The sequence below is a fragment of the Aythya ferina genome (assembly GCF_964211825.1).
Source record: "Aythya ferina genome assembly, chromosome: 15".
NCBI classification, from domain to species: Eukaryota; Metazoa; Chordata; class Aves; order Anseriformes; family Anatidae; genus Aythya; species Aythya ferina.
Window position 1 is genome coordinate 428710 of NC_140314.1, and position 141600 is coordinate 570309.

The following is a 141600-nucleotide window of genomic DNA, read 5'->3' on the forward strand; positions in this document are numbered from 1 at the left end:
TATGCTTGGGAAACTCTGCCTCTCTTGGATGAATTTTTAACTAGCTTTTTAATCTATTGCTTCTTGTTAGAAAAGCAATAACACTCCTTGGTGCTTGTTTGTGCACCTCCAGCTCCCATGTCCCTGCCCTCCCATGGGCACACTTAGGCACTGCTGCATGGGGATGTGTCTCCCCTGCCACCAGCAGGGAGGTGGCTACAGGCGGTCGGAGATGCTCAGCAATCCCCGTCCCTGCCGACTGGCTTCTCCTAGAGATGGCTGGAGGCAGGGACAAGTTCCCCTGCAGTTCTTTGGAAAATGCCTTAGGTGGTTCATGGGGAAAGCAGCGTCCAGCAGACCGGGAAATCTTTGGGAAGGGGCTGACAAAATCTGTAGTCACCTGTCTCTTTGTTCCTTTCCCAGGCCCATTGCAATCTGAGCCTTGTGAGCAGTGTAACCTCACTGCCTGTATCAGCAGTGTAGCTGTGCCCAGCGCTGGATGTGACAACAGCTGATTTCTGAGCACGGAGTAGGGGGGTCCAGCTGGCAGAGCCCACCCCACATGCCTGCTGCTGCCCTCCTCTTGTGCTGCTTTTTCTGCAAAGCATCACAGTCCTTTTGCAACCTCATGTGTCTGTATTTCCGTATCTGACTTCAGCAGACAACTGCGCCATGTTGCTCAGTGGTTGGTGATCTTCCTGCATGCTGGACATCAGCTCAGACTTGGGGAAGCACTGCCAGCCCCTGCCCCTGTCTGCCCTTCTCAAGGGACACATCCCAGCGCACTGCAGCACCCTGACCTGGGCCTGGTGGCAGGCCTTCTGCAGAACCATGGCTGTGGAGGGGACAAGGGTTCGTGCTGCTGCAGGCTTCAGTGGGGAAGCTGGAAGTACCTCCCCCCCTTGGAAAAATGTGAAAAACTCTGCTGCAACCATGGGACACTGTGGGGACACCCCTCGGAGCCAGAGGAGGGGTGTCCACTGGGAACACAAGCTGCTGGTGGTCAGTGGGAACTGACCCAGCGCCACAGGCAGGGGGTGTTCTGCAGACCTGTGGGCAAAAGGAGAGCAGCGGGAAGCATCCTGGAGCACCCAGCCCCAACCAAGTTTGGGAAGTGTGGGGAGGGCTGTGGTGGTTTTGTGCCTCTCTGGCAGAGGATGCAGCTGCAGCGCAGCACCATTGGTCTTTGCATAACCACCTGCCTTCGTCTGCTGGCTTCTACAAAGCAGCAGGTTGGGGTCAAACAGCGCTAGCCCAGCTCAATTAAACTGTTTCTTTTCCCACACAATCAGATTATGCCTTCTTTAATATCATCTGAACGTCTGTCAAACTGTGTATTTTCTTGTGAAACCTCTCTATAGAAAAAGACAAAAGGAATAAGGGATGCTGTTAAAATGAAAGCCCTGCTTTACATTTCAAATACTTTAAAAGAATTTTCTCTCTCTCTCTCTTTTTTTTTTTTTCTTGGATCTTTAATAAAAGCTTTTAAAAGAACTTTATTATTATTATTATTATTATTATTTTCGTGGTGATTGCTTGCCAAGGGATGAGTCTATGAGGACATGGGGAAGACATTGCAGTCAGAGGTCGCACAAGTCACTGCCCCAAACTGCTCAACTTTCCGGGCTGGTGCTTGCCTGTTCCAGCCCAGCGGCTGCACATGTGCTTGTGGGGGAGGCCAGAGGAATTGCCTGGAGAACCGAGGCACTGCGGCTGCAAGCATTTGCCTAATAGGCGCCTCAGGAGTGCATCCTGGGAGCTGTGCCTCTTTCCTGAGCGGCAGCTGTTTCTCTCCAGTAACTATGCAAATCCCAGCACTTTCCCAAATTCCTGAGGTTTCTTTCAGGCTCTGGAGGCTGCACACTGCATGGAGGCTGGGAGACCCCAGAGTAAAGTGGTGCACCACAGTGTGAGCAGCACTGGGTGAAATAACTCTTCCTGGCATTAACCCGTATTTTAAATAAACTGTATCATGCTATGAATATTATTAAAAATGTTCTACCAATCAGTAAAATCACAGATTACTCTGAACAGTATGCAGAAGTTTAAGAGCCAGCAAAACATTTAATGTTATTGTGGACTATGCTGGGGAAAGTGGGTGTTCACCGGACGGAGAGACAGACTCCTGCACAGCTGTGCTGCAGGCTGTGCTCTGCCATGCTGCTGGGAACACAAGCGGCTGCTAGGGCCGGAAAGATGCTGTGTGAAGGTGCTGGCACACACCCTGCTGCATTTGATCAATTCCTGATGTGGTGTGAAGACATCTGCGTGGAGGTGGGTGCCAGCCGTGCACATGGTGCCGTGGCTATAGCTGGAGGGCTGGCGCTGGCAGGAGCGGTGTGGTGGCTGCGTGCTGCTGCCAGGTGCTGCTGCCCAGCTTGCGGCAGGGAGGAGGGGGCACTGCAGCTCTGCAGCAGCCATAACCCTTGGAGCTCCAGAGCCTTGGGGCTGGGGCTGCTGGTGGCTCCACGGATGGGCTGCGGAGGTTGTGCTGTCAGCAAGGGGACTGAGAAGCAGCCCTCATGTGCTGCAAGGCGGCTTATATAGACCACTCTCCCAGAGGGTCTCCAACTCCACAAAACATGTATGGGACCATGTGCAGGAGAGGGGCTGTGGTCCGAGCGGGTGCTGTGGCTCTGGGGTGCAGCCTGAGCCTGCAAGCTTGGCTGGGAGGGGATTGTTCAGCTCAGCTGGACAAAGCCTGGCTGCACTGCACAGCTGCCCCACATGCGCTGCCTGCTGGAAACCTCTCCTGCTCCACAGGGATGCTCCCAGCCCTCTGCCATGCCCCTGCGTGGAGACTGGGGAGGGGGCATCTCCTGTGAGGGGATGGAGAGGTGCAGGGGGAAATGTCATTCCTGACCAAATGAGGGCTGAAGGCCGGTCTGTGTGCTGTTCCTCAGCTCAGCTGCAGCCAGGCAGGACAGACAAGCTGCTCTCCGGCTGCCACCTAGGCCAGTCCGATCCATATTTCAGCATTTGGGAGGGCAGGTTATTTCCTGGCTGCTTGACATGGTTGCAAAATTTACTGGAAAAGCTAAAACAAACAGACTGTAGAGTGTCACATTCTGTTAGCGCTGCATGGAGAAGGGTTGTCAAACCAGCAAACAAGACATGGGAGAAGCCTGAAATCAACACAAACACCAGTGTCTATCTCCACTGAAATTGTTCTGCAGTGAGCGGGAGTCAAAGCAGGCACTGGAACACCTTTGCTTGCTGCCAAACATAATGCTAAAGTCTGGAGCACTAACCAAAGCTGATGTAAGTGTATTTATATAAATTGTCAAGATAAATTAACTTTTAAAGCCACAATGAAAAAGTCTTAAAACTCTGTACTGCAAATCAGGGGCATGAATATTCAGGCACATGCACTGATTGAATTAGTTTGTTGCAAACATATTTGGAGGCAGCTGTTCATTTAATAATCAGGGATAATCACAGAAATAGACGACCAGTTACTCCATCTAAATTGCATGGTTAAAATTATAATTTTATAACTATATCTCAGCAATTAGATTTAATAGCCATGAAAATCCTGCAAAACCCAGTTAAAGGAAAGCTGTTATTCTTTTAATGCAGAAAAGCCAAGGTCAGATTTGGGCTGCTGCTACATGTAACCAGCAGCGGACTCCCCAGTGTCTCCTCTGTTTCCTGCACAGCTCTGAAGTTCTGGACCAAACAGCCTAATGCTAACACTGGTCCAGGCAAGGGTTACTTTTTTGTTTGGCATTTCCTGTCTTCATTACAGTATTTGTCCCAAGAACAGATTAATTCCTCTCATTCTTCCTGCCTTTCCAGCCTTTTGTCACGGGAATGCATTTCACAGGACTGTAATGTTTGATACTTGCTCTGAGTTATAGCTGTGCCGTATGCTGTAAAAATTTGACTCTCTCAGTATTGTACATTTTGATTCTACCCCTGCAGGCTATAAACAACCCAAATTACCTCTTTCTTTAGCTTCCAAGAGGACTAATCCTCTGTCTAGTGCTTTATCAGTCAGTTGAGAAAGAGTGAGACCAACCTGCCAATCCAAACAGAATATATTGAAAAAATCATATTACCACAATGCAGAACCTTGCTGTAATTCACCTAACAGCTCAGCTGGTGAAAGCCTAGCACTGTGTCCACCTCTTTTACTGTAATGAGATGAGCAACAGATGCAATATCCCTCCATCCATCCACCCACCCTTTACGCACCGTTAACCTATTCTAAAACACTGTACTGAGCAAAGAGGGTCTGTGGATGGCATCAGCGGCTGCAGACTGCCACCTGGGACCCCTTTTAGCATGGCAAACCCTGTTCTGATGATGGACGCTGTGCTGCTAGTGGCTCTTGCAGTGCAGCCTGCCCACATCTTGCAGCCACTGCATGCCACAGGAGTGTGGGCTGGTGCAGGCAACGGGGCTGCACAGGGATGTGCCGGGGGGAGCATGCAGCTCTCTGAGCTGCTTCACACCCTCTGTTTTACTCAGCTTGCTTTTGGTTCCCCTGCCCTGGTGAGCTGGACAAAGTGAGCCCCTTGCTGAGCAGGAATGCCTCAGCACTCGGCCTGGTTTTCTCTACCTTGCCAGCCTGAGCCTCCCCAGCAGCCCAGCTGAGGGATAGGGACAGGGGCAGCTGCCACCTGGGTATGGGGCTCTCCTTGGACAGGGAATTAGAACTAATCATTGCTGTGCTGGGAGGGCGGTGCTGGCCCAGAAAGGTGTGCTCCAGCCAGCGGCAAGTGGCTCATCAGCTCGGCTGAAACTCAAGCACCACAGCCAGTGTGGCTTGCTTCAAGGTTTAACGCTTTATTAGAAAATGAGAGGTTAGCGCATGTTCCAGAGGAGAAGGAAATTTATTGTTGCCCTGGCCCTGCAGCAAAGCAGAACTCAAATAACCCAGGCGCAGGAAGGGCTATAAATCCCCCAATGGCAATCGTGCTGTGAAAAGGACGGTGACAGCAACAGCAAAGTTTGGCCAGTTAATATTTCTCTCATCTGAGTGAGAAAATAGCAACATTTAAAATGAAATCTCTGCTGAATTATGCAAGGAGAGAAAAAGTGAAAGCTGTGAGCCCTTTGCAGACTCCTCAGTTGACATGGTGCAGCAGGAGGCGCAGGTCTGCAGAGGTGCTCCCCATGAGCAGCCAGGGCTCTCCTGGGCTTCCTACACATCACACTCCTCTCTTGCAGGATGCCAAGGTGCCTCCAAGCAGTTCTGGGCAGGTAGAGGCTTTCTGTCCAGCCTGCCCTCACGAGATTTCCTGCCTTGCACAGGGTGAAGCAACTCAGCCTACTCTGCATGCTTTGTGAACGTGAAAAACAAAGGGAGAGTGGGCTTAGGAGTGGAACAGAGGAAGAGGGAGCTCTCTGACAAACCCCAGGCAGGTGGTTAAAGCTCTCGAAGGGTGTGAGAAGATGCCAACACCCCGGTGTGAGCGAGGCAGCTGAGCTCTCAGAGCAGCACGAGCTGGAGCCTTCCTCACCACCCAGGTCTGTCCTGGCAAGCACTCTTGTGCTGCCACGGGAGCTGCCTGCAGGCACCTTTCTTTCCAGTACTGCCACTACCTCTGCAGCAGGATGGAGAGGTTCGCTCTCATCCTGAGAGCTCTGCCTAGCTCTTTTTCCATTTAAAGACCAATTAATTGTGAAAAACTTTTGTTAATTTTTATTTTTTGGTAGTAGTAGTTTTGAATTTATACTTGCCCTCACATTAAAATTAAAGGTTCTTGTCTGATAGTCCTGGGAACTGTAGGGAACACGTAGCACAAGGAAACATTTCAGCTCAAAGGACCCTGTAAATTTCCAGAATATATTTTTGTTTTAAGCTTCAGGTGAAGGGAGCAGGAGTAATCAATTCTCCCTCCTGGCTGGCCCTGAACTGCTGATGCTGTGGGCAGACTAGGCAGCATCTACGCATGACACTGCTGGTGGTACTGGAGGTCAGTTAGACATCCTGGGCCATTTTGGTCTGACAGGTTTGCCCTTAAAAACTGATTTTTCATGGGCACAAAATACAAGCCAGTGGGAGCATACCAAGGGGAGAAATCTAGATCTTTCTGGTCTGGCATCTGAAATGACTAGCTGTTAACCTTTGAAATGTGGCCAGTGCTGGGGATGGGGATGGTTCACATGCCCCTGTTACTCCCTGTGCCTGCCTGCTCCGTGTAGCAGCAGCACAATTTAAAAGCCTTCACATCTGTGTCATTAGCCCGTTAATCCAACACCTTCCTCCAGCCTGGTACCACAGTGAGGATTTATGGTTCTTACAGACCAATTTTGCTATCCCAGGGGGAAAATCAGCATCTTGTTATGGATAAAATGACAATAAATGAAATGGCCATTAATTTACGATCTTGCCACACAGTGGCACTCAAACAGATTCCTATTAATGGTTTGTTATTACCACCATCCCATACAGGGCTAATAGCAGCTCGTGGGAAAAACTGTGTCTGAGTCCAGAGACAGCGCTGGCAGCTGGGGCTGCGCAGGGCATAGCCACGTCCCCTGGGATGGCCCCAGCAGGAGCTGGGAAGGGGCTCGGTATCCAAGGGCAGGCTGGAGCTGGCCACTGTGCTACAGGCCCAGGGGCTCCCCTGACCCCTCCGGACACCTCCTGGGGGGCGACCAGGGGGTGGCAGGGTCCCGGGGCTGCCCGGGCTCTGCCCCATTTCCTAGTGCTCAGGGCCTGGCCCTGGCAAGGACCCCTTTGCTTTCTCAGGGAAGAAACACCTCAGCACAGCTCATGAAGCTGTCCTTCCCTACACAATTTGTAATTCAGAATCTTCCTTATGCAAAGGCAAAGCAAAAAGAAGCTGAGCCAGCTGCATCCTCCCCAGGGGCAAATGGAGCCAGAAATGCACTTGTAAAGATGCGTGGTGGACCGGCAGGGAAACCTCGTACCTCTCTGCTCTGCTTCCCTTCACACCGTAGACAATCCCAGGGGATTATTGCCTGCTAACAAGTAGCTCTGTTGGGCAGCAGCTTGATTTCTGATGCATTTTATCCCACTCATGGTAAATGAATTTGTGGAATGTTGCAGGCGGACAGGAGTGATTCCTGCCCAGTGGAAAGACGAGGCCCGGGGCTCCTCCTGCCAGCCCTGTTGTTGCGAGCCTGGCCTCCTGCACATTCAGTGATGGTGCTGTTAGCATTGGGGCAGTCTAAGTGGAGCTGGAAGCCACACTTCGGTGGATGCAGAGCTGAGGAACTGCTCTAACAAAGATCAATAGGCCAAGGATGGAGGCTGCCATATAGAAAGCAGAGGAAAAGAGGGCTGGCTGCTGGCTGGGAGTGTTCCAGAGGAGCAGCGCAAGCAGCTGATTTTTCTGTTTGCTTGCAGCTCAAAAAGCCCAGGAACATTGGCTTGGCATTAACGAACTGTTTAAAAACTTCAGCAAAGAAAAAGCACTGTAAAAAACTCAAAGGCTAACCTTTCTGTGTGGTCAAAGTGCTTAATTTGGTCCAGAATAAAGAACAAAGTTTCCTCACTGAATGTACTTTTTAAGAACATTAAGTTGCTTCAGATGGACACCCCCTCAAAACTTCTGCCTAGAATACTGTCCTTTTTAAAGGCAAATGAATTGTCAAAACCAGACTCAATCTGTGAGAAGTTTCACTTCATTTCTTTGCCAGAAAATACTTCATTTGAAGACCATCTCCCGGCTGTTTTCTTGTGCCTGCATGGCTCCCTGTAGTAAGAGCTTGCCCGGACAGAAAGGTGCCAGCTGGACTCGGAGCTGCAGAGCTGCCCCCTGCTTCCCACAGGGCCCTGAAGGCAATGGGGGGGGCCTGGTGCTGGGCTGGGCTGAGGTCCCCGACTCAGGACCCCTGCACCATGGCGGGGCTCGGCGTGTGCCCCTGGGGCCGAGGCAGAGCTGTGCTGTGCTGGTGGCAGTGGCTTTGCACCCCCAGCCCAAATCCAGTGCTCCTGCTCCTGCTGCGTTATGTTTAATGCTCAGTTTGCCAACCAGCTTTCTTCACGACAAGGAAACGTGCTAGGAACTGGTCTTCATAAACACACTTTTGCAGTAATAGAATGGAATAAATAAATGCTCCACTATATCTCCCACTGCCACCTTTATTTACATTTTAAGTGACCTGTTATTGCTGACCCCTCTGCCATAAACGCCTAATTGAGAGGAGGCCACTGAGCAAGCAGGGCTGATGTGAAAGTGCATTATGCTAAATAATTCATAACGAGCCCTGTGGTTGTTTCAGTGATATATGTAAATAGGGGAACCTTATTTTTTAACTCACCGTCTATGTTGGTTTATGAATTTTAAAAGGAGGAAATCTTAATTCTGTAGTTCAGTACTGAAGAGTTTCTTTCTCCCTGAAGTTGCGTCCCCAGTAGCCAGCTCCCAGCTGTGAGACAGGAAAAATGTGCTCACAGACCTCTTTCTGCTTGAGCACATTTTAAATCTATTTATTCCTGTGTTTTATCTGTGACTCAGTGACAGTCCCTGCGGGTGCCACCAGCAGATCCAGAGGATAGAAACTGGCACCTGGGCTGGGAACACAGCATCTACACGCTGGGGCACCTGCAGAACACCCTTCCCTGGCTTCTGGCTGCAGAGATCACAGCCCTAAAATCCCGAGTACAGGTTTCTCTCTGGTTCAGGATGGATGCCTTTCCTGCAGAAAGGGGGCCATAAATGAGCTCAACGTGAAAGAAAAAGAAATGCCAGCCACTCCAGAAGCAGACAAGGTTAAGCACCTCTCTGCCATGATGGAAGACCTGAGTCAGGTCCCCAGACGCCCTTCACTATGTCCTGGGCCTGCAGACCAGGTGGGAGCACCTGCTGCACGGTCAAAGGATACGCAGAATACTGCTGGAATTAGTTTTGTCTCCTGACATCAATGCCTGTGTTGGACAGGCCTGAACACGTGCGAGTGGACCCCCACATATATACCAGCCTCAGTTGTTGCAGTTCCCTTCTCCACACAGGAAGGTTTCTTTCCTTACAGGGGACACTGTCCTGGTGTCCCCAAGCTTAGAGCTCTCTGGCTGCATAGTGCAGCTTGTTCAGATGCCTCTACAGGATTGTGCAGGTGATCAGGGCAGAGACACAACACTAACACAATGCTTTTGGATAAGCAGCCCAAAAAGAGGCGATTGCTGATGTGCCAGAGTCTGCTGTGCCTTGCTTCCCTGCCCTGCTCTGCTCCCTGCTGTGTCTAACAGGGAAACCACAGCACAATGGCTGGTGCGTGCCGCTGTGCTTTACAGACAAGCAATCCCACCTGCCAAGGCAGCCAGCAGCATATTGCCTACACAAGGTGAAAGTCAAACCAGTTCGGAGGCTGGACAAAAGCCACGTGAGGTTCCCTTGTTCTCCCCCAACAGCCCCCAGGTGGGGAAGCACTCTGCACATTTTGGGCAATGCAGAGCAGCCCCATGGAGCACACCTGGGCTTTGCACTGGGACCTTGTGCAGTGCTGAGACCTACCCACTTGTTACAGCTCACGTAAGAAAAGTAATTCCCTTTTATCACCCTTTTATTCCACCTTTTAATTCAAAATCATGTTTCCTCTTCGTTATGTGAATGGGATAAGAGGAGCTCCCAGACTGTCTTTTCAAGACCATTCATTATTTATTCATTCTTTTTACATTGTTTTTCTGTCTGTCCTTATTTGATTTTTTTTTTAACCCTTGGTATTATTCTTGTCCCTCTCTAGTTGTCATCTATTCCTACAATACCCTCTAGAGATAGAGTAATCACTCCAAGAAAATTGACTTACATTCAAAGGCAAAAAAAAAAAAACAAAAACAAAAACAAAAACAGTTAAGGTTCCCAAAGGTACCTTCCATTCCTCAAAAATATTCAGCAAAACTGGTACTTTCCACAACACGAACTGAGGAGTAATGGTGCCACCCAGGCAGGGCTGCAATAGCCCTGTGCAGGTGGACACAGTCCCTGAACCCGACCGCTCTGCAAAGCACGTGGCTGGTAACTTTATTCCAGCAGCGCAGGATGCTGCGCACAAGCCTGGCAGCTCCATGGCCCTCGGGGCCGTCCAGCCAGGCAGCTGCAGGGAGAAGCGCTGCCTCCTGGCCAGGGCTGAAGGGTGCTGTCCCTGGGAGGCTGTGCTCACCCCCGTGGGGCTGCTCTGCTACTGCCAGCCTCGACTGGTGTCTGCACGTTTTGTACATCGCTGCTCGCCCTCCCTGCCCTTTACAGCTCATTAACACGTTTGTTAACAAACAGGACCAACTGCAGAGCTGACACCACAGCTGCCAACACTCAGCGAGGTGTGGATGGATGCTGCCTCCTGCTGCAGCTGCTCCATGGCCAGCTAGGGCTGCTGGTGGGAAGCCTTGTGCCTGCCCGTGCAGAGCGGGGCAGGAGGGCTGGGCCAGGGCTGCCGGCCCCCAGCACCGCTCAGCCTTCAGGGCTGAGCAGTGCTTGTGCTTGGCACAGGGAAGCAGAGGTGCAGAAGCACTTATCCACAGCCCTGAAAGAGGCTGCAGGCACAGTGAGCGTGGATCTGGTGCTTGGCCTTGTGTGGCAACCTCTTGTGCTGGCCTCGTTTTCAGCAAAACCCCCTCTGGGCTGGGAGGCAGCTGCCTGTGGTGCAGAGGGTGGGAGCCACAGCTGGCTGGGACCCTGGGGCAGCGTGACGCTGCTGCACAGGAGACAGAGAGGGGCAACTGGGAAGGGAACTACCCCCCTGCTTCTGCTGTCTGGAAGTTTTCCTCGGCTTAAAGTAACACCAGACCATCACCAGATCATGTCTCTGTGCAGTAGTGAAGTGCTCCCCTCCCTGCAAGCATGGCAAAAAAAAAAAAAAAAAAAGTAAAAAAAAAAAAAAAAAAAGTGATGACAATCAGGCTGTGCATCATTTAGATACAACAAATGCTTTTATAAATGTCAATAACAGCATAATCGAAGTGTCCAGCCTGGCCTTGCCACTTCTGCTTGCCTTACTGGAGGCAGAGGCCGCTTGTCTGGCAGGGGAGCAGCTCCAGAGGGGCCGCAGCTGCTGCCTGGCAGGGCTCAGGGGCTGCAGCTGCTGGGCAGCTCACAAAGGGAAGGGGCCAGGGCCGGGTGCTGCTGATGGTTGTGCCCTGCCCGTTCTGGAGGCTAATGGTGCTGGGGCTTGTTCTCCAGGTGGGTGCTGAGGGTGTGCTGCCATGGGTCCTTCCCTGGCATGGGGTGGGGGTCCTGCTCGTGGTACACACTGAGAGCGGTGCTACCAGCTACCTCTGATTGCTGTTGGTGGCACTGGACTGTGCAGCTTGCTTGCCTTGCTCCAAAACAGAGCAAAAACTGATATTACGTAAGTGGTGTGGGCTCTGCAATTGATGCTTTGCACACTCTGAAATGAGGATGCACTGGGAAGAAAAGAGCGTCTGTGTGTAGTGTGGCCCAAGAATGGTGAGGCAGGAAAACTTACCTTAAAATAACTTAGAAAGTCAGTCTCTTTCCTCCTACGGCAGAGGAGTAATTACTACTTTGTAAAGCTTTTAATTTTTTTTTAACACTGCATATAAATACTGCTGCTCAAGAGTTCAGAGGCAGGCATTTTAAATCTAATCCACATTTAACAAGGCTATTAAAGAAAATGTTTAAGCTGCCAGAACTTAACTGATTACAATATTTAATAAATCTTACAAAAAAAAAAAAAAAAAAAGTCTTTTAAAAAAAAAGGCAGCAAGGAGCCAAGATCACATGGCTTTTATATATGCACTACTGAGAATGCTTTAATGGGAAATGGAAACCCAAAAGATGCAATAATCCTGCCAAAAAGGCCCGCAAATGTATTATAAAAATGTTTAAAGCTCCATTTAAGTTTTTCTAATTAACTTGATAATGACACCAGCATCCCCTCTCTATCAGCCTCCTGGCAGATCAGATGCATCTTGATTGTTAGAGCAATCTTAAGAGTGTGAGAAAAGTGAGATTTTTTTCCCCTTTCCTCCAGGAGCCTAGGGCAATGCTTGCAGCTGTCCTGCGGCACTCGGATTGTGTTGGCTGCAGTTGCTTGGCTCAGGGTGGGAAGGTTTGCTCTGGGGAGCAGCTGGTGCCCTGGGCAGGGGGTGCCCTGCTTGCCTGCTGCCTCCAGCAGCTGAGGTCTTTCTGCTGGTAGTCAGCAGAAGGCAATGGCCAAAAGCTGCTGCTGTCGGGTGCTCAGGGCAGGGGCTGCGGAGCTCCATACAGCTCTGGTCTCCAGAGGGCTGCAGGGCTCTGCTTCCTGGGGATCTCAGGTGGAGCAGGACTCCGCCAGGCAGCCACCCGTCCGCCGGAGTTCTTGGCCCACTTCTGTAGGCCATGCCCCATTCTCATGGACAGCAGGGGCCCTGAGGGGTCACTGCCACTGTCCTCAGAGAATCAGGCATAGGCTTTAACAGCATCTGTGCCTGGTTGGGCTGCTGGGGTCAACCCAGCATGTGGATGGGGCAAGGGGAATCTGGTCTCTGTCAAGAGGTGTCAGCCCCAGGGGAGCTTTGCTGCTGCCCTTGCCAGAGCAAGCCTGTTTCTGGTCTTGGTGCTGAGAGAGGGGAAAGGTATTTGAGAAAGGCATCCCAGTGAATTAGTGTAGGCATGTTTTGAGACTGCATTTCTTGTTGGCTGAGTCAGAGAAATGGCCCTGAGCTGCAGTATATATTCTGCAGGAGATGTTAACTGTAGAAAATCAGAGGTCAAGGCAGAGTCATATAATTTCATGGTTGAAGACTCGTCTGTAGCAGAAACCTTGCTGATCAGGTGTTCGGTGTTGTGGGGGAGTGCCCCTGAAGGAGCACTGACTGCATTTGGGGCTGGGGTGTGGTACCAAACACCCAGTGAGCTCTGACCCTGGCAGGAGCTGAGGGAGGGGGGCATACCTGCTGCCCTGCAAATCCCATTTCAGGCCTCCCAGATCCCCGCATCTGGGCATAGATGTGCATTGCTGCTGCTCCTGCTGCCTGTGCCAGGGGAGGTGTGCTCTTGCTCTCAGCCCGGGCAGAAAATGAGGGTACAGAAGCAGTGCTGAATCTCTTCAGATGCCCCCTGGAATGGACCTGAGGTCAATAGCTGACTTCCAGGGCTCCTGCTGCCATTTGCTGCCTGGGGCCAGTCTGATCCAGGCTTTTCAGTAGCAGGTGTTCTCCTGAGCTTTTCATCTATATTCTTTGTCTCTCGTTCCCTCTCTGCAGCTTTCACATCTCAGGGCAGCACAGGAGAACAGCTGTGGTATCCTGTGGAGTCCCCCCAGAGCTGCAGGGGGAAATCCTCCTCTGCTGGTGACGGTGCCTCTGTTTGCACACCAGCCTGCCTGGCCGCCACCTCACGCTGGGACCTGCTGCCATGCTGCTTGTCACCGTGTCCCAGGTGCTTTGTCAGGCTGCTGCCCGGCAGGCGCAGCTTCTGGAGGAGCTGTGTGTGCCCAGGCCCTGCTGCCTCTTGCCCCACGCCTGCTGCAGCCGCCGGCCCCAGCAGCGCCCTGGGGAGCAGCACCCTGGTGGGGATTCCTCACCGACAGGAGATTCGGCCGCTGCTGCATCTGTTCAGTGCGGGCTCTTGCAGAGCACGGTATTTCGATTGGAATGGCACGTGATATGGAGCCAAACAACTCGCGGAAGTCTGTTACATCAATGTAATTGCCTTAATCAGCCAAACTTGTGATCTCTGCAGAAGGAGGTAGGGACTGCTTGACAAGACCTATTTTCTATTGCTCCGTGTGAACTGGACTTATCCCCACCTGTTAAATCTTTATGGGTCCCCCCCCAGATTTTCCTATTATTTTTCCCTTGAGACTGTGGTTACTCCCCAGTAGTTTATAAAATATCTCTGACTCCCCTAAGGGCAGATCTTCTGTTCATCCTTTCTAAATATCAAGGTCCTTGTTAGTCTCCTTATTTTCCAAAACACTAATTTATTTCCCCTTGACTCCAAACCTGAATAGAAACAAGCAATGGGGCTAGGCGCTTTGCTTCTACCTCTTCCAACGTTTCATGGAAGTGAATTTTTCAGGCATGGGATATTGTAAAAATTATCACTATTTCTGTGACAGCCTCAGCTAGTAACTGATTGCACGCACTTATCTGGGTGTGATAAATGAGCATAATGGTTCTGAGTACTGACAAAAGTAACTGCTGGATGTGTGGAGGAGGTGCACACAAATCATGTATGTACATTTGCTGTGCCACTGGAAATAAGACCTGCTATCGCTGGAGTTCTTGTCACCAAAAGTCTGTAATCTCCTTTTCTTGAACCCTATGAGGATATGTTCTGCTATCCTATACCCTTTGTCTGCTTCCTAGATCTCATCTGCTTCCTAGATTTCCTGTCTTTGCTTGCACAGGTGGTGATTTCTTTCCCTCCCATCTGTGTGTACACCTCTATACCCAGTTGCACTCTCCGCATCCCTGTGAGACACACACTGTGTCTCAGTTGCACTGTGAGAGTGCAACTGGGTATAGAGGTGTACACACCTTTCAACCAATGTTATTGTTTTCTGCCTCTCCAGCCACCTGCTAGCCAGCCCAAGCACAACTGGACCAGGGCTGTGAAGGGGAGAGAATATGTATGGGGTGTTGGGACTGCATGTCCTCACTGCATGCTCTGTGGTGACAGCAGCACGTTGCTTGTGTGCCTTCGCTATTTACATAGCTTGCCTGCAGAAAGTGATGGATGTGCTTGTAATAGATGTGGGGCCTGCCAGATGCGTGGTCACAGCACTCCTGTATGCCTTTAGAGTGACAAGTACTCAGATGCTTTCTCGTACTGTACAAATTGTCTAACACTTAGATCTGTCAGACACAAATTCATTAGCCAGGTATGTTCTGAAGATATGATCTCCAGGGCTGACCCACGCTGTCTGTAGACTCTCAGGCAGTGATGATGCTGGCCTGTGGGATTCTGCTGCTCTCATGTGCTGCTGCTGAGCACAAGCTCACCCAGCCTGCCTGTTGCCTCCTGATGGGGTTTTATTTCTTCTTTCTCCTCCAGCTCAGCACAATTCGATTTGCTCTGCCACATCTCACAGCAATGTTAATCTGCGTTATTTAAACTGAGATTTACTACTACTTCACGTTTTAATTTGGAAACTCTTTCTAGGACTATAGATTTGTTTTCTTGCTATTTTTCAACACTTCATTCCAGCAGCGATATCTTACAGTGCCGTGTGCTCATCTTAGGCTTCATGCAACAGCTCTTCGCAGTGTGGTGTGCCTGTGCCCTGGGCTTGGCTGCATGAGCTTGGAGAGCAGGGGTAGGTTTGGTCCTATTCAATCTCTCATTGCTCAGCATACTCTTCCTCAAAAGACAACTTTGTGTGTGATGAGCAGGATGGCTTGGTTTTGTGTTGTGAAGGGTTTGCTGGCTCCACAGCCATCCAGACTCTGGGTGTTTCTAAAGTGGCTTTGGAGGCACCTTTGCAACATCTCTGCAGCCACTTGAATGTACCTTCAAAAAGCCCAGAAAAATGAATGTGGGTCTGCAGCATGTGTTGCTGTAGGCTTTGGGTGAGATGCTGTCAGTGCAGGATTAGTGCTGAAAAGAGGGGAGAAAATGACTGCTGTTTATGAGTATCTGCTGTCCCTGGTCTGGGCAATGTAAAGCAGCTCTGACAGCACGTGGCTGACTTGACAACCATTGAGGTATTCGCCTAATGCAGCAATTCCACAACTTCAGTGGAATTCATAAAATGTGCCTCAACAGATTCCCTGAATCATCGCAGCAGGATGCCTAACCCCCATGGAGAGCGGGAGCGCAGGCATTCCCGTTACAATAATAATTGTATTGCTGAAGCATGTCTCTCCTGCCAAGGGCCTAGCAGAGGCGATTTTGGAAGGAGGACCTCAGGAGGAGATGCTGCAGCCAGACCGGGTGGCGTGGGGGAGTGCCCTGCTGCAGCTGCACCCCTGCTGCTTCTGGAGGGGGGCTGCTGGGTCGAGGTGCTGAGGGGACTAGGAGCTGAGGGGATCACTGTTCTGGTGTATGGGGAACTGGGGGCATCCTGCTCAACAGCCCTGCCCCAAACGCCTGTTGGAGCTGCAGCTGGGAACGAGTCAGTGCCCCACGGAGCCTGGGGAGCACCAGGGCTGTGGTCACAGGGGCCGGTCGGATGTCTCTGTGTGTTCTCAGGCACTGGCCTCACATGGAGGAAAGCTCCGTTAGCCACTTCTCCGGGAGGAGAAATAAGCCTTCTTAGAGATCTACAAAATGCTGTCAGTTTATACAGAGTGGATGGTGATGTGGCTGTGCACATCTCCCCATGCTGATACTGATGCTCTGGAAGTGGCAGCTCATGACACAGAAGGGTTTTTCCTGCTGGGATCAACCCACAAGCTGGGGAATGAGTACGTTTATTTCATGGGCATCCATGAGATCCACTGCTGCTGATTTTCCCACTACTGCTACAGGTTAATCATTTTGCAGAAGCACCTTGCTGCTCTGAGACAAAGATTTTTTGCTGAAAACCAATAGAAGACCAAAAGAGGAAAAAATCTTTTTATTTTAAATAAGTTCTGATGCCAGGCTGCACTTGCTTGTTGACCAGCATCTCTGTGGGGCTGGCTCCTCTGGATGAGCCCTGTGGCACTGGGGTCTGGGCACCCCCAGGGCTTCCCGCTGCTCCCTGTGCTGCTGTGCAGTCTACACCCCCAGGCCTCCTGCACCTGCAGGGGCACTTGTGCTGCTCAGGCTTTGTTAGTGGCACTTCTAGTCTCGGTATGACCTGGGTGGTGGTGATGGGGTTCCGGCCATGCCTACATTTGTTAAAGAGGCTTCATGTATCATATGGGGTAGATACTTCGAAAAACAAGAGATCAATGTGAGTGTTGAGCTACTTTATTGGCTCGTTCACTTATTAGTGAATGTGGCTCCCTCCTTGCTGTTTGTGCTCAGAATGGATTTTTATTGCTTAATTCTCTGTAAGTGAAGTGCTAGCAAATTGTAAAATCCTATTGCTTAACATGTAGCATTAAGTATTGAACTAGCAAAAGAATCAATTACAGGTTCGGTCACTGATTAGCTTGACTTTTTATGGAATTTAACGTCAAGTCTCATTATAATTCTGCTCTTTAATTCAGCAAATACAGCACGTGTTGGAGGGATAATGGCTCGGAGTGGCTCTGCTCCAGCTCTCCTGCTGCAGTGTGCCAGCGAGATGCTCAGCACCCAGCTTCAGAGCAGCCCTGTGAAGCCCCAGGTGGGGAGACAGCAGCTGAGCCGTGCTGCTGGGCTGCCTGCTCGGGGCTCTCTGTAAGGACAGGGCTGACCCTGAGCCAGCAGCTGCTCCCCGCCCCTGGGGGCTTGCAGGTTCCCCAGCCCTGCAGGAGACACGTCCCAGCCTGAGTCTTGTTCTCCATTTCTCTGCCCTTATTTTCTTGTCTGTGGAGGAACCAGGGTCTGTCTGCAGGGTTCAGGCTGCTTGCACCATGCGCCCTCCTGCACACTTCTCCTGCTCACTCGACTCCTGGTTCCCTGCAAGCTGGTGAGAGGGGGAGCTGCTGAGTGAGCAGCTTCTTCGCTGAGGCTTTGTAGTGTGCTCTGCAAGCATGGACCAGCACCCTGCCACACGCACCGGAGAAGAGCCCACATGGTGTACTCTGCTGCAGTCAGACTTGTGGGTATTGCATTATGGTCAAAGGCTGGATACAAAGTAATGTACATTTGGAATCTGAAATACTGATGAGCCCCCTGAGCTTCTTGTCCTTTGGGAAATGTGCAAGGAATGGCTGTGAGTAGTTTACAGGAACCTTTCAACAAAGGGCAGGGCTGGTGCCATGTGGCAGGAGACACGGGCACATCTGCAGAGTCCATCAAAGACCTTAAATCTGTCTGGCTGCTGGTAAAATATCAGCGTAATGACTCAGGGCAAGCGAGGTATGAGGAGGTATCTGAGTCCAAATTAAAAATCCTAGCAGAAACATTTGAATCAATTGTAATCGGAGTGCAGTCTCTGCTGGAAGAACTCCAAGGAGGGAGCTGCAGGAATGCTGCGGTGCGCTCTGGCACAGGGGGCTCGTTGCAGCTGCCCAGCAGAGGGCTGAGCTGTGTGGGGACAGCCCCCTCGTCCCTCTGCAGCCCTCAAGCTGCAGGTGGAGGTGACGGAGAGCTGCTCTGCCCTGCACACTGCTTGTCCTGTGTGCAGCTCCTGCCCTGCTGCCACTTTGGGAACGTGTCCCTGTCCTAGGGCTCCTTCTGGCCCTGCAGGTCGGGGCCCCCTGGGGCCAAGACACCCCTCCCCCTGTGCTGCCCTTGTTGAGGGACAAGTGCAATTGGATTTCCAAATTACACCAGCTCTGATTAGATTCAATATCCCTTTTCTCTAGCCAGACAGCCCTTTAATTCCTTTTCTTTTGATTGTGCAGGGACCCTTCTACACACCTCAGACCCTTCGGCAGGAAATCTTTGCTGTGCAGAGGCTGCTGCGTGCTGCCGCTGCAATAAACGGGAGACACGGCTCCAGCACAAGCAGAGGAACAGAAGCAGGTTTTCCCTTCCAGCACTGAGGTTTTTGGAGGCTCCTTCTCGTCTGGATGAGCTTATCCCCCTTCCAGGAGAAGCTCCTCTAGCATACTAATTTATATCGTACTCATGCAATCCCCTTGCATCCTGAATGAGGATGGTTTGGGAAATTAAATTTTGTATGAAATGCATCAAAAATCCGATGTCCTCAAGCAAGACATCTGTTTTTTCATCCACCAAAAGGGAAGGCATAACCAACCGAAGCAGCTCTGGGGTCAGCAGAGGGAGAAGGAAGCACCCCTTTGCTGCAGGTGCAGGGGCCGTGGTGCTCACGTCCCAGCGAGGACAAGGTTTGGTTGGTGTCCAGCATCCATCGGAGCACGGCGCCTGCCCGGGAGCAGTGGTGGCCTGTGGCCATGTTGCACAGTGCCTGCGCGGTGCTTGGCACGTTCGTGGTTCTCGGCAAGTAATAAATAACAATAATGATTATGAAAGCATTGTGCATGTGCCCCTAGGGCTCTGCAAAAAAAAAAAAAAAAAAAAAAAAAAAAAAAAGCTTTTACATTGAAAGCCAAATGTAACATTTTCCCCCTTGTCTAAGTCACAAAATATGCCCATAAAAACAATAATTTATCTGTACAAGGGCAATTCCCTACGTATTAAACCAAAGATTGATAGCTCTTGACTACCCTGTACTAGTAGAGAGTGAGACCCAGTGGAATTCCCTGGAACTTCGCATGAGTGCAGAAGCTTTTGGTGTTTGCATACACAAAAATCATTAAATGCAATGGTATTTCCTGCCTGGGATTAAACTCTGGGACAGGTCTGGTGCCACACCCAGCTGCATTCTCCGAGCGTGTTCATGTCTTCCCCAGGCTCAGGGACTGTCTTACCCCCAGATTTTCAGGAAAGAGCTGAGAGCAATCGCTTCTTCCTTTCTTCAGGCTTGACTTTCACATCATAGCTTTTCAATGTACTTAAATCCGTGTGGTGTTTAAAATTCAGCTATGTTTGTCGGAATTCAATTACCCCTGAAGATTACACAAAGATTATCAAAGTTGTAAACAGCAGAATATGCTCAGAGATCAATGAAGCGCAACAAAGACCATATTTAACAGGAGAAATAAAAGTAAGGGCATGCTGGCAAACTCTGACAGTGGAGTGTAATGTTGCATCATCGCGCTGAAGGTTGGAAAGTAATTGAAATCTATGTTATAGCACAATATATCCCTGCACAGATTTGCAGTCATGGAGCACAATTTCAGCTCTAATATTCAAGCAATTCATTTGGTTTAAGCAGACACAGGATCTGAGTTGTTCTTGTTAAGTGTCGGCGTGGAACATCCGTGCAGGTTGCTCGGCGGCAGCAGTGCTGCTGCCCACACGCATCCCGAATTTCCCTTCAGCCTGGCAGCCACCCCAGGGCACAGCGGGTGCCTCTGATCCCACACAGGCAGCTCCCCTGCCCTGGGTGCTGCCCTGCTGCTGCCACAGGAGCTGCTGCCAGAGGAGCCTGCCGTGGCTGTGAAGCAGCAGGTGGATGTGATGCAGGAGCCTGGCTGCCAGCCCCTCTTCCCGGCAACGCTGCGCTCTCGTAAGAGGGATTTGTTTGCTCCAGGGGCCGTGGCCCTGCTCCATGGGGACTCCTTCCTTGTCAGCACCCTTTCTGGCCACGCCAGCTGCCTCGGAGCCCCCCGCAGAGATCTCCTCCAGCCAGCCGCACCTCCTTTGTGTTCTGTGGCTTTCCATTGTCATTCTGGATGCAACGCGGCCAGCTGATTTTTCTTCGCCTTAATATACTGCCACTATAATACCAAGTCTAGCAGAACAATGAACTCTAGAGGATGGAGATACCTTCCTCCTGTTTTGCAAACTAAACATAATTTTTATTTGTGCTCAGATTTGTGGCTCCTGCAGGCGGAGCACGTGGGGCAGGAGGAGGGACCCACAGGGCAGGGAGCTGGGGCCGAACCACTGTTGCCGCCTGTCCCCGTGGTCCTCAGCAGCATTGACATTCAGAGGAGGATGCATCCTTTTGTCAAACACTACGGGGGGTTCAGAAGAAACCCTTCAACCCAGATTAATTACTGTTATCTGTACCCGCTGGGGCCCGGTCCACCTGCCTTCCTCTCGTCTGCTGCAGCCAGAACATACCGAAATTCTCATTCCCTTTCTGCTTTTCTTTCTCTCTCTCTCTCTTTCTCTCCCTCTCTCTCTCTCTTTTTTTTTCCTATTTACTTCTTCTTTAATCTGCATATTATCATCAGTGCAAAGACCTCTGAAATAACATCTGACAAATGATGCCTATTAAAAAAACCTCTGCACTGTCCTCTTTCACCGCCTTCCAATTTGGACTAGCACTATAACTATGCATCAATAGACAAGCAATATTATGTTAAGAACATGATAAAATACCAGCAGCTTCATAATGGCAGCAGCCAAATGGTAATTTCTGCTTCAGAAATTGGTCATTTATTTTGCTGGTCTGTTCTTACGTTCAAATTAGATGAAGTTTAATATACTGTAAAATTGAATGTATTCTATCCTTTTCAACAAATATGACATGTATGAAATGATTTATGGGTCTTACAAACCTTAAAATGTTAAATAATCTCCTTTTTCCTGTGCCTTAAGTCAGTGATGCCAAATACTTTAAGTACAGAGAAGCAAAACTTTATTAGCTCCCATCCTGATCATCACTTTATTTTGCTGCATTTACAGAGGCAGGAACAGTATTTAACATATTAGACTGAGTTTAGAAGCAGCCATATTAATTGGTACATTAATTTTACCCCATTAACTGTAATTGGTAGGAAAGCGATTCTTCCTGGGTGAATGTTGTAATTTTTGTTCTAAATTTTTAATAAAGTCACGATGGCTCTGCAGATGCCTAAGTGAGGCTGCTCCACGGACCCAACCCTTGCGCACCGCCGGCCTCTCCCCGGGAGGCACGGGGCTGCCCCCACGGTGCTGGCATCTCCCCAGGGTGGGAAGTTTGTCCTAGTCTGAGCTGAATTTAATCTCTGAGTTGCTTGCAGCACAGACAGGAGTAGGGGCTCCTTAAAAGCATGAAGGAGAAGGGAGACAAACACACCCTGGCTGGCAACACCCTCCACAGGTCCGTCCGGTGTCCCTGGTGCCGTGCGGGAGCCTGCAGCAAGGTCCCTGCAGCACTGCAGGGTCTGAACGAGCCCGGCTCTGACCCCCTTGGCCCACCAGTGAGCTGCTCCCCCAGCAGGTGTGAAACCAGGGTTAACTGTCTGGATGGCTTCTGTAGAAAATTACTGACAATATACAGATCCCACCTTGATTTGAAAATAGGCATTTATACCTGTTAAACTTGGTGTGTTCAAGTGTCTCGTGGTGTCCGAGGCTTGTGGCATTCAGCTTCAGACAAGGCTGGTGACAGCAGCTTCTCCAAAACATGGGGAGGCTGGTTAGATGGAGGCAGCCCTGCCCTGCCGGGTGTCTTAGCTACAGGGCAGGGAGCAATTCACCCTCTGCAGCCTGCAGCACATTAAACCTTCTCCTAAGGTCTGGCCCCAGATCCCAGGGAAGCTGCCGGGGCGGCTGCCCTGGCTGTGCGGTGGGGTGACGGAGGATGTAGGAGCAGCTGAAGGGCAGGATGAGGGTGACATCCTCCTGGCTTACAGGAATTTAGAAGCAACTTGTCTCCTTGCCCTTAGCCCCTTCTTTTTTTCCTGATCAGCAGTTTGTCCCTGAGTGTAAGCCCAGAGCAATACAGGCTCCTGCAGCCCGTTGGAGCTGCAGCCCTGTGCACCAGGATAATAGAGAAGCCTTTTATTCTGTTTATTTGCTCTATATAATTTTTCCTGCTCTTGCTGACCCTTCTGGGAAGCGTTCCACCCTTCAGTCTCTCTGCTGGGTGCCAGAATTGTTCAGCTTAGGCTATATTTGCATTTCATATCCTATTTAAACCAACATCATCAAGGTCAGAGCATACTGTCGAATCGGAATAGGCTAGAAGACAGCAGTACCTCTCCATGGCACTCGCAGGTTTCCAGGAGCAGTACAGAAACACCACTGCCTGGAGAGTGCTGTGCCTTTACCACAGCTGCTGTCTGCAAAGAGTCTGAGCCAAGCACTGCACACACACACACACACACCCCACACCCGTGCCCTGGGGCTAGAGAACACACAACAGGCTCTTCCTTGCCTTACATCCCCTTGTGCTATGACAAGGCTCACTCCCAGCCAGACCCTTGACAGAGACACTGGCCCAGCCCTGGCAGCTTGCTGTTTGGCTCCTAGGTGCAAGAGCAGAGCCCTTCAGCCAGCCACCTGCTTCCTGGGCAAGATGTGGGGATTTTAAGGCAGCGACAGGGACAGACTGCCCGGTGCTCTCCTTGGAAAGGCTGGCAGCTCCGGGAGCAGCTGCTCTGCAGGATGCTGGGTGGCCTGGTCGGATGGCTGCTGGGGACAGCAGGCCAGAGGGCACACAGCACGGCCGGGCCTGGCAGCCAGCCGGGCAGGGAGGCTCACCCGTGCTGCACCCAACCCGTCCCACACGGCGCCAGTGCTGCCAAGTGGGTGCTGCACATCGCGCCTGGCCCTGGCCACAGGGGGCTGTGCCCACAGAGGGGGCACAGAGCCCACGTTTGACTCCTCTGTTAAAGTGTCAGGGGAAATTGAATGACAGAGGGAATTCCAAAAAATGGAGTAACCCACCTGCCCCCAGAAGGCAGCTGCATTTATGCCCCATCTCAGAGCATTACCTCAATGCAGAGGCGAATGTGCATCTCCATGTGTGCATGTGTGTTTGTACAAGCATACAGCAGTATGCTGTACAGAGAGCTAAAATATAATGATTTTTGCATCCATGCACAAACAGACTGCTTTTCCTTTCATTAAGGAACATTTCAGATGGAAAAGTAGCTGGATTTCTCATGTGAAAAAACAATTCTGCTGAAGACTGAGAGCTGTTTAGAATAAACGCCAGACACTGTGTGATGGAGACATTGCATGGAGACTTAATGCTGGTCACATCTCTCTTCTCTGCCAGTAAGTCAAGGATGTGTCTTTGCTATTGTATTTGGTGACTCATCTTTCAAATAATCATCTCTAGGAGAATTTTGTGCCAAGATGAAAAAATGCCAGGATCCCAGAAGCATGTGTGTGTGTGTGTGCGCGTTTTCCTCTGAGCACACCCTAGGAGGGAGCTATGGGGCAGCTCTGCTCTTTCTTCCCCACTGCAGGCAAGGTGGAGGGGGCATTGTCCAGTTGCTGGGCAGCCCCTGGTTTGGGCACAGGATGGGGAGCAAACAAACACAAATTCTGGCAGAATGCATTGCTGCTTCTCAGCGGTCCCACTTACCAAGGTTTGAATCAAAAAGGGGGTCAGGCAGCCCAGGGCACCTGCAGAGCCCGTGGGCATGGGGCAGCTGGTGACACACCTGCCATGTGTGTGCATGCCCACCTGCCTCAGGGCTGGAGCTGTGACTGCAGCGAGCATCCAGCAGCACCTGGAGGCTTCCCTCAGCTGAGGAGCAAAATATGCAGATTAGCTGAGTAAGTGAAGTGCAGTATGCTAATTAATTCAACAGACTCACTGTTCCATAACATCAAACCTACACAAGGAGGATGTGCTTGAATTAGCTTCCCCTGGAAAACATTTGCTTGCTGCTTAACAAAAAGTTACACAAACTTATTAAACACTTAACAAGAATGTGAATATGAAAGAAACTGTAGGTGCTGTGTGGGCTAAATCCAAGCAGCTGTCCCCAGAGGCAGAGCAGGATTCCTCAGTGGTACCGCAAAGGCTTCAGCAGCAGAGATGTGCCTGTGATCCTGAGATGTGCCAATAGCGTTTTGTTTGTGACCTGGAAGAAACCCGTAGTGTAAATGGCCAGGAAAACAGAAGCCGGGCACCACGGGCTGCGAGCACCACCTCTGTCCTCTCCCTGTCTCACCGGAGTGGTAGCCGCATGCAAAGGTCACAGGGGTGCCAGACACGTCCTTCTCCAGGAAGCTTTAGAAGCTAGTGCACAACCTGCTTCTCCTAAAGTACACGTGTGAAGTGCACTCACATCTAAAATGAAAACCAGCCCCGAATCACACCTGCTTGGGCTGCTCTGTGATTTATCAGAGATAAAGCAGACCTTAATGTGAGACGAGATAAGGGTGTGTCCATGGTGGCAGTGCACTCAAACACAGCTGTGTGTGAGCACCACCCTGGGGCACTGCTTCTCTCCACGGCCTTCCAGCCATGCAGCCTCTTCCTCCTGCTCCATCTCTGCTGGGCTACCAGCCGACACTTCCATTGCACACAGGTCTGTCTGGACCCAGATTGTTCAATGCTTGCCCAAAGAATCCAAAGAGAACTGCAGATATCACCTGAGAGCACTACCAAAATGACTGATGGGGCTTTCCAGAGCACAAAACAGTAAAGCCCCGCAGCAGGAGCATTTGCTATCACCTGGGTACAGCCGAGAAGAGTGGATGGAAGAGACAGCTTCAAAAACAGGAAGAAAAAAGCTCTAGCAGAAAGGATTTGACAGCTGCAATCAGACTGGGAACTTAAGGAGCTGAGGAAAGAAAGATGCAGTTGGGCAGAGGAGGAAGGGGAGAAAGCAGTGCACCACTTCCAAAGGCATCCTCTGCACAAGCACATAAATCTATATCTCCAGAAGACCCGTGCTCCAACAGCGACCACTGGAGCACCATGAGCATGGAGTCGTGAGTCCATTATTTGGTATGACTCTTGGTATTTCTCAGAGGGACCAGCATCAAAGGAATTGTCACGTGAACCTGGTAAGGCCAGGCTGGATGGGGCTTTGAGCAAGCTGGTCTAGTGGACGGTGACCCCCTCGTAGCAGGGGGGTGAAATTAGATGATCTTTAAAGTTCCTTCCAACCCAAACTATTCTATGGTTCTATGATTCTGTGATTATATGATTCTGTAATTCTGCGATCGTATGAATGGAAAGATTCCCTGAAAAAAATGAATGTCTCAGAGGACTTGCTCTTAGCTGCTTATTCTGCTCAGACAAAATCTTTCAAGAGGGGAGCATGGTCACCCTCAGTGACCTGCATATTCCTTGCTCCTTTCATTAGCTGCAACTTATTCTGAGGATAGATTTCTGAGATAAAAGTGAAATTCACCCATTAGCTTTTCCTCATTAAACCAGAGTCAAGCCCCTGCTGCCTGGACCGTGCAAGGTCCTGGAAGTGCCATGAGGCCGGGGGCTGAGCACAGTCCTCAGGGAGGGCCTGGCCCGGCTGGGGATGGTGTTGGACACGGGCAGGGACGGTCACAGCCAGCACTGTCCCCCACTGTGGCCAGGCCGGCAGCTTCCACGGGCAGCGGGGCCGCAGAGCTGAGCTGAAGCCCTTGCGGGGCCATCAGAACCACCCTGGAGGTGCAGCCCCGCACGTGTACGGCTTTGCAGCGCCTTGTATCCTCTGGGAAATGACTCCTGCTGCCCCTGCCGTGCATGGCTTTGCCTCTGCCAGTGCCGGGAGGTAGGCCTGACTGCTCTGTGCTACTTGCTGCTGGGGCGCCCAGCCAGAGCCCCTGCGTGCTCACTGCGTGGCTGGCCCCACGAGCCCTGCAGACGGGCTTTGAAGGATGCTTACCTTATTAATGGGGTATATTTATAACTGTTTATCTCTGTCCGTTGGGTGGAAAATTGCCAGATGTGTTGCTTGCCTTCATTACACAGACATCTCTCTTGTCGTCTGGATCAGTGCTTTTGAGCAGTGTGTTACCACAGAAAAGCACATTTCTTCTGTACGACGTTGATATTTGTAGGATCTGCCTTACAGCAGTATGGAAAGCAACACCCATGGAGACAAGTCCCCATAAAGTACAAATCTCTGTCCCCTGCTACTCTGGATATTAATCTGGTGGGAGGAAAAGTGAGTAGCAGAGCTGAGAGCTTCCCAATTGGGGGTGCAGCAGGGTTGTTGTCATGGTCTGTAGCCCTGCCAGCCTCGTGCAGGGCCCCAGGGGGCTGGAATCAAGGAGCCCCCAGGACCCAGGATGCACTGACCCGAGGGAGCGTCTGTGGCTGCCTCGGCCCAGGGCCCAGGAGCACTCCAACACCGCCTTGGGGCCTCACACACAGCTTGTAACGCCTGTTGTGTCTTAGTGTTATAGGATTCATTATGCTCTGGGACAGCTGTAAATCTGAAATGGATGTAACTGCATATAGCAGCAATATGACAGCTCCTGTAATTGTTTCCTGGAAGCTAATACCATATCCCTGCTTTGGAAGTGTCAGGAAAACCCACTGTCAGGAAAACCCTCCATCAGAAAAACCCACCATGCTGGCAGAGCACGGCTCACTGGCTGGCCTCAGGATTGGGTTGGGACCTCCAGGCTGACTGCAATGTCCTGGGAAGCACAGAAACCCCACATGCAGAAGAGGCTCGAGAGTCCTGCAGACGTCCCTTCTCATGCAGAACCAAGGAGAATGGCAAAGAATGGATTTAATAGAAAAAAAAAAAAACACGTCTCTAAGTAAAATGTTTTTCCTTGTTTCCCATGAAGCAGTGAAATTTCTTTATGGACAAATAGTCAGAGTGGAGTCCATTACACTCCATGCTTTTTGCCTTGAAACATAAATAGCTGCATATCATATAAGTGTTTGTTATGAGGAAATGTGTATTCTAGTATGCTAGAAAAAGTTGGACATTAAACCATTATCTCATGCAGAAAGCTATTGCTAAAGGGAGAGGATTACTTACTATATTAATTCTGTCCTTCACACTCCCATACATCTCTCTGCACATAATGACTTCAGTCACAAAGCGTTGTGTTGCAGGATCTGTGTTCTCTTCAGCTCCTGGTCCTTGGGAGTGGTGCGTGGCACCCCCTCCAGCCCTGCTGCCGGGCCCAGCCCAGGGGCAGTGGCTGTCGGGGGGTTCTTTGTGAAAAGGCTGCCTGTTCCCTCAGAGGGCGTAACTGCATCCTTGCTTGCAACTGCTGCTCTTTGAATTCAGTTTGCTTGGTGGCCAAACGTTCACACCAAAGGTTTGCTGGTGCCAGAAGGCCATCTGCAAAGTCTTCGTCTCTGATGAAAACCTTGTCCCAGGGTGAGCCTGCGGTCACATTTGCATTTTGCTATAGCTGTGCTGTGCTACAATGGCCCAGTGTCTTTCTCCTCCACCATCCTAGTGCATCACCAGGTTATAGCAGAAATTTCTGTTAATTTGTATGTAAACCTTTATATGGAAAAGCCTTCTGATCTGGCAGTCTCTATCTCTGTACAAGGTGCCTATGGGAATGCCTGTGGGAAATGCTTGTATCTATTTGGCTAGTAGACCTTGTGTTGCAACTAACACTACACAAATATTCCTGTTAGTGTTTTAAAGCAACAGTGAAGTGATTCTCAGGTTACCTGAAGTTGGAAGAGCTTCTTAAAAGGCAGCAAGAATTTTCTAATCAGATTTTTTTTTTTTTTTTTTTTTTTTTTTTTCAGTGAGTATCTCATAGGGGGATAGTTTCGGAGGTCAGCAAAAAGGGGAAAAAAAAGCAAGCAGAAAGCACTGTGAAAGCTGTGGAAGTGAGAACATCAGTTTACTTCAATGTGTCTGCCTGGAAGAAGCAGGGAGTGAACCCAGTTGGCACAGGGTGCCGGGATGCCTTCATGCCAGACCTGCTGTGCTGCACAGGTGTGGAGGTTACAGGCACCTGGCAGCCATGCCAAGCAGGCAGCGGCACAGGGCAGGGGGCTGGAAAAAGCAGCTTATTCATGCCAGCAAAGTTATAACAGGTCATTTCTGGCTTGCAACCTGGCTATCAAAATAACCCTTGCATTGCTCTCTTCCCAGGCTCGGTTATTAGAGAAAAGCTCTGTTCCAGTATGTGAGAGCTAAAGGGTGGAGTGCTTGCCTGATGCTCTGATTTTGTCTGGTTGCTGATGTAAGTGCAGAAACCTCAGTGCTACACACAGGATAGAGTAAAGCAGTAAGCAACAGGGTCTTATATCATCATCTTGTATGTTATCCTTATTCAAAGGGCTCTGTTTGAAACCTGGCACCGACATATACAGAACATGTTGCATCTTTGCTGGTACCTCTTCAATCTGGTTTGCAAGACATCCTGGAGGATGTGACCTTGGAAGGCAGGCAGAATATTGAACCTGCATAATAAGAGCATCTCTGCATCAGTGGCAGCCTGTTGGGTACAGGGCAGTTAATAAATAATGAGGATGTCAAAGATAACAGCAGGAAAGTGGGATCAGGTAGCAGCTTTGCAGCCAGCTTTCTGACAGCCTCCTGGCAACGTCCAATTAAGAGGCACGCCTGCACTCAGCCCAGTGCAGAGCCCGTCCGGTGCGGGCTTTGGGGCACGGGGATGCTGGCACGCAGAGCACCCTGCAGCAGGCTGTTTTGCAGCATGTGCCCAAGGAAGGTGGCAGGGAGCGTCCAAACACTTTGCAGAGCTATGTAGGTCTCCCACGAGCCTCTCCCTCAGGGAAGTGAAGGTCTGGGCTCACCTTCTCGGGGCTTGTGGAGAGGAGCAGCAGGTGGCTCCTGGGCCCGTGCCGAGGCGTGGAGCCGCCTGCTCGGGATTGCCGCCCGCGGGCAAGCAGGTGTTTGTTTCGAGGGGTGGGTTTTATGGACCCACAATTCAGATATTAGGAATCTGGCTACACTTCAGGTGTAATTGATCTACTGATGGCTTTTTAGACATCTGGTAAGATGGGACTGGCTTCCAAACATCAAAATCTGCACCAAAATGATCTTGATTTGAATAATAAGTATTCCATCGTTGTTTGGTAAATATACCCAGTGTTAATGGTGCTTAATGGTGCCTGTAATTGGTGTCTAAAGTTATTTAAAAGTAAATTTACTAGAAAATAATTAGCAATTTTATAGTTCACTACTTCCTAATTTTGTTGATAAAAGTTTTTCAGTGGTTTTATCAGATGACACAATAAGACCATGCTGTCAAATAGCTTTTTGCAAGCTAACAGGAAATTGTGCACACAAAATAAGATAAAAAAAAAATTTTCCCCTTAATTTATTTGCCTGGCAGCCAGCCCTCTCTCTGCCTTTATTATAAACTGATTTATCCTTAAGCAGTGGCGAGCAGAACTTCACAGGCACTGCTGGGGCGTCTGTTCCTTGTGACCTTGGCAATGAACCCTGAGCTGCGAGGCCAGCGAGTAGGGCTGCCCTCCCCTTACCCCTCACAGGACACGTCCTGCTGTCCCCAGCTGAGGCTGCGCACTTTGGGGCCATCTCCCCTCCCAGGTGTCTCCTGCGGCAGTGAGAGCAGTGGCTGGCACCGTGCCTGGCCTGACCCTAACGCCCCATGGTGCCTTTCCCATGGCCTGTTTGGCATCGGGGATCCACATCCCCAGGGGTGGGGTCATGGCTGGCATCCCCCTGGGCTCTGCCACCCACGCTGGGCTTGTGCTGCTGCGGGGCCAAGGAGGGACGGAGCAGAGAAATGCAGCTGCTACAACGTTTTATTGTTTAGAGTTGTGGGTTCAAGTGTGAGGTTCAAGATGTTCATATTGTTCAGGTACAGAATGACACAGACAGACAGAGACGTATTTGGGACGAGGTGACAGCACAGCAGTGGGGTTTCAGAAAAGACTAACTCTCCATTTTCAGTCTCTGAACCATAAAGTACCAGCTTTTCCAGAACAATGAATCACCCAGTCTGTGTATAAAATTAAATATAATTTATGCTTTGCTAATTGAAATCAAATACAAAATTCAATTTCCTGTGTATTATAATGCTGACATTTGAATAGTTGGAAAAAAAAAAAAAAAAGGAAGTATTATTAACCCGACTCTCTCTTTTGGCAGGCCACTCTCTGGCCAGATAGAAAATAATTCCTCTGTCAAAGTGCTGCATTAGCAATGCAGACACAGCCCCTCACGTGGCAGACAAGGGCCACAGGTGGGGTTATGTCTCAGAAAACAGAACAAAACCCCACACCCCAGGGAGCCCTCCCTGTGCCACTTGTAATCCCAGCTGCTCACATGCAGGGAGTGGGGCTGCTCCTGGCTGTTTAGCATCTCTGCTCAAGCTTGAGATTGCAGCGATATAAAAAATAAACCTCTGCATATATGGCAAAAAGAATGAGGATCCAGAACAGGGGCAGGAACGTGTGGTGGGGCATGGTTCATTGCAGCACCACCTGCTCCCTGCCCCACTCCCCTTGGTGAGCCCTCGCTGTGTCAGGGAAAGGGCACAGAGCTCAGCTGTGCCCTGTGCTGGGGCTTCTCGCAGCTCTGGAAAACTCACCAAGTGATGGGGGTGATTGTCCTTCATCCGAGTGCAAAATGGAAGCTCCTCGCAGGCCCAGCCACAAGCCAGTTGAATTCCCTAACTGGGTGCTTCATTGGGTCATAATTCTCAGGCAAACACACATTTTCAGATCTCCTTTCCCTCCAGCAACAGGCATGATGAGAGGTGTGATGGCAGCTCGGTGGCAATCGGGCCAGAAGCCTGTTCCTGAAAGAAGCCAGTCTGAGCTGCCCCGGAGCCACGGGGCCACGGCACAATGCCAAGGGCCGGGGTGTGCAGGAAACATGGTGGGTTGGGTTCAGTGTTCCCAGGGGCTCGCACAAACTCAAAAAGACCTCGCTCAGAGACCTTGCTCCAGATGAAGCTGCAGATGGGGCTGAGAGAGTCCAAGCTTTGGCCACGGGGCAGATGCGCGGTGCTGTGCCATTAGCCACTAGCAGCCACGGTTACGAACAGCCACCAACCCGTACAGCCGATGCAGTGAGCGGGACCACGGTGTGCAGCAGCCTCCAGCAGCAGCGAGGACCGCCAGCCCAGCTGGGCGCTGGGCCACGAGAGCTGCTGAAAGACTCCACTCACGCCATCAGCCTGCACCCGCCCTGGCTTCAAGGTTGCAGCGCAGCATGAAGAGGGGAAATTTCTGGCTGCTGGGCCTCAAAATAAAGCCCTAGTCCTCCAGCTGAATTCACCGGTCAGCTTGCAGCAAATCGTGTTACAGCAGCTTTCACTTAGGAGATGACATGGCATCTTAATACATGTGAAATACCGTAAAGTTATTCCTATTATATACTTCCAATTTTCATGTAACAATCTGGGGATTTGAGGATCTGTAAAAAAAAAAAGTTATGTCAGGAACTGTTTTTAAATCTAATTGGGGTGATAGGAACTGATATCAATTTAGCAGGGAGTTTTGTGATGCCCCTCCAGAACAGGCCATGGTGTAAATTTTCAAAACGAATTCAACTCTTTCTTCACTCAGTCCAAGGCACCAGCACCACTTTATAGTGCAATGAACCACGTGACAGAACGTGAAACCCAAAGCAGGTTCAGCTCATTACCTAATGTAACAATAATTTCATTTGGTTGGTTGGATCAATAGGGTTTTCTCCCCACCTTTACCAAAATTAAGTCTTGGTCCTCCTAAAGCAACCTCATACTGCATCTCTGCTGCTTCCGAACAGCCAGGGACCTGGCATCTGTGAGGCAGTGGGAGATGCACAACAGCCACGCTTGTCCTAAGGCCACTTGTAAAAAGAGAGTAGCTAGCAATATTTGAGTGGCCTTAGTAATCACCCATACGAAGGGAACACTTCCACAACGGTAGCTCTGCAGTTTTTTTGTTCCCTCTCTGTTTTTTTTTCTCTCAATAATGGACACGGAAAACAGAGGCTGCTTCGAAGTGCTGTTGTCTTGCTCTCCACTGTTCCCAGCATGCAGCTTGCATCACATTGCTGGAGGATTCACTTGTGATATGGGTTTATTTTATAGTTGCTACCAGGACTTGCAAATTTGGTTGAGCATATGACTCGGTCATTTCCATTAGAAAACACACATATGTTGTTCAGAGCAGCGCTCACCCTAGGAATTAATTGCTTTTTTGTAACAGATTCTGAAGTAGAGATGAAGGCTGCTTCAGGATTATGCAAACCCCATTGTCAGCAGCAAGCAGCAGGGATCTGATGTGCAAGGTGCAAAAGTACCGCAGTCCCTGGGCCCCGATGGCCAGACCTGTGCTGTGATGACAAAGCCGTCCCCAACACCTGTGCCCTGCACTGACAGCCTGGGATCCCACTGGGAGCACCAAAGCACTGGCCGGGACACCACACGGCGCCCACAGCCCAGCCAGCAGGTGCTCTGTGAATGACCTCAGGATGTGGTTTGGCAGAGAAGAACAGGGGCAGGGAGAAGGCCCCGATTCTGATCTTACTGAGCATCCCCATAAATCAGAACAATTCTCTTCTGCCAGTGGAGTTACAGCCATCAGTGAGAGGAGAATCGGGCCCAGGATTTTGTGGCACTTGGTAAATACTAGTTTTAGTGCAACAAGTAATTGGAACATCTGGTGCAAATGAAGTTTCTGTACATAGTTCCTTTGCAGCATAACTGGCTTTATTCCTTCCCCACACAAATACCAGTGTGCATGTGAATGCACATCCTGAATTTACCAGATCTCATGCTGCTGCTTGACCAAAACCTTAAGCCAGGGCAGGAAAAATTGAATCTATTGGTTTGTCTTGTTGCTGCTGGATTTTATGTACCACCTTCATGCTCAGCAAGTGGCAGCGGGACGTGCTGGTCCCGCCTGCCTGGCCACAAGGAACACGCCAGCAGCAGAACGTGGACATGAAGCATCCCATCACCTCAAGGAGCTTTGCTCTCTCCACCTTCTCCTCCTCCCACCCACTCCCTGATCCCCCAGGAGGGGAGAGCCCAGGCCTAAATGCAACCTGGAGGTGATGTGTCACTGACGTTTCAGACCTGGAAATGCTGTTCACCTCTGGCTGCAACCTTAACCACGCAAAACTCTTGCGCTTATGAGACTGAGCCTTTAGCCCTGGGTGAGTTTTGGGTCTCTAATGATGATTCACATCTCAAAACAGAAGAGCTTTTCTCCTGATTTCTTGGTTCTACTTATCACTTTCTTCCTGCTCCCACTTGAAATCTTGGCCTGTCATTTGGTAAAACATGACATTGAATGGTTTGTAAAACTTCCGCAGTCTGTGGATGACGTCAGGGTCTATTTTGGGGTGAGTTCGACCCTTGGACTTGCCCAAGCACCGGGGAGCACTACTGTCCTCTGGCTTCTTTAGACAGGGGAACCCCTTGGTTTTATTAAAATAAAAGTGTTTCTCTGTCACAATCCTCTTGAGGCCTAAAAAATCCTGGACCTTGGCCATCTCCCCAGCTGGGTCAGTGATGAGCCTCTCACCACTGACAAAGAGGATCTGGGACAGAGGGAAATATTGGAGCCAGTTCTCCAGGTGCAGTGCATAGATGCCAATGCGGATGGCACTCCAGGAGGCATCGATCAGCCCCAGGGTCCGGTTCTTGAAGGCCAGCACCTCAAAGGTGGGGATCTCTGGCTTCTTGGAGAGCGTCTGCGTGTAGTCCGAGATGGCGCGGGTGACCGGGTTCCTCACCACCACAATCAGCTTCGTGTCCTTGGCCATGGAGTGAATGCGCCGAGGTGCCTCGTTGGTCACGAAATAGCTGGGGGTCTTCTCCATGGTGATCTGCCCATCCAGGGTCTTGGGCATCACGTTCCTGCACAGAAGCACAGGGAGGAGCGGTTAAGCAGCGGCCAGGCATGGGCAGACACCTGGGGTCCCCTCCTGCCCTGTGCAGGTATGGGCAGGACATTCAGGAGGAGGGACACTGCAGGCCCCAGGGAACAAAGCACTTGTGGTTTTGTTTCTCCTCAGCCCCTAGACACGGTGGGCACCTGAAGTGTTAAATTAGCCTTGGTAACACATTATACAGTCAATTCGCCATAGGCAAATGTAGACAAAAGTTAATTGACAATAAACCTGTACAATACCTGTCTGTTCAGCAAGCCATCTGCTTCCATTTGCTCAATTAAGTCTATTCACTTCAGAGCCTTGTACCGGAGTGGTGCAGTTAGGATTACACAAGACCTTTTTGTTATGATGACATGCTTTTAAATGTCTCAGCTAATAAAACTTAATACAGAGTAAGATCCCCTGCTTCTAGTACAATAATTAAATTTATTTACTATCTTGTGTGTGAGAAAGAATGACTTTTCTTTTATCTCTAATTCACATGCTCTGTCAATAATTAATTGCTGCTGGGTTTTGAGCTTCCTGTGCAAGCACTTTTATTAGCCAAAAGGAATTTGCCTACTGGATAAATTAGCATGTAGCAAGACTTTCCTGGATAGCATATTACCATATTGTAAAATGAAAATCCAGCGAGATAGCATTTATATCTAAGAAAATGAAGAGGTAAATGCTTGTCCCAACTGCCCCCAGTTGAAGATTATCATAGCAAGCCGGAAGGTATTAAGAGATGTCCCCTGCAAGTGCACTATAGCCTCTTTTGAGCCTCACGAGCTGCCGGGTGCCAAGGTAGCTGGTGGCAGAGTGGCAGTGAGGGCGGCCCACGGGGCGTGCTGCAGCAGTGAGCAGCGGGGGCTCCCGGCGGCCGAGCCCCATCCCACAGGGCAGCCTGGCACAGCACCCTGCAGATCGTGGCACAGCACCCTCTGCACCGAGCGCATGGGGCTTGGGTACAGCACCAGGTGATGGGGCAGCAGCCGCAGCACCCGCACATACACCCGTGTCTGGGAGCGCTTGCTGTGCTGTGTGAGCATTTGATACTGCAGTGTGTGTGTTTAAAGGCTTTACAGGCACAGTATTGACTGCTTTCTAAGTGCGTTCTAACAATATTTTTATCTAAATCTTTTCAAATACTTGTGCATATGCACACCCACGTGAAGTATAGTTTGTTTAACCTTTTGTTTGCTAATTTGTCCTACGTGCCCACTGCCTTGTGGGGCTGCTGGGCCGGAGATGCAGCAGGATGGGGGGATTCAGCCTGCTCCTGCCCTGGGCTGCACGACCCTGCAGCGCCTGTGGCATTCAGCAGGGTCTGTGGCAATGGAATGGAGGGAGGTGCTCCGGGCCTTGAAGGATTTTCCCTTCGCATTCTCACTATTTTTAGTTCAAACATATGCTGAGGAAACAAAGTGAATGGCTGGAAATGGTTCTGTGAGAGCAACTTGGGCACCAGCGACCGCAGCAATGCTGACGTCAAACAGCAGAGCACTCGGAAGCAGTCATTTCATGGAATAACACAGCTGAAGACTGTAAGCAGAAGTGTCTGTCAGACGAGGCCCAGCTAAATTTGCCTGTCACTGTGCCTTGTATTTGTGACTGCTAAATGCTACTGGTCGCTTCAAACCTCTCCATTATTTGTGTATTTACAGCTGGTGTAATCCATCCAACTGGGCTTGTTGTGTGAGGTGCTGCAGGAGGCAGTGGGAGTCTCCTGACAGGACAGGAGGAGGTTCTGGGGCTGCCAGCAGCTCGTCCCCTCTGCCGCGGTGCCCGGCACGGAGCTGCCTGTGTCTGCAGCCCTGACTGCTGCCAGCCTGCCCAGAGGGGTTCTGTGCTTCGCCCCTGCCTTGCCTGAGAAGCAGCGGTTTGCTAGAAGTAGGGATTAGTCAAGAACAATGCATCTTGAGGTATTTTTCCTTTAAGAAAAGCCTGAACAGATCGAGAGGGAAGCAAGTGGTAGGGGACTGTAGATGCTGCAGAATCACAGAGGGGCTTTCCTGTGGGGGATCCAGCACCCAGACTAAGCAGCCCTGTAGGAAGGGAGCGTCTTTTACAGCTGTGCACATCACACCAAAGCCCACGGCATGGGCAGGGGCTGACTGCTGCACAAGCAGGGGGCCCACCTGCAGAGCTGAAGCCATGGGCAGCACCGTTCTGTGCGGCCGCTCTCACTGGGCCTGGCTGCGGAGGCAGTGATCCTCCTCCTGCGAGGATGAAGGCTGTGCTCATGGGGCACCCAAGCTCAGCAGTGGCACTGCACATGCCAGCAGAGCTTGAGCCCAAGCCTGAGCCAGCAGCTGACACGGCAAGCTGGGCCATCCTAAAATCTGCTCAGAGAACAGCACTGAAGAGCACGCCAGCAAGCACCTATGAGCAATGGCTCCCTTTCCCTATTACCAGAGTCACCCTGCAGGTCAGGACTTTTCCTCAAAGGCATTCAGCTGCAGGGACCTCGTTGCTTTCCGTCATTACCGCCCTCCGCAGCACTGCTCCGCTGCCAGCGAGCGATGCTGGTGAGGCACCAGCTGATGCAGCACGGCGAGCGGCGGTGGCCAGTGCTCCTGCCCATGTCTGACCCAGCCTCGCTCTTACGGGGGTGGCTGAGGAGCTGCTCTGTGCTCTTTAATCTGAGGGTGCTGCTGGAGGCCCCATGGTGCCCAGGAATGCAGGCTGCTTCCGTCTAACGGGGGGAGTTGGGCGAGCAGTGCTGAGCTAACACAGAGCTGCTCGATGCCTGTTGTGCACAGATCCTGCAGCAAGGTTGTTCACTTTGATGTCTGAAGTGCCTGCACTTTACTATGGCCTCATGTCAAGTTTTGCATCAGTCCTGATCCTCAGACAAGAAGAAATGCTCACGCAGGTGTAAAACTGTCAGTTGCACGTATAATACCATAGATATTCTATTTTTATCCTTCTGTGTAGTTTTCTTGGGTTGTAAGATAAGGCAAATATTTGCTTTGGCTACTTAAATATTTCTTATCTATTGCTGAAAATTGAAGCACTTGTAATTCAGTAATTGAACTGATGAAGGCAACAGGAAGTTCTGGACACCACCACAGTCAATAGGCTAGCCCAAATAAGAAAGATTTCCACTCATCTTCATCCCTTGTTCCTGTAGCAGCAACCTGTGCCCGTCACTCTGCACACTGCTGCTGCTGGACAGGGCCAAAGGCAGGGCAAGCGCTGGGCCCGCTTGAGGTCTTGGGCACCGGCAGCACTGGTGTCAGGAGAACAGGTGAATGCGGTCATTTTCTCCGGCACTGCACAGCACAGCTCCATGTCACCGCAGTGCTGTGGGCAGTCCCTGTTGGCCCTTGGGCAACTGAGGCAAATGGAGGAACCCCTTAGGCAGTTCTCTCGGGAATGCAGCGTGGGCTAACCGGCCTGCAAGGAGCCTGCAAGGAGCCTGCAAGGAGCCGAAGCAGCCAAACCATGCAGGACTGGGTGGCTGTGGCTGTGCCAGGAGCCATGAGCAGCCTCGGCAAGCAGGGCGGAGGAGTGAGAAACGAACCAGGGAATAAAGGCTCTTCCAACCCTGTGACTTTGCCCAGGGCGTTCCCAGAACAGATTTCTATTGAACCATTAATTACCAAAATCAATGTGTTACTCTTCTGTTCCTTGCTCTACAAAATAGTTATTTTATCATCATTTATAGCTAGCAATCTCTATACAATTCCTTTTTAACTGATACAATGACAGTTTAACTACAGCCCACTTCTCACCCTGCTGCTTGCTGGCCTGTGCTACACACAGAGCACCTCAGGTGATTGGGGGGCAGCTGAACTGTCAGCCCCTGGGGACAGTGGCACCGCAGCCTGGGTGATGGCTGGGAGCTTTCCTGCCAGGTCCCCCGTCTTTGACACCAGTCAGTAATTGGAGAAGTAGCAGTGTGCAAGTCTTCTTACCTTGCAAATGGTGATGGACTGCCAGGCAAGCAGCAAACACCATTACCCCGTGGTGTTCAATTACCTTGACACCCGCGCAGAAGCATGGCACACTTGTTTATGCTTTCTCGGACAGGATAAGCTGTTTTCCTACGCAATTGTCTGAGCATAAGGAGGGACCAGCCCAGGCAAAATTGGCTGGTGTATGCTCCTCTGAGTCAGACACCCTGGCAGCAAGCAGCAGGCTGTCAAATGTCAAAATGTGGTGATTATGAGATGCTAAAAGCTCTATTGGTCTACCAGCGATGGATGCGCAGACAATAGGGCTCCAGGGGACCCTTGCCATTGTCTGGTCTGACCCTCTGCAGGGCATGGGCAGAAAGCTGCCCTGCACACCCTGGTGGGCACAGCACCAGCACATCTGCTCTGCAGCACGGAGCTTGTGGGGCTACACAGCCCCCGGGGGGGCTCCTGGGGCTGGTTCATGTCGCTCGCAACTACTTGGCACCTCTGCTGCAGCGTGAATCGGTCTGGCCACAGCCACTAGACTGTTGTTTTACAGTAATATATCTTTGTATCTCGTCTCCTATCTGACAAGACGCTGTTCTGCAAATGCCTGTGGATGCTGAAACTAACAGCTCAGAGAAATGAGGGCTGCCTGGGCCCCTGCACCTTGTGTTGATGCTGTACCATCAGGCTGCAGGGGGCTGCTGACAGCAGCTGCACTGCATTTGCTCCAACACCACGAGCATTTGCAGCCCCTGGGATGTTTGGCCAGGCTATGGCGTAAGGCATTAGGGACTTAGTGCTTGCACAAGCTTTTGATTGCTTTGTATTATGGATTGTGACTGTGATTTGTGGGTTCTTAGATGACATTGCTTTAAAAGAGATGAAAATTAATCTGAATTCAGAGGAAGTACTGCTGCCGTCCTTCACCCACACTCACTCCTGTGCATCCCGATGGCTGACAAGGCTGGGAGTCAGCCAGGAGTGGAGTTTCCCTCCCCTTCCAGGCACTGAGGTGCACTGGCAATAGCCCCTTCATAGGCAGTTCTATAAACAAGGATTTTGCTCCCCTCTGTTCCGGGGTCAAGGGGGAGACTTTAATATTATACTTACTTAGCTTTTGTTTTAAATTATGGTTTCAATAAACTGTTGCAAAACACACACACACCAAAAAAAAAAAAAAAAAAAAAAAAGGCTTCTAAGCTTTTTCTTTGCAGTGGGGACACTTCAGACAATATACTGGAAGCAAGTTATAGTGGCTGATGTTCAAGTATAAAACCAGCACACCAGGGGGTTCTGAAAGAACCACATACAAACTATTAATTACAACAGCCCCTTCAGATGATGTTATCACAATAAACAGCAGCCAAGAAATTGCAGAGCTAATAATCTGAAAGTGTTGTCGCATTTAAGGTCTGTGTTTAATTCCGTGCACAATAAAGACAAATGGGTAGATAGGTTGGTACTAAGGAGAGACAGCAGGGTAGTAGCGATCAAGGAAAAGAGGAAGAAAAGCAGATTCAGCTTTTGCCATGCAGTTTTAAGGATAACATAGGAAACTGCAGCATGCAGTGAGAAGCATCCTTCCCTGAGACTCCTGGCCCTACAGAGCACCAGACTACTGCAGCTTTGGGACTCACGCGCAGAAATGCTTTCTCCCGACCTCTGCCTCCTTTCAGAGTTATTTCCTAGGTGCTGCCTTTCCTGGGCAGGCATACTGGCTGCCTTGCTGGGCACCCACAGTGCAAATGCAGCTGTGAAGGAGCTGAAGCATGTCAGCCCGAGGAGCCAACGCGTCCCACACACATCCTGCTGCATGTGAGAGCTGCTGGCAGGGGTGCAGCACAGAACATGGCATGGCACCGTCTGGCAGGCGTTACTGAAAATAACAGGGCTGTTGAATGTCAAGCCCCTGGCACTGCAGCGGGTCCTCAGAACAGAAAACCTTCACAGAGCTGCTGCCACGAGCTCTGCCCTAACTGCACACACACAGAACCATGACCAACCACTCGCTTGGGCAGCATGCGGGGCCCTGGATTGCTCTCCTCAGCTGCTGCTGCAGAGCTCTTCGCAATGCTTTGCTCCTGGGAAGGACTGTATGGCCTCTTGAGTGGTCTTTGGCTCTTCTTGCACTGTTTTTTTACTTTCAATGCCAGGCCAGTTAATGAAGAAGCAGCTGCTGACCACACCTGGCACACCAAGGCAGAGCAGCCTAAGGGACAGTGTCTGCCCTCAGCTCTGCCACTGGTCTCTGCTCACCTCCCCGGCCCTTTTCCACCTCCACCGTTACCTGCCTGAAGAAGCCAGGCAATGACAATGAGCCATGTCCCTTCGGAAGGTGCTCTACCGCCATCCAGCAGCAATGAAGCCGTCACTCAGGTTCGGGGGGGGAGCATCCAGCCCTTCATCATGCCTGTAGGTAGCAGCATCTCGGTGATGCGCAATGTCAAGATGAAACTTTTATTACCATTCCTGGGCTTGGATCCAGGAATTACCTGGTCCTCCCGGCAGACGATCAAATATGTATTATTGGGTGCTTGCTTGGGCTTTTGATATTTCTCTCCTCTCACATTCATTCCCCAGTGCTGTGGCTAGGATACTAAGGGAGGGCAAGGCTGCTCTGTGTCCCCACCACCACCCTGAATGCTCCTGTGGCTCTGCAGTCAGGAAGGGGACTCTGCCATCACCTCTGCCAGCTGTTTGCTCTGTGCATAAAAATGCCCTTCAACTGCTGTGCGGTGTGGGCAGTAAGAACCCTTTCTTCCCTCTCCCCTCTGGTTGGTGGCAAAAGCCAGCTCTCAGCCCTCACTGGAAAAATGTGCTGTAGTAATTGTTCTTAACTGCTGGCTTCAGACAAGCTCTTTATTTTCAAAGGATACATTTTATAAATTTGTGAATTTGCATGTTGCCAAAATCCCCTTGTGGTTTATTTAAATCCAGATTATCTTGTTTATTCCTTCAGTCACAGCTGTCATTTATCTCTGTGTAGGCAGCTTGTTCACGATGTTGCAGGTTTCCTGCAATCCCACTCAAAAGGAGTCTTTGTTAACTGTATTTTCACGTTCGCAACGAGAGAAAAAAAGTTCACAGCAACTCCCAGGGCTCAGAGGACCACTGAGAAGGACATTGATCTGCACAACTGCTATCTGAATGAGGCAATGGCCACAGGCTGCAACAGTGACACCTGCACATGGAGCTCGTCTCTGCAGCTCCTCAGTGTGGAGCAAACATCTGCTTTTGTCTTCAGAAAAGACAAACATGAAGTCATTTTCCATTTTATTATTAACACATTCTGGTATAATTGGTTGAGCTGTCAACTGTGACCTGCCAGTAATTCAGCAGGCGTGGGACTTTCAAGGGGAGAACAGCATTGCAACCGAAGGCTGCTATACGCATTAAAAGCAGAACCTATTTGCTGTAAGCCCCCAAGTCAAATCTCGTGTTGAATTTGTTCAAACATAAATTTACAGCTGAATTTACATAGGTTTAATGTTTTATAATCTTTTTGGTCTGTGAATCTATATTCAAGACTGAGTGCATTAGCTTAGAAATACTGTGCTTAACACTGAAAATAATTTTAATCTCTCCAAAGTCCAATCCTTTGCACATCACTAAACCTCAGAATCCAATCCCTTCTAATAAGAGACACAAAACTTGCATCTGTCGCTGCCTAATAGATTCATACTGCTCTAATTCAAATGGCTTGCACATGTGTTTTAATAAAAAAACATTAAACAAATTGCAAGGCACTTTCAGAAAAGCGTGTGCCAGTTCAGACTGGAGCTAAAGGGAAACAAAACGCCCCCGGGAGGCTCGTGGAGCAGCTTCACGGCGTGGAAGCTGGTGTGACCCTGCCTGGCTGTGGCTGGAGGGGGGGAATGCCCCATCCCCGTGTCTGGCTGCTCTGCTCTTGCAGGATTTAATGCCCTTAAATTAAAGGATGCTTGGGACTGTTTTTTTCCCTTTCCAAGACAAGAAGATTTTGTTTGTCCCAAAGTTTGTCAAGCCATTTGGTGCCTGTGCCAAATGTTCTCAGGAGTGGCAGTCTGAGAGCACCCAAGCAGACTTACTTGCACTTCCAAGTGCAAGGACACTGGCTCCGTGCCCGCCGCCTTCCCCGCCAAGCTTCTCCCCAACATCTCCTGGGTTCTCAGGAGCCCAGGGCAGGCAGCAGAGTGGCGGCACCTCCGGCTTCAGCCGCAGCCAGGCCAGCGAGCAGCCCCGGGGCCGGGAGCACCCGCTGCCCGCTGCCCGTCCGGCCGCGCTCGCCTCCCTGGGGTGCCGGCGGAGCGGTGCGGAGCGGGCCTGCGTTGCCATAACGACGGAGGTGCTAGCGCCGTGTTGACTAACTGCAGGCTGATCTGATCAGAGAATGGAAGTATCGAGTTGCTACGGTAACTGAAATGCCAAATCTGAAATTGTGTCAATAGCGAAGTTATCAAAAAGGAAGCAAACACACGCAGCGGGGTACAGGGGCCTGAGCCCGGCCCGAGATCGCTGCTCGCAGCAGGGCACCACAGCTCCTGCCTCCCGGCCGGGGAGCAGCCCCCAGGTGCCACCAGGACCCACACCCCAGGGGGCCAGGCACAGCACCCCGTGCCCCCAGCAGGGGCCGTGCCTCAGCACAACCACTGCCCTGAAGGACGGGGCGGGTAGGGCAGGCGCCTGGAGGAAGGGCGCTGCCAGCATCATCCCAGCCGCGCTCCCAGAAGCGGGGAAGATGCCTTGGGAGCACAGTCTGTTTCTAATGCCATTGTTCACCATCGAGCCCAGTTAGAGTCCAACAATTGCAAAGAAACACATTCTGTGTCTCCACAAAATGCAAAATCTTTAACAGCTCATTGGCATGTGCTTGAGTTGGCCTGGATAAGAAGTTACTCCTGAGAGTCCACTATTGATTCTGTCAGGGATTCAGAGGTTTTATAGGCATCGTTCAGGATCTCTTTAGTACTTGTACCTTCTTAATGGCTCTCATCACCGATAGAACTGAAGATATCCCTGTGCACACTGGGAAGTGGCTGAATCCATGCCAGGAGACAGCATTTTGCTTCTGCCGCAGAGAGCGTGGCTGCCCTCCAGGCGGGCAGGCAACCCTTCCAGGCAGCCCTGGGAAAGAAGGCTCTCCTGTTTCCTCTGACACGCTTCAGGAAGCAGAGGGAGACGTCGCGCCTATGGGAAGAGGTGTGTGAACTTCACCCAGGAAGGCTCCTCTCCTCCTACCACTATGCAACAAAATCAGTGGGCAGCTGGCTGAGTAGCAGACAAAAATATAAATATACTCTGATTTCACTGGGACCATCTGGCTCATGCATGATAGGCGGGTAAGAATGCTATAATCACGGAGCAGAGAACTAAGCTGATCCATTAAAGTCTTTTAGCAGAAACAACCATGGAACCCATATTAATCCAGCAACGCTTTGTGAACAGACATCACAAGGTTAGATCCATTCAGTTGCAATTAAAAATAACCCTCACTGTTCAGGCTGGCTTGGATAGCTATTACTGCCTTGTGTTCCCCAAAGGCTCTCATGTATATAGATTGTTGATGTGAGCACAATGTAATCTGAAATTATGATCTTAATGCCAAATCTTGCTTTCTTCTGTTCTTTCCTCAAGTGGGTCTCCTTGGGAATATGTCTGTTACCTTGTGCTGAAATCCCTTGCCCATCTGACAGCACAGCTCACACAGAAATTAGAAGGTTTCAGATAGTGTCGCCATGATTTCATTGCCTTCCTAAAGGAGAGTGCCCTTAGCTACTGACCTCACCAGCAGCCGTGACAAAAGGCTAGGGGTCTGCTAACTGCAGGAGCCACCTGGCTTGGACCAGCAACTCACCTGTGATGAGGCCCTGAAACCCTGTAAGCTCCTGGCAGGTGACTTGCAGAACCACAGCCCTCAGCATCACCCAGCTTCGACTCTGCACAGCAGTCTCAGTTCTGTGGATGAAGATGCATATTCAGCGTGACATTGTTTTACCAAGGATGAATTTGGCGTGATCTCTCCAGTTTTAATGTATGACTTACTATTGGTCACCACTCAGGAATGAAACAAGTAGTGAAAAAGCCCTGAAATGCGTATTTTGAACTCTACTGCAGTCAAAATTGTTTTGACTTAATTTCACTACTGTTCTCTACAGATGTGCTGTACTACTATTTGCTGGGAATATCCCAGTGTTGTCTAACAGATTTAATCACTGTATAAATCACAGCCATAGCAAAGAAGCACCAGTCTGAATGCCTTCTCTAGCACATGTGCTATGAACATAGACTCATGGACAGGGGTGGTGAGTGCTGCAACTCTTGACTGCGGAATTTCAAGTCAAGGCCGTCTGCTGTTCTGAGTCTGGCTCGCTGCTTTCTCTGTCAGATCCAGGCTTCCCTCCAGTGTACGGATACAAGTCCCTCACATGCTACCTCGTCCGCTGCCACGTGAAGAAGGGAAAAGGCCTGGATGTCCATGACTTGCTGTAAACCCCATGGCTGGGAAGGAAAGCAGCGAAACAGGGAAGGAAGCATGCCCGCCTTGAGGACTCTGTGCAGCAATGTCAACAGAGGCATCTGTGTGATGAAGTTTCACACTTGGGCTTGAAGGAGAGTTTCAGATGCTTTGTGCAGACTACAGTTCCTGAAAAAGCCTGTTTGATATGGGTAAATAAATAAATAAATAAAAAGAAAATCACACAGCTGAGGAAGTGAGCTATAGGCACAGTCCAAGCCACTCTGAATATTGATGTGACTCAGCTGAGTAATTTAGACCATTCCCATTTCCCTGAGATGGGCCTTTCCTGAGAAGAAAGATCATGGAAGTAGAACATTAAGATGTAGCAAGTATGAATTTACACACTTTGAGGAGTCCTGTTTCATCTTCCAGAAAATTTACTTCTAACAGGAAAAAAAATCCTGAAAATAATGGCTGCCTAAGTGCAAGCACTGCTGCTATATCATGCTAAAAGCTTTTCAGGAAGAAAAAAAAAAAAAGGAAAAAAAAACAGTAAATAAATTCCACTCTTCAGATGTATCTGGATGTTATCCTAACACGGTGCCAGAGTAATAGGAGAGTCATCAACAACTAAAAGGATGGGAATTGTTATGTAAGGACAACATAGGAGCGATATCTGCAGAAGAGGTTGAATAACAAAAGTAATTGTATACATCCTGCTTCTGAGCTCTTGCATTGCTGATGAGACACGTGGTAACAAGGACTCCCACTCCACTGATACAGAAAGGTTTTGACACAAAAAAGCTGGTAAACGCTGTCATAGGAGCATCTGGCTGTTCAAAGGCAGGTGGGCAGAAGCATCTAAGTCTGTGCAATTACTTGTTTTATTTCTAGTTTTAGACAAGATTGGTCAGTGCAGACCTACTGGTGCTGAACGCACTGGTTGGTTCGAGAGGATGACAGGCTCTTGCAGAGGGGTGACCCAGGTGACAGCAGACACTGGAAGAAACAGAGCCAGTCCCAGACCCTTCCACTTCAACACCGAGTGGCCAGACCTTCCCTTTGGCATTAACTGCTCCAAAACAAACACGATGTTCCACTCATTAACCTGCATGGCTCTGCAGAGCACACACTCACCACATCCAGAGCCCTGCCACCCCCACCCTGACCCCACCATGCAGTGAGGAGCGCCAGTGCCCCATCCCTCTGGGCACCAGGTGCCACGCATCCCCCTGGGGCAGCAAGGGGAGAGCCCGTGGGGACTGAGCCTTCCTCAGAAGGGCTGCCAAAGACTGCACAGACCCGGGACTTCTCTGTTCTCATCCAGGAGCTGCTCTTCTGACCCAGATAAAAACAACACCAGCCAGGCTGTGGCTGAGTGCACAGCTATTTATTATTTGCTTGTGTTGATTATTTTGGGGTTTAAGTTCATTTATTATGTATGCAAAAATGGTAATACACTGGCATCTGAATGTCTTTTAGGCATACAATATCCTTATTATTCAAAATGTTTTTTTCCTACATAATTGAATGGTTTACCTTATTATTACTTTATGTTAATGACCCAGCATTTCCATTTTTCTATAGGATGCTTAATTGTAAGCAAAGTGCAATCAGAATCAGAGATGCCATCTGTAATTGACAGCATCATAATAACAGCCAGCATTGCAGGAACAAAGTACCAAAATAAATGGAAGTAGGGAGAAAGCTGCCTCCAAAAATACCCAGGAAGCTGTTCTAGGCCAGGACAGAAAGCCCAGTCCACATAGTATCTTCTCCCCAGGCAGTGACAGTTTGGGCATTAACGCAGATAGAGTGCTATTTATATCAGTTTGTACATTTAATCAGTTTTTTGCAGTTTTCAGCGAGATGTGAACTATATCCCTGTCCAAGGCATTTGGTTCAAATCAGTTGAGACAGAGAATAATCAAGATTTATGATTCTCATTCTGACTCGGATCACACAGTCAGTGTAATTGGTACAGCAGAGCTTCCCTGAGCCTGAGTGACATCCCTTCACTCTCCCTCGCAGAAGCGATTTAATGTCCATCTCGAGAACTGTCAGAACGCTGCTGCAGCTCGAGATAACGGTGACTCCGGGCTTTCCCTCCTGCCCTGCCACCGCGCAGGCGTGCGCAGACCCTCCCGGGCGAGCGGCACTGGAGGGGCACTGCAACCAGGTTAGAGCTCGTTTGGCAGAAATCGATAAAATAGCACTTTGCAAAATAAAAGCGATTTCATCTTGTTCTGCCTCTCAGCACAGCTTAGAGCAACAAGGAGAATGAATTGTCTGTGGTGCATCTGACCTTCCTGGTAAAAAGTATCTTTGCTGGGGGAAGAGCACTGCAGGTTCTGCACATGCCACCGCTGTCTATAAATCACACCCACCCTGCTGCGAGGTATTCAGAAACAGAGGCACGCTGGGTCTGCAGCAAGGAAGGACCCTGGGAAGGGCTCAGGAGGCAGCTTCCAGCTGTGGTCAGGGTTGTCAGCATTTCCAAGAGATGGCTCTTTTTCAGGGGCTTAGCAGTGCTCCAGGAAGCCAGAGCTGTGCTGTCCAAGACCTCAGCTGGGAAGCAAATGTTTAGATAAAAATTAAATGATCCAAAAGCAACTGCATTAAAAAAGAGCCAGGTGACAGGAACAAAACGTTGGTAAGGCTGCCCCTCTCCAAACAGCCTGCGACAGCAGCCAGGCTGCGTGCACACAGGCTGGCCATGGCCATGCTCCCGGGATGCTCCAGCGGGCTCTTCCCCAGCACCTGCTCTCAGCATCACAAGGCAGACACGACCCTGGGCCAGGCAGCTCTGCAGCAGCCACAGGAGCACCTTCTGCTGCATCACACGAACCTGCAGCCAGACAACCCATGCCTGAGAGAGACCCCCTGAGCTGCAGGAGCCCTCCTAGGGCAGCACAGCAGAGCTGGGCTCTAGAGTGTTACCTGATAAAGCCCAGCTCCTGTTTCTGGTTCATGAAAACAGAGTGCTCTGACCCTGGTGACGGGAAGTTGACTGCATCTGTGGATTCACCTGATAAACAGGACAATGCGGAGCTCTGTCTTAATTGTAGGAGGCAGTGAGTTAGAAAGGGGAGCCCAGGCTCATCTTACCTTTTGCATGCCTTTGAAATGAAGGCAGAGAAATATGCCAGCCATGAAGAGAAAATAAATACCATTTACTTGCAATACACATACGTGCTTTGTCAGTTCAGGTACACGTTAATGTTTTGTTTTCTTCAGGGCTTGTTTAGCCATTTCTTCCCCATATGCACCATGTGCAGTACAGCTCAGGTTTAGCCAGGATTCTGTCTGGAATTAACACACGCCGTATAACATTCAAGTAGGTGAAAAAACAGACTGATTCCACTCCAGTCAATAGAGTAAACAACTCCTAGTTTGGATAAACAGAATTACTAGTGCTGAAGAGCCCTGGGCAGCACTGCACACTCTGATTAGTGTAAATGCTAAACACAAGCCAATTAACACTCTAAGACTGCTTATCTCGTGTCACTTAGTGCTAAAATAAAGCCTAACACTAAACACACATATTGATTTAGCCATTAAATCTGGCATCACTCAAAATAACTCATTATATTATTGAGGAAAAAAAAATAAAGTCACCTTAATTTTCAGAAGCTATTGTATTATGAATAGTGACTTAACTCTTCTACCCAGCACCAGGAAGCTACTGCTGATACTGAGAACAGACTAATGCTACTTAACTAAGAATCAAACTAAGAATCAGAGGCACCACGAGCACATCTCTGTGCCACCTCAGCTGACTTCGCTGTGGAAACACTTGGCCCACCAGCCTTGTGCTGTGCTGTCAGGTTACAGATCCAGGTCATAAACTCTGGCATTATCGATAGAAGCATTGCTGTTCTGGTATCAGACAAGTCACATATGTTAACTGTCTCCTCTAAGAGTACAAGATTACCACATTGTCCCAGCAAACGCCACTAACTGATGGCACCCTCTCCTGAGGTACAGCTAGGGGCAACCAGCCCTCACAAAATACTGATCCCAGTCTTTGAAGAACCAAACCCCCACTTATTTTTGTTTGTTTGTTTGTTTTATAAGTCTGTTTATTTAAAAACTATTGGAAGCTCGTGTGTGGAAAGTTAATGCTGAGAAAAACCCAGCTGGAGGTGGTCTACCCTAACAAGCACCAGGAGAAGGCAGGGACAAGACACGTGGATGTTAGCAGGCAGTGTGTGGTGTTTACATTCTTAATTACAAGAGCTAATTCTTTGGTTTGGCCAGGTGTCCCTTCTGCAGACAAGGTTAATAGGATGTGAGAGGCCACAGCTGCCACAGAACCAAGTGAGGAGGACAGGCGAGGGACAGCAGCATTAATCAGCCAGGAGCAATGCAGAAATGGTTATCTCAAGCTGTTTGGAGGCACGGATTAAAAATAAATCTTCCCGAGTTTAATATTCTGCCAGTCAGCTCCTTTTTGTAGGTGGAATCTATTAAAAATTATCTTTCTGCTAAAATGCTAAAGTATTTTTGACATTTAACAGCTTGCTTCAAGCAAAAAAGTGCAATAAATACACGGGATAGCTAATTGGCTCCAGCACACCAGCATCCGGCCCCTCCTGGGTAAGCAGAGCCGTGCCAGCTTACTGGCGGCTCGAGCGGACCCTTGAAAGCCTCTTCCTGATCAATGGCGCATCTGCTCCAGCCTCTCCTGTTAACCCAGCATAACTGGGAAGTTCCCATCGTGATCCAGCAGCAGAGCAAAAGCAGCCGCAAAGCGAATCTTTAGGTTCAGTGGGTACCAGAGAGGGAGGCACGTGCTGTAATTTTGTTGCGCTGAAGTCTGTACTTTTGAGGTACTTAGTTTGCTGTAAGATGGAGAAGGAACTGCTTGGCAGTGTAGTCTTCTCAATAAAAATTAATGTGTTAACAAGAAGCCAAATAGCTACAGCTAATGTACTTCTGAATGAGATCTAAATTTTATTCATAAGCATCAGTGTCAGGACTAAAATAACAGTTTTATGGACACCATGAGCATAAACAGCTCTGCTGATTCAAAAACAGAAACTGCACTTCTGAATGAATCAACTCATTCACTTGGAACAAAAGCATCCGTTTTAAATACATGCCTCAAATAAAAGAGAAAGCCAGAGACAATATTCTTCTCGTGTGCCTGCTTCCAAGAAATGCAATGCAGAAGAGAAGGGAGACTAGTTCCTGGCAAGGGGATGGTGGTGAGGAATGTGCTGGCAAGAAAGAGCAGAGCTCATGCAGTAGCTTCCTGGGATGTGGCTGGAGGTGGGGTGGGATAGGTCTCTCCTCCTGTATCCTGCATCATCCATGTGTGGGAAAGAATCACAGACGTGAAAGAAGGGTGCTGTACTGCTATGGAAATCCCTGCTGAGCTCCAGCATTCAGGACTTGCTGGCTGTGGTGCATGTTGAAGTGGCCTTCAATTATCTGGAATGGATTGCAAATTGTTTAGATACTTTTTCGAGACTCCTGAGTACTGGGTGTTGAGAAATAAGAAGAAACTTAAAGCAAAACAAAATGTCGTTACTGTGGACATCGATCCCTGATGTCCCCAAACCTCTGAATGTGTGCTTCCACGTGGATTTGCATCTGTATCCCTGAGGCCATCCTAAGGGATGCAGCAATGTATGATATGGCAGGAACTGCAAAAAATCTGCGTCTCTGGAGAAAAATAATAGAAAGGAGATGACCCTATTTCTTGCAAATGTTCCCAGTCATTGCCAATCCCTGGTCTTTGCACTCTACCACTGCTGGTGCTGTTCCCCTGCTCTCTCCCAGTGCAGCACCGCAGCAGCAGTGCTCGGCCCCCCTTCCCTCCCGCAGCTGACTGTGGTTGCACCCAGTGGGGGCTGCTCCTGCCGCCACGGGGGATGCTGGGCGCCAGCCACGCTCCAGCAGCTGCTGCCCACGGGGCCAGGCGGGCGGCAGCCCCAGGGCCAGCGTCTCCACGTGCCTGTGTGCAGGGCCCCGCACTGGCTCACCGGTCTCTTCCTAGACGTGCTGTCACTGGTGCTGGCCTGAGATGGGCCCTGCAATATGCTGCGTGAAGGACTCTTGAGGAGCTTAGATGGATTTTGATGTGAATATTGTTAGCACACTGATATCCATTGCTAGACCAACAAAGAAGTCACAAATACTTCAAAGGCGCAAGTTAAAAATACTCATGAAATTGGAAAATGTGGAGAGCCGTGAAGCTAACAACTAACAGATAAAAGATTTTTAGAAAAATATGTCTCGGAGAATGTGCTCATTATACACAGAAAAGTCAGAAAGATGTCAGAAAACAGCAGCATAAAGAAAACTTCATAGACATGTATGACCAGACAAGAAAATGACAGCATTTGGAACTGGTGGCAGTTCTTGAGCTTCAAGGCCTGAAACAACGAGCTGCACGGCTTGGCCAGCTGTGGTGCTCCCACAAAGAAAGGCCGAGAAGGCCAGGGCCATGGAGGAGCTGCTGCCTGGGAATGCCTGCAGGGAGGATCTGCTGGGCACGGGAGACAGAGCAGGGGCAGTGATGCAGGAGACGGGAGACCTTGGGGCTCACTGGGCCAAGGCTGTGTGTCTGGACCCCCCATTCCCTGGGGTGCGTCGATGGGCAGCTTTGCAGTCAGGGCTCTGGCTGGCTGACAGCCACGGCCAGCTTCATCAGCCTCCACCAAGGCTGGGACAGGCGTCGGGCCAGGTCTCCCCCGCAGGGCAGCAGTGCCTTTGCAGAGGATGCTGAGTGCATCCCCCCTCCTGCTGGCTGCACCGTGCTATGTGTGTGTGGCCATGGTGGGACTGCCAGCCAGAAAGACTCCAGAGAAAAGCCAAAGTCAGGTTGAAAAACACACTGCATATTCAGGGAAACCAAAATATCTGACCTGAGATACTCTGAGCCACATCCAGAACAGCCCGCAGGGAGAAGAGCAAGTAGGTGCTAAAGAGCACATGGCTCAGCCAGGCGCTGCCTTTTGCCCGAGAAAACATTCTCAGCTCAGGCACTTCTTGTGAGAAGACAGCCAGATGTGCACCCTGGGGTACTGGACAATCTGCTCTCTGGGTTATTTAACGATGTTTTAGGGCTCTTTCAAGATAGGCTGAATTCATTGCTTCTGTTCTATGAAAACAAGTCAGGGAGTAATTGATCTTCTCCTAAAGACCCTCGGCAGTGGGACACAGCTGGTAATAAGGCCTTTGGGTGCTGTTCCAAGCAGGCGTGCAGAGCACGGCCCCCAGCAGTGTTGCCCTGGTAAAGGCCTGGCCCAGGCCCCATACCGCAGCTGCACATGGTCCCAGCCCCAGCGCCCTTCATCACCGCCGCGTGCCGGCCGTGTCCCCACAGGCCGTGGCCGCTCCCTGCCCTGTCTCCTCCCAGTCCCGACGGGGCTGTGCTGTGCATGGTGCCACGCGTTCCTCCCCTCTGGCACCTTGCAGGCCTGCAGCGCAGCCACACGCTTGCCGAGGGGACGTTGCTCCTGGGGCTCCGCTCAATCCAGGTGCTGCTGCTGGAATTTTCTACGTGCCGGCTAGCTGCATGTTCTGGAGAAAGCTGAGCATCTCCCTGCCAGACGGCAGAGTCACAGGGTGAGCGTGCTGCAGGCATGCCCTGAAACATCTCCTGGGGGGGCTGGCCAGCCCTGGCCCCCTCGGCTGCGCTGCCCGCAGCCTCGCAGAAGCCCCCAGTTCCACCGCACTCCAGCCCAGGACCAGTCTGCTAGGCAGCCTGGCTGCCAGTGAAACTTAGCAGGCACTGGATGGCTTGTTTATTTTGCAAGGCCAATTAGGGACTGCTCAAGAGGAAAATCACCAGCTCCCAGCACCCCCCAGCGCTCACAAGTTTTCTGCAAGTGGAAACAGGACCAAACAATTGGGAGCCATACTGAAGTGCTACAAACGAGATGACTAACCCAGCCCTGCGCAGCCAGAGCTGCTGGCTGGGGCAAGTCCGAGCACGGAGCCCTGTATGTACCTGGCAATCCCCAGAATCTCCTGACAAAACACAATTAACTTGGAGGTGCTCCCAGGCAGCTCTTTTTGCTCACAGCAGGGCTGTGAGCAGAGGCTGCTGTGCTCCTGCCACTGCTGAATTTCCTGTAACGGGGGTAATATATCTGTGGCCACAAATGAAAGATCAATATTTATTTAACACACACACTACCCTTTAGAGGCCCTTAATTGTAAATTAATCATCATTAACTGACAGTAATTGAACATGCTGAAAGCTACAGTCACGGCTTTCCCCTGCTTTGGGAGACACTGGGGTGGCCCTGCAGTGGCAGCAATGCGGCAGAGTGGGGAAACTCAGCCCCGCTGCCTGCCCTGCCGGGGATGCCAGTGTGCTGCGGCACCACAGCGGCTCAGGCGGCTGGATAGGACTCCTAGCAGGCCATGACAAGGAGGGAGTCACCCCAGGAGCATGCAGGGCACCCCTTGCCACCATGCAGCCCCAGAGAGCCTTTGTCAAGACATGGTTGTGCCCTTGTCTCACATCTTGAGGCAGAATCCTTAAGACTGGACAGACCACACATGGCCCTTGTGTCCAACATAACAAGCTGCTGTGGCACAGGACAAGTAATGAAAAGTCACAGAAACTACTTGTTCACTGGTACTGCTTGACAGAAAGGGCTGGCATGCAGCACGGAGTTACGCAGGACAACTGCAGGCTGTCACCACGGGTGACTTCTGCCACTGTGCACCACTCTGGATTCCCGGTCTGGTCCTGGGAGACAACAATGATGGGTCTGCATGCTAGGGACGTTGCTGCCACTGGCAAGATCTCTGCATTTGCAGCAGTGGAATCAGCTTGTTGCGGGGCTGAATCTGTGCCAAAATTGCAGAGGACTGAACAGAACAAAATGTTAGGTGAGAAGGGACTGTCCCAGGAGGAACGCAGCCCTCCTGTGGTTCATGGGCTCACATGCTGGTCGCCAGAGGCACAGGTCTGAGCCAGGGGATGCTGCTCCTTTGGGAGGGAGAAGCTGCAGTTTTTTTCTTTATGCATTTTACAGAAACACAGAACAGAAGTGGAAGTGCCAGTTCTTCTGCCTTTGGTTCCTGATCAAATTGGTTGCGAGTCTGTCGGCCGCTTTGAGTATGGTGGGAGAGCAGCCGGGAGGAGAGGGGGGACACATAGCCACCAGCAGAGCTGCTCTGGGGACTTTCACGTTTTAAAGAAACATGCCCATTGAAGGGCTTTTGATGTATTCATGGGCTCTGCATTTCTGCTGTTACAGTGATTAAGAAATAAAATGTAACTCGCTCCATGGTGGGGAGTGCAGGAGTGTGCAGCTGATCTCCAGTGGCAGCAGGCTGTGCAGAGTGAGCTGGCAAGAAGAAATGCAAATTCTCTTTCTATAAGGACAACAGAGGCACGAATGCTGACTTTATTAAAATGCAGAATTATTTCAGGTCCCTTTGTTTAGCTCAGAGCCTGTAGGTAATTTATGCGCAAGGATGGAGCAGTGAGGGCTGTGCTCAGCTGCCTGGTGCTGCCAGCATTTCTTGGCTCGTGCTCAGGTGTGAAGGCTTTCCAGCTCTGGAAGGAAGGTCTGGGAAGCCCAGAGCCTCCTTGCTTGTTCTTGTTTAAGAGGTTTTCTTGTCCCTACAGTTCCTACATACAGCTCCCGTGGACTGGGCCTTCAGCAGAGGCTAATTAAGTGCTCACTCATCAAGGAGGCCGGTCTACTGCTGCTCTGTACCCGAGGCTCTCCCTCTCAGCCTGCCGCTCTCCCTGCTGCCCTGAGAACAGCAGCCTGACTGCACCGAGGGCCTCGAAGCTGCTGCACGGGACATGTCACCTCCAGGTGTGGATGCAGAGCGTCCTCGCACACCATCCCGATGGTTCTCTTAGAAAGGAGACCAGAGCATTGCCCCACCACAGCCTGACGAGAAGCCTTTGAGTGGCGGTGAGGAGGACAGCCACTCTGCCCCTGCTTGGCTGTGGCTCTCTCACCCCGGGATTCCAGGTGCTGCATGGCTGGGGATCTGGCCTGGGTGCCTTCAGATTATGGACTTCCCAGCTTCTGAATTCTCGTTGGTTTTGGAGACTTGGACCTGGCAATATGAGCCAGTGCAAGCTCTGATCAAAATCTGGGACCTGTTCATCTCCTGTGCTGCTTTGGCCTCTATCAATACAGGCAGGGAGGACGGCAGGAGTTGGCTGAAGAAATGCCAGTGCCTGGCACAGAGACAGCAATTAGTGTCTTATCATGAAATATTAAAACTCAGAAGGTTGCAGCCAAGCAGTTCATTCGGCCAGGTCAAAACCCCCGCGTGCCTCGGAGTAACCATCCAGGTGCCTGGCTGGGGTCCTGGGAGGGACCTGAGGGCACAGAGGGGGCTTCCCACAAGCCAGCAGACAGGAGATGCTGCCCGAGGGCTCTGAAACGCAGGCACCAGGCGAGCTGGCTCAGCTGGGAGAGGATGCGGCCGTCGTGATGGTGGTCTGGCAGAGCCGGCAGAGGCTGGGGCTGACCCGCTTCAGAGCAGGCTGCAGGGGCGTGGGGTGGAGGTGGCACAGCCCCGACCACAGCAAGGACGTGGGGCAGGGGCCAGACCTGGCAGTGCCACACAAACGGCAGTGCCACACAAATGGCAGTGTCACACAGACATCCCAGCCTGGCCTGGGGACACAAGCAGGACGCCCAGTGGAGCCGCCCCGGCAGGAAGCCTGGTGAAGGTGAGCATCAGACGCCTCACAGACCTCACATCCGCCCGAACCAATTGCTAAAGCAAACAAAGGCTCCTGGAATTTGTTGACAGTGAGGTTTATTGAGATGAAATCTTTGCATCAGGTTATGTGTTCTTGTTTTTGAGGAGCTTAAACTATGTCCAAGATCATGCTAGATTAAATCCTTGACTTCCAGTGCCATCCAGGAAGCCTTATCTAGGCCGATTTGCATTTTCATCTGCATACTAACGCTACACTTATAATCATCAAGAAAACATTCTCAGCTCATTGGTCCAAATGTAAATGTCTGCAATGGAAAGTAAACACAGGAGAAACCTCCCTGCCATTGTGATGCTCTGAACAAAAGCTTACCTGTGCCTGCACTTAGAGGATTTGCTGCATCCTGACTGACAGAACATTACGGGCTCTGCCACGTAATCCCAAAATCTGTACGTTTGGCATTAGGATGCACACTGCTGAGGCTGTGTTTTGAGAATATTACAGTGTGTTTGACACGAAGTCTACCTTCACTGAGCCAGGTTTATTATCTGATAAAAGCTAATACACCCAGGTGTAATAGTCAAAGCAGAGGGCCTGCTATAAACAAGGGGAAGGAGCAGGTTAATAAATCTGGGCCTTCTGCTTTCATGCAAGTGGGCTGTAGATTTAGGCTGAGGGATAAGAACTGTGCTCTCAGTCTGACTCCTGGGTGTAAATTACACCAAATCACTGCATGCATCGATCACGGTCCCATCACAGCATCTGGTAAAAAGCTGCAGATTTGGAAGAGTCAGAGGGAGAAATAGGGGTGCTATAAATGTGTGAAAGAGGGAGGATGGAAACCAGTCACCCCTCTGAAGACAGACACTATTCTTAGGTGGGTATTTTGAATGCAGTTCAGAGAAAACCTGCCTTTTAACATTTAAATTCCTCTCCCTGTCATGGCATGATGACAGAATCCTTCCCGTATGGCGCCGTGGGAGTGAAAGCTTCCGCCTGCCATTGTCTGCGGTGGATACCAAACGGCACGTTGAACGCGTGCCACCAGTGCCGTGCTGGCAGCCCTGCGGGGCGCTGTCTGCCTGGCAGCAGGGCCAAGCGCCCGCCCGCCGAGCGCCCAGCCCCAGGAGCAAACGGAGCGCATCCCACAGGCAGCCACAGGATGAGGACCCTGACTTTGAGGCACTTAAACACAGTTTAGCTTCCACAAATGCTCTGCCTCACTAAACCTCTTCATTCCAGTTCCTCTGCATTTTGATCTCTTCACCACACATGCGGCCAATTACTATGCAAAATAATCAAGTTAATTCCTAACTCCGTTAGCAAACAGCCAATAAAATCTCCTGCATTTGCCAAGAGAAGGAGGGCTCAGCACTGGAGAGATGAGGTGCATTTCTGCACCTTGGAGAGGGCTCGGCTCACTGTGCCAGGGGAGAACAAGGGGAAGGAGCACAAGTCCTGAAGCTGCATGGAAGGAAAACCACGGCCTCAGCAGAAAATTAATTCTGTACAGTGAGCGGCTTCATTCAAACCGAGAAAGCACCACAACGTGCCCGTGGGCACGCATGCCCATCGCTGCCCCTGCACGATGCAGACACCTCGGAGCCACTGCAGAAGGGTGGCACCATGTCCCGCTGGCTCCTGCTGCCTCCACAAAGCAGTGCAGCCAGACCCCTGCCCCACCCGCAGACCCCCACCCCACCTGATTCAATGCCCGCCCTGCCCACCCGAAAGCTGGAGCCACATTCTCATGGGTCTCAAACTTCTGTAGAGGAAACATTTCCCTTCTTAGAAGTACTTAAAAGTTCCCTGAAAGTTTCCAGCAAATTGGGGTTACAACAAAACATGGTTGGGGTCAGCTTGTCCTGTGCCAGAGGTAGACGTTCAGCCCAGCCATAGCACGCAGTGATACAAGAAAATTAATCACCTTGGTTAAGCTTCTTTCCTACCGCTGTATCACAGACACACAGCCCTAATTGTGCTTGTTAAGTGGAGTGTCTTTCTTGAACTTGGTCGGGGCTGGTGCTATTTCAGATAACACAGAGTCTGAATCAATTTTGTTTGGCAGGTGATGCACTTCAAGCCAGCCTGTTCCTGGTGCCTCGGGGCACTGCTGAATATTTGAAGTACCCAACTTCCGTGTTGAGAACACAGAGCGAGTGCTCCTGCTTAGCAATGAGGGCATTTTTTCCAAAGCCAAATTACCCAAATGTCACTGCTGCTCCACGGAAAGGGGACATCCTCGGCCCTACAGGGCCAGAGCAGCTCTGCGCTTGCCCTGCTGACATTGCTTATCTGCACCACGCTTCCCATGCAGCTTCTGCTGGGAATTCGCCAGCCTCCCAGGGGAACTTGTTCTCATTGCCAGGGAAGATAAACCTTGACACTGGCCCCAGCCCTTCCAGAAAGGCCATTATTTCTGTTTGATTCCCTGCCCTCTGAGAGGCTTTGCCACAGAGGACTCTTGGCAGCAGTGCCCTTTTGTTGCTGTGCTCAGCATGGGACAAAACTGCCTGCACATTTAACACTTATGGCATCACAGGTAATCCCATTAGATGTTTCTGTGTTATCTGACCAGTTGAAAATGCACTTCTGTACAGATAAGGTGCCTTTGCTAGCTCAGGGTAGGAATGCCCAGTGTGAACCTGCAGCCTTGCCAACCCAGCAGCCTGGTGGTGCTGGGCTTGGGATAGTGAGGGACTGGTGAGCCACAGCCTGTCGGAGCACACCTATGGGCAGGCCAGGCCCCTTGAGACCCAGTGGGGCAGGGGCCCTTTCCCAAACCCACAGCAGCCCCGGGCAGTGACTGACCCCACTGCTGAGTGTCTCCTGAGATGCCTGGTCCCACCAGCAGCACAAGCACTGCAGTGCTGGAGGACCGCAGCTCCCTGATGAGCCATGAGTTGGTATTTTCCCAAATCCCAGGTTTTGTGCTGTGTCACTCCGAGGCTCCCAGTGTTTGATGGAGGCACTGTGACAACTTTCTTGAACACGACAGAGCTAGGGCACAGCAGGCTCTACCGGCTCTGATCTGCTTGGCTGCCAGGCACTGTGAGGACGCTCAGCAGCGCTGCCCTGTGCAGACGCATCTCAGACTAGATGGCTTCTCCAGTCTGGGAGTGCCTGGGGACCAGTGGTGATGGATGGTGGTGGTGGCTGCCCTGGGCAACCTCATGCTTGTACAGCAAGTACCCCTCTTCCTACCTGAGAAGAAACAAAGCCGTAATCTGCCCCAGCTACTGCTTTGATTCTCTTATCCACCGTACCAGCAACTTGTTTCTACCTGGCTGGGGCCTGTTCGTGCTCCAGTAGTGCAGGAGCAGTGGGGCAGCTGCAGAAAAGTGGTGGGAGCACCTGGCGTGTGTCCCCTGCTCCATCACTGCAGCAGGATGAGTCCTGCCAGCCAAAGGCAAAGGTGCATGCCCAGGGCAGGGCTCAGCATGATCCCACATACCTGGGGGGTGGTAGAGCTCCAGGAGGGCTCCTGGAGAGGGAGAGCAGACTGGAGGAGTTGGCATGGCAACAGCATCACTGACTGCTGTGCTCAGGGACAGCCTGGGAGGCGATGCCGGGCCAGGAGGGAACTGCTCGCGCTTCTTGTTTGCCGGGCACAGCCCACACTGGGGGCAGGAACCAGCCCACGGGGGTTGGAGAGGCCAAGGCAGGCGAGTGGGGTCTGCAGCAGTGCTGGCCCTGCTGCACGCCAAGGCACCAGAACCAAACTCCACAGCTACTTCTCTTCTTTGTAAATCAAACCTGGAACAACACACAACGCAATACCTTTCTCTAGATTATCTCCAGAGATGGTACCACCTTTGGGAAAGTTCAGTGCTTTCCTGTACATCTAAAAATTGTTGTGTGTTACTGTTATCAGAAATGCTGTGCTCAGCTTTCTGAATCTCAGTGTATGTGCTTACTATATCCATCACATCTCCTGTGGGGTTAAACCGTAATCCTGAGCCTGTGAAATGGTGCAGCTGCGCCTGGCATAGCTGTAGGGTCTGGGCATGCCAAAGGGGTTGTGCATCAACCTCCTGACTTCCAGACACACAGGCGGATACACGCCACCCCAAAGGAGCAGTAAACCATTTTGATATGGGGGTGAAGTTTTAGAAATCTCATCTCACAGCGGGGGAAATATGGTCCTGCATTTGTTTGCATATCTCCGTATATCTCCACGTCTGATTACAGAGCAAACATCCTGGCAGCTGGCAGGTGCTGAAGGAGGCATGCAGTGAGAGTGCCCACAAAGAAGTGTGTCCAGCTTCAGAAGAGCCTCTCCTTGGGCCCCACTTCCTCCCCTGCCCTCTGCTGCGGTGCAGAGCTGCCACCTCCCTCTTCCTCAGCTGGTGTGAGGGGTGCCCGGCAGGCCCCGAGTGCTGGGACCCTTCCTGACCCGATCAGCGCCACTGATTTCGGGTGAGCAACAGCCCTGGCAGATGTGTCCATGTTGGGCCTGGCACCCATGGGCAGTGAGGCGGCTCTGCATGGCGCTGCTGCCCCATGCCCCTTCAGGTCCCGTGTCCCTTCAGGCCTGGTGCCCCTTCAGTGCAGCCTCCGGGGGTGCTCCTCAGCTGCCAGGACATGGCCTGCGGCAGGAATGAGCCCTTGGGTGTGCAGAGCACCCAGGCACCCAGTGTGCCTCCCACACACCTCCTATTTACAGACATAAATCCTTCACATACTGTAAGAAAAGGTTCAGCTTTGCAAGCCAAATTTGTAAACCACTCTACAGTAGCCCTGGTTTTTGACACGGAAGTGTTAATGTTTCAGGTGTTAGACCCACACAAGCCCTTCAGCATGTACTTAGGGACCCTTCCTGGTGGATCCTTGCTGATGCAGCTGGTGGGTCTTGAAGCTGCACTGGACCAGGATTCCCATCTGAGCCCCAGATTTGCTGCCTGCTCCCAGGAGAGCAGTAGAGAGAAGCTCAGGGAAAGGAAACATCACCTTTTTAGAAGTCAATTAGCTCTCTGTCAATTAGCTTACACTGGAGAAGGTAATTACCTTATCACCTACAGTACTCCTGTACTCCTGGAGAAAGCAAACATTCCTCCTCCCACATGCCACAAACGATCTGCCTGCACTTCACACCCAGCCTCACCGTCATATCTGTTCAGGCTCAATGGCCAATGCCATTTATTTCCATGACCCCGGGAGCTGTGGGCTGCCCCAGACCGAGCACAGCTTGGACGTAACCAAAACCTGCGCTATTTCCAGGCTGATCGGATTTTCATAGCTAACTTGCACTGACAGGGAGTGGGAGTCAGGACCACAGAGCTCTCTGCTCTGCTCCGCGGTGACCGCGCCAGCCTGGGCCAGGCCTGGGGGGCTGCTCGGAGCTTCTGTCTCCCCGGCCACGCACTGCTCTGCGCCGTCACCTTCCTCCCCTGCTTCCACAGCGCTCCGTGTCTGGCCGGCCCTCGGGCAGGCTGTGCCACGCAGCTCCACGCAGAGCTCTGCGAGCACAGCAGGCGGACACGATGCTCCCAGGCACAGCTGGACGCAACGCGTTACCCTGGTCTGCGTGGTCTGCTGAGCAGTTCCTTGGCACATGGCAGACGCTGCTGTTCCCCAGGCATTACTCCCTTCAGTGATGGCTTATCAAACTCATCACAGAAACGGTCCCAAGCTCGTGAGTTCCATCTCCAGAGGAACGCAGTCTCCTAAAGGCGGGCTTGCCTTGCAGCGTGTGCAGTGAAGCAGTGCATCACAGGCATATTAGGGCAGAAAATCTCCATTAAAAATCTCCATAAAAAATAAAACAAAATAAAAAGGTTCCACTGTAATCCTATTAATGCATCTTCACACAGGTTGGTATCTCCTGAAGAACACTTCCCATTAAAGAAATCAATTTAGTATTCGACTTTCTTCCTGTGGTGCATATTGAAGTGGGATTTGACAATGATGGAAAACAGATTTGTGTTAAATACTGCCAATAATGTCTCATAGCTCAAGGTTACAGCTTCTTGTGAGCGACAGACGCTCGTAATCCAACACGTTGAAAATACTGCACTCCACTATCAATTATCTGGAGTTATTAGGTTTTAAAATAAACTGCACATCCGGACTCCAGGCCACACGTTTATTTTACATTTTTCCTTGCAGTTGCTTTGCTCTGCTGCGGCTTTTCTGATGCCACCCACTGCAAGCTGCTGCGGAGAGCGGGGCTGCTGTGTGCCCCCGCCGCGTGCACCCCAGCCTGCGCCCACCCCAGTGCCTGCTCCTGGCGGCAGCTCTGTCTTCATGCTCTGGGCCCGCCACTTTCAGATCTGAACTGAGCTCCACACTTCAGAGGGACTTGCAGCAGACAGGTAATTTATTTGGCCTCTTCTGTTCAGCTAAACACAAATTGCAGGTTTTGGATTTACCAGTTTAGTTGGGAATTTCAAACAACTGCTTTTCTTCCTCTGGTTCCTCAGAAGTCCACAGCAAAGCAGTTTGCTTTGTGTCCTAAATCCCAGCTTTGATGCCTGACAAAAGCTTCCTTTTCTCTGATAAACAGAAATTAAGCTAAACATTAATGAGTCCTTTTCATTCGCACTTCAGAAGGCCGAGTTGCAGGGGAGTCCGAAGACCTTCCTGAGCATCTTTTCATTTCGAGGCTATGCAAGTGTCAGCTGAGGCAGCTTCTGCCCCTGCGAGCTCCTTCTGCCAAGGAAATGCCCGTACAGAAACACTAAACGACACCGACATCACGGCTGTCAGGTGCCAGCATCACGCATCTGCTTCACAGGGTGTGCAGGGAATCTGACAACAACGATTCTGTGAGGACAAGTGGGACATTCTGGGAAACGCGCACAGGGCTGGGCCTCAGCCCCGCGTGGGGTGCGCGGTACTGGATGCCTGCGGGGGAGGCACTGCTGAGTGCCCAGGAACTAGAGCAGCAGCCATCCCTGGGGAGAGAGACCTAGTGGGCTCGTCGGACAGGGGAGAAGTGCAAAACGCACACCTGCTTGAGAAAGCGGGGCCAAGGAGTCTGGATGCCCATCCACTTGCTGCTAAACATCTTCTCACTGATTCGTTTAGGCTTACTTGCAAGTCAGCAAAGCCACACAGAAACCCTGCCCCATTTCTGGATTGTGCTTCTGAAGCAGAGTTCCCCGGGAGAAGGAATCTATGGTGTGAGTCATTACAGACATCATTCTGCCCAAGAACCGGCAGCAGAGCTAACCAGCTGTGGAAAAGAGCTACAAGAGTGATCAAAAGGCTTGAATTAGCCCAGTCTGGCCAAGAGGTGATCATAATCTGGGGCATATCTGAATCTTTTGCAGACTACAAAGACATCTACTGGTCCTACGAAACCCAGGGTAATAGCGAGTATTCTTGACTTCTATCAGCAGTTTATTAAGCAATTACAGATCTACAGACATTCCTCTTCTGTAAAGTGTTCCGGCATCAATGGCAACAGCCTGCAAATATTCTAGAGGCATAAACAGAGTAATTAATCAGGGTGCTGTAATGGCAAGAAATTAACATACAGAAAACACAGACTGAATATCTGAGAAAGTTTTCTGGCAGCAGACTGTGTTAATCAGAGAATTGTCATCCTAGGGAAAGGGGGAAACTCCACGGCTCCAGATCAGAGATCCCTGGCAAACGTCCCAGTGGGAGCACACAATGCTGGCTCATGAGATGGACAGGACGACCCAAGACATGACTTGCTCTTCCTGGTATCAATCACTAAGTGCTTTCTAACAATGATTCACTGTTCTGAGTAAAGGCTCGTTCATTCATGGTTTTCATGGCAAGGCAGCAATGTACTCACGGGTGTTTTCCCTCATTTGTGAGAGCGTCTGCTCTCCAGGTGCTTCTGTGCTGCCTGTGGTCGCTGTGCACGTGCCTTTGCCATGCCGGCTCCCCAGGAGCGGCCACTGCTGGCCCCTTCACCGAGCCCACCCCGTGGGGGGCTGCCAGGTCTGCCCACGCTGGGCACGACAAATCTTTCTGTAACTGAGCACGGGCGCTTGCACCCCCTGCAAGACTCCAGATCTCCACAGGAATGTGCACAACGCCCTCAAGGACCACGCTGCAGAAGGGGCTGGCCAGGAGCGCACTGCCAGTGGCTGCGGTGGGTCCTAGGAATCACCAGTGCTCCAGAACAAACACAGTTTAACACCTTTAATCGCTCTTCGCGTATTTGTTAGCATTTCAGGGCAGAAACAGGGGTATTTGCAATTCCATGGAGGAGCTGCAGCTGCAGCCTTGCCTGGGAGCGGAGGCTCACAGAAGGTGAGGCAGAAAGGACTGGTTCCAGCCAAGCTGCGTCTGCCTGACAGCTACCTGGAGCATCCCGCAGCTCCGCACCACAGGCCTGCTCCTGCACAGCAGCTGCGAGCAAGAGTGCTGGGCTTCAGCCAGCCTCTGAAAGAGAAAAAACTGCAAGGTGAAGGAACACAATTACCACAAGTCGTAAATTCTACTTTAACAGCAGCTTTTCCAGAAATTTGGACTCACAGTAGAGAGTTCAGGAGCTCTGCTGTGCCTGCACTGACCTCCCCTTAGGAGACACCAGGAGACACAGTGAACCCTCGCTACTGACCTTGCATTTCTCAGCTCGCTGTGGTACCACGCCTCTTCCCCATGTGTGTCACCTGCAGCATTTCCGACCACACTGTGCAGGGCCTGCTTGCTACATGCCACCATGCAGCTTGTGCTTTTTTCAAGGTTACAAAATATGTCCAGTGTTACTCCCAGACTTCCTTTAATCATGGAAACCCAGCCACCCTCAGCTGCAGTGCCAGTACAGGGGAGAGCTAGAGCTCTCCGTGTCCAGGTGTGCTCCGCAACCATGCAAACTGAAAAAGCCCTTCACAACTGTGGCAAGGAAATTAATCCAAAGGGCTGGGACTTACTCAGCTTCTGCCAGCTATTCCCTCCATGCATCCAGAAGGCTGTGCCCTACCTCTCTCGATGCTGGAGGTTGAAAGCAGAGAAGACACTGTCTGATTTTACAGAAAATGCCAGGAACTCAGTGTAGTAACAAGTGTCACTAACACTGTCTTGGCGTGCGACTTGTGCAGCTGCAATACATGGCAAGGTTACCTCTACCTGCCATCGCAGGGGAGGCAGCCGCTTGTAGGACGTGTCCCCTCGAACACTGACAGATCATTTGCTCTGAGCGTCCTGTTGCAAACAGATGTCTCTGTGCAACAGAGCAGCCACCCGAATGCTAAAGCAGTTTGTTCCCGGCGCTCCATAAAGATGTTATATTTGTTCCCAGAAGTTAATCTTTAAAGATTTTTAGAGCGATCAATAACCAGCGGATGTATGCAGAGCAGCCTGCAGCCGCATCCAGGGGCACCTCCCAGCCAGCAAGCACCCGTCTGAGCACGGTGCTGGGTGCTGGTGACAGTCCCTGCTGGGCTGGGCTGCAGCACGGCACTGCAGGGCTCGGGGGGCCAGGGTGCTGAGCCCCAGTGATGGCACTGGGGCACCACCAGGCCAGGCCAGCACCAGGGGTTCCCTGGATGCATGAGGTCCCATTGGCACGGGGCTGCGGCATGGGGCTGAGCCCCAGCAGCACCAGGTCTCCCATGTGCCCACAGCAGCCTCGGGCTCTGCTCCCAGCCCAACGCCGCCCAAGGGAGCACGAACGTCAGCGAGGAGCACAGGAAGCTTAGCTTCAATCTAGCAGGCAGATTAGTACGGAGCAGAGTGCTCAGTGCCGAGAAATTGGAAAGCCACTTCATTTGCATTGGGCAGGCAGCGTGATGCCAGGCTGTGCTGCTGCTGGGGACGCGTGCTGAACGCAACGTGCCTCTCTCCGCAGACCACAAGGTGCATTACGGCCCCACAGGGCTGGCTGGGAGACCAGGTGCCTTTCCCCAGCCAGGTCAGCACTAGCTGCCCTCACAGAGCAAATCCAGGCACTGCCCTTCAGCCCCTGCTCGCCCCTGGGGAGGGAAGCGGCTCGGCTGTCCCTCGGCCTCTCCTCCAGCACCGCGCTGCTCCCCCAGAGCCGCTGAGCACTGGGGCCAGGCGCTGCTCCGGGGGCTGTTGGACACAATCCACGCATTGCTTCTGCACATGGCTGGAAGAAAGCCGGGATGTAAACGGTTCAGGAAAACACCCTGGGTCACAGCAAAGCCCACTCCTACCCTTCAAGAATAATTTACATATTCATGAGTCTTATCATTCCCCTCAAGCTGCTGCGTAAATGCAAGCAATTCAAAAAAGCAGCACCAAACAAAGACAGATTTTGAAGCCGTTGGGGAATCAGTAATATAGTTTCTCAAAGACTCTCTCGCCCTGCGCCTGTCCTGCCTGATTTAAGCTTCTGCTCCAGCACTGCAAGTCCCAAGGCAATGACTGAGTCCCAGCAAGACCGGCACAGGTCTGGCGTCCCTGGTGGTGCTGTGTGTGTAGTGGCTGGCACCAGGACAAATCCTTGCACTATCTGCCCTGTGGCACTTGGGCTTTCTGCATGCAAAGTATCTGCGAGAGCCAGCTCCTTGCTAAAATGAGGGTGGGAGAAGGCAGGCTCTTGCTGAGCAGTGGCTGCCAGCACGCACGCCGGGTGAGGCAGCACTAAGGCAAACTTCCCGGCTGCTGCACCAGTGCTGTGGCCAGCCAGAAGCCACCGCAGTCAGCTGGGGCCCATGACCGGCCTGCCTGGGCAGCACCGTCGCTGGGGTGGCCACACAGCCTTGGCTGGCTGTGACTTTCAGCTGTGCCGGAGTGTTGCGTTTAGCATTTTATTAAATAGACCCATTATCATTTGAAAAAACATCCCGGACTTTGCCAGTGCTTATCCTTGTCTGACTCCACAAAGCTTGTTCACATGTTTATCTTCTGCAGACTAGATTACACAGTGCCATGGAGCTCGCCGGCGTGCCAGGAGCACCGATCCCCAGCAGCAGCCTCTGCAAGGGCTGCGCTGCCTGGCCCCCTTCCCCATGCATGCCCATGGAGGGGCAGCCCAAGGGGGCTCAGTGTGTGCCCACTCACGTGCCTCAGCCCTAGGCAGCAGCAGCGGACACCTCATCCTACTGGTGTCACTGATGGAGAAGATGACCCAGGAAACAGCGAGACAGAGATGAGCTGTCAGCCCTCTGATCAGTGCTTGCAGCTCTTATTTTGAGGAAAGGGAAGTGATAAGCAAAGAAAGTGAATTTACAGCCAGCACGGTGTAATGAGCAGGTGTTTCCAACAGGCAGCTGCAGTCAGCAGGATGTGCAGAGGCAGGCACTGGGGCAAGAGACAGGCCACGGAGGAAGAGGCTGAAGCACCCGACCCTGCCCTGGGGTACTGCAGCTTTATCAGTGCGAACCCAGTGAAGCAAAGCAGAAATGCTCGCAGCCAACAGGTTCATTTTGGCACACTGCAGTCAGTCTATCTAAGCTCGCCTGGCTCCCCCCGCTACTTATCTGAACTCTTCCCAGATGGCTTTTATCTTTAAACTACTGTACAGCAACACAAAAAAGACAACAATAATTTAAGATCCTCTTTGACTGCAGACTAATACCAATTCGCTCTGTTTGCCAAAGGATGGTACTTTCTCTTCTTTATACAGCCTCTGTGAATTTTTCCGCATATGCAGATAATCTCATGCTCCTCATAAATGCAGCCATAAACTTCCCTCCCTCTGCCCCCTCCGAAGTGTGTAAAACCTGCAGAATAACCGGCAGCAAACCCAGGAGGCCCCTCCGAGGCGGCAGCCAGCAGCCAGGCAGGTCCCAGGCCAGCCCCACACCGGCCCTGGTCACCGTGCCCTTCTACAAGCCAGAGCAGAGACGGGAGGGACTCGCGCACAACAAGGGAGCGTGAATTTCCCTAGTGCACGGGTGCTGCGTGCTGGCAGCCCCCAAGCCCCTCGCTTGGCAGAGCCTGGCTGTGGGTCCAGCGGGTGGCGCAGGCAGCGTGCAGTGCCGGGTGCCAGCCGGGACGTGGCACGGGGCAGCTCGCCCATCTCCATGGGGTCTCAGCACCCCTGAGGCTGGACGTCGGTGCCCGTCCCCTCTGCCTCGGGCACGGCCCAGGCGGCTGCAGGTCTCCAGGGGCAGAGGCGTTTGGTCGGCTCCTCAGCTGTAAAGCTCTTGTCAACAAGAGCTCTCGGTGTAAATTTCCAGGCTCTTTCAATCGCTAGGTGTATTTCCAGCCTGGCTCTCTGCAACTGCGACTGCCGTCTGGGAAGGTCTCCATGGGCAACGCTCCTGGCTGGGTCTGTGCCGGGGAGCATGTGGCCTCCCGATACGTGGGACTGGCTGGCTTCAAATCAGTTCCTTCTCCTTCTATTTCGGAGCCTGCCCAGCTTGTACTGCTGCTTCTCAGAGGCTGTCTGGAAGGAAGGCCTGGTTCCAACAAGGAGCGGTGTTCATCTCTTGAAGAGATTTTGAAACATAAAAGTTCTTCCCATGTTGAGAAAAAACAGCATCCTGGAAAATGTAACCAGCTCTCAGTGAATTGTTTGGGGTCTATAGAAACGCAGCCGTGCCAGATTTCAGCCCTACTGGCTTGGTCTTTTTCACATTCTACATCTGAAGTACCTAAACCTGCAAATTTTGACCATCATTTTCAGACCTATTCACTAGAGCAGCTGAAAGGTGTTCTGTCAACAATGAAACTTTTACCCCAATACCTTTAAAATCTGAACATTCATCAAAAGCAACTTCAGTTTGCGAACTGTTCCGGCTTTGACTTAGCAACTGCATTTTTATTTATTTTTTTTCTTTTTTTTTGGGGGGGGGAGGAATTGGGGGCAGGTGGTAGGGAAGCACAAGAATAGCTAAGAAGCATTCCCAGGCATTTCTGCTGAAGATTCTGGGAGAGTAAGGGGGCTGGCACACATCGCTGATCCCGAGCCAATTTCTCCAGTACCGGATTATAAGCATCCTTCTTCCTCTTGTTGGAGTGCAGACAAAAACGGCATGTTCTTGTAAAAGCCTCCAACCATTAAGAAGACAAAATGATATCATGTTCAGCACCGTGTGGCCTCCTGGCTGTGGCTCTGTGTTCTTGGGGTTACACCCTGGCAACTCGGGCTGTTGCTGGCCCCCATTGCTCTCAGACACTGCTGACATGGAAATACATCTCTGGCTGAGCAGCAGGCAGGTGCCGCTGTGGAAAGCTGTGCGCATGGTCCTCAGACACCAACAGATCTTTCCGTGTGAGCAACGTGATGAAAGCAGCTTCCTTGTCAGCAGAAATCTCTGCTGGTTGCTCTTTCTCAATTCTTTGAGAGCGAGAATGAAGATGAGCACTTACGTGTACATTTCCCCTGGCCTCTCTCACTGAGACTGCCAGAAGCACGGACACCTTGCCCTGGTGGAAGGGTGCAGATATGCAGGGGCCCTGGGCTCACTGCAGGGCACGGCACCGAGATGCACATGATGTTTTGACAGTGAGACTGCAGGTTCTTTAAATGCTCTTGCAAATGCCACGCTTTACCTTCCTGTCCCTGGAGCTGCACGTTATCCATAGTTTCAGTGCTGCACACGCAGCTCCTTCAGCAAGCCTTTCCCAGTTTGCTCCCACACAACCAGCAGCACCTAGTTTTTCCAGGAGTCGTCTCACTCGTTGCAGGTGCCTCCATCCTGCAGCTGACAAATCACTTCCTGAAAGTATGGGCTGCACAGCATGTCTCTGGTTGAGTTGAGATTTCACCCAGAACCACATCCCCAAGAGTTATTATCAGTTTCATTAGATTAATGATTGCAGAACCACCGACAGCATAGCAGATGAGGCATTTACTTCTGCATTCGCGTACAGTAGCAACCAGTTGCATGGTTTTGCTTAAATCAGGACAAGAGACTGACTGGAGACTGACACAGTGAGGCGTGATTTCTTGCTGGCTTTAGCAGTGAGAAGGCAGATTTATGATGCTTAAAAAATACAGACTGGACTGGGAAACAGACAGAAATCTTCTTGGTCTGTGTATAACGACACAAAATCTTTAACCCCTTGCATACTACAAACATCTTACAGATCTTTTCAGATCAGACTGTTGGTAGAATGCCCCTAAAATAATGGGGTATGAAAAGTAAATTAGAAAACATCCTCTCGCTGCCTAGTCTGTCATCTGTGCTGTTAAGCGTCACGTGTAGACCACACGGTGGGCATGCTGGGTTAAAAGGAGGCTGAGAGATTGTTTGTACTGTTAATACATCTCATGATAAATGATGTGTAAAGTTTTACTGCAAGGTCTTAAGGAGGCCGTGAGCAGGAAACACCATCTGAGGGAATGCCAATTCAGCGAAACGATCAGAAGGCGAACGTGGAGAGGCTGGGGAAGGGCTGGGAGCACCCGAACCCAGAGAAGACGGGGAGGGAAGGTTTATCCTGCCTCCTCCTGGTCTGTGTGACACTCCCAAACCAGCTGCAAGGCACTGAGATGGCAGACCTGATGGAGGCCAGGTGAAGGAGGCTGGGGGCATCACAACCACAGCGAGGCGGTGAAGCTGAGGACTCCTGCTATAGTGGAGGCTAATCCTGGTAGCTCGATATGATCTTAGTGGGCTTTCTTGCTTTATCATTTTAAACTTTTTCCTATCCTATAAGCCAGTGTTCAATGGAATAAAGTTGTTTTTTGTTCCCAAACCTTTCCCGAGGTCTCTGAGAGAGCTGACACGCTCGGACCCTCTCTCCCACGGGGAGCGGGGAATTGCCGGCCGGCACATGGGGAGCCCTCCGCAGCGTGAGCGCTCAGCTCCTGGCGTGGGCAGGACAGGCAATGTCCCTGCCGGTGCCTGCCGCCCGTCTGCAAACGTTTCTGAGCAGGGGCAGCTGTGTGGCAGCAGGGAAAGAGATGCTGACACCGCCTAGGTTTCTGTGCCCATTCAGGCTAAATCTCTGGGTCCTCGTCCTTTGCTCGTGGCTGATGAGAAGCAAATGGAAAGCAGCAAAGCTGTGCAGGCCACCTCAGCACAGCAGCGGTGCGTTGGTGTGAGCTGGGCTCTGTGCATCTGGCCAAGCCCATGTTTGAGCCTCCCAGCACTGCTCCTGGAACAACCTGAGGATCCCTGGGAAGCAGCCACCCACCTACATCTGTTTCTTCTTGCCGAGATCCTCCTGTGCAGGCCCTGATGTGGGCAGGGAGGCCTGTGAGCGGTGACACCGTGAGCCCCTCTCCCCAGCTGTGGCTCTGTGAGATTCCCACAGCAGAGAATTAATGCTCCGGCTATCTCACGAACCCCAGACAAACATGAAGAGAATTGAGCAAGTGATAAAATAGAGATGAATTTTTGGGAGCAGGGAGATTGAATAAAGAAACAAAGCATCAAAATATGCAGTTTACACTCAGGAAAGATATATCTTGACAAGGACTAATATTTCATGTGGAGCCAATAACTCGCTGGTAACAGATATGCGCATTTATAAAAGTGCTCTTAGGATGAAAGTCCTGGTTCCCCTGCTCCTTGTCGGAGCCCCCAGCCAGTACAACCCCCTGCCCCGCACTCAGCACTGCCCTGTACGTAAGCACTCCTCATTCCTGCCCTCCCCTGTCCCCAGCAGGAGCCTGGCGTGCCGCAGCCGCTCATCACCAGCCCCTGAACGCGGAGCAGTGCCCTGCGATGGGCGACACAGCCCCGTGGGCAGACCGGGGGCAGCGTGACTGGCACACGCGCTCTGATCGCCCCTCACACCTGCTGCTGGGCTGTGCTGCTGCCCCCCGCCAGCAGGGAGGGTCTCCCTGAACAGAGACGGTTCTCAGCCCAGCACTGTCAGTATGCATGCTCGCGGGGTTAACACACACTTGAGACCGTTCGAGTCCACCCCTGAGGAACAGGGCACGCTGCGGGACTCGCGGAACCCACGAAGAATGAAGGCAGGACCCAACGTGCCGTGTGCCCGGGAGCCAGGACTCCCGTTACGCTCACCTTCACGTCGTTAAAGGACTTTGCCACGAGGCAGTCAGGATGCCTTTTAGAGAGCGCGCTGCAGCAGGCTCCCAGCGTGCGTTCTGTGCCAGACCATCTGTCTGTGCTCCCCATCTCTCCTTGCCACAGCCAGAGATTTGCACAATCGAACACATTTAACTGTCACTGGAATCTTCCTACCTGCAATGAGGGCTGTAAGCCTTATCTGCATTTAGGAATTGCGCTAAGCCAGCAGATCCCCTGCATATTTGCTCTTTGAAACCATGCTATGAAAAGCTCTGGCAGCAGGGCCACATAAAAGGAAAGCCCTACATCTCCAGCCTGCAGATAAAGCTTTGCACCATACAAGACATTTTGATATTTTATGCTAGAATTTGGCATTGCACCAGAAGAGCTCTGAGAGTTATCTTAAGCTTCATAAATGCAGAGATAAAGCATTAACGGGAGAAATGTTCCTAAGTCAAGGGTTAGAGGCACACGACAAAAAGGTTCTTATGGGGTACTCTCCCAGCAGCTTTGGTGGGATAAGTGCATGCTTACACCTCCGGGAAACCGCAACACACTCGCCAGCATTTAGCTAAAGGGCTTACGGAAAAACTACAGCAAATCAATTTGTCCAAGCTCCTAAGTATGCAAAAGCATCAAAAAGTAAAAACGTATTTCATACTATGGCGATTAATTAGGATGAAGGACAGGACACAGATCTGGTTACATTGATTCCTTTGCACAAATGCAAAAGCTGCTCAGAGTGGAGGAGTCCAAGATGTTCAGAACAAAATGTTGCTCTGGCTTGCACAGTGACGGGGAGCTGCAGGAGGTGAGGCTGTGCTACCGAGAACACGCAGGAGGATTACCTCAGTGGCTCCGTGTCCCCATTAACACAGTTAGAAAGGTGGCAAGGAAATCAGCTCTGCCTTCATGCCCACCCTGGGTTGCCCATTTCTGCAGGAGCTGAACAGCTAAAATAGGCAGTCCTGAAATAATCTTGAAGGAGAGAAGTGAGGCAGCTGCTCAAAGCCTTGTGCCAGCCTGGAGCTGAATCTCACTCAAGGAAAGGTGCCGCAGCAAAGGAGACCCTGCGTCTGATCAGGGAGCTCAGTCAAGAGCTGGAGTGTTTAAACAGCAATAGCAAAGGAACCTGGAAACAGAAAACAGGAAAGAGCAAAAGGCTTTTAAACAGTGGAAATGTTCTGCTATGGAGGAGGAGGAGGACTGAAGAGGGAGGATTAGCCATCTATAAATACAAGCAGCACTGAGTTAAAAGGCTAATTAGAATAGCAAAAAGAAATACAGCAGCACATTTCAGAGACTATTTCAACTAACAAAGAGTTTTTCAAATCTGTTTGCAAGAGTGAATATGAAAGAGAAAATTGGATCCCTATGAAATGATTTTGAGAATTGGAGGAGAAAAAGGTAATGGCAGATCCCTCAAACAGCTAGTCAGCTCCCTGACGTCTTCATCTGCTGCAAGGTAGAGCGGAGGACAATAGGCCCCAGTTCTCACATGCTGTGGGGAAAAAAGATCTGCTAACAGCGGATCGGTCTGTGAAGACACGGGGTGCAAAGGAGCAGGCCCGGCACGCGTCCCCGAGCAGCCGCAGGGGAGCAGGAACGCGCTGCTTCAGGCTCAGCTGGAAGGGGGCAAGCCGCAGGAGCCACTCCCCGGCAGGGACGTGGGTGCACTGATGGTGGCTGCCGCAGGGCGACGGCTCTGCAGCCCCGACACCGGCCCCACAGAGCCCCAACGGGCAGCGAACAAGCACGGCGCAAAGCACCTCCTGTGGAAGGGAACCTCTGAGCCTCCGGTCAGTTGTGACCCACAGCCTCAGCATACGTCACACGTCGCTTCTGGCTTCCCCAAAAGGTGGAGCAGATGGTCCTCGAGTTCCTAACCTACCAAATACACACACGGACACACGCATGTATCTGCATACATCCACACACGGCTGACTGTGCACCCCTGGCCTGTCTCAGCCTGTAAGCCCGAGTGGCTGGGCTGCAGTGCTGAGGAGCAGCGCCGCGAGCTGCTTCGCTCACCAGCAAGGCAGGAGCGGGACCCTTCCTGTGTGCCAGACGGCTCTAAACGCTCCCAAAACCGGACTGCGCTTCTGCGGAGGCAGGATGCACACTGGTTTGCAGTCTCGTAACCAGCTGTGGTTTTATGGCAACAAGCGTGGTCCCCACATGGCACCTCCTGCAGCTTTCCCTGCACTCAAGAGGATGCCAGAGTGGCTGTGAGGGAACGCCTGCCCTTTGATCTGCACGGTACACCCTGATTGTCCCCAGTTTTGGGGACATGGGAGCAGGGCAGCCCTGCAAGGAGCTAGCCTGAGACAGAGCTCGTCCCACATGTCTGCTGGCAAGAGGCAGTGTGTAAAAGGGAGACTGTCATGGGAGCAGGGACTAGTTCGTGTTCACATCAACAACGTGGGCTCCTGATAGTTCCGACTGGCACAAGGCTGTCATCCACATCCCGCTGCAGTTGGAGAAGAAGGACTGGAATCCCCAGAGCTCACATTAAGGTAAACAGCTGAGGTTAAAAGGGATGGCTTCCATTCCGCAACTGTTCGTGAGATCACTGGTGGCTGCTGAGACCAGAGCCACAGGTCACGATGACATCAGGCCCTTAATGGGACAGGAGGGTGACAACTGGGGATGATTCAGGAGCCAGGGACAGGGCCGGGGGGAAGAGGTGGTCGCGAGGAGCAGACGCGGGCTGTGGCTGTCTCCTCGCTGCTAGACAGCGCGAGCCGGCTGTCCGTAAGCGTGCGCGCAGCAGCAGGCAGACGTTGACAGCGCGGTAGCTGGGGAAAGGGCTGTCTGTCTGGGAACTTTCTGATATTAAACTAATTGCATTGCCTAGCAAATCATAACAGCAGCTATGATACTTTGCTCTTCTCCAAGGATGTAGAGTGGCTTTATGAGCGTTAATTAACTCAGCCTTGTACAACACGCCTGCAAGGCAGGTACAATTAGATCCTGGAGAGGGAAGTCGGTAGCTCTGGGTCCCACGACGTGGCAGCGCAGAGGCAGCGCACGCAACCTGGGCGATCTCACGGGACCCACAGGAGCAGCTCCTCCCCGGGGTGCGATTACAGCCCAGGAGTTCCCCCTCCCAGGGCTCTTCTCTAATTACCCATCCTAGCTCCGTGCACACTTGCATCCATATTCATCATGACTTCCTGGAACAAATATATGGCAAAATCACAAGGAGGAGTTTTGCTGATCAGCAGCCACCAGCGGCAGTCCCCTGTCTCACCCTGGTCACATCTGTAGTCTTCTCTTGATTCCCCCAGTGTGTCCATGCCTCTGTTCCTGCCTTGTGCACCCAGCCTGAGCAGCCAACGGGGCCCCCAGGCCACACATCAGACAATTCCCAGCACTCTGGGCATTGGGCAGCCTTGCGGAGGTAGGAGATGGCATGTGGGTCCTGGCTGCTCCGTGCCACTGGGACATGTCTGTGTCCCCGTCCTCGCTGCACTGACACCTACAATTCCTTCCAGCCAGGCACCTGCTTTCCAGGTGGTGTTCTCTGTGGTATGGAGCAAGGAGGAGAAATAGAAAAAAATCACAGACGTGCACCTAAATAATTTTTTAAGTGACTTTCCCATGAGCTGTCAGCAGCTCCTTAATATTACGCTGCCTTTGCTGGCTGATGATGTTGCTGCAGCTGCCTTAAAAAGCAGGGTGATAGCAGCGTCTCCTCTCTCCTGGAGACTCGCGCTAGCTGATCCTCAAGCACCATTCTTGGTTCTAGGAAAGAATGGCTTCTTGCAGTGGGCAGGAGGATGGCAGCAAGGGGCCGGCAGCAACCATGCACAGCCACCGACTGCTGCCCTGTCCCCAGCAGAGGGTGGAGCTGCAGGCTCCAGCCACAGGGTGTGCAGGATATTGCTCAGAAATTAAGAGCTGGTCTCAAAGGAGAGGAAATGGATGCAGCCTTCTGCGCCACGCCATCCCTCCAGCCCTGCCCAGCCACCAGGCTGGGACGGCTGCCCTGTCCCCAGAGATCCCTCCCTCCCTCCCTCCTCCAACAGCCAGCAGGAAGCAAACGATAAAAGCCACGCAGCTGCTCACAGCCCTGCACTGGGTCCCTAGCTGGTCACTGTCCCAATCCTTCAGCTGAGGATGTTTGGAGATTATGAGGAAAAAACACCGGGCATGCTCGCCCTGCCCTGTCCTGCCCTCCCCAGGGCATCTGCCCGCAGCCATAGCCCGGAGCAGGATACCGGGCGCAGTGACCCAGCCCCACAATGACGGCTCGTGCAGTGCCATGCTCTCCGTGCTGCTGTGGTCACGGCTGTCACGCTGGCAGGTGGGAGGATTTTGTACAGTGCGGGTGACTGCTGCGAATGTCAGCTTTAATAGCACATTTCACCTTAGCTGGACAAAAAATCTCTTTGCCCTGTGGCAAAGCCACTGCGGCCGAGGTGCATACGCTCACCAGGTCAAACCTGGCCATTTGCAATTTGCGCTTTCATAGCACGGGGAAGAAATAGTTATTTCCCCTAATTACATGTTAAATGCCAAATAAATGCCCTATCCTGTATGGTAATTGCAATGTCACTGTGTGATTAATGCCTGCTCTACAAGCTGAGAATCTGTACAACATTTGCAAACTGTAATAACCCAGCTCCCCCAAGCCACGAGGCTCTGCCTGGCCTTTCTGCCACTGGCCGTTTGCTGGGGCCTGGTGAGCCAACACGCAGGGAGCCTTCCAGACCTGCCAGAGAATGTCTGCAGCAGGGCCCAAGCTTACGGCACGTCTGTTCTGCACCAGCGTCAGAGCTGCGGCTGTGCCCGGCTCCAGGCCTACCTGAGCACTGTCCCTTGGGCAGTGGCCCTGGGGCTGCATGGCCCCGGCCACGCAGCAAGGAGGGTGAGGAGGGCAGCGAGGAGGGCAGCGCTGGGGCGGCCCCGCTCCCACGGCCCCCGGTGCTGTGCTGGGGCTGGGGCCGGGTCTGGAGCTCGGTGCAGGCGCTGGCTGCTGTGCCGGCCCCACGGCCACTTCGCACCCTTGGGGTGTCCCAGGGCAGGTGCTCCTTGAAGCTGCTCCTGCCACCATCAAGTGACCCATCACTGCGCCGATCGATACGAGACTGAACATTAAAATTGATTCTCCAGACGATCTCACATTCCGGTAACGAGCAGCGCCCTCGCCGTGATGATTTCTGCAGACTTTCCATTATTATTTGTAAACAACGCCGTGGCACCACGAACACGGAGGGTCAGGCCTCCTCGCATCAAAACAGCCAGCCATGACGGCCAGCAGCCACGGGAAGCGGGGGGCTGAGCTGCGCTCCCCTGCCCACTGCTGCTTCTGAGGAGGGCAGCTACTGGGGAGAAGAAAAGGCTTTCAAGTTTAGTTTCATATGTATATGAGGGTCTCAAATGGTGACACTTGCTAATTACATTTTAGAAAATAACAAAAGGAAATTCTAGAGAAAAGCTCAGCGTTTAGCCTTCCTCCCCACATCTACGCTGTTTTTTTCCGCTTTTTAAAAGAAATAATCTTTTAAGCGCTAAAAAAACTCCCCAGTGCAGCTGGTACAAATGCAGCATAACCTTGAATTATACGTAGCAGGGCTGGCTTTCATTATTTATTAGCAAGATCAATTAGAATATTCTGTTTGCAGAAGAATATAATCCAATATGTACTTCAAGCACTAACAGCTAAATATATGCTTATTTAAAAATCAATCTAAAAGTCAAGGTTTCCTTTGTAAATTCTTACTACAGATTTAAAAAAAAAAAAGCTTTGAGTGTTACCACCTGCTGAATACCGTAGTCTCAAGGAGACAGCTATACATTTTAAAACATCTCAGATGGGAATTGATTGTAAAAGGCAAACAGTTGCTGCAAACGGCATGGAAGAGCTGCAGGGCGAGGAGCCCAGCGCCCCGCGGGCGGGCAGCAGGAGAAGCCCCAGCAGCGTGCCAGGCGTGCCGAGCGGCTCGCCCCCGGCACACAGCATCCCGGCACAGCCTTCTTCATTGACTCGCCTGGGCTGACGCAGAGCCAAAGCACCAGCCTGGAAAGCTGGGGCTGCGAGCGCCGCAGTGTCCTCTCCTTTCTCCCCCAAACAGCAGGTTTCTAAGATTAATTGTCATGTATTATTTATTGACCTCGGCCGTGACCTTGGTCCGGAGCTGGCTGCTCACAGAGCACGCCCACCCTGCGGCGGTGCACGGGGAGGCCGCGGGGACAGGAGCAGAGCCGGGCACGGGCGCTGCCCAGCCCCGCCGGCTCCTCTCGCACCCGCGGGTCCCCCAGCTGCGCGAGCACTGCCTTTAATCTCTCCCCTGCCGTAAGCCCGGAGCGGGTGTGCTCAGCGAGCTCCCAGGTTCTCCTTCTTCCTTAAGCTCTTTCTTTTTCGTCTTTCATTTCTAAATCTTATCTCCAGGTAAAGAGGGTATTTGATGGGATCAAAAGGTGACCTTTAACAAGGTTAGCAGAGCCTCAAATAATATCCTGCAAGTTCACGCACACTCGAGCATTAAAGGGAATGCTTTTCTGATCTCATGTTCCTCAGTGGAAAAGTTGTTTCACAAAGATCTCTGCTAAAAGTCCATGCAGAGCACTGAGGAAACTTTCTCAAAAAAACAACACCTAGAGTTAGGCACAGATTGTCCTCCAGCTTCTGAGAAGGTAATCATTAAAAACTTCTGAGGTATTTCTCTGCTAACATTTCCCAGCTTCTTGCCAATTTCCTGGGTCTAGACAGCTGAACATCCCGCATCTCTCACTTATCCAAACAAAATCACTCAAATGCATCTTAAGAGAAGCGTGGCTGTCACAGACAGGGGTCAGGCAGAAGCAATCAGGACCCTTGGAGGCGATCAGCGGACTGGAAATGCATCCAAACGGAGCCAGATGGGGACAGCTGCTGCAGGAGGCGGTGGCGGCACGGAGCCCCCCCAGCACGGTGCCTACCCACGGCCAGGAGGATGGGGCTGGGGGAGCCCATGTGGGCCTCCAAACGAGGCTGGTGGTGGCGAGGCCCTTCCCGAGGAGACCGGGTCCCAGCTGATCGCTGCCCCCTTGCCACGACAAGCACCGTTTGGAGACGCTGCAAGCCAGCGGTGGTAGGACCCCGTGCCACCGGCACGGTGAGGGGCTGTGCACGGGCTGCTGGTCCATGCCGGAGCTGGCCAGCGCCTCCACATGTGGCAGGGCGCCCAAAGCGAAGCGAACAGACGGGGGTGGTAGGCGGATGGGGATGATTACCGGCGTTAATCATTTCCGTGCCGCCGTACACGAGCACAGCAGCGCAGCCCGGTCCGCTTTGCTGCCAAGCGCCGCACACGGGCGTCGTGGCAGACCAGGGCTTGGTGACTGCCCGCAAGCTGCCCCCTCAGCACGGCTCGGCCCACCCGCAGCCAGACCCCCGTGTCCCTGCACTAGGGCGAGGGACGGGGGAGGCTGACTCCCACAGCCAGCCTTGTCCCGCACACGCATCCCCCAGGAATGCCAGGGCCACCCCAGAACGGCCAGCAGGCAAGGGGCTGAAACGCCTTACTGCTCCTTTGAGACCCGGGCTCCACTTGTTTGCAGACTGAATTCCCAGAAGCCGAGGCTTTTTACTAGTGGATCTGCTGTAGAACCATGTTATTATAGATTGCAAGTTCCTTAAAGGTCAGATAACACAATACAATTGAATCATATTAGCGAGCATACCGACTTGGTATTTTACTAAGAAAACCCATAAAGCAGATTGTTTGTTGCAGAGAAACACAGGTTGTATAATAAAGTCAGCGTAATTGTCTCCAGAAACAAACAATCAGTTTACAAGAAAAAAAACTCCCTGTAATTGTGGGTCCTCTGTGCAGCTGCTGTCAGAGCAAGGCACTGGGAGGATATCGAGTGCAGATATTGCAAGTATGTATTTTACAATTTAGGTTACAGTACCTAAATGCATTGCAGAAGACCTAGTAGGGAAATAAACAATTTCCAAGTGTATTGTTGAGAGACAAATATTCAATACTTCATTTAATGTATGGTTTGCAGTTAGTGGTTAATCTAAGACAATGCAGAGCAAGCCATGTTTCACACTGCTATTAAGGAAATGCAGAATTGATTGTGAGAATGATTGAAGATTTCTAAAGAGCACAATTCCCAAGTCAGTGATGACCCCTCCTTTTTTTTTTTTCCTAATTTGTGTGTAATCTACTCAGACAAATGCTTTTATCGCATTTATTTCCTTTCCAAGTTACAACCTGTGTGATTAATTACTTAACTGTGCAGTCCTGGTTACCCTGCTGTACTGTCTAATTTTTCTTCCTTTTAAAAAGGTTTTCTACCCCAAATAGACATATTTCCTTTTTAAGCTCCTTTACTTCATTCCATTCAGACTTGCTGTTAATAACCTATCATATCAGCGAAAACCTACAGCAGAGAGATTTCCCCGCGACCTGCCCAAGAGCCGCCAGTGCTGCCCTTTGATTCCGCAGGTACTGCTGGCGGTGGTGGGCACAATTAGTCACCTCGTGTCCTGCTCAAGAATGGTGCAGACCTTCTCCGTGGTGAGACACGAGCCTTGGGGGAGGACAAGCACAAACCTCTCTCCAAAGCTCCCGGCGCTGGTACAGCTCCCCGCTCACGCAGCTCTTCTCAGCCGTCCATGGGCCTGGAAATTCTCATTTGGTTCTAGATTTAATCTCATAATGAAAAAGGAATTGGAACCAGTGCAACTGTTTTAAACTACCCTAGTCACAGAAAGAAGAGGAAAAGTCATTTTTTAAAAAAATTGAATACACAAAGCCACGTCGCCTTTCATCCATCTTTAATACCAGCGTCTGCTGTTAACAATCTGGATGGAGGCGATGGGGAACGCTCTGCGAGTCTGCCAGCCTCCTCCGTGCAGGGCCTAATCTCCCTTCCTGCAGCATGCCATTGTGTTCCAGCCAAACAGCAGCAAAATGCACATGAAAAAGCAATTAGATTTAAATCTGGTTTCCTCTTTCTACCTTGCCTTTCTCTTTTCTCTACTTAGATGCTCTTCAGTGTTGTAACTAATATGATTTGTGTATAGCACAGTGTGAAACAAAGATGATTTATAGGTCTGTTAGCACTACACAGCTACCTGACACCAGCACAGACCCCTGAAAGGGCACTCCAAGAGCAGATTGCTAAGAGAATTCTAGCATTCTGTATAATTATTTATGAGCTCAGCCCACATAATCACTGCTATTCCAACTCTCACAACACTTGCATGCTTTCTTTATGCCACGTTGTGCATTTTTGGGTGAAAATGCAACTACTGTCCTTGACCAAGCTCCAACGCCCTGAACACCACACATCCAGCCACTGCCAAATGCCAGCTCTATAAACTGGTGCTTAATTCAATACATTGATGTTTCAGCTCAAATTAACTTGTGTCTAAGCTAAAATAAACGTGGGTATAGTTTCTGCCTTTCATTACCAACAGCTAATGAAGGGCTCTGAGTGCTTAGGAACCATCATAAAAGACTCTATCAACAGTTTCAAAAGGCCAGCATTTTCAAGGCCACCTAGGCGACTTGGGTGCCAAAGTCATCTTTGACTGGTCAAATTTTACCTGTAGCTTTGAGACCGGCTGTGTCAATGAGGATCTGCACTAGCAAATGCCCTTCATTAATTCTTAATGCTGCCCCAAGTATATCCAGTGTCCTCATCACTTGGCAGCCCTCTCCCAGCAGAGGGGGCAGGCTGGGAGTAGAGCCTCCTCCCTTCCTTCAACATATAACAAGAAGCCAAATGAAATAATGAAACAAACTCATTTTAATGCCACAGAGGGAATTGTTTTATTGCTAAAGCAGCAAATAGAACTAATTGAATCTGCTGGAAAAAAAAATGGAGAGAAGGAAAAGAAAGGATAGGTACAGTGCACAGACAGAAAGGGCGAATTGGGGTCTGAATATTCATAGACCTGGAAACTGCAAATCCTTGAATGCAAAATATCTTCATAACTGATAACACTGCCACAGGCGATGCATGCACAGCGCTTGGAGAGAGGAAGTCTGCAATGTTTGCTTTTACCTTTTTTTTTTTTTTTTTGAATTAATATTATGGAAGAAATCCTCTGGTTCATTAAGCCACTTTGTACCCCCTTCATAAAACATAACATGCTGAGAGCGAGCACTGCGGGCTGGTGCCGCTGCCCGTCCATGGCTGGGCTGGAGCTGCTCTTCCCAAATCACTTCCAAATCCACACGTAGTCGGCTGAACCTGCCACACGCTTTTAAACTCGCTGTTTTCAGCAAACCTTAATTTTCAGTAGCAACATATATATTAATGTAGGGGGTTCGCATTTTAATTAAGGCAGCGTACGTGTTCTTCAGTACAACACTAAGTCATCCAGCAAGAAACACGAAGGATATAAATCCTGTTAATGAAGAAGGAACTACATATTCTGAGCTGTACATTTAAGCACCAACATACCAAATGACTGTTACACAAAGTGCAAGGGAGTACTCTAGGAGGAAGACTGGGCTAGAAATGCAATTTATGTTCCGGAGGGCCACACAGCACTCATATGGCATCATTGCAACTGCAGGCCACAAATCTGCATCCCAAAGGATCAGCAAACTAGCCTGCTGTGCCTCTACTTCTTTGCAGAGTGCCCTGGCTTGTCCTGTGCTCCCCAGCGCCCGTGAGCACCGAATGGCAGCTGCAGGACTCCTTGGAGCCACTCCTGCTGTGGGAGCCTCCTGAGCCATCCTGCATCTTGTTCGGGAACAAGCCACTGAGCTGAACCTCCTCTGCAGAGCCACTCAGCCCCTTCCCTACCCCCAGCATTCCAAACCGCTGCCCTCTGGATGCAGAAAGAAATACATTCACTTGCCAGCCTGTGACGTGCTCCAAGAATTAGCAAAAGTTAATGGGGGGCACTAGCAGAGCCACACTGCAAAGCACCTTGTCGGCAACCCTGGGCAAGAACCTTGAGCCAGGCAGCAGACGTGCATCTGCTGTGGCACGCTGAGGTGCCCCGCAGGAGCCCTGGCCAGCAGAAATCCTGGCTCCTGAACACATTACCCTGATGGCATTCAGCAGGTTTAAACTTAAACATTAATAAGTGAGCTCCTTGAGCACTCTTGCAATGAGAAAACATTTTCTCTCCATTGACTGTATCAAAAAAAATGGCTGAAGAATTTCTGTTCAAATTTTCCAAATTACCCAGTCCATGGCAGAGACATGGATGATCTCCTGCAGAGACGACCACATCTCAAGATGAGAGTGTTTGAGAATATCATGTGGGAATGGGGTAATAATAAAGCACCTTGATGTAACTTTACCAGCAGTGGCTCTAGCAGAAAAGACTGTAATGATCTAATAACACATTTCCCCTGCTGCCATTCCAGCCTCAAGAAATCCAGAGTAGTTCGAGCCTTAAATCCATCCCAGTCTTCCTTTGTCATTAATTGTTAGGCTATTTGTATTATGCATTTTCCATACTGAGTAGACTCCAATTTCATGGTGGACTAGATTGCAGGAATGCCTCTTTTAATCTTTTTAATTCTAAAGTAGTATAGAACTTTAATATTTTCTAATCGAGTGTGCATTTACTCACATCTAACAATATCACCACAATTTAGGAGCAATAAAAGTCAAGCTACTGTCAGTATGATAAGCTTGCCGCTTTATTTCCAAAGTTCAATCAGTTAACCTAGGAGAGCAATAGCTTTCCTACAATGAGTAACGATGCAGAATAATATTTAGACAGAGATAAACCCTTTTTGCATAGGAAATTGCATTACGAGCTGCCGGGTCTTAGAAATTTTCAGCTAGCTGCGTTAGTTTACCAAGGAAGTTATTGCCTCAGGCATTTTTCTACTGTGCTTTGATTTTTTGGGGGGTTTCTGGAGGATTTGGAGCCGAGTAAGGAACTTTTATTGTTCTTGATCTAGGCATGTGTAGCACACCCAGCAGCACAGCAGCGCTCCCTCCTCCCACGCCGGCTCGCATGCAGCGGGCACGGAGCAGCGGATGGGCAGAGCGGCACACGCAGCGGCCACGGCAAGGGACCAGACCCGGGCTGCGGTGGGGATGGCACAGACCGTGGCAGGGTGCCCATGGCAGAGCCCCACGCTGCTCCCCGGAACCCCCCAGCGGCTGAGGAGCTGGGATTAACGTGGTTCAGATCAGCAGCCAAGAAACCAGCTGGTAGCGCTGACAGCGCAGGCGATGCCCGCGACCCCTGGGGGAAGACCAAGCAGGGATGAAACAAAGGCCACATAAAGACCTCTGGCAGCAACGACTTCAGGACCCACGGTCAGCCACCAGCAGTTCATGAGTCATCACTCTGGATGTGAAAGGCCTGGCATATGTTTAAACAGGTGGGACTGGAGCTAAGGAAATCATAATTAGTAACTTGCCCTGATGAGGCGGCCCCTGTAGCCCCAGGCCAGCCAGGAGGCACCTCCCCGACGCGAGCTCTCAGGAGGAGGCCCTGAATGTGGGGGTGACAGCCGAGCAGCCCAGGGGAGCTGACGGCACACCACTGAGCCCTGACTCCTTTCGGAGCTATTGCCGCCTCGTAGCTGGCATTACACAGATCGTATGTTTTTGTCTTTTCCTTGACTGGGTGATCGCAGCTTGTGCTGTCAGCTGCTGAATCCAAATGCGAATTTAACACACGCTTCTGACTCTGACGTTTGCTTTCCGTGAGCGTGCTCGCCTGCTCAGCTTAATTATATGAATGTCCATCAAGAACAAATACAGAAAGGGCAGAGCTGAGGCTGAAATAAAGTTATTTGCAGATGTGGATGAACACTAATAGAAAGTATATTATATTACTGTACCCATCTCCATGCAAGATGAAAGCATCTATGTTCTAAAACAAAGGAGAGCTCTGAACTCAGGCTACCAGAGCATCGCTGCTCTACTTGGAACCAAAATGATTGCCCGCTAATAAAGGAAGGGGCCGAGTCCACTCCAGACTGGCTCTGGAGGGAATGGAAATCAGATTTTAAGCTCGAGATGTGCTACAGCAATCTCCGTAATACAAAATAAAGTCTGGCAGATAGAGTTATTTTTACCCAAAGTCAGTGCTGTTTAGGAGGTTCATGGCTTTAACTGACGTCCCCCTACTATTTCCTCTTCCCCCAGGCCTCCCTTCCTCAGTTTCTCCAAGGTACTGATGAGATTGGACCAGACAGACTCGGGGATATTTTGGGAGGATCTTATGTTACTTAGCTGTGAAATCAATTGTGAATTTTGCATCCACCCTCAGCGTTTGGCCTGTTTATATTGCCAAATAAATTCTTTAAAGAAGTACTGTACTTCACAGGAGAGCTTGTCAAGGTAAATACCTTCATTTACATAAAATGTGACTAGCAATTGAAATGTTAAAGCCATAAAGAGCAAGTTTATGATCCATCCTTGATGCTTGGATGTATAATATGACAAGGGGGAAAATAGTGTGCCTTGCAACATTTACTAAATTGGTATGTTGACTCTGGGGATGGAAATGGGAAATTTGAAAAAAATAGGTATTTTTCCCCATAAATATGAATCCTTTCCACAGCCTTCAGATACTTGCCTTTTGAATACCCTCGCTCAGCTTGGGAACAGCAGCTACCCAAACAAGCAAGCAGGCGGGAGCGTGTCGGCAGCAGCCCCAGCCCCCAGGCACCCCCCCACACCAGGGTCCCAGACCAAAGCACCAGGGACCAAAGCCCCATGCTGTCCCCCTGGCCCCTCCGCCTCCCTTCTGCTCACTCCAAGACACCGTGCCGTGCTTCAGTTCGCTGGGGCAGGTCCCGATACTCTGGGAGCGCTGGGATGCCATCGGTGCCACGCTGCCCTTGCACACTGAAGCCACCGCGCCATCAGCCCCCTGAAGTCCGAGGGAAGGCGGCCCCCACACACAATTATTGTTAAAGCAGAGATCCGAGGAGTAATTCCCACAACACCTCTCTTGTGGCCGGCTTCACCCCCACCTGGCTGAGAAACCCATGGGGCAGATCCTGCCCGGGGCTTTCTGCCTCCGTACCCCAGGAGCAGAAGCAGCAGAGTCACTGAGTCACCGAGTCACCACGCTCTGCTGCGGGTGAGCCTGTGCGGCTGATCTAAACAGTAATTCCTCTCTGAGATTGAAAAGACTCTTATAATTTAGGGTTTTGTTTTCAACTTTTAAAAAGGGACTGGGAACCAATTTAAACCACTTCAAACCCTAAATAATACTTCTAAATATGTGAATTAAAGGGTAAAATGGACTGCTGCCTACTTACATACCACGGTGAAATTATAATATCCACACTTAATGCTCTGGAAAGTTTGATAGTGTACGTTCTTCACCTGAACTCAGCACTAACATTTCAGCCATTCATTCACACTCTTACCCTTCTCAATTCATTGAAACTACTTCAAGCAAAAATCATTTGAAAGAAATTACCTCTGTGTATTACACCATGAGCAGTGAGAAACGTCCCACATGAGCCTCTCCAGCCCCCAAAGCAATAAAATTTCTGCTGAAGTGCATGATATAATAACTCAGGGAAAAGAAGTCCCCATGACAACAAGAGGTAAGAGAAATCCATGAAAAGCAAAAGATTCAAACCTCTCTCAACACAAGGTGTCACCAATTTGTACTGGAATTTGCACTTTGAAAATCAAAGGCTTTGTCCATAACTTTCTCTGAGAACCTGTTGTTCCTTCACCACTAGTCTGTGCTTCTAACAGAACAGAACAAGCCTCTCTAAATCAAAAAAAAAAAAAAAAAAGCAAAGCAGGGGTCAGACTCATCATTTAAAGCCATGAATGCAACCAGCTGACTCTTTGCCTTTCTCTTTTCCAAGGCAGCTGTTTTTCCCCAAGGCCTATTTTTGGATTTTCTGTAGTATCTACGTGCTTGAGTGATACTGCCTTCACACACTGAGTGAAGCTCACCAACTTTGACACTACAAATAATATTTAAACTATTAGAGGCAAAGTACTGTGGCATTTACGTAAGTGGGTTATTGAGCAAAATCCTAGAGAAACCCTACATCTTGAAGGCACAGTGCAATAGTAAGATTATTTCAGGCCTGGAGACACGCTGTGGTTCCCCCTGTGCCCTGAGGAATGCTCCAAGAGCCATCGCAAGCCTCACCTCTGCCTGGCTCGGCTGCTTTTCTGAGCCTTGGTTTCCCTCCAGGCCTTCTGAGCCTTGGCGTCCCTGCCCTGGGAAGTGCCGAGCTGCCCCAGCCGCAGGGTCCCTGCCCACCACGAAGGAACAGGAGCGAGCGGCGGGGGAACACAGCCCCCAGCCTCCAGGCTGCCCCCGAGCTGCAGGCTCCGAGCAGGGCGGGCAGGCTGCGGCAGGCGCCCGGCTGCAGGTGAGCACCTTGCAGCAGGACACCTTGCAGCAGGAGGCAGGAGCAGCCAGCCGGCAGCTGTCCCCTGCCAGCGCGTTGTCCCTCACACTTATCTTGAGCTCTTTGCGAGAAGGAGCGAGCGCAGCGTGGCGAGGCTGGGTGCTGAAAGCCGCTGCCATTCCCATGGCTACAATCAAGTAGCCTGTGGTTAGCCATCATCAGGTGATAAAACACTGCAAAGAGGCCTGATTTATTTCTGCATCCCATCCCTAGATCTGAAACAGAGCAGAAAAGCTTGGAGAAACTGCTGACAAACACGGGTGGCGAGCAGGCTCCCCTGGCACAGGGAAGGGGCAGAGGCCGGGTGCTGGCACACGGTGGGTTCACCCTGGTAGCTCTGGGTGCAGAAGAAAATCCAAGCCAATGATGCCGGCCTCTCTCCAGCCTCCAGAAGGGTGAACTGCAGGGACAGAGTAACGGGCAGCCTGGCCCTCTTCTCACAGCTGCCAGCCCACAAGTGAGGACAGCACCATCAGCTCTGCTGAGAGCTGGGTGCCGGCTCTGCCAGGGTTTAGCAGATGTGAAATGGACAAAGTACTGAAAGAGCTATGTTACATGGAAATACTGGTGCAGTCTTCAACCCTGATAAATCTCAATATATTGGATCCCCAGAGGTGGGAGGGCAGCTGAGTCACTACATTTCAGCAAAAGCCAACTCACAGCAGGTCCCAGACAGAAAAAAAAAAGTTAAAAAAAAAAAAAAATCGATACACTTTCCCTAAGTTACCAGAAGTGCAGAGGGCACAGTACACCAGGAAGGCCTTTTACTGAGAAACACAGCAGCTGCCAGGCATCTGCAGTGGTGCCCGTCATTAGAAGCAAACCCCAATCTATCCTGCCACTGTAGGTGTTCCTGGAGTGCCCATCAGCGCAGAATGGCAGCACTGATGGAAGCGGTTTGATTTTCTGAATATCCTGAACGGATCAGAGTGGCATGAGTATTACCCAGCAACACAATTACATCTCACAGCAAGGCTTACACTGCATGAGGCCACGGCCAAAACGGCCCCGAGCTACTGCTGTCCAACAGCTGCTAAGGGATGCTGGAAGGGGGTCTCATCGCACATCCTTGGGCGCTTCCAGTGCCATTTCTGCCGGCAGCTGTGGCGGTGAGGGCACAGCACTCTGCAGCAGGATCAGCTCCTGTACAGCCTCCACAGAGGAGGCTGTGCCACACCAGCCTCCAGATGACAGCAGGAGGGAGATGAGACCGCAGGCAGCGCCCCGGGAGGAGCGGAGCCTGTTACAGGGATAACCATGCATGACAGCAGCTTCCCAAATACAGATGAGTTTAATGTCCACAGGGACATGACAGAGCGTTGGCTCCCCAGCCACAGCCAGCTGCTTCTTGAAACTGCTGGCTCAAGAACACGTTTATTCTTGGGAAAAGAGCTCCCTGTCATGGTATTCATCATTTGTATGAGGGTAGTTGCTTACAGAGTAACACACCGGCCTGACTGTTATGGAGAACACAAAAAAAAAAAAAAAAAAAAAAAAAAAAAACACCATACAAAACAGACAGGCAGTGAAAATAGCATTAGACATGCAAACCATTTCATTGCTTGTCATGGTGACTGCTCCCTGCAGTGGCTGCAGTGGGACTACTCCACGCATAAAGCTACACCCCGTATAACTGCTTAGCATGTGGAAGCCTGGGGCAGAGTAACAGGAACGTGGTCTAATTACAGAGACTTTGCCGCAGCTTCTTGGGGAAGGCTCCACTGAGAGGGAGGCAACGAGCAGAGCAACGTGCATGTACACAAAGAATTTAACTCCTGAGGTGAGGTTTTGGAATAACCTTCAAATCAGTGAACCTCAGAACTCCAAATGTAAGTTAACCACTATCAGACATTCTCTTTGCTTTATGGACATCATATTTTTGTTGAAACTACAAAATTGACTGTTATGAATCCTCAATTTTCTGCTAAACATTGGATGTCCAGATAGCCTTCAAAATGCAAACGGAAGGAATTGAACCATCTCCCATTCCTGAGCCTGCAGGCTGACGGAGCTGGTGGTCTGAGTCCTGGACTGTCCTATTCAGTGAGCCTGGGAGATGCTGAAAGTGCTAAGATCTCGTCTTTTGGTCATTCACACAAGCAGAGCAACCCAGCTAAGCACTGTCTGTTCAGGCTACTTCTCCCTCCCCATGCACTGCGAGCCTCAGCCCCGTGTTCCCTGACACCTCCAGACTGCAGGTGTAAAGCGATCCCAGGGCTCACACAGCTGGCAGAGGGCAGGGCTGTGCGAAGCCAGCAGGACCAGGATCACCTCCTGCTTCCCTCCAGTTAAAGCTGCCCAGGACCACGCTGACCAGCGGGGCTCTGCTGCAGCCTCCAGGTCCTGCCCTCACTTACGCTGCCTCTCCAAGCTGTCTCAGCACACACCAAACTGAGGCTTCCAGCACTACAAGGTGACAAATCTGTCCGAGGGTCAGACACCGTGGGCAGCTGGCAGTTCCCTTTATCCACAAAATCCTCTTGTGCTCATTTGCAGTTTTTTCTTGGCCAGGCAAGGAACTCGGGCATATCCTGGATGCTGCTTCAGTTGGTAATGAGCATTTGTAGGTGTAAGCTAACTTCCTTTACTGCTCAGAGGCCTCTAAGAGCTTCCCCCTTGTTCTGGTGCCCTTACTGCACTCTCAGACAAGTCTCTCAATTCGTTTCCAACCGCAGGACAGCTCAGGGCAGAGCTCACAGCGTGGGAGGTGCCCATGGAGGCAGGAACATCGCGCTGGGGAGCACGTCACCCACGCAAGCACCAAGGGCTTGCCCGGTGCCTGGGCTGAAGGGGCAGCGGGCACAGCCCTGGGCGTGCTGGGGGCACACAGACACGCAGGCACTGACTAAAACCAACTGCAGTTTGACAGGGAACAACGGCACATCCTGTGCTTTAGAAGGAAGGAGAGCGTGGTAGTCACCAGTGACTTCCCAAGGAAAGGCAGATAAACTTGCCAGAACCTGACATGTCCACAGTGGGACAGACTTGTGGTGTGCCATAAGGACAGTGTCAGCCTCCATTGCCCAAGGTGGTACTTACTGCCAGCTAACGGGGTCCCAGACTTGAAAGAGAACTGAAGATATGCAAGGAATACATACACCAGATATAAGTAATGCCACACTGTTAACAAAAGAAATGGTTAAAAGTCACTTCCACCTACCCTTCTACCTTCTACCTTTAATAGCAGTCAAGTTAATTTAATAGTAGTCAAATTAAAATCTACATTAAGAAAAAAAAAACAAACGAGGTTATCAACAAAAGTTAATGCACATCAGGTATTAGGTGCAGCTTAAAGAAAGTTCAATCACTGAGCTGTGCTTCAGACAGACAAACATTAAGATGCATAGAGTCACAAATTGGAGTCACACAAACAATGCTGGCAGCATAGCACAAAACAACCGAAACAAGCCTTGAACTCAGTTTGCAACAGTACATGTGTAGGAAGACCGGTTCTGTAATTTCTACATAAACTTTGACTGCAGAGTTAAAGCAATGACAAACAGCACAGCTTTTCCTAAAGGTTACCAGGAAAACAGAACAGACTGCAGAGAGCTGGTGTAACAGGCTTCCCAACACCGCACCATCCAACACACAGAAAGCTGTATTTTGCACTAACTTCAGCCTCTGAACACTGTCCTGAGACAGATCCTGGACTCAGTGCTTACGGTTGACCTCAAGGCAGAAAAAAACCAAATACGTTGGACACACACAACAGAACTGGTAGCCTTTAGGTACCATCTCCATTTCACACATGGAAAAACTAAGGTGAGGAAGTTGCTGCAAGACCAGCCCTTCGCTGTATTAACAGCAGTTGGACTAAATGATAAGCCTCTCTTCCCAACCCTGCTGGACTACCCAAAGCCATTCTCAGAAGTGAATGAGAAAGCAAGGAACACTGAGACGGATATTTCCTTATTTCATTACACATGAAAAATGAAACTCAACCATATTAAAAACTAACAGCTTATAGTTCATAAAAGGAAGTGTTATATGTGTAATGTAAACAATTGATAAAAGTCACTGTAAGGAGATGCTGGTATAAACACTTCAATAGCTGTCTTTTTTTATTTTTTTATTTTTTTAATAATAGGCATTTCCATTGAAAGGAAAAGTCTCCAGTTACTCTACCTGGTACACAGCTGCAAGCAGTCAGCCTTCTTAGTGCACCCAGTTAATATCAGAGAGGGTCAGGAAGAAATTCTTGTGAATGTGGGTGGCGATCCCCCCCCCCATGCTCTGCAGCTCTGTACAGCATGGAGCAGGGCAGCCTCCTGATCTGCCACAACGCGACCCACTAGCACAGCACAAGGCGAAGGCAGCCTGTGGCTCCTGAGGGCCGGTGACACCGTCACCTGCTACCTTGTTCCAGCAAGGCTGAAAAACTTTTACAAGGAGAATGGAAAACAATGCTGTCTGTGAAGATGGGATCGGGTTAAATAATCAGGGCAAATGCTCAGGGCCACAGTGACAATTAAAGCAGCCAAGTCATTTATTTATCCCCTGACCAGAGAATCCATCCTCCAGCCCTGCCAAGGAAGCTCGCAAACCAGCTCTGACCCACTCTTTTCATCTTACACCTCTCTACCAGAGCAGCACATCACTAGCGCTGGAAATCAGCTAAGCAGACCATAGAGCTACTGCAGAGATGAAAAATTTCAATGCTTTCTGTAAGCGAAAACATGTGTGCACCGTATACTCCAGGAGAGGAGTTGCACCCACACTCTAGCCCTTTTCTTGTAGCACGATTTTAAAGATGAAAAAGCAGCTGCTTGCCATATTCTGTGCTTGATCTTCTTCTACCGATTTTGAATAAAACCAAACCCATCTATATGCAAGTCTCTAGCCTCTTCCAGCAAATTTTCTACACGTATTTTTCAAGGCAAAGCTTTCCTGCAGAAAAACAAACAGTAAAAAGAAAAAAGACCACGTCTGAAATTACTGTGTTAATATAAATAAAATGACGTTAGTCAACCTTTTATTCTTTCCCCATGTTGGTACAGAATACTAAAAACACTCTCAGAAACTAACATACTTTCAGAGTGCTGATCTCCACTTTACTGAAGTCCCTCAAGAAAATCCCTCAGCATTTTAACAAAGCCAAGTGGATGCTACACCAAGTATTATGAGGACTTGGCTTCCACAATTTCTGTAAGAAGTTGCCTAGAGTTCCTCAGATTTGCATGCAGTTCTCATGAAAACTGTGTACACTAATGAAGAGCATCCAGGTAACCCATGCAGTAACCAACTTGCAGCCCTGGTATAATTCCTTCTTGATTTTCAGAACACACATCCAGCAAAGATGCAGAACTTCATCTGCTTAACCACAGACTGCTTCTTGGAAAGAAATTAGTATGGGTTTCTTTTGACCATAAACCGGAGAACCACGGTAATTCGCAAGCTACACTAACATGCTACATTCTTTTTAGCTTAAGACTAAAAAGAAAAAAAAAGGCAAAAAAAAAAAAAAAGCCGGGGGGGAAGAGAAAACCAAAACACAAGCAACAAAACCCCGAGCCCTCACAATTCATTGATTTGCTAAACCTGCCAAGGCAATTAACGCTTCCTTACTGCAGTTCAGGGTTTTCTAGTAGTCAGAACTTTTAAGATTCCCTAAAAACGTTACGCTATCAACATTCAGAGGTTTTTTCACGAATAGAATTAAACCTTGTCAACGGAAAACAACTTTCTGACGTGGAACTTGTTGAATAAAGAGTACATCTCATTTGCGAGGTGCAGCATGCAGCGCGCACCAAAGCGGGCATCCCCGTCCACTTCAGCACCCGCAGCAGCCGCCGGCACAGCTCCCGCTCCTCTTCCTTTCGGCAGCTCCGGACCCGTTCCGACGTGCCCAGCACCGGGCGCTGCGCTGTGCCCCCGGGCAGGGCCGCGACACCTCCCGCGGCTCCTGCCCCTCGGCCACGGCCCCGCACCGAGGGAGCTGCAGCCGCGCGCCCCTCGCCCGCCGGGACCCTCGGGGGCCCCGGGACCTCCCGTCCCGGCCCTCACCTGTACCACTCGAGCCCCTTCTCGTAGTTCCTGTCGAAGAAGTGCGGCTCGGTGCCCACGGCGCGCACGTCGGGGTGCGCGCGGATGGCCTCCAGCAGCGCCCGCGTGCCGCCCTTCTTCACCCCGATGATGAGGGCTTGCGGCAGCCGCTTCTCGCCGTAGTCCGGCGTGGTGCTGCCGCCGCCGCCGCGGCTGCCCGGGCTGCCGGCCCGGCTCAGCTCCTCGTCCGTGGTGCTGGACTCCTGCGGGTCCCTCTCGAAGGCTCCGCTCTGCGCCGCGATCGCCTCCCCGGGGGCCAGCGGCGTCCGCGGCCAGGCGCCCGCCGCCGCCGCTTCCCGGCTGCCGTTGGCGGCTCGCGTCGGGGCGGCGGAGGCGGCGGGGGCTCCGGTGCCGGCCGGAGGGCTGCCGGCGGAGCGCGGGGCCGCCGAGCCGGGCGGCGCGGCCGGGGAGCGCGGGGCCGCGGGGGCCGCCGTGCCGGGCAGCGCGGCGGGGGAGCGCAGGGCGGCCGGGCCGGCGCCCCCCATGAGGCTGTAGCACAGGTAGGTGAGGCAGAGCGAGAGGCTGCACATGCAGAGCAGCTTCCGCGCCGGGGGCACCTTAGAGCCGCGCCCGCCCGGCACCCCCGGCTGGGCGGGGGGGGACATGGCTGCTCCCCGCTCCTCGCCCCGGGCACCGGGCGCACATGGTGTCAGCCGCCGCCCGGCCGCCCCGGCCGCATGGGGCGCCGCCGCCCTCCCGCCCCGCCGCCGCCGCCGCGGGGGGGGAGCCCCGCATGGCACGCTCGCCGCCGGCCCCCGCCGGGCACCGGGGCGCCGGGACTCAGCGCGGCCGCGCGCCGCCGCCGGCCCCGCACTGTTGCCGCCGAGTTGCGGCCGCGAAACTTTGTGCCGGGTGGGCGGCGAGATGCGCGCTCCCGCGCCGGGAGGGGAGGGGACGGCCCGCCCCCGGCCCCGCCGCCGCGCCGGGAGCGCGCCCGGCCCCGCCGAGCCGGGGGGGGGGGGCAGCGGCCGCTCGGCACCGGGGGCGCCGCCTCGGGCAGCTCGGTGGGTTCCCCCCCCTCCCCGGCTGGCAGCCGGCATCCCCCAGAGCCCCCGCCGCGTGCCTGCGCCCCCGGCCCCGCGGGGGGTGCGTGCCGCCGGCCGGGAGGCAGCGCTGCTGTGCGCGCCCCCCTTGGCCTCGGCAGAGCCACGCCGCAGCCCCTGGCCCCTGCGTGCATCCCAGCGGGCCCCCCAAAACGCACTCCGTAGTGGCAGCCCCTCGACCTGGTGCCCCCAGCCCACGGCCCCTGCCCGAGTCTCCCGGCTCCCCCACGGCTCCTCCGGGAAGCGCCTCTCCCGCACAGCCCCTCGCAGCTGGCCGCGTCCCCGGGCCCCGTCCCTCCGAGCAGAGCGCGGGGGCTCCGCGGGGACGGCTGCTGGCACCCGGGGAGAGGCGAGGGGAGGTGAGAGCCCACGGCAAGGGGCAGGCAGCAGCGGGTGCAGCAGAGCCGAGGGCCCTGGGGAACACGGAGGACCCACGGTTTAGGTGCCAGGAGCTGCACCGCCCGGCGAGGCTGGCCGCAGCGCTCAGCCAGGTGTCCCCAGCCTTGGTGGCACAGGATGGGCCCGACAGAGCCTCCCTCCTCACAGCTTTTCCGGATCTGCCACCATCTCTTCCCAGCTGAGCATTTCAGCACTTCCCACCTCCAGTTCTCAGCTTTGGCTTCAGCAAGGATTTTGTGAGGGGAAGAAATGCATTAATGTCTTTCAGCCCCCTCCTGCCCCTCATTCTGGGGTCTTCTGGGTGTCTCCCTCACAGGTATTGCACTAGGGCATTGGGCACCTTGCAGCTCTTGATGTGTGGACCATCTCGGCCCCTCTCCGCAGGGCAGTGCTGGTATTGCCATGGTACAGAGGTCAATGGAGGTACCCGGTCATTTGCTAAAGCCCTCACAGGTGAACGAGCAGAAATGTAACCCCTTGCACACGCTGTCCCCAAAGCACCAGCACCATCTGGATGCTGCAGATTACCAGCAGAGCCAGCACCTGATCTGGGCGACAAAAGCTGTGGAGATGCTGCATGTTAACCCTCCTACACGAGGGCCACAGCTGGGCTTCTGAGCAAGTGTTAGGGAACTGCAGACTCCAGCAGGGTTCATTTCTAGCCTCATGTGGCTGTGAGTTCTGGGTACCTCATCCTGCCAGCGAGCAGAAGGCATGCTTGGAGGCAGTGACCCTTCTCCACCCATCTCCATGTGGGGATCTGCAGAGCTGCGCGTCCCGCCGTGCAGGGGAGCTCTGGGCACGGGCAGGCTGGGCTAGAGCTGGCTGAACTCCCTTGTGCTTCCCCAGCTGATGAGCTGTGGCCTGGATTTTGCAGGGGAAGTCCAGGGTTTGCTCCAAATCTTGCTGTTGCTTTGTGAAGCTCAGCAGGGAACACCTCAGAGCAACACACCATTGGAGTCTCAGCTGTGCTTGATCTCATGGCAAAAGCAACATTTGAAAAAAAATATTGAGTGCCAATATTAACTAGATACTGAGTGCTGGGAAAAAATATTCATCAAATAAGATGAAGAGCAGACTTTCCCCATAATGAACAAAAGCTCAATGCTGCTCTCAGCTGGACATGTGTTCTCTCTGTGCAGTTCCAGTTCCAATAGAGATTATTCCTTTATAATATATTTTTTATGGTACACATGAGACCTCTGAAATGCAGCGTCTTGTGTCCTGTAAATCATTTCCTGTAACTAGTGGATTCCTTTTCAACTGCATTACAGTAATGTGAATGTTAAGGGACTAACCTGAGCTGGCAGCAGTCTCACATCCCCCCCTCCCAGCCTCCTCCCCTCGTACTGCCAGGCAGCCAGTGGCTGGTGCCCTGGGCTGCCCCCGAGCTCCGCGGAGCCAAGTGGGGAGGCACACGGTCCCCACCTGGGACAGGCAGAGCCCACGGAAAGGTTCCTGTGAATTTAATGATCAGACGTGAACCTGAAGTGAGAACCCAGAGTAGCTGCAGCTTGGGTCGCTGGGCAGGGGAGCATGTGCTGCAGCGCTGGGGACAGGCTCGTGTTCTCAGGAAGCCCTGGGCAGCACGGGTTCACTCTGCTGCTCTCTTCAGCTCATCTGTATGTTCTGTATGTCACATGGCTGTTATAAATATAGATCTACCCTAAGAGGAATCCTCCTCATACAGGAGATACATTTGTTTGGAATTGGAGAATCCACCGAGCATCTAGTGAAGTCAGTAAGGCTGCTCTCAAGCTTGTCAATTCATGCTAATGCCATTAGCCCTGCAGATTCAGGACTTTCCTTTATGACAACACATCTGTGTGAAAAACACACCAAACAACATTGGCTAACAGTAGATAACAAACCAGTTCAGTGGGGTGACCTATTCTCACTATGCAAGAGTGTTTCCCTTCCCTCTTTCCCTTCTTCTCCTAAAAAAAAAAAAAAAAAAGCAACAACAAAAAACCTTTTCAATTCCAAACATATAAGATGAACCTCAAAACAGACACCATTTAATGAAGTCACAGTGCTTTGGTCTTTCTTGTACCAAGCACACATCTAAAACACAGTGCTTAGCAATATGCCCTGGTCTGACATCCTAGCGTCTCTTCTCCTGTGATGTGCTGCGCAGAAGACTAATAGGATTTGCAGGCAAATCATACGTAACAGAAAGAATATTTCTTCTTGGGCACCAGCTTCCAGCCCAGAGGAAATTTTACAACCAGAATGTAAAGCCCTCTAAAACAAGTGGTTTAGCCTTAAATACCTGCTGCCTGGGCTCTGGCTCTTTTTATTCATCATAAAATGTGTATTTCTCCAGCATGGATGTCAAACGCATCCATGAGCAGATCTGAGTGTTATCCAAGCGTCTGCTGGTGTTTGGCGAGTGGATGCAATAGGAGCTGATGGAGTGTAACACTTTATTTGACAGTTCTGTTTTTAAAGGCTCATGTATTTACACTGCATACCTGCACACTTCCATTCACATTCGTTAGCCGCAGGACTGTTTCCCAAGCGTTCAGAAGCATCCAGTCCAGCTGCTGCTGTTGGCCCCACCTGGGAGTTGCCAGGACAGGTCAGCATCCATCTAGTTCCCTCCCCATATTATGGCAGGGATCGAGACTGGTTGCTTTGGAGGCAGGTGGAGGAATCTGGTGGGCGGCCACGAAGCAGCCTCTGCTCGGGTGCGGTTTCCTTTCAGCCCCCCTGACAGGCTTTGTGTGACTCGTGGCTGCCCCAGCCTGCGGGACCTGCCTGTGGCATTCACCTCCAGAGGCTGAGCGGCGCTGGGACTCATGCTGAGCTCTGGGTTGTGGGGATGTGTGGCAAGAAGTCCTGGCAGGCAGCTGGGAACGCTTCCCTGTGCCAGCTGGGAGGGCTTGACTCTGCACGTACTAAAGGCGAGACTCTAAGCAGAGCATTTTTTTCCCCACATAATAGACTGGGAAGCCCCTTTGTAGGTGTTGCTGTGTCTGCCGTCAGCACAAAGGACTCACCCCTGGTGGGTACCATGCAAGGCTGATGCCTGGCTTGTGAAGGGGAAGCAGGGAGTTTTGAGGAGCACTCCGAGGCAGGAAAGGGTGAGGTCTGGCTGGTGGTTAGTGGAATTGTCTACTATTCTCATCACTTCTTCTCCAGGAAGATAAATCGGGAGTGGGATAGGGGAGAGCCAGACCCCAGGGACAACCTCCAGACCGAAGAGCCTGTGCGAGGGACCTGGGCACACTTAGCCACGTGAAAGGAAGGCTGGGGAGCATATGCCTGCTGTCTGAGTGCAGTGCACAAGCAGATGAACACCGAGGAAGGAGGAAAATGGCCTCAGATAACAGGCGGTGCTGGCACAAAAACAAATAGGTATGAATTGGCACAAATACATTTTGGCTGGAAATTAAATAGTTTCTAACTGTGGGAGAAATGTTGTTCTGGAACAGATTCCTGAGAGGAGTATTGGGGGCAAGACATGCAATTAGTTTTAAGATTGAGTTTGAAATGGACTTTATAACATGGTTGCCAGCAATTGCAGGGAAATGGGATTTGATGGCCCAAGCTGTCCCTTCCAGTTCTACGCTCCTGTTGTGATTCACAAGCCGAGAAGAAGACCTCTGACAAGAAAGGGCTCTTTAATCTATCAGATAAAGGCTTAACAAGGCTTGTTGATGGGAGGCTGGATGTAGACACATCTGAGTGAAGTGAGAAGCGTGCATTTTTAACAAGGACGGTAATTTACTTTTGTTATAATTTGTGAAGGGATATGGCAATTACCTGCCTTGGAATACTTCATTCTGAGGCTGGAAGAACTTTAAAGGAAATGATCCTGCTGGACCAAGCTATAAACTGGGGATGTGGTTCCTGCAGGAAAGTCTCTGGCCTGTGAATCTCTACACGCTGCTATCCCAGTTACCGCTTCTGTTAATAAGTAAGCTTTTACAGATTATCACCTTTACTTCCAGGCTTTTGCAAACATTTTTTCAATATAATAATTCCTAGAAATATATTTTTCAGAACACCTCAAAACTTCCATGATTTTTCTTCATTATTTACCTGTCAGCAGAAGCAGTGGAACACCTTGAAATGAGGTAGATTAATTCATACGGAGCTTTACCTCCCTCAGGGAATGAATGAAGTCTGTAAATATATACTGAATAGAAAATAAACAGTAAAAATGCAATGTCATTTAAACTCTAGTCCAAGAAGGCACTCAAGATGTTTTTCGGTGGCATTCCACAATGTCAAAGCATTTTTCCATTCATGGAGACAGCTTCAGGTTTAGACTAAATGCCTGTTCTGACAGCATTTAGCACTTGCTCCTGTGGTCTAAACTGTAGATCCTTGGAACCTACATCCACCTTTGCCACCTACAGTTAACAAAAGGTGGAAGAACAGCATCTCTGAGCAAGGTGCTCGGAAACCAAATCCCCCGTTTTACTGATGCATCATTACAGCTGCTATAAAAAAGGGAACACGCTGGAGCTCTCTCAGACTTGGAAAAGTGTATGTGCAGTGAATACGTGGCCTGTGATTTATACAGTGAATAGTTCTGAAAAGGCTGAAGCCAGAGGGAGAGCCATTTTGTCTGAGAGGTGTATGCTGGCAGGAGGCAAGAGAAGAGGTTAGACAAGGGACAGTCACAGGTGACACGTGCACAGGAAGGAACTAGATGTCCCTTCAAGGTCCCACCAGCCCTTAAAGCCTCTTTCTGTACACTCCGTAGGGCCAAAGATTGTAAACCCCCAAGGCCCTGCCTGTATGTGTGATCGGACGGGTGGTGGCAAACAGCTGGGGGAAGCAGGGGCTTCTGTCCGTTTTAGTTTCTGCTGTAGCTGTTTTGATAAACCTGCCCTTCGGAAACAGCTGTGAAAAGACTGAAGCCGGGAGTTTTCCTTCCATTGCTAAATACCTGAATTACTTATCCACTCCCTCCAATCCTTCCTGGGCATGCAGTGGTGGGGCTCTCCACTCCTCCCCCTTGCTTTTCCTACAAGTCTGCCCTTGCTCGTCTCCACCGAGCAGCCCGCTGGCTGCCTGGATCTGCGCAGCATGTGAGCAGAGCCGGCCTTGCTTCTCTTCAGCGGAGAGCTGGTGTGCAGGAGGCAGGGATGGAGAAACACGGCAGCTGCGGACACCGGGCTTGCAGCATGCCCAGCCCTGGGGCCTCTGCCACCTGCGTCACCAGTGCCGCAGTTTGGAGGAAAAGCATGTGCCAAGTGCTGGCAGAGCCCCCTGGAGACACGGTCCAATGCCGTGAGCTGCAAGGTGCACGTCAAAGTCCTCCTCTGCCATGGCCAGAGGCTCAGACCTCCCACTGCTCCTGAGCAGCCCCTTCTCGTCCCACAAACCCCGGCTATTGCTCGGGGCTGAAGCTCCCAGGTCGCCTCTCAGTTGCCCTTGGTCTCCCTGGCAAGCACAGGAGCAGGCTGTTGTCCATTTAGGAAGGGCATCGTGGGACCCATCCCATCTGTCAGGTACTTACTCAGAGTAAGTAGGTGAGTGGCATTATCTGCACATTATCAGGAGATAATCTCTTGCTCTAATCTCGGTTTTTGCAGAATTAGTGCCAGGGTTTGCAAAGGAAGCCCTTTGCTGATCACACGACAGGACGACATGGCAAAGCCACGCTGAACACAAGTGTCAACTGGCTGTCTCCAACCTGTGCCAACGTAGCAGTGATGGTAGGAAAGGGAAAGGCAGCAGTGGCAAAGAAGTCATCTCAGATTGCAAGGTGTCCGAGTACATAATCACTCATCTAGAGAAAGGAAAACCAAGGCAGGAAGGGAGCAAGAGGTTTGCCTGTTGTCACCGAGCAGCTTTGACCCCAGCTGTGATGCGCTCTCATCCCAATGCTCAGGGCTGGAGGCTCGCAGAGGCCGGTGATGCCTTACACAAGAGCTGGTCCTGGTGGTCAGGACACAGGGCTGCCTGCAGGGCACCTGGGGCTGAGCAGCGAGCTGCCAGGATGAGCACAGCCTGCGGCTGACGTGGAGCACACGCTGCTGACTGCAGTCACCTCGCTCTGAGCCATGTCACGCAGTCAGCCGGCCAAGGACACGATCAGCAGGACAGCCAGGAGACTGCCTGGCATCTCCCCCTTGACATCTGAGCACCTCGACCAACGCTGCTGGTGCTCCACTCACCTGGTGCTGGAAGAGCCTCTGGCTGCTGCATCGCCGGGACGAGCCCCGGGCTGGGAGCGGTGGCACAAACAGCACGGAGCCCAGGGCCTTGGTTGTGGCTCATCTGCAGCGCAGCCTGCTGCCAGCATTGCATCAGGAGGCTGGATCAGAAGTGTTTTGCCAACGTACTTTGCGCTTTCTAAAATGCCCTTCACCAGCTGCAGCCTGCTCCAGGAGAAAAGCGCCCTGGCCAGGCGGCTGGGCTGCCCGAGGCGTGTGCTGGGCCGCGGTGCTGCACCGTCCTCCCCATGCAGGGCACCCCTGGCGCACACCCGGAGCTGATTGTCCATGGCAAGATGCCACCGAATCAGCACAGTCGTGCCAGCCTCCCCGATCTACCTCGGGTAGCTTGGCTCACGCTGCTCTCTGAGGTTCTCGTCATGGGACTGTTTCCATAGCAATCCGAGAGGCTGCCTGGAGATGAAGCGGCCAGCCCAGCCTCCGCAGCGGTGTCCAGAGGGATGCGTCACCCCCAGGGCCCCAGCCCAGAGCTCTGCCAGCCGAGGGGCTCTCCCCGTCCGCTGCACGCTGAGGCCTGGCCCGCGGAGCACTGGCAGCCTCACCTCACCCGCTTCAGCCCCGCTCTGTGGAAGAACTTCTGCTGGCCAGCCGTGCTGCCAGCCCCAGGACCTGCCTCTGCTTTGGCACCTGCAACTCGCCCCTGCTCCACCAGCGCCTTTGCAGAACTTCACTCCACTGGGCAAGGCTTTGCCTGGCAGAGGACCCCTCCATGCCTGTGAACGAGTGTTACCCAAGCACAAGCAACGTGCAGCAGCCCCGGAGAGACTTTTGCTTGGCCGCCCTGGTCTGCACAGCCACGAGGCAAGGGGCTGCAGATGCTGCTGAGAGGAGCGAAGGCACCGCAGAGGGACCCACCCGGCTGGGCAGCAAACGCCTGCTTAGCTGCTAGCACAGAAGGCCTCAACCATAAACCAAGAAGATTTGCTTCATATCCAATTCTTTAAAAATCATAATTTATTCATTCCTAATGAGCCGCAGATCAAAACAGAGCAGCAGAGAGAGGGCATTTGGTGCCAGTGGAGGCGCAGAGCAGAGCAGACCTGCGTTTCCCTGCTCTGTGAGCACATCTCGTTTCCAGGACACTGGCGTGGGACAGCCTCAGTCGAGGATCCGCACCCTCGGTACTGGCCTGGGCCTGTGCAGTGTGCTGGGGAACCGGGCGGCTCCTGCCCACGTTCGTAGTCGGGGTGTTGGGCTGCCCATGGCTACAGAGCGGCTGGGAAGGATGAGGGAGGCGGGGGTTTAAGCACTGTGCTGGAAGCGTGTGCATGCTCAGTGGCCGCTACCGAGCCATTGCACAGTGTGCTCACAGCTGCCCCAGGCTATAAAAGATTTCTACTTCAAAGCTCCTCTGCTTCCTGCCAGGCTGTGCAATCCTCCCCTCTCAGCCTTCCCGATGCTGGCATTGCCTGGACGAGGCTCAGCGCCCGACATCCTTCATCTCACAGTGAGGGACGGCTGCAGCGGCCTCCTCATGGCTCGTGCTGCCCATCGCCGCGTGCCACAGCCCTGGCAGCAGCTGGGTGCTCTCCGGGAGGGCTTTTAGACTACTGCCAGGGCACGGAGTTGCCCCCGCTGAATGGGCATCAGGTGTTACAGGGATGCAGCCACAAGGCTTCCCGGGACCAGCCCACGATCTCCTTCCCTCCGCTGGCAGCAGCAATGCCCAGCGTGGATCCCTGGAAACCATCCCTGCTCTTACTCAGGCGTTCCTTCCTCCCGCACAGTTCCTCCTCCCCTCCTCACCTGCCACTCAGTCAAACCCTGCCAACTTCAGTAATTTAATCTGTTCTCATTAGATAGATCCTCCACCTCCCTCATCATTTCTGTAGCTCTTCCGTGAGCTGCCTAATTTATCACTCTCTGCCTGGTAACGAGGTACCCAGTGTGCTAAGATTTATTCTTCAGAAACACCCATGCCACCTCCTACATGGGGCTCTGCTCTCTTGACTGCTCAGGGACTCTTAGGATTTTGAATGATCTTCCTTGGGATTGAAATAGGATTGATGGATGATTATGACTATTCACTTACCAGGTTTCGATACCATGGCTGCCTTCCTCGGTTCAGGTATCCTCTATCGTCTAGAAAAGAAACCTCTGCTGATGTATCCCTAACCCACTGTGACACAAACAATACCTGAATTTCAAGCGGGGAAATGAACTATGCTCCGAGCCTTAAGTGGCCAGCTAGACAGCAGCCTCTGAGCAAGACAGCAGTTAATGTAGCCTGGGATGACATTTAGCGAGGTCTGAAGTCATTTCTTCTCCATCAGAAAGGAGAAGTTCTTGTTTCCTCCTGTTAGAAATATCGTTGAGGTGTTAAATTTTATGAGCCTGGCTGTTCCAGCATTACCTGGCTACCAGCTCGCTGCCATGTGGGCTCGGGACCTGGCCAGCAGCACCGCAGGCACAGCCCGAGAGCCGCCGGGAGCTTGCTGCAAGGCACAGCCGGCTGCTGCCACCCGGCCCCTCCGCTGTGGGCCCAGGGAGAGCTGAGGCTGGAGGGGGGATGCAGCCCCCCAGCATCCCTCAGAGGGGGGCAACTGCGGCACCTCCCAGCGGAGGTCTCAGAGAACACCTGAGCCTTTGATAGAGGCAACATGAGAGAGAAAGCAGGCAGGGAACAAAAGCTCTGGAGGCAGTTTAGCTCACAGTAAAGCCTCAGAGCCCGCTGGTGGTCAGAGCTCCTGCCTCTGAAAGCGTTCCCTCGCCGCAGCAGCTTACATCCCGCTGCTGCACAGGGTGGAGCAGCCCTGCTCAGGCATGCCACAGCGTCAAGGGAATCGGAAAAGGGCCAGGAAACAGAACGGGTGTTATCACCCATTCACCAAGGTGCATGCAACCCTCTCCGATAAATTTTGCAATCTGAGCCTGTCCTCTGCTGTGCTGGAATACAGTACACGTATCCAGCCTGCAATTTAGACCAGCCGTAGGTGTGATTTCTAGGTAGAGTTGGCTCATGTAAAACATTTGCCTTCGTCTGAGCACAGAAAAGCCCTGCAGTGTGCCAGGTGAGCACCTTTTGTGCGCTTGTGTCACTGAGCCAGGACAGGGCGCTCTTGCTGCAGCACCAGCCCAATTTCTGGGGCCCCCAAATCTCCAGGCTGCGTTTGGGGTGCTCCTGGGCTGGGCCAGACTGGAGACAGTGGCTAAGAAGGAAAGGCTCTGGCTACAGGGGAAAGGGCAGAGGAGGAAACTGCTGATGCTCGTGCCAGCATCACTGTGACCCTTCTGCTGTGAGGATTTTCCTCCCTGCTCTCCTCGTCCCTGCCCTCTGGATCTCAGGAACTGCCCTGGTGACCGGCTCTGGCGCCTGCCTTCCCTTGACTTATCTCCTCCATTTCCACATTTCTAGCTTTGCAGCCTTGTGTCACAGCTGAGCAATGTCACCAGTCCTGGCCAGGCTCCATTTTCCTTCTGTGGTTTGGGAAGTGGCAGCTCATAAACTTGAAAGAGTATCTGAAATGTAAGCGGAAAGGGAAAGCGACCCCCCCCCCACCAACACGATTGAGAGGGGACTGGCTGGGTTTGGATGTCTGGCACTCTGCGATTCAGAAATCCACCATGCAGTGAACTGAAAACAAAGTGACTGCCGACCTGGCTACTTAAGCAAACTTCAGATTAATCTGCACGGGGTTCCTACAGGCTCAGATATAAAGGTCGAACAGTCCTTGCCACTCCATAAGCCTCTTTTAAAGCAAAGAATCAGCTATGGCCCTCGTTATGGAAAACAGTCAAAATAATACAGCGATGCTACCTTCAAGAGAAAATAGATAGTGCAAGTTATTCCATCTTCCCTTTCAGCGATATCAGTTTAGAAAAAGCTAGGCTATTTACAGAGAGCATTTTGCTTCCAGTACTTTTTGAAGTAAGTGAATTTTGAATTAGTTTAAATGCAGGATAAATCAGTGAAATAGGAAGATCTTTACACTCCAATAAGATGCTATTACTCATAAGCATATTGTGCTGTAGCTTGTGGACTAAAACTAGCAGTGCATGACAGGACACCAAGGGCATGAAACACAGGGGATCCATGAAAATTAGCAAAGCATCTTCTGTATGAAGAGGTAATTCGGGATATCGATTGGTGATGATGACAGTCCAATGCTGAGATAATCTGACCAGATCCTGTGAACCTAGGTGCTTGAGATGACTGTGAAAGCTCCAAAAACCCTTCCAAGAGCAATCTATATTTCTTCGGATTTTGCATCAGCATCTTAAGCAGGAACACAGAATTAAATGCTGTGCTGCTCAGGGCACTGCGCCCACCATGACTCTCGTTAACAACACCCATCAGACCTGCATGGAAGATCCACAAGCAGGACCTCGGCCCCTTCCAGGGCACATTGGACACACGTCTCGTCACAGGGTCTCTTTAATGAGTTTCCAATCTGGGTTAGAGCAGGATGCTCGGGATGGCCGAATGCACAAACAGAGGTGGAGAGGAAGGGTGGAGCGGAGCTACTGCAGACAAAAACTGAGCATTGCCACAGGACGTTTGAGGAAATAATTCTTCTTTTTTATACCTTCATCCTCACTGACAATTCAGAACAAAGCCTTTGGATTTTGCAGTGACGCAGAGGAAAGGTCTATCGACAGGTGCCAGAGAAAGCGCAGGACTGGGCTGGAGCAAGCAGTATGCGGGCAGCCACAGCTGGCCAGAGCAAAACTGTGCAAAGGAAAGCCCATGCCCCTCTCCCCACTACACAGGTCTTTCTGAGGAAGAAGAAAGGAAAATCTGAGCTGAAGACACTTCCACGCCTTGGGTATTGCTTCCTGCCTGTGATGTAGCCATGCTATAGCAAAGCTCAGCTCCTGATGTGTTTTGTGCTGAGATTTCCAGTGGGTTCCCAGGCGCTTTCCAAAGACAAGCTGGGAGACCTTCCCTTGGGCTCGTAGCTGGCTCCTGTGTCTCCAGCTCTGCAGCAGAGGTGTTGGAGACCTCCCTGAGAAACAAAACACAGCCATATACTGGATGCAGAGCAGCACAGAGAATCCCTCTCTGCTCCCTTGACATCTTTCACCCTACTCCTCACAAGCTGCTTGGATTTTGTGTCAAGAGGGTGATTCTGCAAATTAAATCGGTTCTTGTCTCCTCTTTGTTGGCATGGCAACCCAGGAGGATAGACGGCACAGCCTTGCTACAGCTCTCGTGGCTCTTGTCCCATCTGCATGCAGCGCGGCTCGGCTGGGGCTCAGCCCAGCTCCGTCATGTGGCGCTCCTGCTGGTTCCAGCAGAAAACCCAAACTGGTCCCCAGGGTGTTGGGCCTCAGGGGCCAAGCCCAGCCCAGGACGAGGCCGACGCAAAGCTACACAGAAAACTCGCACCTGGGCCAGCGCAGGCTTGGGAGCCTCCGTAAACCAGCAAAAACAGCAGCCCATCAGCAGTCACCTCCCGGCTCATGGACCCCCCAGGCTTTGGCAGGACTCTGGATTTCCCTGCTGTCTCGATAAATGAATTTAAGCATTTTCTAGCTCAGCAACTAGAGCCTTTGCTAGTCTTGCATTTGTGTTTGATTAATGAGATAGCCAGTAATTTAAACATCTCTTGAGGTCTCTGTCTTTCCTGAGTAATTCTGAAGTTATTGCTGTTTACATAGAAGAAAATCATATTGCCTCGCAGAGAGCATTACTGTGCTGATAAGAGTGGAAATTGATCCTCAAGGAGCAGAGGCAATGGCACTTCCAAGGAGCCTTGGTGAATGCTCATCGTTTCCCACAAGGGAGCCCCCGCTGGCTGCAGGCTTGGAGCTGCCCACCCCCAGCTGCTTTCTGCCCCCCCCGGGGCTGCTCGGCCCCATGGATCCCAAATCCCACACGTGCACCGCTCGCGCCTGCTGTGTCCTCCTGGGAGGCGCTGACAAACCAAGGGGACAGGACTCAGCCTGGCTGGGGTGATGGCCCCTGACTTGGTATCCCCGCAGGCTGGGGCTGGGAGGATTAATTTTGGTGTGCAGACTGGTTGTCAGACCCATTTGAGATAAATCGGTTTGCAAAATTATCATGTTAAAAGGTTTTAATTATTAGGGACATGTTAGGAAGACAGCTGGGATTTGCCTTCTGTTGTTCCCACCAGGCCTGATCAGTCCTGTTTTTTCTCACATCCCAGCACAAATGTGGAATAATCCTCTAGGTCAGAGGAGCCAGGCTGCTGTCAAGGCAAAACCTGGCCAGGGAAGAGGGCGCAGACGGTGGTGATTTGGGGGATACTTTTACAAAACCAGGGCTTGCTCCTGAGCAGCAGACATGGGGTTACTACTTACAGTAAGCCAGGCAGATTTCTGTGTAACCTTGAAGCTGCTTTGTCTTTGAGGACGGTGCTGCAGCCAAGTGTTGCATGCAGCACCCCAGCCTGGCTGGTTTTCCACGGAGAACTTGGAGCCCGCTCAGATCCCGAGGCCTGGTAGCAAGAGCTGTCGTCCTGCCTCACTGCCGCCCATCACGGCCCTTCCCCGGGCTGCAGGAACCGCTCGGGACAAGTCCTGAACAGGCGCCCACCCGCAGCTGCTTCAGCTCCTCGGCACGGCGCCCAGCGCCACCAACGCCACCAGCCCCAGTGCCACCAGCCCCAGTCCAGCAGTGGTGGCGAGGGGCATGCAGTGGGAGCCCACCCGGGGCGTTGCAGGGCAGAGGGCTGGGCAGGGGCTGGCAGCCATCTCACCCCCCTCTCTCCTGCTGGGGTGGGTGTGAGGCCAAACTTTGCCAGCAATGCAGGGTTTTAATACCTCCTTGCTCTCCAGAAGAGCTTTTCTCAGGCGCTCTCTCGTGGCCCTGTATGAAATAATTTCAATTTAATGAGCTCAGTTAGCTGCAGATTAATCGAAAACAATTTAGCGCAGGTTCCTTCTTCATTATAAAAACATTCGGGTCCGTCTTCTCATTTCTCAAACTGTCTCTCTGTGGTCATCTTCTTTCTTCTCCCCACTCACCTCATGCTGCTTATACAAATTACCCTCCCCTACGTGTGCTGGCCTGGAGACCAAAAGCCTCGGAAACTCCTCAACGCCTGCACCTTCCTGGGCAGCTCCTCCCTGCGTGCGCGGTGTGTCCCGGGAGAGGTGCTTACAGACCCTGCCATGGCACGAGGCAGCAGCCGCTGTAAACCAGCGCTGTGAACACTTCCCCGTGTGCTGCAGTGGGGCAGAGCTGGCAGCAGCGAGGGGAGGGGTGGGAGGGCCACTGCCCAGCCGCTCCTCTGGCCCCTCACATCCCCCTGTGTGCCCAGACACCTGGGCAGGTGAGATGCCCACAGCCCCCTTCATTTCCATTCCCCTATATCCAGCAGGTTCTGAGCTTTCTCTTTTGCAGTGCTCACTCTGCTGGAGTTTTTGTCCTCATAAAGCTCAGCTGCAGAGCTTTGAAGTCTCCTAGTGCATTTGATGTGTGCGTTGTAAGAAGAATGTCTGTGCGATCCCACTGCAAAGCTCCAGCCATCCGGAGAGTCCCTCACTCACAAACTTTCATCCAGGCCCCCAAATTGCAGTCTTTCTGCTGCCAGCCTCATTGCTGGTCCTCAGGAAGCTGCAGCAGGCACTGAGCTGACAGATCTGCAGCCCGAGGGTGCCCGGTGCCTGCACCGTGGAGCTGTCTCCTTGCTTGGTGAAGGGAGCTGAGGAATTCCTTTTCTAATGCCAGGCTTCCACCCTAGAAAGGGTTGAGCCTAGCAAGGGCACGCTTGCTTGCTGTGGGAACACCGGCACAGGCAGCAGATGGAGTTTTGTGTGTGATTTTTGGATGCTCCAGGGGAATGCCCTGGTGGCAGAGCTCTGCAAGAGCCACGCGCTCCCTCCAGGAGTCGGCTGCTAACCCATAAGGAAAATTCCCTGGACATTCCCCTGCAGCACTATAGGAATCCCTGTGACAGCACAGTTATATTTCATGCATAAAGGAAATATTAATTATCTTCATTATCTCCCAAGCAAATTAGCCAGTGCCTAACATAAACAACTTGGAGGCCTCCAGCTGCAGCGGGGGGTCTGGAGCCAGGCAGGGCTCAGGGCTCGGCTCGCTCTGTGCTGCAGGGCAGGGGGAGCAGCTCGGTGCCAGCCCCACTGCTGCCATCCTGTGGGGCCGGCCCAGGCACTGCCATGTCCCCCGGGCACTGCCCCGTCCCCAGCACCGCCACAGCCTTCGGGCATCGCTGCGGCCCCTTCCCGTGCCAGGCAGCCCGTGCCATGCTGCAGGCTGAGAGAGGAGCGGCTGTGGTGGGTGAACGAGTGCCTCCTCTGCCGGGCCCTGAGAGACTCCCCAAACTGCAGCCGAAATGCAATTCATCTCGTAGCCTTATCGCCTAGTGGTGTTTGAACCTGATTTACTGTTATTGGCAGTCAGCAACCTTTGCCATTTATATTCAATGCCAAGCTTCAATTTACAGTATACTTTCTGCTTCAACTCACCCCAGCCTCTATCTCCACCTTACACATTAATGCAGGATATGCATGGAATTCATCTTGGAATTTATTTTAAAAATGTCAGCCACGCTGCCTTTAATATGTTCCTTCATCAAAGCAGCACAAAGCCCGATTTAAATGAAAACTAGCAAATTACGGGCTGTTTTCTGAGCCCGCTCCCAGTTTGGCCAGCCAAGGGCGAGAAGGACAAGGGCCTCGTCGGTGCCCCCAGCAAGGGCGCGTTGCCGGCTGCCACTGCTGCAGGGAGCAGAGGGAAGGCACAGAGCGTTTTTAATAGCTATAAAATATTAACCTCTGAGGAAGCTTTCCCTCCCGGGGGAAGAGCAGTTCCCAGAACAGTGCTGCCATGCGGGAGCTGGGGATCCTGTTACCAAACTGCTTTTAGTTTAGAGCGTGGGCAAAGAGCTGCGGCTGGGCACGCGGGGGAAACCAATAACCATTAATTAGGATAAAAGGAAGGGAGCTCTGCAGCTCCCTTCGGCTGCCTGCTTCTGTCTTTGGGAAGGGAGAGGGTGAAGGGTTGTACTGTGCTCGGGTCTTCCTTGCAGCATCGTGTTTGAGCTGGTGGCCTTGCTGCCTTGTGCTCCAGCTGCTGGAGTATGCTGGGGCGGGGGGGGGGATTTGGGGTAGGAGGCTGTCTGTGAAGACCACAGCTTGCCTTTTGTGGCTATAAATATTTCCAGGTATAGACTTACTCTCATGGTGGTTCCAGTCTTAATAGGAGACTCAGTCAAGCCTGTGCTAAAAAAATTGATCTAAGCAACAACAATTTTGGGGAAGAGAAAAACTACAATAGAAACACTTTGTAGGGAGCTCTCCCCTTGGTTTTATCAGGCTTTAGGGAAGAAGATCCACCCTTAAAGTCAGCAGAGCTGCCGTGTCCTCGCGTGAGGGTGCTCACCTCGGATCGGAGGAGACCTGACCTGACTCCAGCACAAACCTGGTAGCAGCAGCTCTGTACTGGCTGCGGCTTTCCTTGAAAGAGAGTAGAAAATGGGTTTATCGCCAAAAAAGAAGTCTAAATACTGAAGCGAAAACCTGATGGTGAACAGCACATAATCCCCCTGCAGAATAAGCAGAGCTGAAAAGCTGAAAGCAAAAATGAGTGTAAACAGAAAACCATAACTGTTTTGCAGGCTTCGCTGTCCCGGGGCCATTCTGAAATCCCTGCAAGACCCAGGAGCCCTCTGAGCACGTCCTCTGGGGCGCTGGGCTGGGGCTGCGGACCGGGGGGCTTCTGCCTGGCAGGGGGGGCACTGGTGTCCTTGGGTGACCCCGAAGCGCAGTCGGAGCCCATCGGCCTCCCCTGCCCAGGGCTGGCCTGCGAAGGACTGAAGGGTGCAGGGTCGGGGAGCAGAGATCGTGCCCGGGGGCTGCTGGCAGCCCAGCGAAGGTCTCTGGTGGGCAGCTCGGTGGGCTGCGGGGACGCGAAGGCTCCTGGGCACTGCGGCAGCTGCAGCATTCCCATGGGCACGAGATGGGGGCTGCCGGGGGGGGTCTGGGCAGCATGTCAGAAGCAAATAATAAATATTGTTGCAGAAAAATGCTGTTTCCCACACTTTGCAGCGATTAATATTCTTTTGGAGAGCTAACCATTGCTCCTTTGAGAAAGGGACAAAAGAAATATCATTGACAAGTTTTTCAGCCTCATTACAATATTCAGTACATCAAATGTGCCCAGTGTACCAGAAAATACAGATGTTGCAGCTGTCATTTGGGATAACCTGATTATCCTTTTATTTCTAGCTTTGTTCAAAATAAATTAGCTGTGGTAGTCTGTTCGGAGAGATAATTAGAGTTGGGCTAAACACCAGAATGCAAGGAACCTTCCCTAAGTCACAGGCTCACCCGAGGCTGACGCGGGCTGCAGACCCAGCCCCGCATGCAGGTATGCACATCTCTGCGCTGGGGACCCTTCCCCTTTTCCCTCCCTCCCTGCCTGAGCCCTCCTACAGCTCCTCAAGAGTAACGAAGAAATGCACGTGGGGGACGTGCTGCTGCGTGCTGCTGCCTCCGCACGTGGCAGGGCCCTGGGCAGGGGCTGCTGTGCAGAGCGCCCAGCAGGGCAGCCCTCGCACAAAGCAGCGTGCGGGCAGCAGGGCGCTGAGCAGGGGCTGAGCTGCGGGGTGCTCCTGGCCATGCGCCGCTGAGGATCCCGGGGAGGGCTCTGCGGGGGGCTTCTCCCTGCGCTGCGACTGCCGGGGGGAAAGCTCGGGAATGCTCTGAGCCCGGGTGCACTGGCTCTAGCCTCGAGTCCTGACTGAGTATTCTGGCTGAGCATAGGATTGTTTCTAAGGCCCGATCTGCAGCCTAATTAACAAATAGATTCAGTACACTCTGTGCACCAATTAAATGCTTTCATTCCAGTTACTAACTCTACTCATTTTTATTTTTTTTTTAACAATTATAAAACAGTGAAGACACTTTCTTGAAGGCTGATGTTATTCTGGCAGCTGCTGAACACGTCAGTCTTACCAGAAGCTGTTTAATTCTCCTAAACTAGGCGATAGTCAAACATCTAACTCCAGATATTTAAGGCTCAAATGATTAGATAATCCAGAATACAAATGAATAAAGCCTGAGGAAAAGGAAAAACAAGCCCCTTTAGTGAGGTCCCATTCCATATGCTCTGACAAAATAATGCAAATAAATGCAGACGTAGATGTGTGGCAAAAGACAAGCGTGTAACCTTATGGCAGTTATTACAAAATGTTGTTCTGTCTGTGCTCGTTGCATTGCTTTTTTAAACGCTCTGTTTGCCCCCTTTAAAAGGGATTCCTTTCAGCCGTGCAGGCACTGCCTGCTCCGGGCACATTCAAATACAAGCTGGGAAGTGGCAAATTCAGTAAAATTGCAAAGAGCCAGATGCCATTAATTAGTCTCTCCCCTCAGTGCCAGGAACCCCTGCTGCATGTTATTAACGTGACCTGTGGCTCCGGGCGCTCCCTGCCTGCCACCAGCTCCGCCGTGTGGATGGAGATCGGTCCCGGCCGGCTCTGCACCCTGCAGCTGCCCGGTGGGGAGCCGCTGCCGCCCCGTGCCTAATGAAATTACAGGTCATAATATTTTCTGTCTTACAAATCAATACTAAACGCACACCGAGCCTTTCCAAGGAGCGTGGCTAATGCATTTGCCAAGGACGGGCTGGGCAGGGATGCAGCCAAGGTGAGTGGTGTGCAGCCTCACGGCCTGGAGGTGCCAAGCTGCTGGGGGCTCCCCTCCTGTGGATGGGGGTGGAAAAGCTGCCCAGGAGAGGTGAAACGCTCCTGACCAGCACCAGCCTGAACCAGCACGTGCAAGGGGCATGGGTCTCGCAGGGTTTTGTTGGCACACTGTGGGTGTGCTCAGGGCGAAGCGCTGCAGTTCAGGGTAAGCAGCCAGGTGCAGCCGGGCTGTCCGTGTGCCACAAGCCCACTGCCCGTGTGCCACAGGCCCACTCCTTCTTGCAGGAGCGGGAGCAGCCAGGTGCCAGGTTTTGCATGGCTGCTTGTGCTGTGCTTGCAATTTTCTGCACACAGAGGCAAGAGAGCCCCAAGATTTACTTCTCAGAGGAGGCGCGTCTCGGCCGCTGAGCAGGAGTGTTGGCACTGTGCACAGCAATTAAAGGCAGGCACTGGGGGTTTGCAAGGAGGCCTCCTTTGGCACGTTTAAAGTCGCCGTGCTTTATCGCAGCAGGGAAGGAGCTGTGCCCGTGGCTCCGGGGCGACGCCGTGCGTGGCGGCTCCGGCACTCGGTGGCCACTGCGGAGTGGAGCCGGGCGCCCGCAGGGTCATAAATATTCTCAGTGCGGGCAAGGCTGGCTGGGCTTTGATCGCGGTCTTGCTGGAGAGCTTTTGCTGGGATCTTTATCATTCAGTGTCTGTGTAAAACACTTTCCAGAGTCTAAATTCTGCTATGGAAAAACTATTTATCACACTCCCCTCCATTCTGCTGATACACCGAGCAGAAGTTGCCAGCACGCTCTGACAGCCGGCTGAAGGCAATATGATAGATATGTGGCTAATAATCAATCAATACTTTTGTTTAGGCCTCTGTCTATCAGTCTGGCATTGTGTGAACTAATTAGATGATAAAATGTGATGAATGTGTATTAAAGTCAGCTTCCTCCTGTTAGCACTCCAGGGACCCTTTCCATTTTCTAGCTGACCTTTTAGATCTCAGCTTTATTGTACGTGAATGCAATTAAATCAATTTGTCAGATATTTGCATTGCTCCTGCTAGTTCAGAATTCAATTAGTCAGTGTCACTTTACTGTCCTTGCGAGCCTCTGCACCAGCTCATTTCAAAAAGGAAAAAAAAAAAAAAAAGGAAAAAGCACGTGAACACCAAAACAAATTCTGCCAAGATTCAGCTCCTCTTCCCTTGGCTCATTTCTTTTGTGGCTCACAGCAGTTCCTGCGGGTGCTCCCAACATCGCTGCCGTCAGTGGGTGGGAGCTGCACGCGTGGGGCTGCCCCTGGCTGGAGCACGTGAATCACTTTGGTCTATGTGGGGCAATTAGCGAGCACCCCTCGTTACCTTTTGGTCCCGCCGCACTGAGCAGAAATCTCACACAGCGGAATTATTCACACAAGGAGAATGAAACTGCAACAGTCATCTCCATGCTACAAGGATTTTAAACAATATTCAAATGAGAGCCAACCTTGGCAATTATTTTTCTTCCTGCTGTTATAAAGTGATGGCTCCTTTATCCATATTTTATCAGGCAGCGAGGAGCTCTGATAGTTAAGATTCTGTTGCTTGCTTAGATCCACGAGAGCACATCCTGAAAGTCTGTTTGAAATTAGCATACGGGGATGTGCCTGCCGAGCCAGGACTTGGTTCCTTGCCCTCCACGCTCCGATTTCGGGTCACTCCGTGGGGGCCCAGCAGTGGGGGCTGTGTTTGGGTGGGGGCGAGGCGGTGCCAGGGTGGTGCAGGGTGGTCGGCGGGGGGCTGGCGCGGGGATGCTGCTTGTGTGCTGTGGCAAGGAGCACTTCGTGGCGTGCAAGGAAAGCACAGCTGGCCTTTGGGAGTGTGCACGCACTGGGGCAGTCGAATCAGGTGTAAAAACCACCACTGCCTGCACTAAAGTTTACAGCTCCTCTGCACAGCAAGAGCCCTCCAGCTTGGGGAAGTAAAATAAAGTTAACAGCGAATCCATTAAACGTGTTTATAGCACAGGTTTAATCTAAGGACCAGGTGCCCTGGGGCCCCTGCTGGGCAGCCTCTGGGCCCCAGGGCCATGGGGCTCCTCACAGAGCGGCCGCATCCAGCCGGGACGGGCGCCTGTGGGGCTGTGCGCTCGCTGCGGGGCAGCCAGGAGGCTCTGGGCTGGGGCAAGAGCCCGACCAGCAAACCTCACCTGGAGGCACAATTCGTGCTCCGGCTCCTGCAGCCTGGTGTAGGTGGCTCCGGGGAGCACCCAGCAGGGGCGTGTTGCAGAGCTGGGCTGCGGGGGGCAGAGCAGCAGGGGAAGGGCAGCTGCTGCGCTGTGCACCTTGCAGGCACACACAGCCTTCAAGCAGCAGCCGAGAGAGAAGAGACAGAGGCTTTCCTGGATCTAAATGTTTGGATGACAAGAGTTTTGCTTGCACAAGCTCACCTTCCCCCTATGAATATCTGAACCATGGCAGGTATAATTAACAGATGGAACCAGCTAATTATGTCCTTTGCATGTGAGCAGAAGACGCAACTGTTAATTGCTATTTGCACATTTATTATTCCAAGCCTTGGGACTGCTGGCATTTACTGTGACATGTGCCCTGTTTAAAAACAAACAAACTGCACTCCTGTCTGTGCTGTGGTACAATTTAAGGCCTAATTAATATAAGCTGCTATGGTGCCCTATTGCTTTGACGGTGCACGAGGAGGGAGTGTGCCGGTGGCAGCGGTGGCCCCCAGGCCCCGGTGGTGTTGGAGCCCGGCAGCCCCGCTGGGGGATGGCGCCGCAAGCGGCACAAGAGCAGGCGTGCAGGGCTGCTCGCTAGGAGTGAGCCACTGCCCCCTCGCCAGCATTCACAGGGCCACAAGTGCTCCTGATGAGCCCCAGTGACCTGCTGTGGGGGACACAACGCCTTCCTGGGCAGCTCTTAGGGCTTTGCCTTCTGAGTGGCAAACTCACCTCTGATGCCTTTTGCCTCTCATTTTCGCCTTCTGCTCTCCGCTGGCTGAGAGCATCTCACGAGGGGAGGAGTGATTTGATGTGGCTTTCCTGCAGGGCTGCGTGGTCAGGGTGCGCGAGCACAGCCGTCTGCGCTGGGCACGTCACTGGAGCACACCCGCAGCAGATCCCAGTCTCTGAAAAAGCAGCTCTAAAGCCTCTGCCTCTCTCTCTAGAATATAATAAGAAAAATAACAACTGTGTTTTCAAAAGTAATGATTAAATCTCTAGTCTTGAATAAGTATTTGTTTGAGATCAGTACTCAGCCTGTGCCTTAGCTCTGCGGTTAGTTATATAAATACCGGAGATGAATGGCAGAGGAATTTTTACCTTTTCTATTAAAGAGTTGAGATGGATTTCAACGACCACACTTACATCAGGGGGCCTGAGCTAATATTCTCTAGGTGAAGGCTTTCCTTTGTGATTGGAGAAATCGGTTTCTGAGCTGCTGTTATTCCTTAGTGAAGCAGGACGTACTGCACCAGCCTCAGCTCTGCTGTCAGCGCGAGGTGAGAGCATCCCACCTGCCGCTGCTCACAGACACAGGAGGGATCCAAAGCAGTCCAGGGGGGCGTGCTGCCCCTGCCCCTGCTCGTTGCTCTGCCCTGTCCCTGCTGCCCCCGCTCCCCGCTGTGTTGGCAGCCCCCAGCTCCCTCCAGCCGAGGAGCCTGGGCAACGGCAGAGTGAGAGCAAATGACTCCATCAAAACGTGACCTCGGGAGGAAAGCATCCATTGACCTCGGGACCCTTCCTGGCTAATTCTGAGAAAGCTCTTTGCAGTTGAACACATTTCTGGACTCATTAGCAGGGGAAACAAACTGGACTGAATAAGCCTCTAGATAATAGACTGCAGAGAAGTGCCTGGTGCTGCCAAAAAGCGGACAGGGCCATTTCTCCACCTCCACTACGTCACCCTGGTGCTTCCTGCCATGCAAATGAAACGGCCAAAGGCGGACATACTCGTGGGCATTGCCCTGAAGGAGCAGGAAACGAGGCAGCCTCGAGACCCCCTCTGGGAACCGTGGTAGCCCTGGTGCCTCTGGGCTGCGCTGCTGGGGGCACTTTGTGGTGAGCGGCGTGACCAGCACGGAGCCACCTCCAGCAGAGGTGTGGCAGAGGGCCGGTGGCTCAGGCTTTCACTGGAGGCTTGGCAACGAAGGGGCCTTGGGGTGCCGCCTGCAGCTCCTGGTGGGCGAGGGCGGGTGGCCAGCCCTTCCCTTGGACATGGCAGGGCTGTGGGGAAGCTCGTCATCGGGAAAGCCAGGCACTGCTTGTGGAACAGGAGCTGCAAATTATTGCCATCTGGCTTCCCTTCCCTTCAGTGTAATGAGCTGCGGTGCTAATATTCAGATGCTTGTGCTGATAATTGAAATATCTGAGGAAGGTCATGAGATGAGCAGCACAAATGCTCATCCAAAGCACTCCAGCATCTATGATCATCCCTCCTTGGTGCCCCTGTTCCCCCAGGGCATGCCTGGTGCCAGTGGTCCCCAGGACCCCATCAGGACGGGGCACCTTGTGTGCTCACAGGGCAGGCACCCAGGGAGCCCCCGCCTTGCTGCACAAAGGTGGCACCACAAGGGAGAAATTAGAGCATGATTTCTGAATAGTTAGGCAACCACCACCTACAAATCCCTAGCCTAGACACAGAGCATTCAGAACATCGGGTTAATGGGGAAATACAGCCACAGAGCAAAGTCCAAAGCCTCAGGCAAGATGCATCACATGTGATGAATTCCAGCTGCTGCGGCTCAGCTCACCAAAGAGCTGCCCTGCCAGCGCTGCCCTCCTGCTGCCCTGGCTCTGCCTGCTGCTGGCAGCGGGAGTCAGGAGTGACACTTGTTCGGGAGGCCCCCTCCTTGCACACACGAGCACACAACAGGCTGCAGAACCAAGTGCTGCTGCATTGTGCATGTTGCAGGCAATGTGCTCCTGAATGGGGCTGGGAAAAAAACAATGCTGTGACACATTTATAGTTACAGTTTAAAACAAAATCTGCAGAACATTAACCGTCAGTTGAGCAGATGTGTGTAAGTGTTGTCCTGAGCAGACTGGCATTTGGAAACCCTCCAGGGTAATAGCAGCCTGGCTACTAGAACAAAAAGGAATATACACAGGTATAAATGTATTTCTGCTGGGTACAGAGAAGGGTTATGGAGCCGGATAGCTGTAGGTACCTCAAAGCAAATTAGTCGTATGTAATCTGATAACTTGTTTGGTGCTGGAGAAAGATCTCTGCTTCTCCCTGCCAGCCCCAGAGGCACACAGATAAATGCAGGCACCGAGGTCGGGTGCTGTTTCGCTCTGTGCTGCCCTGCCCGAGCAGCATTTCCAAGACCTGCAGCATTGCGGGGGCTGCACGCGTGGCCATGTGTGTGCTGAGCACAGGCAGGCAGAGCCCGCTCCAGCAGTGACTGCTGCCCCCGCTCCCGCTGCCCCCATGCCTGGCGGGGCGCGATGGGGAGCTGCTGGGGGCACCCCGGGGGGATCCTGGGCAGGAGGCGCTGCCTGCCCCCGCTGGGCTGGAAGGAGGGACCCTCTGGCATGCAGCACAAGGCAGAGATCCTCCAAGGCCTGGGACGGGTCCGGGGGCGTCAGGGGCAGCACGCCTGGGAGAGTGCCCGCGCAGCGTGCCGACCCACGTGCGGATGATGAGCCCCCCTGGGGCAGAGTGGGCAAGGCAACAAGCAGGTTTAATGCTGTATTGCTTTGGAAAAGGGGCTGAGAATGAGGGAGCAAGTGAAATATTTATAAGGATGTAAGAGATTCTTACATTATACACAAGCCAACAGGCCACACAGCCTCCGAGCAAATCTCTTGAGCGTGACTCTTTGAAGTGAACTCTGCAGAGACGGTGTGTATACAGCTAATAGTTAATGCATGATTCCTCACAAACGAAATGCCACGCTCTGCCTCTGCATTGTACATATTTGTCCTTGGTGCTCGCAGCGGCATGCCTTCCCCGGCGCTCCAAAGCTGCGCCTTAGCAAACAGCACGCGAGGAGCGCCCTGCCGCTGCGTGCCGCGTGCCGCGTGCTGTGTGCTGCTGCCACAGCCCTGGCCAGGGCTCCCGGCAGCCCCACGGGGCAGCGGCACCCCACAGGACAGCAGCAGCCCCATGGGGCAGCAGCAGCCCCACGGGGCAGCAGCAGCCCCACGGGCACAGCCCTGGCCCCACGTCCCGCAGCTGCCGCAGCACAAGGCTGCTGCACAGTGTGCTCGGCACAGTGGGAGCAGGTGGCCAGGCGAGGGAGGAGCTGGTTTGTGGAAAAGATGGGGGCAGAGGACAGCAGAGAAATGAGGCCTCTTATTGCAGGCACTCAGGCAAGGCCTGGGGCCGGGTTCTCCTCGCAGAGCCCCTGAGGAAGAGCCGCTCTTCCCTGCCTGCCCTGCCCATCGCTGCGAGCCCGGGGGCAGCACCAGGCTCCCAAACAGACCCCAAGAGTGGCTGTTTGCTTTGATGAGGTTTCGGCTGGAAGTAAATACTAAAATGTATATTAATTGTTTTGTGTTTAATCATTTGTGTCAAGGAGCCGGGCTTTTTGAAACTAAGCCAACATCTGCGGACAGCTAACGAGTCTGTTCCACGTACGACTGCAGCGTGTGCTGTTAAAGAGATGCTGGGGAGTTCTGGGCACTGACGTACCCGCGCGTTTAGGAAATACATCAGAAGTGTCCGCATGAAGCATGGGGGGCCACAGGTGTCAAAAGCAATCTCTTCAACCCTAGCTCAACAGTAACGTTATGGATTGAAAATCAAAACAAGCTAGGAAAAGCAAAAGTTGAGTTTTTAATGCTGATGTTGACTCAGACCCAATTGGATTTAACCTTGCATAATATATCTTGATGCACACTTTGTCATGAAACTCAAAATAGGAAATATTTACAATATTTACTGTGTGCTATATGATGAATATTGTGTTCCTGTTACAAATTTTGCATACTTTTGACTGATGACTGTTAGAGTGCAGTCTGAGTGTTGTGATGTTGTTTTGTGTTTTCAGAGCAGAAAAATGGAGTGGTGGCATGCAAAAGAAGAAAGAAAACCAAACAAATGACTTGAGCATTAAAACTTGATTCAGAGGTCATATTTAATTTCCCTCTGGGCAAGTTTTCCACAGCTGAGGGCTGATGGGGTGGCTACAGCACCTGGCCCTGGGGCAGCCCTACAAGGCAGTGGCCGTGGCTGATAGGCCACAGCCGCAGCACTTCTGGGGGCGTTAGGGAGATTCTCTTCCAGGACAGTTCAAGTCCAGAGGTGGCCAACTGCAACAAGCAGGAGCTGCAGGGCTGGTGGTCAGAGAGCAGCAAAGAGCCAGGCCCAGAGCTGGGGCATTGTTCATTATGGAATGGGTAAATGGGTATCCTTTTTCTCAGGGAATTGCAGTTGTCTCAAAGATGTGTTCTCCCAAATGCTCTACTTTTTTTTTTTTTTTTTTTTTTTTTTTTAATAATCTAAAGTTGATCCTGGGCATTTAAGAACACATCAGCACCAGCATGGTGATTTGGGTGACACAACCACGGAGCGAGGTGGTGCCAGGAGGACTTTGCTGACGGTCGCAGGGTCCGTGGCCACGAGCTGGGGAAGATCCTGGAGCGCTCTGGGGAGAAGCAAGGGGGCTCCCCTGGGGCCAGGAGGCTGCAGGTGCTGCTGCTGGGGGCCATCCACCCCACAGTGGGCACCACGTTCCCTTCAGCCCTGGGGGTGGGAGTGGGGGCAGGAGCTGGGGGGGGCTCGGGCAGGGTGTCCTGGCCCTGTGCAGGATCATCTGGGCAGCTTCGTTTGCTGCCTGCCCCCCGGACACGGCCCGTGCACCTGCCTGCGGAAAGCCGTTTGTTACTCTAGCTGGTCCTGCTGTGATAAACAAATGTTTTCTTGAGGTCAGGTCTAAATTTCCCTTTGCAGGGCTTGCTCCTGTTTATCCCTCCCTGCACCACTCTCAGCAGCTCTTTACAGCGCCGTGAAGAATTACAATTCTGCACCACAAAAGCAGGAAACAGAGCTATTAATTTCCTTGCAAGTCTGCAGGGCACTTACGGAATGGATGCCGCCTTAAGTAAATTTTACCCATTTCAGGACAGGAAGCGAGATGCATCGCGGGGGCCGGAGGCACCCAGCAGCACGCTGCACTGCGCCTGGGAGGGACCTTGTGGGGGCCACAAAAATGTGCCCAGGAAAGACACGTGCACGGAGGGGTGAGCTGAGCAGCTGGAAAAAAAGCCTGCTCACAGCTGGGGGCCTGGGGTGCGAAGGAATTTCACACCTGACAACCTCAGAAGCCAGACATGGGGAAAGGGTGAAAGCAGGATGGGCGGAATTGTCTAAACACCCCAATTCTTATAATTGAAGCAATTGTGAATCATTCGAAATGCCAAAATCTTGACAGGATAACAAGTTAAATCCGAGAGTGTGAATTCAATTACGGCTCTGGGTGCTGCTGCCAGGAGCTGCCATGGTGTGCGCAGGGGCGCAGGGGAGCGGAGCTGCGGGACAGGGGGAGCGGGGGGGCTCCCCTGGGTGGGCAGGCCGGGTGCTGGCGGTGCTCTGCCACCCCTCATCCCCTCACACTGCAGCTGGGGCAGCATCCAGCCAGGGCAGCACCCCACTGGGACAGCACCCAGCTGGGGCAGCACCCTGTCAGGGCAGCTGGGCCATGCAGCACACGAGAGCAGGATCCCCCAGCCCAGCCAAGTCCCTCTCCTGTCAGCTCTTGGCTGGCCTGTGCTGGGGGCAGGACATGGTCTGCTGGGACCAGGGGGTGCTCAACGCTGGCCCCTGTGCCTTCAAACACCCGGGGAGGAGGCGCTGGTCCTGCTGCCTGCCCCTGCCGGCGGCAGGGCTGCTGCTCCCCAGCCCTGTGGGACCCCATTACACCACCTCTGCGCTGCCTGCAGCGGCCGCGGCTTTGCATATGGCTGGGTTATTAGGGCTGTTTGGTGGGAGCAGAGGATGTGCAGGGCATTAGTCATTCAGTCAGTCGTGCTGGCAGAAAATATGTTCACAACTTTCCCTCTCCTCCAGCACTGCCCCTTCCAGCCCGCGCACCCGAGGCTTATCCATAATTGCCTTGGATGTCTGGCTGGAACAATGGAAAGCATGCCATTAAAATGGGGATGGATCGGCTGTCAGGGTTCACAGGAGGGACACCTAATGAACAGAGCCCAGCCATTAATCTCCCTGAGAAGCCCTGGCTGGAGGGAGCCTCCAGGATGGCAGAAGCCTTGGCTCAAACGCCGTTTAAATCAGGGATTGGCTTGTGTGACAGGCACACAGGAGGGGAGAGGGGACAAGCTGGGCAGCCTGGGGGACTACAAGGCAGCGGTTGTGAAGGGGGCTCTCTGGGTGTGATGGCAGCAGCCCCCCTGCCCCTCCTACAGAGATGCCCCTGGATGTCCACATGAGCTTGCAGTGGTGAGACCTGCTGCTGCTTTTTGGCATCCTGGGAAAGATCTCACCACCCACACGTGCTGTCAGCTTGGCCGGGGTTCGCCGCAGGACTTCTCATTGCCCTGCCCAGGCGGTGTCCCTGAGTCGCACAGTCCCTGCACTTGTGAATGGACAAAACCTGCTGCTTTGACAGCGTCTTCAGCGATGTCCCCCGAGCATTTCTAAACAAAGCTACCACGGCTGTGGAGCGTGCTGTGGGGCGGTGGGGTTGTCGCTGCCCCAGCACCCCCAGCCGCAGGAGGCAGTGCCGGAGCCCCTGCGGTGCTGCCCTGGGTGCCAGCCCCGCTGCAGGATGTCTGTGTGCCATGTGTGAGTGAGGTTGGGCTGGTCTGAAGGGCTTTCCTGTCACCCGCTGCCTTCTTGCTGGTCGGATTTGCATGAATTTTCCGCCTGAAAGCCTTCACCCTTGCTTCCCAGGATGTGCAGTGTCCCACGGGCTTTGGTACCTGAAGACACTGCAAGCTTTAGAATAGAGATGGCTTTCTGAGATGATGGATTTTGGTGTCTCTCTGCTACAGCTTATTGAACAGGCTGAATTGTTGTGGACATCTCTTTCCTCTCCTCATCGCTATTCATCCAAGTGTCTCCAGAGCACAGGCAGCTGGAGGAGCACAAGAACAGGGGACGTCAAACTGGGGCTGGCCCAAGGGGAGAAGGAAGTTGCCGTCCTCCTCCACTCGGGCTGTGTGCACACACACACGCCCCTGCACACACGTCCTGGCCGCCGTGGCAGTGCCAGGGCCGGTGGCACCATGCAGGAAGGAGGCTTCCACTGCCACTGGCATTGCCACTGGCGAGATGCTGTTAATGTGGCGAGGGACTGGGCTCCGTCCTACCAGCTGCCGTGGGAAATGCTCCACCAAGAAGGTGGGCAGGAGGGAGGAGGCCAGCAAAGCTGCCCTGGCTGCCCCCTGGGAGAGGCGCCCACTTGCTGCAGTGGGAGGTGAGGGAGCCGTGCTCTGCCTGTGCCTGGGGACACCGGCAGCTTGCAGGAGAGCACGAGCCCTGCTGCACGACCCCTCTGTGCCGGGTGCTGGAGCAGCACCACCCGCACCCTGCTGCTCAGGGCCAGCTGCCAGGCGCTGCATGGCAGACACCAGGCCCCTCGTCCAGCTGCCCCCTGCTGTACAGCCACAGAGACTGTCTGCCAAATGAATCAATACAAATCAGTCAATGTTTCTGCCCTCTCAATAGCTCTATTACGCCCTCAAGGACAGATCTAAAGCACCCAAGATGCGTCTGGAGCTGCTACTTTGCTGCCAGAATAGCAGGCGCTCAGGAGGCTGTAAATCGTGCAACATTAATGCTGTCACTGACAATGAGAATCCGGGTATCTCTGCATCTACCTGTGACTGGTGGCCTTCAGATTGTGCTTAATAAGCACCCAGGCTCCTGCACCTGCAACAGCGATTGGGTGAGAAGGGCCCTGAGCAGGCTGGGGCTGTGCTGCCTTTGCCAAGGAGCTGAGAGCCTGGTGCGTGGGGCTAGGCAGGGTTTAGGAAGCTCACACAGCACCAGTCACCCGCTGTTCCTGGGGGCTTTGTGTTGACGTCCCTCTGGCTATCTGCAAAAGCTTTTCTGACATTTTAAAGAGTAAAGAGCCTTTTGCCCCATCTCCAACACCCTGTGCTGCCCCGGGCTCCCAGCCAGACTGAAGGCACTGGGCATGGCAGTGCTGAGGTGTCGGGAATCTGCAGGGCACACAAAGACAGGGGAGGAGGAGGAGGAAAGGGCACGGTGTCTGCAGGGAGCTGCCGGGGACATGCACCCGCATCTGCAGCCTCTGGCAGAGTGGGGGGGGGGGCTGATTGATGCAGCGCTGAAGCGCGGAGCTGCACGGGAGGGAGTTATTTAAGGTGCTGGAGAGGCTCATCGCAGAGGGAGAGCCTGCATTGTAAGCAGGGCCATTTGCTCTCCATCAGATATTATGCAAAGTGCCTGGCTGTAAGATTGATTGGGACGCGCGGGGACCTGCTGACAGAGGCGGCTGAGCCCAGGCCCTGGGGACCCGGGGATGAGACGGAGCACTTAGGAGGAGGGCAGGGAGGAGCAGGCAGAGGCTGCCTGGCTCGGGGGAGCACGCCCTGCCCACGGGCCGGAGAGCCAGCTGCCCGTGGCAGCACTGCCTGCTCTTAAGTGCTCCTCTCGGCCGTGCAAATGCAGCCTCCTGCGGGCACAGCAGCCCCCGCCTGCCGGAGGGATCCCGCTGTGGGACGGGCAGGAGAGGTGCTGCCTGCGCTCCTTGGATGTGCAAGAAGCTATTAGAGCAGCAGCTCCACAGCCAGCCCAGCAGGGACCCAAAGGTCAGAAGACTTTCTGTCTCTTGTAAATAAATAATAATAAATTACCATGTTTGAGCACACTCAGGAATGCTTCTGCGTGCAGAAACATCAGGCTGGATTAGTGCTGCTGCGGCAGACCCACCGCGGCGCCGCTCGCTGTCACGAGATGGGCCGGCACAGCAGCCCCACTCCTCCTGGATGTGTGTGGGGTGCCAGCCACAGCCCGTGGGGGTCCCAGGACACGCCGTGTCCCCACGTGTGCTGGCTGCCACCTGCAGCAGGGGAGCCCCCACCACCCATGGGTCCCGGGAGGCCAGCGGGGCCCTGCAGCGGCGTGCGGGGCTCCTCCAGCCCCAGCCCCAGGCGAGGGGCCTGGCGGGGAAGGGGGGCCCTTCAGACCCTGCAGGTCCCAACGTTTAGCACACAAAGCTCAGTGCATCTTTTTCCCTCAGCCCATAGATTGCCTCAGCACTTGGAAGCTGTTCCATCTACCGTGTCTGTCTGTTTGGGGTCTATACGAGCATTCATATGGAAAAGATCTGTTCCTTTGAGTCATTTTTCATTAGTGGCAATACTACTGAGCAAAGCAGGGCTGGTTTTGTAAATTAAAATGGGTTGCAGTTCAATACAGAATACTTCATTTGCAGCCAAGTTAAATAAGAGAATTGACATAAATATAATGCAATTACTTTTGGTACTTTCATAATGCCGTTATGAGGAAGATAACCATCCCCATGAATGCATTATCCCACAGTATCTCCTGCATCAGTTCTGGACTTAACTCTTTTGAGCAGTGTCAGAAGAATGGATACATTTAATTAAGTATCTTATTTTAGAAGTTAATTTTATGATGATCAGGAAGCAGTATCTTTAATTTTCGGTCACAGGATAGGCTTTCCTCTTGTCTCTAGACTGATGTAAATTTAAGGACCTGATCGTGAAGACAGCCACTAGACACACGTGTCTTGCAGGAGGAGCTCTGAGGTCCGAGCACCCCTCCACGGCTGCAAGCAGGAGCAGTGCCAGCGTGCAGATCGCCTCTGTGTCCCCAGCCTCGCACAGCCCTGGGGCAGGGGCTCTCCTGCCCACGCTGCAGGGTCTGGAAAACTCATGGAGAGGCGGCGCTCCAGGCCAGGCCCAGGGACGTGCTCTGCTGGGCTCCCCACAGGGTGCCTGGATGCAGGGCTGTGTGCCCAGGAAGCCACGTGCTGTGCTGTGCTGTGCCGTGCTGTGCCATGCCGTGCCGTACCAAGCGGCCATGCCATGTCGTGCCGTGCCATGCTGTGCCACTGAGCCCTGCTGAGCTCCAAGGATGGGACATGACAGCAGGGAGGCCAGGGCAGCACTGGGGAGCTGGCGCTTTGCTTTTCTGTCTTGTTACGCTTACTGCGGCTTTTTTACCTTTCTGCTGCCTTTACAATTAATTCTCAAGTGCTCCAGCACGGTTATTACCTGCTGAGCCCCAGCCCACCTCCACCAGCTTCTTTCATTAGCAGTGACTTCTAATCAGCACAGAATTAATTGCAGATTTGCTGGGAGAAGGGTGAGCTTGATAAAGCACATTTCTAAGGGGACCTCTGTGTTTATGTTGCTCTCAGCAAATGTTTCATGTGGGGATCGGGAGGGACAACAGCGGGACTGGGAGGTGCGATAGCAGCGCAGGGAGCCAAGGGACGGAGCAAAGGCATTTCTCCACCCGTGGGTGCAGGCAGAGCAGGGGAGAGGCAGCAGCAGCAGCCCCAGCCCTGCCCCAGCAGCTCTGCATTCCCTGTGGCTCCTCATGTGTCTCATCCCCGCAGGGCCAGTATCAAGGTGCAGCCTGGTACCAGCAGTGGGGCGCTGGCAGGACCGACGGAGCTGCTGCAGCTGGGAGCAGCAACCCAGGAACAGGGCTTGTGTGTTCACTGCAAAAATCAGTTTTATATCCCAAATAAAAAGCAGGGGCCCAGTGGCATGGGACAAAGCTCGTTTTCTGTCCTTGCCTACACCACATCTGTCCCAGCCCCTGCGGGACCTGGACTGCAAGCGGGGCCTGCAGGGGTGGGATAAATCCCTGCACATGTCGTCCTGTCTGGCTTCAGTCAGAAAACACAAAGTACGAAGAGGCAGAACAAAATCCTTGAAACTGGACTAAAAGTCTTCTCAAACACTTTTGGTGCTGGAGCAGATGGGATCTGTGTTTCCACCGGGAGGGCGCTTCTGCAGGCACATTTCCTATATTTGCTTTTACATCAGTAGCTATTTTAGACTTGCAATACCATTTCTCTGTGAGCAGCCAATAAAAATATCCTCCTGGAAGCTATACAGTTCTTACCTCTGTATTTAGAGCACGCTGCTTGTGTTGCCTGGAAAGTGCCTGCAGCTCCCCGGGGCAAGCGGCATTCTCCCCAAGCACAGGACAAGCCCCTAATATCGGAGGCATCGGTGGCACCTCCAGAAAGGCTGGCAAAGATGGAAGTGGCTAACAGCTGCCACAGCTGCTGAGGCTTCATGGGCAGAGCCAGGAACCTGCTGCAGTGACCCACCAAGCGGCGGCCATGTGGGGTCCCTCAGCCTCTCCCTGCCTGCGACACAGAGCGCTGAGGCACGGGGAGATGCCGATCTCTGGCAGCGAAGGCAGCTCGCTCTTCCCAGCACGTGGCCCCTGCTCCCCTCAGTGTTCCCGACCGCACCCCCAGGCCCCTGCGTGCAGTGCCCCTCGCGCCCCCCCTGCCCGCTGGGACGGGGTGGCCTGGTGCTCCCTGGCTGCAGGTGCCCTCCGTGGCATGTCAGTGCCACAGCTTTCATCTCAAGGCTGAGCAGCTACGTTTTTAAATATAGAATATTAGTTTTTTATGACAAAATCAAACAACACTTGCTGGAGAATTGATTCTGCCCCCTGTTTCCCTCCTAGCTGGTGCCATGGTATTACTCCTCGGTGAGCAATATATCAGCCCTGCAGCAGCGCAGGGTTTGGTTTTCAGGACGCTCTTATGGCTGGCTTTTCAGCGTGAGGAATAGCAGCCCAGCCACAGATGGGAGGATAAAAAGTCCCTCTAAAATTCCTCCAGCAGATCCATACTCCATTTCTCGTGGTATGAAAACAACTGCACAATTGATTGGTTCTTAAGTCCAAATTTGTGAGTTGCAGAAAGTTGCTGGCTCCAAAGTCACTTAAATTCCCCTGTATGTCCCAGAGGTGCTGTTAGTTCTCAGCGAGCTGAAACCCACGCAGCCAAGCCCCCTCTCCCTCACGCCCATGTTGAGGCAAATCAGTTGAGCCCTGGCGTGCTCACGTAATCTAATTGCCAGGGAACAGATCCCTGCCCTGCAATGGGGCAGCTCCTCTGCGTTTGGTTATGCAAGAGCAGATGAAGAATCCCAATCTTCCCCTTAGTTATTCCTTCCCTACTTTCTCCCTGATTGCTCAGTACAAAAGCTTCAAGCCATCTTTAAACCAAATTGCTTCACAAATGACAAATAACATGAAAATAGGCTTCATAACCAGGAATAATGAAAGAAATCATTCACTCTGATATCAGGAGATGGTCTGTGTTAAAGGAGCCCTTCAGCCTGAATAGCAGAAAAGCACACTGCAATTTTCATGTACTTACTTGTATAAAACATGTGACTCCATGGATGCTGCAGCTGTCATTTTGTGCTGGTCTTTGCACTTTGATTCTGAATTGCATAGGTTATCTTGACACTTGCTGATAAATTTTAAATCACCTCTCTTGCTGTATGTGAGAAGGGGCAGCAAGAGCCTATCTGAATACAAACGTTAAAGATATTTTTAAGCCCTCTCCAGAGGGTTGGCTTAGCCCCGGGGACGGTGTTCAGCGATGTGTTGCTGTCCTCAAGATCTGCCTGGCATATGCCCCGTGCCTGCACCCGAGCACGCTCGTTTGCTCAGGCTCTGCAAAGCAGCAGCAGCCAGGCGTGCAGCGGTGCCCTCGCTGAGGATGGTCCCTGGGACGGCCCTGGGGCGCAGGCTGCCCTCCTGCCCCATCCACCCAGCTCCTCACGGACCAACACAATAATCACAGTGTAATTAAGCAATATTTGAGCAAAAACAATTAATTTTCCAAAGCTTTTATCTCGGCAGCTGTGAAGATAATGACTAAAAATAGGTGTGCCTACCCTGCCTGACAGCTAAAGCATCAGCATTTTGGTTCCATCACGTTTTAATGCACAGAGCGCTCTGCTGGGGTGAGATCAGGTTGATGGGGCAAACCTACTCACCAAAATCTGTGTAATACATGTACATGGGGCAATTCAGAAAAGCACCAGCAAGCAAAGCCCGCTAGAGCCCCGCGAGCAGACAAGCCAAGCCAGAGGCAGGCAGGCGCCGAGGCACCCAGCACCGTGTGGCTGCTGCAGGCTTCAGATGACATGAGGCACTGCTGGAGCGCGGCACGGCTCCGATGGGCAGGCAAGCCGTGGCCGCAGGAGTGCTCAGCACTGGTGCTGGGAGAGCTGGGGGGCTCACAGCATCCCTGGGCAGCACTCCTGCTTCTGAAATCCCTTCTACTGCAGTGTTCCCCCTCCTGGTTCGACTGGAGCAGTTGCAGCACCAGCCCTGTTTTCCACCTCGGCAATGCCTTTGCCCCTTCTCCTCCTTTTTCCCCCAGCTCAGACAAAACAGCTCAGGGTACAGAGAGAAGTTTGCCCCAAGGAAGTTCAAGTCTTAGGAAAATCTCTGGTGCAAACAGATTAATTAATCTAATCAGACACGTCTCTCTAGAGGACTTGGATTAGTGGTTTTTGGATAAGGATTGCATTAAGCTGATAAGATAAGTTACAAATGCAAAGAGATGCTGATTTATTGCAAAGAGAGGACTTGATGATTCTCACACTAGATTCCTGATCTCATCCTTTGGGGCTACAGGATGCTACTCAGAAAATAAAACAGCAACGTGTTCCCTTCACAATGTGTCCCCTCACAGTTCCCTTTGACACTGGAGAAACCAGAGAGCCACTCTGTGGCCTGGGAGCCGTCCCTGCCCCGGCACTGGCAGGCACGAGGCTGTGCAGCTGGAGCCGTGTGGGCACTGGCCTGGCACCCACTGCTCGGTGCCGCTGGAAAGGCCGAGCGTTGGGATCTCCCCACCTGCCCTCGGGGTAAAGGGAGGTTTGCATGACCACTGGAGTGCTGCTGGTCGGCTGGTGCCAGCTCTGGGAGCTCTGCAGGGACTGTGATACTCTCGGAAAGGTATGAGGGGGCTTGGGGGTGAGGGTGGGCAAAGTATTTAGTTACCCCAGGAAGGCGACTGCTCTTCCTTTCTTGCTACTTTTGCAGCTCAGTTCCACAAGGGCAAAGGCTGATGCACCAATAAGTACAGCCAAGATTTGATATATTTTTTTTTAATTTATTGCCAGAACATGAACATATTTGGGGAAGATTTTCTTTGAAGATAAAAAATTCTGCTGCTCTCCTAGCTCACACTTTAAGTGCCAGAAGAGGCTTCTCTCCTCTCATCTTGTGTGAATGCAAACCACCATCTGTTTCCTCTTGTACCAGAAGTGTTGGCGTGCAAAGAGTTACCAGGTGCTTCGCTGTCTTCACTGTGAGGCAGCAAAGTCCCCGAGACAACCAGGACAGCACATCCTCTGCACTACGTCCAGTAGGTGACTGTCCATGGGACACCGGGCATCCACCCCCCATTTAACCAGTATCGTGGGAAGAGGCTGCCCAAATTCAGCGGGTCTGAACTTAGAAGCACAGCCTGCTCCCACAGCATCCAGTGCCATGTTAGCAGCTTCCCTCTCGCAATGGCAGCAACGCTGGGACTTGCTCTCTAACAGGGGGGCTCTGGCTCCCTGGGGATGGACGGGCACATATCCACCGATGGACGGTCCTTGTCCCCCAGGCAGGGCATGCCATGGATGTGCCATGGCACGAGGAGCTGGATTCACAACGTGCCCTGGGGCAAGACACGGTTCTGGTTGTTACGGGAGGAAAGCTGAGGAAGGGTGTGCGTGTGGTCACCTCGCGTTTCTGATGGTGGGTGTTCAGAAGGGGACGGGCCAGGAGGTCTGGCAGGTACGGCATGGGGCGGGCAGGAGCACATCAGCAGGGCGAGGTGCCCGAGCACGAAGCCAGGCTTCATTAGGTGCTCAGCGAGCTGTGCCACGATGGCTTTGTCAGGAGATGTTTTCTCCGCCTCCGGATTTCCCTACAAAGCTGTTGCTTTTCTTGCTGCAGTTCCCCTGGTATTACTTAAGGAGCCCGAGTCAATGTCTCTACACAACTACACTTGTCCTTTCCTCGGCTCTGTGCTGCCAGCGCAGCAAAAATACGGCTGAGACACACACAGCAGCAGCAGCCCAGGGAAGCGCCATCGGTCATAGTTACAGGGTGCTTAACAAAGTGTAATGAAATGGCAGGTGCGGGCTCTGTGCTTCCCCGAGCCCCATCTATTAGCAGGGAAGGGACAAGAATGCTAATCAGCCTCCAGCCCCGCTCCTCCCGGCCGTGCATGAGCAGCAGGTGCCCCCCAGCAGGTACCCCCCCAGCATGTACCCCCCCAAGGTACCCCCCCACGGTATCCCCAGCAGCCAGGCTCTGATGGGAAGGCAGCTCGGGGGCAGCTCTTCTCAAGCAGCCACCAAACATACCCCTCGCCACCGACTGCCGCACCAGCCACGGCCTCTCCTTCCCCAGGAGAAGAGGATGAAAAGTTCATGGAGTGAATCTCTCAGCTGGAAGAAAGGCAGAAACAAACACAACTTGAACTATCACAGCAGGCGTGTCGTCGCCTGCTGCTCAGGAATCAAACAGGCAAGCAGGCAAGTGGCTGGTCCTAAATACAGGCAGCTCTAAGCAGCCAGCCGCAGCATCTGGGAGAGGTGGAGCTGCCTCTGGCCAAGGACCGGCCTTTGTTTTTCCACCCGGGGCACAAACAGGGCAGCAGCCTCCCACGGTGGCAGCAGACAAAGCCCGGGCAGCCCCGAGGGAGCTGGACTTCTCCGGCAGCTCCTGCCCACGCCAGGACAAAGAAAGCCCTTTCCCCAGCGAGCAACCTCCCTGCTGCGTGTCCCCGGCTGCTTGGGAATGGCCACGGTGGGTCGGGGACCCCTGGGCCGGGGTGCCCGCTGCCCTGCGTTGGGACGGGGACCCGAACACCTCCCTGCTTGCTGCTGCCTTGTCCGGGGAGAGGGAGCTCACCCGGCTGGTGGGGTTGAGAGCCTTCATCTGTCTCCTGAGGGATTTTAAGGAGCACCTTCACCACAGTAATAAAGTGCTGCACAAAATTAAAGAGCACCAAAGCCCAGAACAGAAAGTTGCTTTTCTTTCTGTTCCTTCGGGCAGAGGAGATAAAAGGAGCTGTAATTGCTACCCAGCTTCGCTCCGTGTGAGTATATTGCACCCATATACCCAGGCAGCGTGACAGGAGCTAACGCTCCACCACACTCAGTCATTTGGCCACGGAGGGAACAGGTCCAGCTCCTGCCTGGCCACTGCACCACAGGGCTCTCCAGCAGGCTGCTGATCCCCAGGAAAGGTCTGGGGAGAGTCCCGGCAGTGCCAGCACTGCAGTCAGGCCAGCTGCCTCCTGCCTGGGGCTGTGGCTCTGTGCACCCGGGGCAGCTCCCAGGCTATGCCACCCCCCTCAAAAGCCAACCTGGAGTTCAGCCCCACGGAGGCCATTCAGGGGGGTCCAGCACCAAACTGGCCAGGCGTGGAGCCATGCGGATGGGCAGCAGCTCCGAGGATGCTCTGAAACCAAAGGCAGCCCAGAGGTTTGCAGAGCTGGGGCTGGAGGTGCAATGAAATGGCCCTGGCTCCTCACACACCACCCTTCTCAGCACGAGTCTGCCTGGGCCCTGTGCAACCTGCACTCCTGCTGCCCCCACCTTTGGGGGAGCTGGGGGCCTGATTACTGCAGGGCAGCCGCGTGTTTCGCTAGGTAAGACAGAAATTGAATAGAGCTGCTGATCTTCAGTGCCCAGGGGTCCGAGAGAAGGCCCTTTATTACTGTATTTCTTTTCCCTTTCCTCAAAGAAACCCCCACCCAGCTCGGGTGCCAGTGCAGCTGAAGACCAGCCTAATCCTGCCACACTCAGTGCTGCAGAAGGTGCACAGAGAGTTTGGGCCAGGCAGGAGGCTACAAAAAGGGGCTGGATGGGGGGGGGGGGGGGGGCGGCGGGGGTCCTTGGTCCTTGTTTGGATGGGAAAGGACTGGTGAAGAAGATGGGGCTGCCTTCTTTTAGCTGGGTTTTCTGCAGAGCCTTGATTCCAATGTTGCAGAGAAAAGGTAACGTGCAAACTTTCCTTCTCTGAGCCTTTCTCCGGAGCTTTCTCCAGCAGCAGGGGCAGGTCACTGCTGCAGGCTCTGCTGGCCCCGCTTCTGCTCTGAGGGGCTTCGTGCCTGCCTCTCCTACCCTCGCTTCCCCCCATGCGGCCCAGCTGTGTTCTCTGCTCCGTGCCCCCCCGGCTGACAGGGCTCTGCCCGAAGGCAGAGGTGAGGCTGGGGACGAGCTCCGGCTGTCCCTGCAGTGCCCGGCCGCCCCCTAGCACCACAGACGGGGCAGGGCTGGAAGGGCCCCCACCGCCCCCAGCGCCCCGCCGGCAGCCCCCGGCCCCGTGCGGCAGGAGGGCGGGGGGCGGCAGGTTGGTGCCGTGCGGGTTGTGCGGTGGCACAGCACACCCTGCCGCCCCGCAGCGACACCGCAGCCCGCACCGCGCCCCGGACCCGCCGCCCCTGCCCCTCGCCGGGGGGTGATCGAGGGGGGGCCCGGGGCAGCCGGGCCGGGGCGCGGGGCTGCGGCCCCCTCGGGTCGGGCTGGCGGCGGCCGGGGGGTCCCGCGGGGCTGGGGCCGGGGCCGGGGTCGGGGCCGCTCCGCTCCGTGCGCGCCGCGGCCGCCAGGGGTCGGCGTCGGCCCGCGGAGCCGTCGGGCCTCGGGCAGCTCCCGGGGATCGCCCGGTTCCTGCCCCCAGGCCCGGGGAGTGCAGCCGGCAGCAGCCCGGGAGGTGCCGGTGCCTGCGCTGAGCCCGTGCCGGGGGTGCCTTGGGGCCGGCGCTGCGCCTGGCCCGGTGCGCGGGGCTGAGCGCGAGGGCGTTGTTCTGGTTTCCTCCGGATTAGGACATAGCAACCTTCAGTTAATCAAATTTTATGCAGCGTATTACTTCTCCTATGAAATAACATTTAAAAATCAATCTTGCTTGAACGATTTAAAAAAAAAAAAAAAAGTAAAAAAAAGTGGCTGCAGTTGCTATTATCTCTGCCACTTTTAACATCAATTTACCTCTAATTGCATTAATGTCGTGCTGTTGTCCCAGGGGATGGGGAAGGGGTGTAGCAGTGTGACTGAATCCATATATTTCTCTTCTCACTGGAGGCTTTTTATGTTGATTCTCATTGTGTTTCTGGTGATTACTGTGCTGCCACTTCATGGCTGGACAGGACAGAAGTGGCCACAGTTACCTCCAGTACAGCAGGAGCAGGTCGTGCCCTGTGCTGGGTGGGGTGGGTCCCAGCTCGTCCACCACCCCCGGTGTGACCCCAGGCAGGTGTGGGCTGGAGGCTCGGAGCTGCAGGAGGGTGGGAACGGCCTCCAGGCAGCGCTCCTCAACCTGGGGCTGGGGGTGCCGAGCTGGGCTCTTGAGCTGCAAGGATGTCCCAGCCAGAAGCCCCCCACATGGGCTCTCACATGGGAGAAAGCTGTGCCAGGAATGGACTGAAGCCACTCTGCTTGCTCTGCCTCCTTTGGCCTAGACTCCCATTCCCTGAAGCCTGGGGGGGGTGATTTGTTCATGCCTGGTGCCTGCACCCCCTGCAGAACTTCCCTGTCCTGCAGTGGCAGACTGCGAGGCACAAAGTTATCCCTTGTCACTTATTCAATATATCGATCGTTTAATATTTAAAAAATAGCTTTCATTCTTCCCTCAAAGATTTCTGAAGGCCTCAGTGACAAAGACTTATTTTATAATCAATAGCTGTTAGCATCATGTTATGCCCATAATTCATGCTAAAACATTTGGCCCATCAGTCACTGGGTGGAGGCATTCACAGTGCTGAAGCAGACCGCTGCCTCTGTGGATGAAGCAGGGGAGTCCTGTCTGCAGCCTGCGGAAACCTGGCTCCCCCCAGCAGGAGATGTGACTTCCAGAGGTTCACATCAGCTCCAGGTCTTGCTTGCAGTGCCTTTGGCTGTTCTTGGTGCTTATGGGATGCTTCCAACAGGTCCCAGTCCCCTCAGGTATGTTCCCAGGATGTTTGATTCCTGTGGCTGTGGGAGTGGTGTTTGAGTTTGGCGCACTGGTAACAGCAGTATTTCAGTCCTGCTCAGAAAACAATGTGGGCAGCTCTACTACAAATAGTTGGCACCCCAAGACCATGCACAAGGATGTCTGGAAATGGTTGTAGCATTTGTTAATGTCTTGCTTGGAAATGTTTGGGTTCATGTTGTGCAAAATGCACAAAAGATGTGTTTGAATCACACCAGTTCAAAGCTTATGAGTGTGCTGCCTCCAAGGAGGCTGCACCACTGCTCGATGCTCTGGGATCTGGGGGACCACTGCCAGGGGCTCACAGCTTTTATCCAATGAATATCACAGCAAAACTAGAACGTTTGCAGCATTTCAGCTGAATGATTTGAAAAAGTATTTTTGAAGAACATTTCCATGTCACTTAGGATCTGACAGATGCTTTGAAAATGTTTTGGCCTGATGGAGCCATGCAGGGCACAAGTTAGCATCTTCGTGACCTCTGTCCCTCCCTTGGGCCTGAGAGGGTGGCTGTCACTTCTGACAGACTGGCGTGGGTGGCAGTGGGCAGCACTGCTTTCTTTAAGTTTGGGCCTGTGCCAAGAAACTTCAGCAGCAGAAGCAAATCTGCAGCACTGAATACACTGAGAAATAAAAATCAAGGGAAGAAGAATGTAACAACGAAAATTTTGTTCTCAAAATTCTGCCCTGCGGGTATTGCCCTGACCCTTCCCCTCCTCCCGGCTCCCAGGACCCCAGCGCTCTGTGCCAGGCCGGCCAGTACCTGATGCTGACTTGGCCTGGGGTCCGGGTGACTTCTGGGCACAAAGCTCTCATCTTTCCCTGATGTGACACTACGTGGATGAGTTCTACTTCTCCTTTCCTGTCCTTGCAGCCGTGCTCCTGCCTGGAGCATCTTCCCCTCTGTAAATACCCACAGCTCCGGGGTGGCTCTGAGCAATACCTCCCTGGGCTGCCGGCCCTGCAGGCTCCCTGTGTCTCAGCACCTCTGTTTGAGCATAAGCCCTCCGAATCACACATCGTCCCAAAGTGTAAAGGACTGGCAAGTAGCACGACTTATATTAGTTCCTGGGCCATCTGGGAACCTGATTTAGACATAACATTTTCTGAAGTCACCTGGAGGAGGCTTAGGAAGAAATATTTCAGAGCTATTGATTTCTATATCTATCTGTCAATCCCCCTTATTCTTCTCTGTTACTTCTAAAGCCCTTGTTGCCTAACACAGCCACCTGGGCTTCCCGCTGACTTAACTCTGTCCCCTCGAGCGTGCACAGCCAGCCCTTTCCTGCTCCTGCACACAAGGTGACAGCACACAGTATTTACTGGTGTCAGAAACCTCAGTGTGCCCAGCCTGCCCTTGTCTGCGCCTGTGGTGGCACTGCAGGGACCCAGGGTCCTTGCCTTGAGGGCAGGAGCAGGAGGAAGGAATCAAACCTGCACCAGGCTGCTGCAAGGTGCAGCCCTTGGAGCTGCTTCACGTGCTGAATCCCTCCTGGCAGCTGCAGCTGTGATCTGGGACAGGGATGCTGCTTTCCCCTTTCCCTCGCACCGTCTGCAGTTTGCGTAGCTGTGCTCTCACTGTTTTCTCCCAGGGATGATCTTCTCTTTGATTACTGAATAGATATTCTAAGAGGAATTGAGAAATGCAGGAAAGCCAGGTAGATTGGGTAGTGAGAGAGATTTTGAACCTGCAATCAGCACATCAGTGAAAGCCAAGGCTTTTTTTAATGTTGGCAGTTTGTGTTTTATCACGTTTGGGAATTTCCCTTGGAAAAAAAAAAAAAAAAAAACTCCACATTCAGCTGCAAGCTGCTTTCTACCAAAAATGGAAATGAAAAAATTGTGAGATTCAGGAAGGAAACCCATTTCCTTCACTGCCACCTTCTGAGCAGTTGTGAAGTTCTGTGCCATGGTAGCATTGCTGGAGGAAAGGCAGAAACCCAGTGAGCAGAAGGGGTGCTGCAGCTGAGGTCAGTGGCAAGCACTGGGCATCGTGCTCCTGCAGCCGCGTTGTCCTAACGGGGTTTGGAGAAGGGGACGGGCGGTGAAGTCCCAGCTGGCTGCGGTGTCTCAGGCACGGCTGCAGCGTTGGGGATGAAAGGTGTGATAGAAAAATACAGTGTATGAGGAGGTGTTCCTTAGTGCCCGCTGATGGACGTGGGGAGCTGGAGTCCTGCTCTTCACAAACACTTCAAACCAATCCCTTCGTGGACACAGCCAGGTCCTGGGGGCTGCAGTGGCAGAGCCAGCAGTAAGTGCCTGGGTTCTGGCAGGAGCACAGGGCTCTGCTCTTAAAACAGTTGTTGCAAGCAGAGTGCCCCGTTTTGAACACTAGAGAGCACTGGGTTTTTGCAGGGAGAGCTCTGCTTGCCCTGCCCAGGCTCTGCACCTTCCTCTCCTCCCTTGCATTTGGGGGAAACCAGAGCCTGCGGGTGGTGGTGAGGCCTCAGGCCAGGCCCCCACAGGCATGGAGGGGCTCAGACCTGTGGCAGACAGCTGGGGAGTGTGGCCCTGGCCCTGCTGTGCTGGGACCTCTCCTGGCTGCCAAGGCAGCGAATGCCCTGGGCTGCCAGCCCTGTGGGTGCGTGGGCACCCCTGGGTGCTGCTGCCCCATGGCCTGGGGGTGCTGCGACACCAGGACGGCACCACTTAGTGCAGCAAGCCCCAGATCCTGAAAGTGCTCCTGGTTCCCCTGCCTGACCCCCAGCTCGCTGCTCTGGAGGTGGCAGTGCCCGAAGGAGGGGATTTCTTCAGACAAGGGGGAATCTGCACGCAGCTTTCCTGCTGAGCTGCTCTTTCAATGCATACCCAAAGGCTGTGTGTTTATTTTCCTAGGTAAGTCACTGACTGAAAAATGAGCTTTCCAAGTTCACCAGAGCTGCACTGGATTGGTGTTTGATGAGAGCAGTAACCTCTGACACCTGGGATGATGCTGCCCTGGGATGTGCCTTGGGTTATCAACCAGGGCGGTTTGTTTCTAACCAAATTAAAAGCTGGTGCAGTTCCAAGTCCACAGCTGAGTCCTTGTCACCTTTGATTTCCCAGTAACTTTTTTGTACATCAAATGCAAAAATAAAAACCCTCTCTTTTTACCTGTTTCTCTCCTTTTCCCTGTGGCTGGTGGATTTTTAATGAGACCCCATGTATGAAAGGAGAGGAGAGGAGACAAGGAGGAAATCGTTATTTAGCCCAAATCAGAAGCCTGTGACTGGCACTTTCATTAAGAGAAATTGATTAACTGCACTGATTGTGCTTGTTGCTCTTCCTGGCTGCTGCTGGAGCTGAGCGCGGCGGAGGCTCAGCTCCACTGAGGGTGCCTGTTTGCAAGGCTCGGATAATTGGGTCATGTTCTCCAGGCTGTGCAGCTGACATTTCCATGATTCACAGATACCTTGGGAGAAAACAAAACGCAGTTCCAAACAAAACAGGAGCTGCTACAAAGTGCAAGGGGGGTGTGGGGACACTGAGGCGAGAGCGATGCCCAGCCAACGGCCTGGGAGGAAAGAACTTCTTGGGCACCCACAGCAAGTGGAGTTTTAATTAAGTGAAGCTGGCAGCTCGTTTCAAGTCCACTAATCTTCATTTTGTAGGGTGCACTGCAAAAGCGTCTGCTCTTAGAAACTTAATGTTGTGTGAAACACTTGTAATTACGAGGAACAGGGCCAGCATGTCCATCCCTCGTGGCTTTACCCGGTGCAGGCTGCGGTAATTGCGGCCGTGATTTCGGTTACGGTGTTTTGTTATGTACGGGGCTGGAGAGTGGGGGGGAGAGGTTGGTCCCTGCAGAAAACCACACTGGGGTGTGCTTGGGGGGAAACCGGTGGCTGAATCCCCAGCGTGCTGCTGTGCTTGCCCCCTGTGGGACACGCTGGGCACTCAACCCCCTTGTTTGGCTTCCAAATCCCAGCCGTCACCGTGCCACGCTCCTGTGATTCATGAGTTTGTCCATGAGCAGCCAGCGTTAGCAGACAGGAAAAGCAATTTGTGAAGAGAAGTCTCCTCTCCTTCGAAGCCACCTCTGCAATTTAGTTGTTCTGCCTCTCTAAATTTTGGCACTGTCTGAACCCCGAGTGCCAGTGCTGCATGATAAATATAGCATCTGCGTGCTGCTGCTGGTGATAAAAGATTGTTGATGACCTTTCTGAATGAAATCTTAGAGCGCGTGGAATACATGTAGAAAAGGTCATAAGTGGAAACTTTTATTATGTGGCGAAGTCAAATGTCATCCCTAATCAGCTGGCAGACACCTGGGCCCGCAGCGTGTCCTCCCCGGGAGCAAGGCGCGGGGCTGCCAGGCTGCTGCAGCCTGGGGGAGAGGGCAAAGCGTGGGGGGGCTCTGACAGGTCTTGTCCTAAGATGCACCCAGCAGAGCGTTTGGGGGGGTTGTTATCGTTATTGCTTTGTGTTGTTTCCAGATGATGGCAAATGGCTGGGATCCTGAACCTCAGCTCACCGGAGGCGTGGTGGTGGTGACCTGTGGTGAGGTGAGGTGTGCTGTGCCGTGCTGTGCTGTGCCATGCCATGGGCACTGCTGTGGCGATGCTGCCCGGATGGTTGCGTTCCAGGGCCCTGCTGCCGAGATGCGTGGGGGCAGAGCTGAGCCACGTGTCACGGCAGCCCGGTGGGTGAGGTTCGTGCCCGCTCTCTGAAAAATGCACACACTTGGAAGTGTTCTGGCAATAACAGCGCTGCGTGGAAGATGACATGAGGAGAAAATGTGGAGAGCTCGGGGGGGTGGGGGTGTCCCCAGGGCCCAGCGAGCTCCCTGAGTGCAGCTGGGGCGGGAGGTAGGGACTGTGCGCCTCGGTAGCGTTCACGTTGATTTCTTGCTACAGGCCCGCTGTGGGTTGGTACGATAACTGTGCTTAAAGCACAGCTTTAATGTTCACTTTGGTGTTGCAAACAACTGCTTTGGTTACATGAAAACCTGAAGACGGAAAAAGCATTTTGTTTTCAAAGACTCATTAATTGCAGCTGCAAGCTGAGGTGCCGGTGAGGGAGGTATCCTCAGCAAGCTCCTGTCTTGCTTTTGTTGTTCTGGCTGCATTTCAGAAATGTTTCTAAGAATTTGAGTTTACTTTGTGTGAATGTTTTAAGAAGGAGTGTAATTGAAATTCCCTTCCCAATGCTAGGCGAAGATGATTCATACACCACTGTTATTTTCTGTATAATAAACAAGATGGAAAGCTAGGGTTGAGGAGCTGGACTTAACAAATAGCTGAAGCTCTTTGCATTCAAACAGAAATGACATCAACATTTAAATCCCAAACAGCACTGCTAAGGCTACGTTTCCAGGCAGTGTAAAGGCCCCAGACAGTCAGGAGCAATGGTGCAAATGCATATTTGCTGAGAGGACCAGCAGCAGGTGCTGAGCGAGTAGCCCCAGCTTCTCCCTTGTTCTCCTGACCACATGAAGGGGAACGCAGCAGCCACAGGCTTGTCCCACATCTCGTGAAGAAATGAGGGTGCAGGGTGCGTCTGCATCAGTAACGGATGTCAGGGAATGAGGGCAGCTGTTTGCTGGGCTCTGACAGCTCTGCCTATGGCTGTGCTGGAGTTGCTTGCTGGCATGGCTCAGGGAGGTTTTTACAACCCTGCCAGCCCCCAAGCTGCCCCAGCGCTGGGTGCCGTGGGTCCCTGAGCCCCAGCACCCGCTGTCACCAGCCTCTGCCGAGAGGGGGGGAACCCAGGGAAAACAAATTGTTTTCCTCTTGCGTTTCTGTCTTTCGCTAAAAGCCCCGGCGTAGTAATCTGAGTGTCGTTGTTTAGCCAATTACTAATTTACTAGGAATTAACTTTAATGCATTAATAAATGTTGTCATTTTTCTGACAAATTATCATAATAATGCATTTTAATGGGCTGCAGGAGTCAGGAGAATAGTCGGAAATAAATATATTTTAGTATTACTTATTCAGTACATCTGTACCTAATTATATTTGCAGAATAATTACACTGCCACCGCTTCCCCGAACTGCATTTGTGTCAGCAACACACCCGTGATAAATCCCTGTCAGGCTGAAAAAAGGCACCCCTCAGCAGCGGTGATTATAGCGTTTAATCACCTGCTGCTGGTAGGAGGCCTCCGTGTGACACTGTCCGGCCAGGCGCTCTGCCAGCCGCCGTGATTTAGTTACCTCTTCACAGGAGAAACTAATTCAAGAGACGGATTGCTGAAGGGACCCTCCGTGTGAAACATGAATCATTCTTTAATCACAGCCTACCCTGGGCGAAAGAGCATGGCTCCCCGTCACCGGCAGGGAGAGGAGGGCTTCGGCGCAGCTGAGTTATTTGTGCGGTGCCGCAATTAGTGCCAGGGATTCACCCGCTGCCCAGCCCGGCCCCTGCACCTTGGCTGGCCGCAGCATGGCCGGGCTCAGGGACATGGCTGGGGGGGGCTGTGTGGGGCTATGGGGAGCTGTGTGGCCACAGCACATGCCGGGCTGGCAGGATGAGCTGCCTGCCTTTCACGCAGGCACCAGGTCCCTGCGCTGGGCTGCAGCATGCAGGGAACAGAAAAGAAGCACTGCCAGCCCCCACCAGCCCAGGGCTTTGTTTGCTGGTGGGGCACCACGCCAGGGACAGGGACGGGGCAGGACAGGCCGGGAGCGCTATGGGCACAGCTCTGACCGTGCCGCAGTGACAGCGGCTGGCGGCTTCATCGCTGCGGACACAGAGGGCGGCCCCGCGTGTGCTCTCGCAAAGGTCAGTGCTGGGCTGGCTGTGGCACGGCTCCATCCTGCCACTTTGTGTGGGCTCTGAGGGGTCCTGGGCAGCGGCTGTGAGCCGCAATTATGCGAGACCTTTCGATCATAACAGATTTGCTCAAAACTCATGCATAAATATTAATGTCCCCAAAGATTTTGAACAACTATTTGGCATAAGCAGAGCAAATATTTAAATAAAACCTGACTGCTGTGCATTGCAAACAGGCGGGGTGGTTCTGTGCACAACAGCACCTCTGGCAAAGCGTGCTGGTGCGCTGGGAGCTGCGGGAGCCTGTTTGTGCTGCCGCCTGCCCTCCAGCTGTGTCCGCACACTCCCGTTCCACGGCGTGTCCCCATGGGCTCAGCGGCACCGAGCCCCCATGGCCCCCACCAGCAGCGGGGCTGTCCCAGCCCAGCTTCATTGTGCCCCAGTGCCTTGAGACTGCCTCCGTGGGACCAAGGTGCTGGGCTCCCTTTTCCTGAATCCTCTTAAAAGGATTTTAAAAAGCATCTTTTGCATCCTCTGATGATTAAAAGAAAGGAAAGCTAAAGGAAGAAGTTCTCAGGTTTGGTGTGGACAATCCTCTCCATGTGAAACCCAAGTGGGCCTAGGAATTTGTCAGAAAAGGCACAAAGAAATCTGTGATGAGTTTCCAGACTTCTCTGGACTTTCTGCCTTGTTTTGGTCCTAATGCTTTAGTGTGGCCTGAGCCAGATGTGTCTCTTTGGTACCCGATGTGACACCAGGACACCTGAGTGGGGTGGTTTTGCTGTGGAGTAAATGGAAGAACAATCTTTTGGGCAGGAGCTACAAAGCCACGGCTCAGCTTCATCTCCCTGAACACCTCAATTTCAAGTCCATGATCACCTTTTGGCTGTTTTTTAAGCTTTGCATACAGCTTGCAGAGAGAAAGAGAGAATTTTAGTATCTGGCAACAAGTTTAACTCTGAGTAAGGTTGGAGCAGGGTGAAGAAGTCTCGGCCATTTCACCCCTGGGCCTGCAGCAGATGGCCATGGCCATGTCCCTGCTGCCCGGCAGTGCCTGGGCTGCTTCTGCAGGAGGTCTTGGGGTCAGCAGCAGCTGACTGCTGGTTTTAGCCCCTTTGCTCCTCTCTGAGTGCAACACACCTGGCCCGTGACACCCGATTTATCTGCAGTAATGAACAAAGATGTATTGCTGTCATCAGGCAGCATTAAAGATTATGAAATTATAACGGGCTTCTCTCAGCATTGATGAAGCATGCCCACTTTAGGCAAATCGCCGTTTTCCTGCTTAATGACAGCTCAGCCTCTCTCTGGGGAGCGCGCAGCCTGGGGGAGCTGCCCGAGGGCAGCACGGGGCTGTGGGGCTGTCCCCGCTCCTGCTCCCAGCCCTGCCGGGGGGCACAGCCCCTGGAGTGGGGGCGCTGAGCACAGCCGGGGAGGTGGGAGCCAGAGGCTGGTCTAAGAGGCAGCCCTCCTCCAGCTCCTGCTGCTGCTCCCAGTGCCGCTGTGCAGACCTGGAAGAAAGGGGAATGCTTTATTCCCCGGTGCAAGCAGCGTGTGATCTGTCCTCGTGGAGGGAGATAAGCTCTGTGCTGTAGGAAATGCGGAGACTTCCCAGTCCTGTCTCTTTTCTGATCAGGCTGTGCACTAATGACACGATCGATGCTCATTGATTGTTTAAGGCCATAATATCAGGA

At 52.4% G+C, this 141600-nt stretch overlaps 1 protein-coding gene and 2 long non-coding RNA genes across 5 annotated transcripts; 1 reads left to right on the forward strand and 2 right to left on the reverse strand.

The window, feature by feature from the left end:
• Positions 1–12747: 12747 nt before the first annotated feature.
• Positions 12748–19260, forward strand: LOC311445393. Of its 2 annotated transcripts, XR_014698379.1 has the most exons (3): positions 12772–12972; positions 13103–13586; positions 18266–19260. It is a non-coding gene; the product is annotated as an uncharacterized lncRNA (long non-coding RNA). The 2 variants fall into 2 exon arrangements; XR_014698378.1 differs by lacking the exon at positions 18266–19260 and having other exon boundaries at positions 12748–12972; positions 13103–13731.
• Positions 19261–23934: 4674 nt separating this feature from the next.
• Positions 23935–24466, reverse strand: LOC311445183. Its single transcript, XR_014698266.1, has 2 exons — positions 24293–24466; positions 23935–24202 (listed from the first exon to the last, which is right to left on the reverse strand). It is a non-coding gene; the product is annotated as an uncharacterized lncRNA (long non-coding RNA).
• A 5318-nt stretch (positions 24467–29784) lies between these two features.
• Positions 29785–92862, reverse strand: HS3ST4 (heparan sulfate-glucosamine 3-sulfotransferase 4). 2 transcript variants are annotated; one of them, XR_014698343.1, is made up of 3 exons: positions 92041–92862; positions 33072–33857; positions 29785–31420 (listed from the first exon to the last, which is right to left on the reverse strand). XR_014698343.1 is itself a non-coding variant. In XM_084537319.1 (2 exons), exons 1-2 carry the CDS (start codon positions 92682–92684, stop codon positions 33221–33223), a joined length of 1281 nt encoding a protein of 426 aa, XP_084393445.1. In that variant the 5' UTR covers positions 92685–92862; the 3' UTR covers positions 29785–33220. The 2 variants fall into 2 exon arrangements, 1 of the variants encoding a protein (XP_084393445.1); XM_084537319.1 differs by having other exon boundaries at positions 29785–33857.
• Positions 92863–141600: the final 48738 nt, after the last annotated feature.

Excerpts from the sequence above, each read along its gene's own strand:
- HS3ST4 (XM_084537319.1), bottom strand. The coding sequence starts at position 92,684 with ATGTCCCCCCCCGCCCAGCCGGGGGTGCCGGGCGGGCGCGGCTCTAAG. Across the intron at positions 33,858-92,040 it reads AAGGGGCTCGAGTGGTACAG|GAACGTGATGCCCAAGACCC; the intron begins GTGAGGGCCGGG and ends GCTTCTGTGCAG.